Source organism: Paramacrobiotus metropolitanus, unplaced genomic scaffold (assembly GCF_019649055.1).
Source record: "Paramacrobiotus metropolitanus isolate TYO unplaced genomic scaffold, Prichtersi_v1.0 Parri_scaffold0000132, whole genome shotgun sequence".
NCBI classification, from domain to species: Eukaryota; Metazoa; Tardigrada; class Eutardigrada; order Parachela; family Macrobiotidae; genus Paramacrobiotus; species Paramacrobiotus metropolitanus.
Window position 1 is genome coordinate 100,327 of NW_026570352.1, and position 131,141 is coordinate 231,467.

A 131,141-nucleotide genomic window follows, 5' to 3' on the forward strand; every position below is an offset into this window, starting at 1 on the left:
ATGTGGTAAGAGGTGCAGCATCGGAGGGTATAGGTGGTAAGAGGTGCAGTATCGGCGGGTATTGGTGGTAAGAGGTGCGGTATCGGCGGGTAAAGGTGTTGAGCGGTACAGTATCGGTGGTAAAGGTGGTAAGAGGCACAGTATCGGTGGGTAAAGAGGTGCAGTATAGGCGGGTAAAGGTGGTGAGCGGTACAGTATCGGTGGGTGAAGGTGGTAAGAGGTGCAGTATCGGCGGGTATAGGCGGCAAGAGGTGCGGTATCGGCGGGTATAGGTGACAAGAGGTGCGGTATCGGCGGGTATAGGTGACAAGAGGTGCGGTATGGGCGGGAAGATGTGCGGTAGCGGTGGGTAAACGCAGTTAAAGGTCTGGTAACAGTCGCGTAATGGGTTTAAAACGCGGGCCTTTACCAAGCTATACCATAGTTTTCCCCGGCGTGTGCCTACCCTCCGATACTCTGCCTATATACACCGGTAGTCACCTCTAGACAGCCCGTAGACACCACTGTAGACATACTGTAGTCATCTCGTTTCTTAGGATGTATACAGGTTGTCTACAGGGTGTCTACAGGTTGTCTACGGATGACTACAGTGACTACAAGAAAGAAAAAAACGTTCCAGTTTTTTTCTTTGGTACGAAACGTTCCATATATACTTCTTATGTTAACTGAAAACAGTTTTCATTTGGTACCTGTCTTGTCGGGCAATGTTTACTTGCAATATCATGGAATACAGACTGTGTCTTAATTAGGCCGTCACAAAACGAGATACAATGAATATACAAATACAATAAATCAATAATCATTGAATGTTGGGTATCACGCACAATCTGCTAGCATTTGTATTTTTAGCTGCCGCTTTTTATTAAAGGTGTAGCTTCATACATCCACGGTACGTCAAGTCGTCAACAATACTACAACACACGTACTGTTAAATTAAGACTTTTAACTGCCGTTCTTATATGCATTTATTGCAGACATCTTACAAAACTCCGAGATACTGGCGAGGTACGTTCGGCAAGGTGTACTAGTAACTCGATGTACTCAGCATTTGCTCGCTGTTTTACTGTTCTGCCTAATCTTTCCTGGTTTGGTGCAAAGTGGCGTTCAATAGTGGCGATTCAGGAATAAAGCAGTCAACTTCCAGTTTGATTGTGTGCAGTAGTGTACCGCTAAATATCACGATACTTTTGCGGTGTTCCGTCGTGGCGTGTGAAATGGCTTGAAATCACCCGATGGGATTAGAAATTTCACTGATACCGTTGCGCACACCTCAACAGCCAGCAAACGATACACTTTTTGCATATTCCCCATAGAGCGCTTCTCTACGGAGTCTCCGTAGTCCTCCTACGGAGACTGTCTCCGTAGGACGACATTTACCCAACCAAAAACCTGCCCGCTTTCCCCGTGCAAAGGCTGCTCGTCCATACCGATACAGCTGTTAGCGTTGATGGCTTTAACTGAATAGTTTATCACTGCTGGTGGACCGGGTCATCGTACTAAAGGACGTAAGGTCATTCACCATGTCCCACAGAGCGGCCACTGCTGTTTTAAAAATCCTTGACAGCCTTCATGGTTTTCTCGGCATCCAGTTGCCAACTACCAAGTCAAACCGTCCCTGCATCACGCGATTCCAGTATTGTTTCCACTTGTTCTGTATTGCGGGCGCTTTCGCCACCACCGGGCTTTACCTTTTGCGGTGCATTGCCGTTTGGACTGCGAAATCGGAACAGTATCAGCTGCAGCTGTTGGATCTGTTTAATCACGTGCAGGAAATCCTGCAGTCGGCTCGCGCCGCATTAATTCTGCTAGCTTTTTGCGTACAACAAAAGTCCCTAAAAGAACTTTGGCTTCTCTCTAAAGAAGTTGTGTACGACATCCAAAAGCGCGATGCCTTTGTCACACCTGTAACCAATCGCCATATCAGAATGTGGTGGTTAGGATTTTCCCTGCTAATGATTGCATACTTCCTTTGGGATTTCAGCCTGTGGACTGGACTGGATCCTTCCATCGGTGCTTTTAAATTATCCAGTCTATTAGTTAACAGCACGGTCTTCACTCAAATAGGTGCGGCCTTTGCGCGGTGGAAATTCTTTCTGCTGTGGGAGGCGTTAGGACTGGTACCCATACTGTTCTCGATGCTGCCGCTGGTTTTGTTTTTTGCATATGGTTGTGTCATAAAACTGTACGCTGATCTCTATGAAAATTATCTTCAACGGTTATGTAAGAAATCACCACTTGAGATTATCAACGCTCAGACGATGCACGAATTGACGGAGCTGACTGAATTCCGTCACCGCATCCATAACTTTGCGGAAGCGTTAGGTCACACATTTAAATGGATTGCAGGACTGGCGTTCTGGGCGGATGCGGTAAATATGCTTGGGTTTATGGCTGTCTCCAATATTCTGTCGCAAAATCCCAATTACTATTACTTTTTCGCCACGGCTATTTATGGATTACTGCTGGTGATTTTCTACATCCCGGTGCTGGGATTACGAGAACAGGTAAGACTTTCTAAAAGTCGAAACTGCTTAAAATAAAATGATTTAGACAAAACCCGTTTCCGATTCGGCGATTACTGATTGGTGAATAAATTAAGGTGCGAATCGCGAAATATTACGTTTGGTTGCAGAGCCGACGAATACAGAGGATAATTGTTAGCATTCTTAACAGTATGGTATTCTCCCGGGAGACAGAGAAGGTAATTATGTTCAGTACAACTAAAACATGAGACACAACGGCTCGCTCATATGCAAATAGAAGCGCTTGATGGCTTTGTGGTTTTTAGCGGGAAGACGTTGAAAAATCACTGCAGTGCCTGTTAACATGTGAAGAAAACCTGCGGATGGAAATCACAGCTGGTGTAATAATGCGGTGGAACTGCTCCGTAATTGTGAAGGTTTGATCTTTCGTGAAATTTTCAGTATTGCCTATTATTTCTCTAGACGCAAAGTTTTTTTGTAGCACCGCCAATATGCCATAACAGTCAGGCCCTATACGCTGCTTTTCACTCAGTCAAAATTACAGTAGACTTTCCCTTGATAGCCAGAGTACCTACGTATCTGCACTTGCCTTAAGTTAATTTAAATAACTATTTACTGAAAAGCCGGTTCCTCGCTTCATCGATTAAATATACAAGTAGTTTATCGGGTTTTTGCTTTACAGATTTTTGCGTTAATTGCCACCGTTACCATGATTGCCAACCAGATTTTTCCGCATTTCATCCACTAATAATGCCATATGTGCTTGTACTTGAAATAATACTGACACTCCGCGTGTTAACGGAATGCAGTCTTTGGGGATGCCGAACTTATTTTCTCATACTCACACTGCATTTTATGAATCGGATGATCTGAGAAATGCAGCCGACAAGCACTCAAATGGTTTCCCTGAACTTTTTTTCAATTAGGCTGTTGTAAAGGAGACGAAATTGCTGCGTTGAGCGAAATGTCTGTTAGCCCAAAAGAGGATTTCGATTTGGGTTGTTTCCCATGTATGAATTTCTGATTATGTAGGGAGTCCATTTTTCTTACTCGGGTGGCTAGCTAACAAAGATTAAAGTTTTAAATATACCGGCATAAAAGAAAAAGTCTGGGAGGCCGCGTAGCTTTACGCGAATTCGGGTACATTGCTTCTGGTCTTTGTATTAATCCTCAAGATTCACTTTGCATGGCTCAAGTATTACGTGCTTACAAATCTGTACTTTGTGTGTTTGTGCAAAAATAGTGAACGAGAGCGATCATTGTCTGCAGCAGCTTCAATAAATAATCCAAATATTGTGATTATTTTTATTATTTACATCAGTTACTGCAAACAACAAATTATTATTGCTTAACGCGGATAATTTTCTCTTTATTGCGATATGGCACAACGTTTAGCGACCTCGCCTCTTCATAATAAACATGTTCAATAGACAATACAAAACCGACATCATTCTATCACTGCGAACCGGGGGGATCAAAAATCACCAATCATGACTCTCCGTTTCCTGCTTTTTCCTCTGGACATACGGACTCTCCGCGGTCCCATCGAAGGGCCGTTTGTATTCACCCAGGATGCTGCGGGCTTTGGAGTCCATCTTGGGAATATCCAGGATTCTCCGTGATTTCACCTCGCTGGACGAGGTGTTGGGAGTGTCCTTCTCTTTCTTCACGGCGGAATTCTTCGGAGCATGCCGCAGCGCATCAGCTCCGTTGGCGAAGGGCGTGGCCGTGCCGTTGACGGTCATTAGGCGGGGTTTTTGCACCGGTGTCAGCCGTAGCGACTGGTTCTTGGAACGTCTGCGGCTGCGGTGGAATAATGTACCGAAAAGCGAATGATTGCGCTGCAGTACAAAATAACAATTTCACTTCAAAATGCAATAAATATTGCTCATATTTTAGGGTGTTAAAAAGATAAATATTCGGGTACCCGATGCATTGGTTCTTCGCCTTCGGTTTCATCCAGTGTTCCAGAAATCGTCCGCTTTAATTGCGGACCAATTTCGTGCAAAGTTCGCAAACCGGCCGTTAACGCTACCGTGTTCTCGTTCTTCTTTGCAGCTTTATTTTGCATTTCTTTCCGCTTTTTAAAGCGGCGGAAGTAGTCTTGTATGAGGAATGTTGCGTAGAATTTGCCCACGGTTACATCATCATCTGTCGGTTAAAGGGTTTAGAAAACAGTGCGAAACAGTTCTACAAGAAAGGTCACCGTTCTCACCTCCAGCCGCCGGAATAATGAGATCCAACAAACGGTTTGGTGTTCTTTTCCAGATTTTCTTAATGATGTACCGTAATTCCGCGTTCGCATCGTCGATATTTCCCTCGGTTTTGATGCCGAGCGATGTGCGGACCAGAGCAAAGAGGGTTGCATTGAAATTCACCGTCCCATCGGCGTTGAGTGGCATGTTCATGGAGACCAGCCGCTAGAAAACAAACACGCACTGTACTCAAATACCTTATTTTGTTCAGACTACTGTTTTAGATGTCTAGCTGATCCATTACGTTCTGAGCACCTGCTTTGACCTGCCTGCCATGAGCGTAGCATGACTATACAGATTTATCGGAAGCCGGTCATGTAGTTTCTTTAGCTACGGTTTTTCTATGCACAGATACGAAAGGATCTAAACGTCTGATTGGAGGAGCCTGTGAAGGGGTGTTTTCCGGATTTTTTGCTGACCTTCGATCCTTTTTCGACTAACTAGCTGTGACAGTGTTCTCAACAACATCGCTTGCTGTCTAATCTGTAAGATTTAATATTTAGCGCTACAAAGGCTGCTTTCAATAAAACCTCAAAGAAATGCGTAGAAAGCATTCGAAATAAAAGAACTGAAAAGTTTATAGCGAAATTTTGCCATACCAAAATGGTTTTGACAAACTCTTCAGTGCATGTGTTTGGTAGTGTAACGGCTAAAACGTTCACATCGGTTGTCGTTCTGGCTTGGCCGATCCACTGTAGTTAAATTGCAAAAGCTTGATACATAATTTCTTAATACGCTTTCAATTTTTAGAATAAATAAAGAACTCATAATAATACTAATAATTTAAACGAATTTATGCGTAATTCCAGGTGGCGACAATTTCGTTTATGCACAGTAGTTTAATTTAGGTACTGTACGCAACGAAGGATGTATTATTTTATGTTATAAGAAAGAGTAATCGGCTATAAAACCGGAGAAAAATTTTGAAACCGGCATTAAAGAAAAGCACGACGATGTGTTTTGCGCCATCAGATTATTTATTCGCTGGTGAGCGCCCATAATTTGTGTCAGATCAATACTATTTCATGCACGTTCTTTATCTTAAAAATATTATGAAGCCAATGATTCAGCATATACAGATACATATCTTAGCTTTATTGTCATTTGACTTTATTGTAATTAAAATAGGCTCCAGCGCTAGTAGTGCGTACTGCGCACTGTGCAATAGGAACATGAGTTCGTGCAAGCTGCAAGCGCTTATTTACAGAAGCGTTTTTGCGCAATAAGCGTGTAAACGAAGCATAAGCTTTTTTAGTACTATGACATACCTTGCACGCCACACGATGCGGGCACAGCGCGCCGAACCCGAGCGGCGGATTGATCTTCCGCAATAAAGTCACCACGTCCAGATGCTTAATCCGGCCCCGCGCATCGGGATCGTACTCGCTCCACAACCGGATGAACTCATCCAGATGGTGCGGACCCAAAATGGACCAATCCCGCGTCAGATAGTCAAAATTGTCCATAATGACCGCCACAAACAAGTTGATGATCAGAAACGAGCAGACAATATAAAACGAAATGAAATACGGATACGCGAACGCCGTCCCGCACACCGTTCCCTCCGGTTCCCCGGAGGCCTTATCACACAGATTCTTATCCAGACCCGCGCACGACAACATCACTTCCTGCCAGTTCTCCCCGGTGGCGCAGCGGAACAGCGCCAGCACCGCTTGCGGGAAATTCTGGAAATTGTTGTTGCGGTTGATGAAGCTCTCTTCGTTGTCCAGCCCGATCTTTCCGAAGATCTGCATCCCGATGACGGCGTAGATGAAGAAGAGCATGACGATGAGGAGGGCGACATAAGGCAGGGCTTGGAAGGATTTAACGAAGGTCCAGAGGAGGGTGCGGACGCCTTCCCCCCGGGCCAGCAGTTTGATGAGACGCATGGCGCGGAAGAGCCGGAAGAAGTTGACGCGGATCAGTTTCTGGCCGTCCGAGAAGAACTTGGAGTAGCAGATGTCGATGATACTGCCCAGGACGATGATGAAGTCGAAGCTGTTCCACGCGTCGCCGAAATAGTTCTACGACAAATTGACAATCAAAACTTATTGGTAATTTCATTATAACGGCCCATACACCGAATCAATATGTAACGATATTTTACCTTGGCAAATGTAAAAGAGTTATTATTCGTGACCGAATTTTTTTTACTGAATTTACGGCATGTCCTAAACAAACGTTTGCTCGTTGTAGCCTGAGTGGATTAAAAAATCATTAAATTTTCTAAATCCACAGGATTACGCTTGCTGTGAAACACCCACAATACCCGTTCATTCAGTGGGATTTTTGCCACTGCTCTACGAAATCACACCGAACATCCAACGATCGCTAATAGTCTTAAAAGTGAACATTTCATACTGTCGAATCTAAGTCGATCACAATTCACAAGACAGTTATATTTTATAGACTATACTAAAGTCAAGCGAGCAAAACGCGTTTATCGTAGAGTAATTATCTTTTTTTGACGAAATGTACAGATGTGGTGGAAATTTTCAGTTGCTAATTCTGTCATCTTATTTTCGTAGAGATCGTTTCGTATGCAAGTCTGCATGGACATTACCTTGAAGCGAAAGGCAATCAACTTCAAAACGCTTTCCATGGCAAACAGCGAGGTGAAAATGATATTCAGATAGTCCAGCGCCAGCGTGAACTCTTCCGGTTGATTATGAAACTGTAAAATGAAAGGTAAGACTCAGTGTACAGTGTAACGGTTTGGCGAAAACCGCTTTTAACTGTATTCAAACTTCGAACGGCATTTTTGTAGCGTTAATTACCTTCATGGCCAGCGTGACCGTGTTAAGCAGGATTAGTACGAAGATGAAGTACTCAAACGGCTGCGAGGTCACCAGCCACCAGACGCGGTACTGGAATCGGTTTGTGGGAATGTACCGACGGATGGGTTTGGCTTTCAGAGCGAACTCTATACATTTCCTCTGCAAGCCACAAAGGTACGTCTTAACTGTCGTCTTTGGTAGTCAAAAAACTTCTTTAACATAAAAACGATATTGTTAATGCACGTTACACGTAATACGAACTTCCCGTAGTTAATAGTGGGAAAAATGTTACTCTAGTGAATAATAAACCAGACTCCAGCAGTATCATTCATTCGTACTCCTAAATTGTTTCAGTTGTTTAATAATGCATTTAGACAGCGAAAAGGTTAAAAATGGTTTTCCAGTGCCGGAAGCATGATTCGTCCCACCTGATTTTTATCCAGTTCGCAGTGTTTGTATTCCTGTTCACCTTCGTTTTGGAAGGTGACTATGACGAAACCGACGAAAATGTTGACCATAAAAAACGCTATGATGATAATGTAGACGATGAAGAAGATGGCCACGTAAGGGCGGTTGTTGAAAATCGGGCCTTGATCTTCTTGATTGGAATCGATGGCTTTGTACGTTAACCTGTCCAATGAACACATACGCGGTCACTTACAAAAGTATAATTGTACTTATTAATTCTATTAATATTGATGCATTAAAAATTATCGGCTTACGACGGCCATCCTTCAAATGTCGCCACCGTGAATAAGGTCAGCAGGGCCTTGGGCACGTTATCAAAATTGAAGTTATTGTTGGACCATTCACGGTCTTCGGCTTTCTTCGGATGGTCCAAATCGTTGCCCTCGTAAATGATAAACTGGCCTCTGTAGAAAACAACGACAAAGCCCGCATATATGGGCTCACAGTACGTAGTGTTATGGAATCACAAAATACGAGATTGTCTACATTATTTATAATTAAACCATAGTGTAGCAAACAACAGGGTCCTTACACAAAAAATTCGTAGAGCGATGGCGATGAAGCTCGCATAGACTACTTAGTTAACAATGTTCAGGCGTCGCGTTCGCCAAGACGCACAAAATGCACAGAAATTCGTTTTTCATTTATTTCTACGCAAATTTAATGTAATTAATTTAAAAGAACATTTCTTTCAGCATTTTTAGCAATTTTAATTACATGAATTTTTTTCTCGCACATCATTTAGGACACATTATTTTATTTTCACCAGCACAGGCAGTATTCGTGTTTGTTGCTGTATTTATCTGCTGGGACACTAAGTCTGTACTCGTACAAAGTAGTTATCTTAAAAAATATTTCTTTACATACAGAGTATATTATTATATTATTCTGTATATTATTGTTTTATGCTTCGCGCATTATGCACGTTTTATTTGGTCTGCAATTGCAACTTACTGGCACTCGTCTTCCGTACTCTTGGATGGATCATTGCATTCCGAAAAGCGTCCCTTGAACAGCTGCACACCGACAACGGCAAAGCAGAATTGCAGGACAAAGGTGACCAGTAGGACATTGCCGATGACGCGCACGGACGTGATTAGACATTGGACAACATGCTGATGTTAGTCGGAACGCGAGCACACACAACATACAGAAAACAGAACATGGAGTTAGAACATATACACACATTTGATTGGCCTACCTGTACTCCGATATTGGCAAAGACAAACTGAAGAAATTTGTAAAAACACGTTATTTAAAATGTTTTAGGGAATATTGCCAAAAAGAAGTGGGTGCCAGTCACCTGGAGCATAAATGTCACTAGCATAATATTCCAGATGGTTTTGATAGCCACCACCACACATTGCACAACGTGCTGAAAACAAGAGAGCCCAAGCGGAGAATGAAACCGGTGCGAAGGATATTAATATTCTTAAAGCCAAGAAAAGATGGGAATAAAACTTAAAGAATAGAGTTATTTTACTAATAACACTTTTAATATTTTTTGAGCAGCTGTTTAAAAATAGCAGAGAATCCTTTCGCAAAGAAGTATCAGCAACGGTCTCATTAAAATGCACAGAAGGGGAGAATAAATTTTAAGGGTGAAACCAAAACAGAAAGGAATTAGTGGTTTAAAATTTCTGTGAAATATTATTTTGCAGGAATAAAATACGTAAAACATCTTTCGGAAAAAACTGCAACTGCAACTAATATTTAATTATTAGTGATATTTTTCTGGATGCCTGTGATCTTACCTTAAGGCCTTTTGCGCGGTTAATGGCACGTAAAGGTCGCAACACACGACATACACGGAGAATCTTGACGGCCGAGAACTGAGAATTCCTGCATTAGGAGATTGATGTGCGTCATCAACCAAAAGGTCGAACAACATTTACCGGAATTCAGTTTTTCTTTGATTAGAAAATGTGAGACTTACTCCAGGGTAGCTGAAATTATGGATACGGCCACTACCATCGTGTCCAGCACGTTGAATTTATTCCGTAGAAATGCCTCAGGATGAGCAATCACTCCTGAGACGATGGTTTTCAGGAGAATTTCCAATGAGAATACCGCCGTAAAGAAGTAATCAAAAAAGTTGAGCGTCTACAAATACGTTTAATTGAACATTTTATTTATTTGCAATACTATCATGGTGCTTAAACTTCCGAATTTATTAATGAAGATACAGTAAATTAAAAAAATTTAAATAAGGCTTGCAATAATTAAAGCTGTTTCGGAGTTACCTTTTCATAATTATGCAGGAAACAAAATGTTATGTGTTATTTTTATTTATTGTCTTTACATATTTCTTACTGTATTGAGATCGCTTTGTTTGGCCACCGGATCTTCAATCCCCAACATGAAACTACTGACCAGAATGCACAGCAGAATAGCGTTAGTGAAGTACGGATGACTGGTGATGGTGTGGCACAAAACGCGGAATTTATTGTCCGGTTGAAAAATAAAGTAGGAGCTGTAGGGCGGGATCGGCTTGACCGCCTCGTTGATGTTGATCTCGAGAGACGTCGTGGCCGGGCAGTGGGATGGGCGTCGGCGTCTTCTTCCTCTACTGGCTCCTCTTCCGGCGGCTCGTCCTCATCTTCCGGCTCCAGGTCTACGAGATCTTCGCGACTGCGTCCGCGCACTACTTTGCGCTCTTCGTTGATCATGTCAATACGCAGTCGGGTTAGCACCGGGCTGGGTGTGGGCCGGATTCGGGGCGGGGCTTTCTCATCTAATATACGAAACAGAACGTTTCAACCGAACGTCATTTCTGGGGCTATCGAATACGAATCATTCTAATAAGCACAATAACTGCCGCACTGTCAATTTTGAAACGTTCGAAGCAGAATTTCATTCTATCGTTGCCATTTTGCATCAATCAGCTCATTTCTGTCTTTTCGCTAATTAAGCTATAATAACTTTCGATAATCAAGCTATTGCACCCGGTTACTAGAAGGTTACAACAGGCTATCGAGTCGTACGTGCACAGGCTACTGTAGGTAACAAATATTGTGACTTTTTACCAGAGTTATTTTAATGTGATCCTTGGCTACCCTTGACCACCAAAATGAACGCTATCGACTCTAATTTGCTGTAGTAACAGTTACGTTTGTAACCACTGATACCGAAGATCATGTTACCAAAGGTCACAGTAGCATGATCACTATGATCTCCATCTCACCTGTTGCATGCACCACGTCACCATTGGGTAGCAGCTGCCCATCGATGAGGTTCTCGGTGTCATGCTCCAAAGGCTGCTCCTCTTCCGGTTCATCCTCAATAATCTGCACTTGCACGTCATCCTCGTTGATCTTGACATGCTCATGCGAATGAATGGATCCTTTGACGCTGCGCTGCGAGGTGGACGATGCCAATGACCCCTGACGCGACGAGCTGGCCTTCTGCTTCTTCTGCTCCTCTTCCTCTTTCTGCTCTTCTGTCATTTCCTCCGCGTCGGCTAAATTGTCGACGGCGATGGCCAAGAAGACGTTGAGCAGAATATCTACAGAGATTTTTTCAGGCTGCAATTTTAATTACTTTTTGCATGCAGGTGATGGGAAACCTTACAGTTGCCGCAAATAAAAAGAATTATGAAGAACAACGAACACAGGATCCCGATCGAGTCCACACCCCCAAACGCCTTGATGCCTTGGTACATTACTTCGTTCCAGTCCTCGCCGGTTAAAATCTAACATCACGGAACAAAAAATTAGTTTCCTGCATATTACGTTTCTAATTTAAGCTTGCTGCAAAATGCTGCTGTTGGATCTTTTAAGAGAAATCTGTAGCAAAGCCACTACTCTAGGCTCTTCGGCGTTTTTCTACTGCATTTCGACGATTTGGTTATTACATCAGTATTCTGTTCGTTCAATCATTTTCTAATTTATTGGTGTAGTTTAAAAGAATATATATCTATTTAGTTTAACTTACCTTAATTCATGCTTTTGCAAGAGCAAAAATAAATCAAAAACGCACGTATCTGAATACTGAAAACAGTCAACTAAAAGTAATAACTTAAGTAACTAGTAAGTATAATTACCTGGAAAACCGTCAGCAGCGCTTGCCAGAAACTATCGAAATTATTCCGATACGGTTCAGTTTCTCCCTCCATACTGAACCGCCCCCCGAACAGCTGCATTCCCAGCAGTGCAAAAATCAGAATAAATAAGAACAACAGCAACAACAGACTGGCGATGGAGCGGATGGAGTTGAGCAGCGAGGTCACCAGGTTCCGCAGGCTGTTCCAATACCGCGTGACCTTAAACACGCGCAACAACCGAACGGAACGCAGGACGGATAAACCCAGAGGCGGGAGGATTTTGAACCAGAACAGTACAAATTCGCAGATACTGCTGATGACCACGAAACAGTCGAACCGGTTGAACAGCGATACAAAGTAGCCTTGGAAGCCCAGACAGAACATTTTGAACAGCATTTCCATGGTGAACAGGATGACGAAGACGAGGTTCGTATAGGCTGCAAAACAAATTTGTCCTGCTTCATTTTTGTGGCATCAATAACATAATTTATGCCAAATATCGGTACTACCGGATTTTTCCCTCCATTAGATTATTATTATTATTATTATTTTTCCTACAGTAGCCAACTTATTCAGCCTAAGCTGATGAAGATATCTTACCAGGCTAATGGAAAATTTTTTTGGTACATTTTGAAAATTTTATACTTTTTTGGTTAAGTAAAAACAAGATAAGTAAAAACAAACCAAAAATTAAACAAAAATTGGAATTGTGCAGCTGAAACGATAAAAAAAATTAACTATAACTACTATTAAGCTGATAAGATGTTAACATGGAGCAGCGCTCCTTGCCGTTTTTGACTGAACATCTCACAAGACGTTGCCCGCAGGCTGCAGCCTGGAACTACATCGTACATGCAAACGGTAGAAGCATCGTAGTGCCGTGGCGCAACATGGCATAAACTTCACAGGGCATTCCATTATGGTCTGCCAATTTGCCAAAATATTGCAATTTACTCGATTTGACCGGTTACGATCTGTTTCGCTTAATTTATCACCGTAACCAGTTTTTTTTCTAAGCAATTTGATGTTTCTTTTAAGTAAAACCATACGCTTGGACCTCGGAAATAACTGGTAATCTTTGCTTGTGTGACGTACAGATAAGTAAGTACTGGCATTGAGAATAAAATTTTCGTATTGTACGAATACTTTCTGAATCTCTCCCTCAAATTTACAGCGTAGCTTACAGTTTTCAGCAAAGGAGCAGTTACAAAAATCTTGAATAGTAGTACGCTTGCTGAAGACCTGCCCAATTAAATCAAAAGTACGGTCAATGAAAAAAAAAATTCTTGAAAAAGTAATTATTGTAAGGAATGCTTATTAAGAAGTGTATTATGTTTATTAAGTTATTATTATCTTTATTATTATTATCTGTTACAGATAAGTATAATCTGAAATTTCAATTGATATTCGATGCTTAGCACGTCAAACGGCTACACTTACTCTGCACATCGCCAATCCAGTCCGGTTGCCCATGGTACTCCGACGACAGCACACAGGTATTGAGAAAGACCAGCACAATCACCAGCCAGTAGAAGGTCTGCGACTTAATCACCCGCCGGCACACACGCCGCGACCGGCGGATGGCTTTGCGGAAGGCCTTCACCCGCTCGGTCTCGTACCATTTGGCCTTCTCCTCCGTGTCCTCCTCCTCCAGATCCGGTTTCCCCTTGATGGTCGGCCGGCGCCGCAGGCCCCCGGTTTCATGGCCGCCCTCGCTTTCCGCCCCTTCTTCGGTGAATTCCTCATCCACCAACTCCGCATGGGTGATCCAGTCCAGATAGCCCCGCAATGCCGCATCGATGGCCTGCTGCTCGCGATTCTTCCGAAAGGCACCGGATTTCTGAGCTTTGTCGCGTTCTTTGGAAAATTCTCTATAATTATGTTAAAGCAGCTGATTTATATAATAAAATAAAGTCTATATATACGGTACAGCATTATATGTAGATAACGTACTATTTAATAAAAGGTGTTTATGCTCCACATAAAACAATAAATTTGAGCAGCTATCGTAGTACAGTGACTCCATCGACGGCTACGGTTTCTTTGCAAAAGAGTCTACAGATTGTCCATAAAACGCTAATTACGATTTCCTAGTACTCTGTATGTGCAGATAATGCGGTATGATAAACGTACTCGTACATCAACAGTACAAACAAATTTCTATATAATTTTCTGTTAATTATAGTTTTTCTTGAAATTTTTCGGGTGGCAGTGTATTTTCTCCTATATGTCGTACAATTACTTTACACCGCCTTGGGCTATCTGTTCCACTTACCCGCTGAGAACACCGAGTACAAGATTGAGCACAAAAAACGATCCCAGAATAATAAGGCTAACAAAATATATCCAAGGCCATAAATTCCCCATAACGTCATTCATCTGCAAATTAATGCCATTCAATTTTAGAATTGCAGTTCATGTAATATAAGCTGGTAGGCAATGTTTTACCCAATACATCACAGTCGTCCAACCCTCCATTGTAATACACTAAAACCAAGATAAACGGTTAATTTGATACATATTTTTAAATAATATTTTTTTTATTAAATTTTTAAGTATACCGCCACTTCAAACATTTCGGGCAGTACTCGTACGCTTTAACCTTTATGATTTTTTGCTAACCTGAAAGACAGTTAACATGGCCAGGCCAAAATTGTCGAAATTCGTAATCCCTGAAATTCACAAGAAGACCGTCACTTCGCTAATTACGAGTATATATGTGTCACCGGTACCGCAAAAATCACTTTATTTATTAGTGTATTCACGAGTTGTTTATCAATGTTTTTATAGCCTTACAGTTAGTTTATTTACTGCATTATCCAGAGGTTATTATTTCTATGTTTTATTGACGTTCGAAAAATGAACAACGGCTTATGTGCAGCAAAGAAAATTAGTAAATTCGTAGCACTCAGCTGACCATCGTTGGGACCCGCCCATTCGTCATTGGCTGGTTGGCATATTTGCTCGGCTTCGCACACCAGCGACACACCGGGACTCGTCTCGTATCCGCACGGCTCCGGTTCATCGACGATCTTTTCTGCATAAAACAATTGCAACATACATATTGCACAAAAACGGTACAAATCATGCAGATTAATTACACCAGTTAATTGCTACGAGTATTTATACTGTCTGTCTTCTTCTGTCATAAGTTTTCAAAATTTATTATCTATTTAGACATGGATCATTAGCAATGTTCAACGATTCTACTTTTCTTATTAAGTTTTCCAGTTTTCTTGATTTTTTAAACTTTTTTATGTTAGGTTAATCGTTGTAATGTTCCTGGAAAGCCAATTGGCAATGGCTGTCGAGTAATAAATTTATTACGCACCACGATGCTTCATGTGCGGTTTGGCAGTTTCAGCCGGCTGTCTGCCAAGAATTTTATATAAACAGATGAGCAAGTTTTGCCGGTTGAACGACATTGTGCTTGACCGCGCTGTACGGCGTTCTAGCAGCACAATGCTATTTTTAGAGTTTTTAAGGAGGGGGTTTTTAAGTGCTCCCAACTGGCAACAGCAGCTTCCACAACAGCCAGCTCAGTTTTAATAAACTGCGACGTAGCCAGCTTCTGCTGCGCACCACGTTTACAGCAACCATGGTTCGATGGTCTAAATTGCATTCGTGCTACCATTGAACTTGAATGACGTGTTCTAATTAATTTATGACTTTGGGATGACAATTAATACCTTGGCTTCAACATTTTAGCCTATGTGTGTCGTCCAGAATTTCTGTCGTCAAGGATTCAAATTTCGGCATCAGATTAATCTGGTTGCTTACCAGCTTTGCTTGAGAAAAACGCTTGTTAAAAAACTGCAATATTTAAGTAAAAACTGTTTCAGTCTAACAGGAAAAGCCCCTTACACTTCAACGGCTGGTTAACGAAAAAATTCACTACGCGTTTTATATACTCAATTTGGAATTTCTATATATATTTTTATTTTTTGATAAATGTTGGCTATTTTGTATTAGTTATGTCAAATAATAATTTTACAATATTAGTATGCGTTTTCCCGAATGTTAAATTGTTAATAAATACGGCCGGTATTTACTATTTAATTACAAAATTTAAATAAAAAACACCGGTATTTATACCGTTGAATATTGATCCAGATAGAAGAGAAATTCTTCAGAGAAGTATGAAAATAACCGTAAGAAACGAGTAAACAGATCATAGGGCTTCAGTGCGATGCGGTCGACTTACTGGTAACATTGTCATAACAGGCTTTATGCAGTTGTCCCATAAACAATTCCAATCCGATAATGGCATAGATCATAATGACAAACAGCACCAACAATGCGATGTGTAGCAGCGGGACCATGGCCATCAGGATGGAGTTGAGCACGACCTGTAGACTGGGCACACCGTGCACCAGCCGCAGCGGACGGAGCACGCGGAACGCCCGCAGCGCTTTGATATCGAAGGCGTCCTTCGGAGCCTTCTTGCCGCCCTCGGGCGTCGGCACCATCAGCGGGATGATGGTGCTGGCCAGCCCAATTACGACTATCATAAAATCCAGCAGGTTCATCCCGTTGCGCAGATACGCACCGGAGTGCATCAGAAACCCATACGCGCAGATTTTCAGGAAGCATTCTGTTGTGAAGATCACCACGAAGACGTACTCGAATTGCTCCTAGACGAACGGAATATGATGATACCGGATGTACAGTTATATGCGATAATATTCAACCTTAACTTAGTATGCAGGAAGATCGCAAATTTAGTGCTGATCTACGAGAGTACGTATGTTACATCATTTTTCTATAAAGTAACTAATAAGGTACTGTGAATAAAATTTCTGTAGGAAATAAAACGTTTTTTGAATATTCATTCGAAGAATAATTTTTATTGCGAAACGGGGCACTTACCAAAAACTGATTGATACTGTTGGAATCGTATCGCGGATACGGCGTGGTAATCGCCAAAGCGATACAGTTAGCAAAAATCGTCACCAGGATAAAATAATCGAAGGCCCTGCAATGGCAATATCAGGGCGATTATCAACTGGAATTATCAGCCGAAATTCAGCCGAAATGGTCGTACTTTAATTCGACAATCTTAATACACCACCGGCGGAAGGGATTGGTGAGGGACAGGCAGAAGAGGGCACGGGTGGGCCGGTTCTCTGGTTTGCCCATGAGGACCGGATTGGGCTTGGGCTTGGCGCCACTTTTACTGGCGTAGGCGGCGGCGGTGGCGTTGGCGAGGGTCTTCTGCCAGGCGGATGACAGGGGCTTATCGGGGACGACAATCTTAATATTCTGCGCCTCGGTGGCTGGCTTGCCGCCGGCTGTCCCGTTCGATCCGGCTAATCGATTAAAAAAACGGTAACTGCATAATTAATAACTTCCTAGCAAAAAAATACTATTTATTCCCGTACCGGTACAGCAAAGCAAAAATTATTAGCAAGGGGAATTATTATAAAATTAATAGAAAAAATGTACCGTTTTCGGGTTTTTGTTTAGATTAAAGACAGCTGTTACACTGATTAGATATGCCAAGTACGTCATTGTTTATTTAAGTGAAGATGAATCAATATGAATGCAATACCGGTCTAATGGGACTCTACAACATCCGTTTAAGCCCTGTAGGATGTCTCATTTCCGAATAAGCTGCCAGCGTTCGAGATGTGGTGCGTTAGAATTAGATGCATTTACTGCACTGCACGTGCCAAAGAAAATTGTCTATGCACAGGTTCACGACATGAACACAGGAAAAATCGATTTTTTGCCGGGGAAAATAAGCATTTGATAGCCTAAATAACGCCCAGATTGTTCCAGAGGATAATTACACGCCTGGCGTGAATGACGCCAGACCGGTCCATATGGACACGCTTAACCCTGTGCTTGCTTGATTATGATGACTGCATGTTCAATTATGCAATCACCAAGAACAACATCACCGATCTCATAAATCATTCGCCAAACCCTCAAGAAAATCTCTTACCTAGCGTGATCGTGTACGAAACGCATCCTACCTCATAAAAAATTCACTGCCTGACTGAAGGTAATTGTAAAATTATAAATTTCTGATAAGCTGTTGAATAAATACTACGGGGAAAAATACGACGTAATAGGAGAACGAAGCAGAAAGATTTTTAGTTGCTTAGTAAGTGAAAAAAACACGCTTTGATCAATGAGATTGGACGGTACCTCCGGGCGATGTCGGGATACTGGACTTTTTGTCGCCCTCAGCGGTGACGGTGGTCGCTGGCGCCTTGGTCTGCAGGACAATGGTGGTGGGCGCTGGTGGAGCGTTGGCCGCTAGAAAAATCCCCAAGAAAACATTATACACACACTGTGTTATTTTTCACCTTTACGCATACATCACGCTCACGATAACAACTCAGCATAAAATCCCGCTCGTTTACACTGAAAAGCATCCTAATCAGCATTCAGCCGATGCGGCTCACCTGGATTGGACATATTGACACTCGGGTATAAAGACGCTGTATCATACACACACACACAGTGCACTAATTGGCTATATGACAAAAAGCGAACACCCCAATCATGGTATTATAATACACGGCGGGGATCCGCGGATAAAGATCCCGCTTTTCTTCCCGCGTGTGGATGAATGATTATCAATAGGCTCCGTCATGTACACACAGTATATACACGATGTTCGTGGTTTTCCTACACGTAGCGTCTGAGCGCGTGATGCGCGCCTAGCCTACCCATCTAATTCCACGTCGTAACGCGCCTTGTGCGCGGCTAATTTGGTTGTGTATGTGTGTGTGCGAGCGTTGGGATGTGGATTAACGCCACTGGCAAAGACATGCAGTATCTTTACGGTTACGCGAGAGAAAGAGAGTCTGAGAAGAAGAAGAGCGAGAGACAGATCCCGCCTGATTACAAGACACACACACACACGGTGCTGATCAACGTGGGGATCGTTTGCGCGGAATAAATATGCCGGTAATTCATTTGACGGTGTGCGAATAAGTGTCCCTTGTGGTATCAGCATTAACCTTTGCTGTTTAATGATTATTGTTCCAGTACCGAATGTACTGCGTTGCAGCTGAAAGGAGCGTGATGTTATCGTTTCAGAAACCGGGTTTACAGCGTTCTAATAAGCCGTCAAAACGGGTTTAGTACGGCACAACGTAGGACTAAGAAAAGCAGAGGCTTCTTTTTACCATGTACTGCGCAGACTAGCGCTTCTCTGTTCGAACGCTCTGTTAGCGAACTGCATGCTGTAGGATCGTTAGTTAATTTTTCATTTAATTTCTGAACTGCGGACCGACTGGTCGATTTCTACATTTTGTCGTCCTAGGTCTAGTGTGTGTCTTTAACATCTGTAGCATCTTTCCTTCGGGTTACGTGTATCCTAAGTGTGTTACATTGCAGCGCTTCTCTCCGTTCTAATTTTAGTACTTGGCTATTTTTACCGGGTGAAGAGCAGTTTGATCTGTGGATAAATGCTTGTACGAGGAGAGCGCATGTGCTACGATATGCGACTCGTAGTTTTTTCAGCATGTAGAAAGCTGTTCCTAACCGGTCGCGGAAAAAAGCGGTCAGTGTTGTCTGTCTGTGTGGCTGTGTGATGTTCGTGTACGTCTGTTTTGCCGGAATGACTGTTATCGGAATTACTCCATCGGTTTTTACCTGTTTCTCTTACAACAAGCAAACATTTTACGCTCACTGCCAAAACAATGAATGAAAGCCGGCGCGTAAAGAGCAGGAAATGTTTTTCTCTCAATGAGTCACGATGCGTTAGCGTGTCTCGCGTTACACGATAATGTTTTGGTGTTTTTGAGGTGATATCATTGTTTTTTGGCTCTCTTGTGCCATAATAGCGGTACGCGCTTAACCGGCAAATTTGCGACCTAAATGTTTTTTCGTTCAAAGACAAAAAAACATGTTTGTAATTACAAATATACCAGTAAAATTTCCAAGAAACAGCGCGCACGTTCTGACCTGCACTGTTTATGAATGGCTGGTGAATCGGTATTTAAACCAAGCAACGACAGTCTGCACATCATAGCGACCAGAGCATTCTCAATCAAAACGGATTTTGGTGACTTTTTTATTTTTAATTAAGAGTATATATTCGTTTAATCAAGAGCGAAGATGACGCCGATGCTATATTATATGGGATCTATCGGAGTTTTGTTCGTCCTGATCGCCTGTACATCCGCTCAGGTATGTGTGCAAAAGATCTAGTTAAACCAATGTGAATTAGTTTCGCGTCTAATCGACGAAATTCTGCAGGGAAATCGGTGCCCACAGTTTTGCACCGACAATGACGAAGTTGATTCCGAAGGCCGACAAAAACGCAATACGGAAGCGTTTGCGACAAACGCAACAAAAGAAGGCGGTGGCCACAATCGTTCGGGAAATGCCCATGCCGGTAACCATCATAATCGGACACAGACCGAGAACAATAATGCAAACGGCACCCAAGAAACACCAACACATGCCAGCAGCCATAATAATCGGACACAGACCGAACAATCCGGGAACAACACTGCCAACCACACCCGACAAATACAAGCACATTCCGGAAGCAACGGAAACCAGACCGAGACGGCGCAGTCAGGAAACAGTGCCAATCATAATCAGAATGCAGCTTCAGGGAACCACGGCAATCAGACGCAGGCTGAATCGGGAAACAACGCAAACCAGACAGCGACATCGGGGAATTTGAGGAGCAATGACAGTAACGCCCAGCAGAACGCTGGGAATGCCGATGAGCCAGTTACGTCGAGAAACTTCTCGGGAAATGCTCATACCGGCGGTCACCATAACCAGACGCAAAATACGCATTCGCAGAATCATGGACATCAGACGGAGACAGCACAGTCGCAGAATAACGGGAACCATACACAGATCGCTGTGGATACCGAGGAGACCCTGTTCGGACCTGAACGTGCCGCCCGGAATCAGACAGCGCATCGACACCCTCGATCGGTCGAGAGTGAAGAAGTCGATGAAGTGTTGGATTTATCCGACGAATGAAAAAGAAGTGCTGTTGAAATTAGTGTTGTACAAAAGTGCCGTACAAATGTACAAATGATCGGTATCCGATCCTCACAAATCTTTTATCTGCGCCTAAGTCTCTTTGAGAAAAGGTCATCTTGTTACGGGCTACTGTATATTATCGAATAATGTTTTTATGTACCTTTTTGCTCCCATTTCATTGATTTATGAACTTGAACCCTATAGAAACAGCTGTATAAAAGAATGTCTTAATTATACTGAATAATATCAATTACGAATAGTTTCAAATACCTGTGGGTAATGTTTTAAAATATTCCGACGAATACCTATATAAAACGACAAACGCCAAGGTGCAAAGTGAATACGACAACACCCAGCCGTTAACTTTGCGAACACCATTGAGTGTATCACCAGGGAACTCCCAATGGTGTGGAACTGTGGATCATCGTGGGCAGCAGCCACCAGAATCGTAATAATCCCGCTGCTGGCTGACCTACGCCCGCGGCTGCCCATTCAGTCTACTCGTAGTCGTCTCGCACCGCGCGCAGTACCCGGATGTTGCACAACTGTACGATCCGCGTGCATCCTCCGAATGCGTTTAATTAAGCAGTGCGAGGCGGATGTCTTCTCCATCACGCACCAGTGTGTCCCGGCACCGACGGCCGAGTACCCGCTGCAGCCCTGTTAAGTCGTCCCTGGGATCAGGTCTCGGTCCATGAGACTCGCAGTATTGGCTGATCACAAAGGACAACGTGAGCACTGTGCAGATTAAGGGAACACGCGTTGCAACTGCGGTGTCAAATATCTTCTGGCAATACTTAAGTGTGACAATTATAACTGTCACCTTTTCCGTATTATAAAATTTATGTGTTATACTCGTATATAACTCTGAGAAGGAAAGTAAGATAATCGCGCCGGATTACACAGCGTCACAGACAAATCCGCTTATGCATATCAGCGAGGTACGTATCGTCTGGCGGACGGTAATTCATTCGAGGATGGGAAAAAGTATCAGATTTGGTATTAGTATTGACGATTTTCCGATTATTTTTCGATACAGATTGCAAATAAGTAAGCTTTGGTCTGGTCCTGATTAGTTATTTTTCTAAAAACAGTTTTCAGGTCGTTCTAATAACCGATAACAAGACACCACATCTATGAGGCTTTCGTGTACGTCTGTTTTACGGGCTGATTGTCATCGAAAATCCAGCACTGATTTCTTTTTCCTCTCTAAGCTAGCAGACCAGTAACTATTACGTTTACAACCGAATCAATGAATGAACGCCGTATGCGTATATTCCAAGAAAACGTACATTTCTTAATGAAACACGCTGTGCTAGCATGACTCATTTTACATAACAATATTTTGATGTTTTTCAGTGATATAATTGTTTCCAGCTTCTTGTGCCATAAGCTCATACCACACATCGCGCTAACCGGCAAAACTGCGATACAATAATTAAATGTATTATTTTGATTTAGACGTTTAGAGCGAAAATACATGTTTATTACGATAGAAATTCGGCGCAACGGTGAGCACGCCGATTTCATGGACATGGTTTGCGAATCCATATTTAAATCAAACAACAGATTTTGCTCGCACCACTGCAACTAAATCATTCTAACAATAAATCAAAACGGTTTTTGTCAAACTTGTTAAAAGTATAAGTATCTGTAAAAATGACCCGGTTGTTATACTATATGGGATCCATTGGACTTTTGGTTGTCCTTATCGCCTGTACATCCGTAGAGGTATGTATGCAACAACTTTAAACAACGATGCGTCTTTATTTCATTCCTTAAAAACGTGCTTTTCAGGCCAAACCCCGGTGCCCGATTTGCATCGCTCCAGAAAGTCGGCAGAAACGCAATTCCGAGGCAGTTGCGGTAGACACGAAACAAGAAAGCACCAACCGGAATCATTCGAGAAATCTCCATACCGGCAGCCAAAACAGCCAGACGCAGACCGAACATTCCGGGGACAACAACGCTCACCGTACCGAGGTAGCCCAAGAGACGCAAGCGCGTTCCGGAAGTAATGGAAACCAGACCGAGACAGCGCAGTTAGGAAGCAGTACTAATCATACTCAGAACGCCACTTCAGGGAACAACGGGAACCAGGCGCATACTGAATCAGGAAACAGCGGCAACCAGGCAGCGACCTCCAATAGTTTAAGGCCCAGTAGCAGCACTACCCAACAGCTAGCTGGAAATACGGAAGAGCCGTTGAGAAATCAGTCAGAAAATGCCCATACGGGCGGCCAACAGAAAGAGAAACAAACTGCGCCTTCGGGGAACCATGGAAACCGGACGGAGACGTCGCAGAATCCGAACAACAGGAATCACACCGTCGAGCGACATCCTTGATCAGTCAATAGCGAAGTCGTCGTTCACCTGCAGTTAGAACTGACCGAGGAATAGAACAGCAGTCAACGGCAAAGAGGTTTTTACGAACACTGTTTTCGAAAATGCTGTTAGACAGTACAAATGATCGGTATCCGATCCTCTAAGTGGTGTTAAATTTGCACTCAAGCCTTTTAGAGAAGAATCATTCTTGTTAATAATCGTGTCATAAATATCAAATATCTTTAAATATCAAATGAAATTTTTATGTACATTTTTCTGGATTATGAATGTCGTCGTGATAAGCTTGAACGCTTAAGAGCACACCTGCTATACACTATACAGGCTGTATTATTATAAAGGTCCGATCTCTGCAAAAAATACGGGCTAAGATCGCTCCAACGAGAAGTCGAAAATGGTATTCTATGGATGCAGGTCATGTAACATCCGTAGGAGTTTTCATCGCCCAGCTGCTGATTCGCTTGTGTCCACTTAAGTGTAAAGTGGTTATAGCGCTTTTGTCGCTAATTTCATTACCAAAACAGGAAAGGGGTTCACAAATTTAAAATTAACATTGCAGGGCTTTCTGCGTGGTAACTCTGGAATTCTATTGCCGGGCTGGACTATACCGGTTACGTGCATAATTTTTTCTCAGTGGTTGAAGCAAAAGCGCTTATCAATCTGTGCCCGTTATTTGTCGCTTTTGCGGGTTGACTTTAATCGGAACATTGCATCGGTTTCCTGCTGTTTTCCTGATTAACTTAACGAAACCAGTATACACTTTGCACTTAGAGGGCAGCCCATTAAAATTAACAAGCAACTGTACGAATTCGCCATTTGTAGGGAAATGTTTTCTCTTAATGAACACACTGTGCCACCGCTCTCATCGTTACACAATAATGTTTTGGTGTTTTTGTGTAATACGATTGTTTTTGACTTTCTTCTGCTATGCAACGTGTAAGTGTTACCGGTGAAAGTGCGACCTAAATGTAATTTCTTGGAAGCTGTTTGTATAAACATGTTGTTCATTACAGCATTTTCACCGCAGCAGTGCGCACGTTATGACCAGCAGCATTTTGTGAATGATTCGTAAATCCGTATTTAAGCAACTGCGGTGCGCATTATCGTGACTAGAATTCTTAACTAGGTACAAACGAATTTTGCCAACTTTTCAATACTATTGAAAGTATACTAACCTAAAAAGTAGCGAAAATGACGCCGATGCTGTACTACATGGGAACTATCGGGCTTTTGGTTGTCCTTATCGCCTGCATATCCGTAGAGGTACGTGTGCAACAGCTTTAACATTAATGTTTATTAATTTAGCCACTCACGATCTCATCAACCAACATTTTCAGGCCATACCCGGCGGATGTAGAGGCTGTCATGACGACGCCCCTGAAAGCCGAGAGAAACGCAACTCACAGGCGGTTGGAGCAGATACAGAACACCAAGGTGGCGCCCAGAAGCAGCAGATTGCCGTGGACACCGAGGAGACCCTATTCGGACCCGAGCGCGCTGCTAGAAATCAGACCGCCCATCGTCACCCTCGATCAGCGGACAGCGAAGAAATCGATGACGTACCGGAGTTAACTGAGGAATTCAAAACCGGTTAACGGCTAATTCGATGCCCCGAGATCACTAATTTAAAAAATTAAAAAGCCCTGGCCTTTGCTGGGCCGTGTATACGATCGGTATCCGATCTTAGCAACGCGGTGGACACTTTTTTTAAGATGGAGATTATAAAATTTGACGCTCTAATACTCTCATAATTGTGATATCATTATTATATTAGCGAACAGTATGTCTGTGTACACAGTACAATAGTTTATAACTGATTGTGATATTATGTTATTAGTTACTGCCATGCCGAATCTAACCGCAAACAGCTGTAAAATAAAGTTTAAGCTCTTCCATGAAGCATGGTCTCCTTCCTAATCATAAGTACTGAACACTATTTTTGATTAAAAATTACTGTGTTATATATAGTGCATCCCAGATATCGGTTTCATTCCGAAAACGACACGTTTGTTTCCAGTAATTCTGCTGTGCTTACTTAAGCAAAACACGACAGGATGAACAGCGTACTTGAAAAGCATTCAGCCAACTCGGCAAGAACGAAAAACCTCGCGCTCATGACTAAACAAGGGTAAACTATAGAGTAACGTAAAGATTTAATGGCTGAAAATTTGTTTTACTCGGAAAGAGACCTCTGCTCAAAATGAAGGCGTTTCACCGAATTGCTGTTTATCTTTTACTTGTCGTCGTTTCTCTGCTTCTCGGAACTACAACATCCGAGCGACTCAAGGTGCAAATATAAGTAAATGATACAAATGATATTATAGCAATATTACTATATTTTTATTGTCATAATCTCATTGGCTGCACAGGTCGGTCAGCGAGGTATTAAAGACAAGACCAAGGAAGCCGGTGTAGCGGTGGACACGGACGTGATGTTGTACGGATCGGAACGTGCGGCGCACTACCGCTCCGCGCATCCGGTGCGCGCGGCCAAGAACGAACGACCACCCAACCCGTAAGAGAAACCCTCGACCCGGAAATTATCTGCTTATACATGCTCATATATCTCCAATATTTTTCGTTCTGGAATAATTTCGCGTCATCGTGTCTTGTTTTGTTGCGCATCCTGCAGTGATGGCGGTGTTTCGCAGCCGGTTTGTGAGAAAGGGTATGAGCATCATCGAAATGTGATTGGATATGCTTTTCGTTCTAAAATTAAATCGTTTTGATACTGAGAGCTATTATTCGGCAATGGCCAGTATGTATACAGAGTACATAAACGCTTGCAAAGATATGCACCAACTGAAAACGGTGAAAATTGAAAGATAGGTATAACACCCACAATGTCTACTTCGCATTTTAATAGAGTAATGTTCGCATTTCATTTGCGAATAATTAGCAGCCTCACGCAGTACTGTGGAAAACCGTTTGACTGACAAATAAATACAGCTGATTTGTGTCGAGGTTTTCTTCTTATTATGCATAACGATCTCACTAGTAACTGCAAAACGATAATTGATAATTATGTTTAAGAATCCCTGAAATTCGGGATTGAACCGAAAAGATATTCGTACAGAGATCTGTACAAAGCTTTCACTGCCTTCGCAGTCACGATCAATCACTAAGCCAAAACGGATTTCCTCCGTAATTTATTTTCCAGGTTTCCCTACATGGTATCCTGAGATCCTGTTAGCTCTCTTCGTGAACATGACGGATCTAGCCATACAATTATTTTATAATTATACTGGGCGCGTGAAAGAATTTCCTATAAAAGCCTCAAATAAAGAGGCTACAACGCAAAGATAACTGGTGTATCAAAGACCGGTTTTTTGTACAACTGTAGAGTAGTAAAACCAGTTTTGTGTTCGATTTTCTGTGCCCTATAAAAAAATATCCAGCCACATCAGTTTGTCGTTTGTATGCCACTCCAAGTTTTCTCACCTTGTTTAACCGCAAAAAAAATCGCTGGATTACTGAAATTTAGTATAGGTAAACATTCATCGGCTATAAATTATAATTACACCATGAAGTCTGTTTTCGTTGCCAAAATGTGGATCGTCATGCTGTTGGTATCAGCAATATTGATCTGCAATCTTGCCAGCGCCGAAAAAATCAAGGTAAAATAACCGGCAAATTCGTGCTGTAACAACTAACAATTGTGATCTGAATTTTACAGGAATAAGTAATTAAGTTGCTGCTTTTATCGTTTCTTAAATAATTTCTTCAGTCGAAAAACAAAATATCTGAAGCCGGGGTCGTTGTGGATACGGATGAGATGCTGGTCGGACCGGAACGCGCGGCCAAGCATAAATCCCGGGATCCCGAACACGCGCACAACCAGACCACGGACGTCTTAAAGTCCAAAGGCGCCCCAGGACCAGCGAAAGGGAATAAGCCGTAAAAACTGAATGTCCGTTTGTCGATCGGGACAATTCTTATACAAATAACGCATTTGATTTTATTTTGACAAAATCATGTTACGTATTATGTTTTTTGCCGTATTGAATGCGTCGTTTAGCACTATACCTAAATTTTGGATGGCCCTTATACCGATTTTGGTGGCAATTTTCATGTAAATAAATGTTTCTCTTTAGCGCGACGGTTTATGTACTTCAGCTACCGTTTGTCTTATTTCCGCTAAGACTCTGAACACCAGTAAACCGCAGGAACTGAATCAACATTAATTTTCCTGCTAAAGCAGTTCGCTTCCGGCAACGTATGCCGGCAATATTACATGCTATATTAACGGAATCCGATTAAAAAGTCTATACGCGTTTCCGACTTCATGAGAAAATCAAGTAGCAGTCATCCGGTTAATCGAATTAACGGCTTTGACGTGCTACCGCTAAGGACAAGCTATACATAAGTACTGCCACATTGTGAAAACAACCGGTAACGATTCAATAAATAACGACAACCATTATCATTCGAATATACATGTACATACACTTGTACGTAGCAGATATTTCCAGTTGCATAAGAAGTTAACTGATTCATAAACTTAATTGTTCACACGAAGAATGGATCAAGTTCTTGGCACTTATACCCGTCAGCTAAACAACAACAGTATTTAATGCACAACAATGCCAAAACACTTGTGTACGCTTGTTTAGCATTAGAATATTATAATGCCGTGGCACATTTGTCGGCGCGTTAATTAAAATAAATCCCATGTTGTACACGGCTCCGTCTGTTATAAAAAGCGACCGGATTATTAAACAGGAAGTGACTTTTATTCGAAAATTATATGTACGCATGAACGTGCACGATAGTGCTGCAGAGGGGTAAAGAAACTGCCGTTGCAAAGTATATTTTCGACACCGGTACACCGGTTAAATTATTATCGGTCCCGGGGTTTCCTAGGAGCTTCTGGGTTTTCAAATTACCGTTAAATTTCGGTGGAGTTTGTTGCCCAATACCCAATAGCATATACCACGAGGATACTTTGTGAAAATGCTGGGAAAATGTCTGCTGCATTTTGCACCGGCGGCGATAATGGTACTATGTGTGTCGATGTACCCGGTAAGTACTACGAAGCAAGAAGCAACAGTGGTAAATACTGTACATAATATAAAATGATATTATACGTATCCGCTAATCTTTTTTTAAGTAAAATAGTTTCATAAAAGAAATTTTGTATCCTGGTCGACGACCAGTAACGTAAAAGTAGTCAGTTATTAAATTCCCAATTTGAATCTAGTTTTGATCAGAATGATATTAAGCAGAACACAGCCGCGGCCTAACGCAATCCTTCGTAAAGTGATTTTAATTATAAATCTACATTAAGTACGTAAGTCCTCTTAATAATTAAATGCAATTACAGATTGTGCTGGGTGCCGATAACAACACCGCGACCGTCGAAGCAGTTAACGGCACGGTACCCGACATCATCGATCCGGTCTTCAATGCCTCCGACACCCTAAACGCCTCCGCCCTGGTTTTCCACAACACCTCCCAGCTTGACCTTTCTACCTCCACCCGGCGCCCGCCACCGCCGTTTTTCCACGTGAACATGACCGTTAACTCCGTGTACACCTTCGAATGTGTCACCGCGGAGTTCCCCATGGTGTGGATCCTCGGCGGCAGCGGTTACCATTTCGTGGACCATCCCCAGCAAAATATGTCCCGCTGCCGGCTGACCTACGTGCGCGGCTGCCCCTTCAGTCTGATCATCTCGCACCGCTGCACCGGGATGATGCACAACTGTACGATCCGCGTGGAGCCGCCGGATGAATACGAGCAGTGCGAGGCGGATGTCTTCTCCATCACGTACCAGTGCGTCCCGGCGCCGACCGCTGAGTTCCCACTGCAGCCTTATGTCGTCATCCCCATGGTCCGGAAACCGGACGACCCCTGTGATCTGTATTATCAGCGCAAGAATGGACAGCTTAACGCGACCTGGGATGCCGTTGCGGAGTGACCTTTCTGTTGCACAGCGCTTATATTCTGTGATAGTCGTTCAAATCTTTCTATGTGTAATTGCAATGCTTGCAGCTGGATAAAATGTATGTGGATCAGTAATAATGCTCTGTAAATATACAATATCAATACGTGCAAGTCAGCATTTGATTATCACTATGTATTTGTTTGATATAATAATGTACTGTACGTTGGATGCCGTTTACGCTAACTAGCTCATGTTGCATGATATCATTATTATCCACAGAAGGTACATTTGAGCCTTTGCGGGGAAAGTGACCGGTATTGCTATACGACGAAATACAATGAAAAATGTTTAAAATGTACGAATTGTGCCGCAAACAATACTTAATTAACTTTACTTGACAGAAACCCAGTATGGATGTGTAATGTTATTCGTAGTGCAATGGCTGCAACCGCTTGTTCGACAAAGCAACTGACGTTCTGTACTCGTACGCATACCTACTAGGCTGCTACGGTTGTATTAGTGCTGTATTGTACACGGCTAATACATAGCTAGAGTTTTAATGCTCATTTTCGATATTTAATTGTTACCGTTGTTACTTTTTAAGCAAACTCGTGATATACTGTAGGCTTGTATCATCGCTAGCTACACAATACCATGAAATTTGTTCGACTGGTGTTTATTATTGGTATTTTGAAATTTATATTGTATACACATAATTGTACATAAAAATACATATAATTATTTGTAATTATAGGCAAAGCCGCTGAAGTGTACAGTACACAAAGTTCCTAGTACTTGATCCGGTAATTGGTTGTACGGTATTCCGAAAAACTGTTTAGTTTAAGGAGTTAAGAGTGCTGATTGTACAATTTGTATAAGACTTGGACCTCAAATCTTCTATTTATGCGCATATTCATGATGGAAATTTATACGTCAAATGATTCAAATCCATTAACGTCAAAAACAGTATAAGAATGAAATTAATTACCTCTATTCGTGAACGAGTACATTGTACATTTTTACTGTAATCGACTGCAACATTTTGAGAAACTGTTATTGATGGAATATGCTGGTAGTGTTGCAGTTCCCAGTAGCCATGACGTCACTTTGACCTACTCGTTTAGTCCAGGGTAAGCAAATTTCAGTTAAGAAGAACGCAAAACCACGTTTCCCATTTCCAGTAATGCTTTAACTAAGCAGAGTAACTGGGAATTTAATTTACAACGACTCATTTCATGTAACTCGGCCCTCGGGCTATACTGGCTTGAACCGAACCGTAGCCGAACTGCACGTTCATAAACAGCTGCCATCGCGATGCTTCGCTTGCTTGGCCTGCTGCTGCATGTTGAATGTTGTTGAATGTTGCACAGATTGGAGAAATTTGTTGGAAATTTACAAAACGTGTCTGTTTCCCAGTTTCCAGATCCCAGTTTCTGCTAGTCTTTTGAACTTTTAAATAAAGTGGAGACTTAAATTTCGAGATTGTTTTGGCTGTGCTCGGTGCACTGTGCGTCATTTGAATTAAATTATTCGCCAAATTCACGACAGCAAATGTCCGATAACAAGGAAAACTTGTCAGGGTTCTTCCTTGCTGCACTGCAGAAGCGCGATCCCTCCGCTACGCAGGTTGTCTATTCCGCCAAGGAGGTGAAATTGTACAGATTCGATACGGAGAAGAACAAATGGGTAAGAGGATTCTGCTGTAGCGTTTTCCTCCCATTTTTGCAGTGTTGACTACCTTATCATTGAATAGCACGGTGGTACTTATGACTTCCCTGTACGTTGAACTGGTTTGTAGTAGTATGTGACGGGGAGCTGGTGCGATGCGCGACATTTAGATACGGAAATTAAAATTTAAACATTTTTTCGTGTTTTGAAGACGTGAACTTGATCGGATTTGTGTTGTGTTTTACAGAATCCGACAGACTGTGAAGGAACTCTTCTTTTTTACCGCAGGTATGTCGGAACTATGTTCAAGTGCTCTTGTGAAGCGCGAGATGAACAGACGCGGAAATTGGTTAATTACCGTAATTTTGGAAGATTTTTACGCGTTTGTATTGAGTGTCGTTCTCGTTAATAAACCATCGGTTTTGAGTGCTTCCGCCTTTCGGTAGCGAGGAAATGAAGGGCGCACTTAAATTCAATGCAACAAAAATCTCTTTTAATTACAGGAATTTTCTGGTTATTATTTTTCAAATATTAATGCGATTTTTGAATTTTGAAAATATTTTTCATTTGAATAAATTATGACAAAAATAGACACGTGATTGTTTATTTTCTGCCTTACCTTTATTATGGATGCGGATTGTGTCAGCGCTTTTTTTGTGGTGAGGCAGAAATATTCCGATGATAATAGTAAGCGTGTAGCAAGAATCAGACAAAGCCGCACGTGACTGACGTCATGTTTGCCAGCCGATAAAGACGATCGATAAGGACTGTTTTCGAGTAATCCAGGTTAATCCCGTGTGCTGGCTGTCAGCTGCCGGAAATCAGACGTGCTCGCCAAACATCCGACGCGCGTATTGATTGCCAAATGAAAAATAATATCCTCGTTATTGTATCATCCGTATTCCGATATGTTGTGCCGTAATTAATCCGCTGCTCCATTAGAATAGGAAGAATTATTAGATCATCATGACGAAAAGGAACGGAAATTATTGGATAAATTTAGCCTAAAATAAGCAAAAATTATTGGAATATTTTACTAAAATTTATCAGTGATCATGCGATAACATTCGGTTTTTTTTAAATTTTTGATTTTTAACAGTTCGACTTCGAATGTTTCTGCTTCGAAGTCGAACTGTTAAAAATCAAAAATTAAAAAAAAACGTTGAAGATAGAAATGCTGAAATAAAATATACCTGCAGAATAAAAAATTAATAATATTGTTATATTATAAAATAAATTTCCGCTCAGTAGCAGGACGGTTTTTAATAATACGAAATATAAAATTTATAACATTTTGCATAGAAAATAATAGAATATAAAAGCCAGAATAATCAAGATTTTTTTTTACCGATTTTCTAGGCAAGGAAAGGAAGCCTTTTAAAAAAATGTATCATTGAAATATTTCCCAGTTAAAAATGAGAAAACTGTCAGACTGAATAAACTGACCCTAGATTTAACCGCAAATCGTCGCTGGGAATTTATGCCGAGATTTGAAATGTTGGTTTTTAAAAGACTGCGAAACAGAGAGCTGAAAATTTAGATTTCAGACGTGACAAAGTCAGAAATGTTGAAGGAGGGTGAAATGCGGTGAAAAGCGATTTTCTTCCCAAGAGAGCGTGAGGCGTTCTTGAGGCGAGTGTTAGCGGATTAATATGCGGCAAACACTGCCGTCACCGCGTCGTACACAAGTGCATCTGTGATTCTGTGTATATTTTTAAACCCGTAGCGGAAAAAAAATGTAGAGCACACGACTGCTGATAGATGAAAGCGTTCAGTTGAATCAATTGAGCGCAAAGAAGTTATTATCTTTCCCATCGCATATCCTTCCGCAACATGTGCACCGCCCCAGAGGAATCAATTAAACACAAATAAATCATACGTCAAGTGTGTCCAGGGAGAGGTTTTGGAAGAGGTTGTTTTTTTTCCGCTGTAAGAACGTCGGTAGTGTCGTTACGGCGCGCAATGGGCGGGTAACGGATTGGCTCGAGGTTTTATTTTGGGATAGCCGCGCTCGTTTGCGTCGGTGTCGATTAGCAATTGCGGCTGATTTCTAGGGTGGGAATTAAATGAAGACAGTGATGAAAAGTGAAGGCCACGTGGCTGGTCTGCGTCAGTATCACGGAGACACGAAACGTTCCCCGTCTCGTCGCAGAAATTTGTTTTCTTACATTCTGATTTTAATGTTCTGTTGTCACAGTATTTTTTCTAAATTAATTGATTTTTTTTCTAGTTTTATCGGCTGCTCGTACATTTAATATCGAGGAAAGGTTTCGAATTCTGAAGGTGTAAAAAAGTTTCTGGAAATCTCCAGTTTTAAATTTTCAATGATTTTCTGGTGACATGATTCTCTGCGATTTTTTATGAGTAGAAACTGATCGCTCACATTATTTAGGATATTTTTGATCTTTCCTCTGGCCTTGCTTAATAATTAATTAACATTACCAATTAATATTGATGGTTAATCAGGATTATTAAAGAGGTTTTTCAAGTTTTTGAATGCAGGTTTTCTTGCCTTGTGGCCGGTGGTTTGAAACGTAATATGCGGTCTGTTGTTATTTATGATTAGTTCTGTGTTTTCAGTATAAGGAAATTCAGGGTTAAGATCGTTATATTTTACCTTTTTTTTATTGGAATCGAGGAGGATAATCCCGGATTGCCGGAAGTGTAGTCTAGGAGAGCTTTAATGCACCGGCACATAAATCGTCGCTTGTCAGGCGCGCGTGCGACAGCGATGTTGTTTATGATTTTTTGTTGTGCTGTTGACAAATCGATTTACAGTTTTACACCCTTGACTGCGTCGGCGCATGCGCACCATCTGCGGCCCACGCTGTGTGCTTCAACAAATCAAGAGCATGGATGGGTGCGGGCAAAATGAATCCGTCTGGAGAAAATCCATCACCGATGATTGCCGTACTAATTAGTCCACACATAAAAAAATTTGGCGTCACTGTTAAACTTCATACGAAATTTTTTAAGAAAGCGGATGTAGGCTGGTGCTCTCAAACATTCAGAGCGAGCCACTTAACTACGATTTTGCAGTGTACAGAATCTGTCAAAATTCCCATCATATAGTACTGGTTTTCCCAGGATTATTGTCCGGTTAGCAACAATTAAAAAATCCACGAATTAATACAAGTAAAATACGATAGAATAAATTTTATCAACGGGATAAAAATAGCGCCTGTCACAGATAAAAATGGGGGATTTTTCGTTCAGTTAACGACGAGTGACAGGGGAGCCGAATCTGCAATAATTTGCATGCGAAGTGCTCAGAACGAAGAAGATGGATGGCTCAGGATCCGATTACATCACAAAAATCAACGGTGATTGAAAAATTAGAGAGACGGGGGAGAAAGAGCTGAGCGGGGGAGAAATGTTTGGAAGTTTATTTACATTATCGGTTGGCGTTTGATGGGAGAGCGCGGCGGTGTGTCGCGTTGTATAGTGCAGCGCGCCGATTTATTAATAAACAAAAAAGTTCAGCGCCGAAGAATAAATCAGCGTAATTTTCTTTCGTACACGGCGCGCTCACCCCCCGAGTATTTATTTTATGGGTCGGGAATGGTGTTGGACAGCTGGGCTAAAAAAAGTCGCCGGGGTTTGTTTGATATGAAATGTCGATGGCGGCTGTGTACACGCAACGAACGCTAATGTCAGCCGCGTGTGCTGATGATGGGTGTGTGGCAAAAAATGCAAACGAACCCGCGGTGTGGAAGAGTTTTCGCCGGGAAGAATTTTGGGGGTGTGTGAGTGACGTCGCTAATTAGTGGAATGCTGGCGGATGTAGCGGATGTTCATCCACAAAAATGTGGATTAATTCCAAGTTTATACGATCTATCTCGTAATTTTACTTATTTAAAGTTATTTTGCGTGTGTTGTTCGGTAGCTGCATCAGCTGATGGATATTTTTTAATTATTTTGCTCTCCCGCAGTCTAGCTATGTTTGGATTCCTGATATGTAAAACACATGTAATAAATCGTTAACGTACAACGGTACAAGTGAACCGCTGATAATCTATTAGTTGCGTTTGCTTGCGTTAAATTTTCCCTTGGGTTTTTAATGCTCGCGATAATTTATTTTATATTGTCGTTAAATCGTCGATGAAATGTGAATTTTTAAACCACGTTTTTTTAAAAAATTAGTTTACAGTGTAAACTATTATAAAATTATTACGGCCATTATAAAATTAATTTCAAGTAATTAGAATTTTGAAAATGTTGCTTTGCTGGAAAATTATGGTTGACGTGTGATTATCATAAAACACTGTACTCAGAGGTAGTCTGTGGTTTCCGGTGACCGGAAATGGTGTATGGAATTGGAAACTTGTTTGCTTTGTGCTGACGAGTCCATTTGCAATGTAATGGAACTGTTCTGTGGAAATGGTATTTGGTTGCCATATTTGCTTGATCATCTGATGTGATTGTGGTGCATACCTTTGGCAGTTGACGCGTTTCCATTGATTTTCCTCATTCCCGTGAAGCGAAGTTGCTGAAAATTTCTTGATCTGAATAATCTGACATAACCTATTATATTCGAAGGTTTATTTGTTTTAGTTGCGTGCAGAAGTGAATTTTATGGTGCTTAGTGTGTGAATATTTGATATAGAGCGGACAGCGCACAATTTGGCCTACTGCTCTTGGCCCGCGAGTCCGTGGAGTGCTGGAGTCAGAAGTTTGACGTGAACGTGGAACTGCAGTCGCGCATCCCGTTCCTGTTATACCGCAGTCAGGACGAAGTAGAAGGTGATTGACTTATCACCGTTTCCCTCAATATCGTGCTTTCATTTGCTGGTTATATAAAGGTGCATTATCACGATAACAGGGCAGAAGATTGAGGGTCTGTGGTTCCCGGAGCGCAGTCAGTGCGAGGAGATGCACAAACGCATCCAGACGACGACGGCGGCCAGTCAGAAGGCCGGCGTGTCCTACGCCGCCATGGTGTCGCAGGGCCCCCCGGGCGCCCCTGAGGCCCCGAAGCCCCTGAAGGTGGTGAATAAACTGGAGGCTTGTCCGCACTGTGGCAAGACCAACCACACCGCGGATCGCTGCTGGAAGGTGTACGGAAAGCCGGGCAAGGGTCCGGAGGCCGTTATGGGCGGGAAGAAACCCGTGGGAGGACCGAAACGCGCAGAGGTACGTTGCGTGGGCGCTCGTTGTGGCTGTTAAGGTTGTATGGACTTGTGATGCGCTTATAATAAACGCATCAAACGGAATAATCAGTAAACCGAAATAATTTGTTAATTTCCTCTACGGAATTTACTCGTTTTTGTTTTGATATTGTATTAGTTTATCTGTTATTTATTCACTAAATAATTCTCGGTTTAGTCACTTTTGTGTATGCGTTAATTTGATTATTCTAATTTGATTAGCCGTTATTTGTCATTTACGTCGAGTTACTGATTTTGATAATGTATTTACTGATAATGTATTTTGATAATGTATTTATTTATTTTGATAATGTACCTATGTATTTTTGATAATGTATTTTGATAATGTAATGTAATTTTGATAATGATTTTGATAATGTAACTTGATGATATACTTTATTTTTTTTAATTGTTTTATGTTTGGCTTTTGGTGTAAGCTGTGTACTGAATTTTAATCTGAGCTGCATTAGATAGCAGAGGCGACGGTTGTACCGTTGCTTATTTAACAAGCGAGTACGTTTGGTATTTTGCTTGGTAGTTTGTTCTGGTACGCTGTTTGCGGTGAACTGTTGATTTGTTTTTGTTGGCATTATTCAGAGGCTGACACGAGTACGTTCAGCGTGTGAATCACCTACACTCGCGGCCAGTTGGCAGTTTTGCTTTCCCATCATTATTCTGCTCAATTTTCATTTTGAAGTTTGAAGTGGGGCGCTTGCGAGCGGCTAACGGCTGCACTTAGCTGTACTTCATTTCTCTACTGTGTTTCCTTTTGATTTTTACCTTAGAAATTTATTACTATTCATCATTTTTTCTTCTCTAATTTTAAAATATTTGTAGTCTATTCGTATTGTCAGATACGTTGAATTTGTCCAAAACAGGAAGTTCAGACAACAGTACAGTGCAGCGGAATGATTTAATTTCAAAAATCCGACTTCTAATTCCAAAAAAATATCACAGAAAAATGGCACAGCATTTGAAAATTGATTGTTGATTCGATAATTGTAGGGAGACTTGTTTAATGATAATTATCGAAAATTTGCTTGGTAAAATATATAATGGAAAATATAATGGAAAATATATTTAATATAGTACGAGTATGTCACGGTTTGGATGTAATTTGGAAAAATGTAATGGAAAATGGAAAATATATTTATATGTAATGGAAAATATATTTAATATAGTACGAGTATGTCACGGTTTGGATGTAATTTTATATTTTAATTGCAACCAGAGCAGGTGGCCCATTGCCGCACTTAATTAATCTTTTGTTGGTTATCCTGCAGTTCAACCGTCAGACTTCGCATCCCGTGGAGTCGGCGCCGCCGTTGAGCGACCCGGCCGTCTTATCCACCTCCTCCTCATCCTCCTCCTCACAGCGCACCGCCATCCCCGTGGGACCCCTGCACCGGCAGGTGTCGCCGTTGCCGCCGCTAAAACTCAACCATCTCCTACCTTCTCCCACGGTCGGTCCGCACGTGCCGCCCCTCTCCGCTCCCATCCACCATTCCTCCTCGTCGCCGCAGATCGATTTCCAAGCGTCGGATCATCTTAAGCAGTTTCTGCGGCTGAATAAGGCCCCGGTGGTGGCGGAAGTGTCGCCGGTGAAGAATAACGGGGCCCCGCCGGGCGTGTTGGATGTGAGTATGAACAGTGTGGGGAGTCAGGGACGGGACTCGTTGGGCGATTCGGAGGATACTCGGTTTGCGCGGATGCTGACGGAGAAGCTGAATAATATCGACGGGGGGAAGCTGGTCAATGGGCGCGGTGGCGCGGAGATGGGCGGCGGGAAGCCGTTTGATTTCAGTCGCAGCGCGGTGAAGGAGTCGCTGCTGGTGGCGCCCGGTGTCTTTGAAGGTAAACAGATATCTGGATTAATATATGTAGATTTTTGTTTTCCATTAATTTATTTGTGAAGAACGGTTCATTAGTAAATTCACACTTCGTAGGAAACAGATTCTTTGTTTTGAATATCTGTTTACTGTTGTTAAAGATTTTTTTAAAAAATACCGTGGATTATTTCGTTGTTTTTTTACAGTTTATAAAGATTATTAGTCATACCAATTTTTGTTTCATATTTTATCGCCCAGTGCAGTTTTTGTGACGATTTTCTCAGGTTTTTGCGTTTTCATCGGGGTTGCTCGTTGATTTTCTCTGTTGCTTAAGATGCTTAATTATTTTTTTATTTCGGAGTTCGTAATTACCTCTAGAATGTCGTAGAAGAAGCTGTGGAACCATTAATAGTACAGCATTTGAGTGTTTTAATTTTGTGAAATAATTGTAGATATCAAGTCGATAATAATAATTATTTATAAGACGCAACTGCAAGGATATAATTCTTTTTTATTATTTCTTCATAACTTGATGAACGTTTTCAGTCTACATATTCAGCCAGTTAGAGTATTGCAGTGCTAGCCCGTCTCGAGAAAAATATAACGGCTTCGATAGCATTTAAAAGTTCTAGAAATTTCCTAATTAATCGGAGCTTCGTTGTGCTCGTACGTTTAGACAACGACATTAAAGCCATTAAACTACGATTGCCGTTGTCAAAGGGATTACAACCCCGGTCCCTGCAACAAATTGGTAATTACTAATTAGTGCTCTAAATGAAATCTTTATTCAGTTGTGTAATTATGTAAGTAATCGTCAGCAGTGAGCCAGGAATGCTACATATTACGTGTCATAAATAACTAAATCTTCCTGATGATTTATGTGGAAATTCAGTTGTAGGATCCGGCGCCGATCTGCGTCCCCCGGATGATTTCGAGCATAACGGCCGGCAGGCGCTGCTGCTGCCGTCGGCGATGGAGGACTTGAAATCCGCTGGCAAACCGGTGGAACGCGGTGGCAGTGGCCCGTTGAAGAACGGATTGGTGGGCGTGAATCCGCTGAGTAAGGAGCAGCTGCTGCAGGCCATGGAGTGGCTGCTGCGCAATGATCGCGACTTCGTGATGAAGATCCATGAGGCCTACGTCCGCAGCCTGATGGATAACCTCAAGTTGTGATTGGCACGCACAAAACAGAGAAAATGTGGAAGAGTGTCGTAGGGTTTTAGTTTTTCACTTTTCTGTTCAAACAGAGCGCTTTTAACGTGCAGTGAAGTATGTACATAGTAGGGTAAAATAGGTGTGGCGGTCGTTTGATCTCTCGTGGTTGTCGGCGCCGATTTCACCGTTTTGTTTATACGAATATGTGTTTAGCATGTAGCGTGTCTTTTCGTGGAATAGATTGGTAAAATTGTAGTAGAAAATTTCGCGGTTTTAGTTGTGTTTTCTCTCCTTTTTCCGGGCGGATTGTATTTTTTTCTTTGTTTGATTCGATTCTGCGTTCTCCGGGCGGATGGCTTGGCTGTTTTGTTTGGGCTTTATGTGACGCGCGCGCGCTGATGAGACTGCCGAATGCCGGGAAGAGTTTTTGTTGTCCTTCTGTTATTTTTTATGTCTTGAAAATTGGTTGGAAAAAAAATTTGGGGCTGGGCCCTGAGAAAAATTTGTTGGTTGCCGGGTTTTATTCAGCAGAGTTTCTCATGCAAACTTATGCCGCTTGACGGGCGGTACTACTGCTTTAACGAGCGCACTAATCATATGGAAAGTTACCAGTTGCCTATAGATAATCGATAAATAAACTTTTAGGAAAAATTCGGGTTATCATTATCAATAGGAAACTTTTTCTATTTTTTATCATAACCACAGTAAGTACTTAACTGAATTGTCGTACGATATTACAAAAATACACAGAAAAGTCGTATTTGTTTTCGGTAGTTACTAATAATTAGCATTACAGAATAACTAAGATTACTATTAACTGCAAGCGACAAAAATATTGGGCATTTTGAATAAATACTGCATGTAAAGTTTTGCACAAAAAATTAATTACATACGGTACAATTGTACACTGTACAGTACCGTGTAAGGGAACTGACCCGGTATACGATACGTCGATGCCAAATACGTGAACATTCTGAGAATTTTGGCGAACTCAACTTTTACACAGCTTTTTTGTGTTTTTGCACACTGAATTTATGCAACAGTTTTTGTAAAGGCTATAATAATATTTTGTCGCCCGATTTGTATATGTACGAAATACACTAACATGCACAGCACGGAAGTTTCTGAGAGTGTATCGTACATCGAAATCGTACAATAGCTGGTACCATGAATACATATACCGAATTAATTCCGACCTTATTGTCGTCTTTGTCGTACGAGAAATTTCTATGGGGATGCCGAAAGGTAACAATTTTTGCAGGAACATTAAAGAATTCAGATCAGCGTAACATGAAACTGAGTACTCCTAACAATAAATGTATGTGTACAATAATTATTTCCGCTTAGCCACATAATGACATCCATCCATTTTATGCAAGTCAGGACTTTGTCAGTTTTGGAGATGTTTAGTGGAAAGCAAGACGGATACGTCCACACACACGCACACTCGAAACACCCAACATAAAGCATTCACAGCCAGAAATTCCTGCCGACTAAAGTGTCATGCCGTTAACAGCTTTGCTGAGCGGGTTAAAAATGGATGACACTTTTGGAAAGTGTATCACATGCTCGAAAAATTCACCGTTGTTGATGTGCGGGATAAGCATTATCGGGTGACGGCTGGTATACTGTATAATTGTCAGTAGATAAAGATACCAGACAGTTTCCGGTTAATAGTGCTGAAAAAGTAATTTTTGATTTTTTTAATCGGAAACTCGAATATTTATCTGCTCACCGAGAAACATGCTGTCGCACGTGACCTTTGTCATGGCGGTGCTGCTTATGATCGGTAAGGGACGTTACGCGATATGCTTAATTAAGTTACAGTTTCTACATTTATTAGAATTATTGCGATGAATAAATTCAATTAATAAATTCTCTGATATATACGATAAATTTGTTTATATGTATTATAAGATATCAAATATTTGACGTGAAGCAGCCATGCCAAATGCACGTAACCCGTAAAGAGCGTGGCGTGGTACAGAGCCTAGCGTAACCCATGAATCTGTATTTCTCGCTGAACCTTCATGCAGAAAACGAGTCACCGGGTTTGTACATACATCGAAGCTGTAATTACATAATTACATACCTTAACCCAAGAGAAGATAAGAGATTTTGATTGTTTTTTTAAAGTTTAAATTGACTATCAAGTAGTGTACCGGCGCTTGAAATCATTATTGTTTGGTGGCTTTTGCCCATTAAAACGTATATTACAGTACATATAATAATAATATTACTTTAAAGTCGAGATACGTATGTTGACAAAATGCGGGTTACAATATGAAGGTTATAATGTCTGCCATTTGCATAGGCTTTCTGATCAGTGAACTGCGCGCGGACGGCTACGGTTACGGTTACATGCCAATGGGCGGTTATATGCCAATGGGCGGCTACATGCCAATGGGCGGCATGGGAATGGGCTATCCCATGGGAGGCTTTCGTGGTGGGGACTGGGATTGAACACCCTCAAGCCATCGGCACCCACATCCAATACCGCAATCCATACAGAGCATAATGGAGAATAATATGTATTGAAACAGTGCGTGACCTTTGACGCTAGTGATTCCGCAGCTTGCCATTGATAGGCTTTTTTATAACTCTGACATATAAATGAACCTGCGAAGATGTTGAATATTCGTCAGAAGCTTGTATTGTCAGTACAGTTGTTATGATATCGAATAAATTCAAACGGAAATAAAGCAGGCTCATTAATTGTTAAGCTTTGTTCTGTGAAAAAGTTGTAGTGCTTTAATATGCGGTGTGAAGGACAACGGCAACATGTACTCAATTTTATACCGCAAATGCGATGATGAGATATACTGAACAGTGCCAACCATCGTGGCTTTAATTGTTTTAATTATTTTGGCGCAAGGCATATTTTGATACGGGTGCACACTTGGACTAAAAAAAAAGAGTGGAGTGTGGAATAAAAAAAATAATGACATAGTGTGTTTTTTTTTGAAAATCCGGCACCAAGACTTCTCCAGGACGGCGCCTAATTGTGGTCTTTAAGAAAAAATTCAGTTGCTTTCACCAGAACGGGGGTAACGGTTCTCCTCGATCAGTTCACTCGGCATTTTGTTGGTCAGCGGAAATTCGTTGACCTTCACTAAATCGAACAAGTTAGGTACAAAAAACCAACAGATTACAAAGCACTTCACAGAATTTGGAAGACATGGTTTCTGAATAATTTTCTGTGGAGAAAATTACGTTTAAGCGAAACTACTGTAATTTGAGTTGTTCTGGCCGGCAACAAATCCGAATGCGCAAATCCGCTCACTATATACAGGCAAAGTGATCGGATGTTTGACGAGGTCAAATTACGGTATTGTATACCATCTGTTGCTATTCGACTCGTTGGTGTTTACTTCTTACGCGAGTAGTATTCATACACGGCTTTCAAAAGTACGCCATATTAGGCAATTTATTACGACAGCTCTGAGACATTGCCCCCAATAAGTAACGACAATGAAAAAACGAACCGAAACCTTGTACTCGTGTATTTAATCGACAGTAGGGACACTTATAAAACATAACCACGGCCTCACTAAAGATTCATCAGTTTAAACACTGTATCTGTTTCATCTGGAATACTAAACTGTGAACCACAATACTTTTACCCAAAACCGGATGCCAGTAGTAATATGTAATGTACATACACGTAAATAAAAAAATTATAATGTACATACATGTAAAACTGCAGTTACAAATTTGAATGTGGTAAGTATACCTTTACACGAAGACTTAAAAACGTAAGTCACAGTTCCAGTTACCGGCATATGTCAAATTATCGCGGACTCACCGGAGTGAACAGCAGGAAAATTACACCCGTTCGACTTTCTAGCAGTTCGCAGCATAAGCGGTATACTGTAAACTGAAGTTCCTGTTACTGCTTTATTTGTCACTATGCATTGCACTGTCAAGATACGCACGTCACACCGCCAAGTTTGCATACCGCCATCCAAACCGAAATTCCGCCGGTATATACTGTACACCAAGTGGGAATACTTCAGACTTAACTGAAATTCAGCTGACATATCCATGTGGGACACAACGAATCAGGATGACCAGGACAATTTTCGTTTTCTCAAGACCACCCGGTCAAAGCGTATATAAGACCCTGAACGTCGCGGTATGCCTCCCTGTGTAAATGTTTTTGCGGGTATACAAGTTGAATTACACGGAAGGAAAATGTTGAAGCTGGAAGAAATACTTGTGTTGGCTGTGTTGATGTTACTAGGTAAGTTGCGTTATACATGTACAGTGCAGTTCTTCATTATGCCTGCTTTATGCATATAGCGCTGCTCGGTTATAATACTTGTGCTGTATAATACTATAATATAGTACTTGTCTGTAATTTCATCGCGTATATGTAAAGTTTCGATTGTAATTTTTTTCGTAATTCCATACTCGTAAATAAAACCGTTCTACTTGCGCTGTTATTTTTAAATGAAATGGTACCGAAATAAAACGTAAACTTGGTATTAACGTCTATCTGTATCAGTATCATCTATTTTTCTAGGTAAACCGTTGACAGTCCCGTAATATTATATTATGTTTTAACGCAAGTGTGCGTGGAGTGTGATGCTACTAAATTTTCTGTTGCACTGCGCAATGTTTCACTGCGCAATGCCGCAACCCTCAAAATTTTTTATCATGGAATCTGTCTCCAAGCATTCAGTAGTGGCATACCGTAGATCCCGTAAATTCATACCGCGTTGGCTTTTTCATTTGCACAGAATTCTGAGTCGTTATTAGAGCTGTCGATGGTTGAAGCCCGGCATATTTGTATTATTCAGAAGGATTGTAGGTAATATGTAATTATCCGTCTTGATAAACTGTATTGCGAGCACAGATTAAGCGTTGTGTCCATTTTGTAGTACGACTGTATCGTTTTGTAGGACTATTCTTCGGGGGAGCCCAGGCCGCACCGGACGGCCGTGATGGGGGCTGGTATGGAGGTGGTTTTGGCGGCGGTTGGTACGGTCGCGGCGATGGTGGCGGATGGGACTAACTTACAGATAGTCTTTGCCAAGAGCCGGTTTGCAACTTAACATCACTGCACTAACAGCAGCTTCAACGTTCCTAACGGCGTACGCTTTATTGTCCCGTACAACATGGTTTAATATAATTATGTTTTATTGGAATAAATTGTTTTCTGTGAGTTATAGTTTTTATGACGTTTGTGTAGTTCCTTGGTATTCCCGCGTGATGTTAGATTTCCAGTAGTACTATAATGAATAATAAAAAGCTGAAAATTCCCACCAAAAGCAATGCGCTGAAATTAGAATAAGAATATATTGAATACTAATCGTAAGTACTGTTCATTTCTTTTGCCTTTATTGGGCAAAGGCCATCACTATAACAAAAAAATGCCTTCGCGTAATGCTACTTAAAATTGTTACTTTAATAGGCAAAAGCCACCAGACAATAATGATTGCAAGCGGCGGTACACTACTTGATAGTCAAAATTTAAACATTAAAAAAACAACCAAAATCTCTATCTTCTCTTGGGTTAAAACTTAAAAGGTAACGTGCTTAAAACAGCCGTAGCATTTCCTTTAACAACGGCGAGACTAAAGCGCTGGTTAAGGAAAGTACGTAGTACAGATAGAACGCACTTCTTTAGTTAAGTCTCGAATTTTTACGGCAGCCATGAAATGTAACAGTTCAGTCAGAGCGGGGCCAAATTCTCCCAACGTCTCAATAACTAAAGGATAAAGGAAGTGCTTAAAATGGTTCAGATTTATATTACATTGCCTGACCTCATACTGCACCTTATCGAAAGAATAAAAAAGGTAAGCCCGATTTATGAACTGCAGTGAAAGGTTAATCTACGTTTTACTTTTCGATGTATACACTATTTGGGTCAGTTCATGTATGAAAAACTTCACTGTAATACAATAACTATTAGCACATAAAAATGCAGCTCCACACTTCCACTTAGCGTGAGACGGACCATACCCAAACTTACCGTAATTATCGATTTAGAAGGTTACAAATATCTCGATCACCTCAAGGCTCCAGTTACGGGATTGGGCTTGTACTGGAGGGGGGGGGGGGTTGGGGGGTTCAGTTTTTCAGACTAACTTTTATGGCATTTAATTAGGCTGTGAAGTGAGACACAAACTGCAGCACACACCTACGGCAAACTGGTAGCTATCGGTACAGTAAGTATTTCTTGCGCTCACAAGCCGTACTCTGTACAGATACAGTATGTAAGTAATACGGTATGTGCTTTTACATTATGTGTTTTTTGAGCGGTTATCATTCGAGCGATAAAAGTACGCTTGGAGAATACGTACGAGCTTTGGACGAAAAAACCAAAAGCGACTCTTGCTTTAAGTGCAACTGTCCATCACAATTTTGGCTCTAATTAACCTGTCGTGTAACATTTCCTTGAGTCGAATGCTCCGGAAAGGCCAACTTGTAAGTTAATTATCGTAATTATCGACTAACGTTTCGTGTACTGCGAATACACCGAAAACGAGCATGGCAAACCCAGCAACCCGGAACATCCACAAAGCATCTCTATCATTCGATCCGGTTGCATATGGTCTACTAAGTGATTACGTGCGACAGGAGCTGATTGTACGGTCCGTCTTAATTTTTGTATCATGGGCTGGATATGGTTTGACCGTAATTAACCGAGTAAGCCGATTACGGACTTTCGACGTTGTTTTATTGATTGGTTTTGGCGTCGATCATCAATTGTACGGTACACACGATATCTGCAGGTGCCGGTATGATTTTGCACAGCTCGTCGTGCACATCCATATTTTATCACTGACAGTCAGGATCTAATAGGTGCTAGTCGAAGTCATCGATGTAAAGCAGTGTGTCAGTTAACCCTGTTTCGGTTTAAATGACGGCGAAAGATTGGATCAGGAAGTGGTCGTATATTTTACTGGCCATCTCCGATGTGATAAGCGTTTATTCTGTCATGCGTCCACGTACTGCCACGGCCACTATAAACCTCAACCCAGGGTATCGCCAACCAGGAGCGAAGTATATCTTCCCCAAACGTCGAAAGAAGTTTGCAGGGGTTTATTACCGAATTTTTTTCTGGTGCATGGCCAGTGTGGGTAGACGTTCACTGGTGAAACTGATGAAAATATTTTCTAAAAGTACTTGGTAGCCATACTACTGTATCAGCAAAACGAAATATATTTCTCATACATAGTTTGAAATTGTATAGTATCTGTACGTGAAGCTAACTAAAGCATTAATTTTTAAAGCACTCGCATGTTATAGGGCGAAATGGTTTTACGCGGAACGAGTTAGATGGCAGATAGCAAATGAAGCGATTAACAAAAAACAACGAAACTTTGCAAATTATTAACGAAACTTATACATGTCCAGCTGTCGGGGCTACTTCCGGTCTCTGTATTCTGCGTATTATAGTACGCACACGCAGACTTCACAGTTATGAATAATGCCAAGTTATAAAAAAAGAATGTTTTTCTTAAAAATTGCTCTTTTAAAACGAAACTAAAAGAGTCAGACAATTTACACGCCTATATAATATGTTGAAGAGAAGGCTTGCGCCCGGTATATATTAACGAAAGCGTTGTGCAAGCTCAAAGTTAATCGAAGAAAAATCGATTGCTTTTTTGAACGTTAATGTTGAACCTCTTGTGGAGCCTTTCACCTTTTTTTCCCGCTGTTTTACAAACTTCATTAAATGAAGAAATTATTTTCCTTGAAATCCAAGGAAGTGATAAGCCAGACAGTAGAATTATGCCATCATTCCTCTGATCACTTCAAACAAGTTCACGACAGCGGCCACCAGCTGCTCGTATTGGTAACGCTGCTCTGAAAGCCAATTAAATTGAGAGTACCGCGTTACCTAATTGATATGACTTAAGTAGTTTTGGTACACATACCTGTAGGTTTGCATGCCGGTTTTACTCCACGATAGCCGCATTTCGGTTCGTTAGGAGGCGGACTATCACGCTTGTACCAAACAATCTCGCGGACGCTGTGCTCCACTGGGTCACGAGAAGGTTCCAGGACTTTACGCTTGGCAGGATACTCCAACACAGGCTAAAAAATTAATTTTAATTACATATGTTTGAAGCACAGTTAACAAAACGTTTAGCGATAAACGAACAACGTATTCCTTTTGATAATTTCTGCTGCTCTAAAAAGATTCCAGCAAAATCGCCGTTCAAGCAATGGTCTCAGGGTACGAGTAGGTTTTAATGTACCATAAACATTCCAGTTTCAGCATCCATTTGGTGGAGTGTCCAATCCGCCTCGCGATCGCAGTTATCGTTAATGGTGATATCATGTCCTAATATGGTGAAAGTGCGATTCCTCATGGTTCTGCTCGTATTAGCTCCGTCATTTGGATTTTCTCCAAACGCTATGGTTTGGTTTAGCACCTACAAGGCATGTGTTCGATTTATCAGAAAGGCCCTTTCTGAAAGGGCAACATAATCGCTAGAAACACAATAAATATCTTCAGTTTGGTGCTTTTGCTGCCATAAATGTGTCAGTCGACTGCAAACTCCAACAACCGTCTTTAATTAACACTAATAACTGCAATGTTGTTGAAAGCAGACAGGTTGGCGCAATGCATTACCTGCGCGTATACAGCGAGGGCGTAATAGTACGCCATGGCGAATGGATTGACCTTTTAGGCAACAGAACACGTAGGTCATTAACGTATTCTTGCTGTATGCTTTTGATTGACCGGTGAGATGACAAAAATCATCGCATTTTGTTGATTTGTTTCAGTTCAGCTTACGTCTTCTCCAGGGGCGTATGTATAGTTAAATCTTGTTTTTGACAGCATTTTTATTTCATCAGTAACATTACGGTATTCAGGCGTGGCATCCGGACTGCGGAGAGATATTTTGAAGAGGGAACGGAAGGCGGTTCGGGCATCCTGAAGAGTAATGAAGGGGCTAAATTATACTAGTTGTTGCGCAAAAGATCTTTGCAGCGACAATGTTTGAAAGCTGAAAAGTCAACAACTGCAGATGACCTTTCTTCCAGTTCATCCTTACCGCATCACGCTCATCGGCATCACCGGTATTCCAGGCAATACTGCCGAAATATCTTGCGCTTGGAAATAGCTCAACTGTGAAATAAACCTGCAATTCAACACGTTTTGAGGTTGTTAGCGGAAACTAGGGTGCACAGCTGGAGCACTGTGTCTGCATGCTTGTAACAGCTTTCATAATGCAATTAAATTCAGCACGATGTACTCACATAATCGCCCCCCGTCATCTGCTTATCGGATGCTGCCAGCTGAAAATGCATCAAACGCCTTTATCACAACAGTAATCAATCACAATGTTGCGGCGATGGTTTTACCATGATTGAACGAATCCGGTCACCGTGGGCAATAATGATGACAACTGCACAAAAGATTCACAACTCCTAATAGAGCAGAGAAGGATGAGCGGACATGAAATCACTTTGCTCACCCCGAGCTACAGCTCTAATCTCCTCAAGATAATGTTTCACATTGTTTTCGTCTGTCGCATTCACGTAAAACCGGCTCGCGCTGAAATTATACGTTAGACGAAGTGAATCGAACACATTTGAGCACATTGGAATATAAAGGGACAAATTGTCGTTGGCATCATCACACAATATCCCCACAGTGTTGTAGTTGAAGTGATTTAGCAGTCTGAATATGAACATGCTCAGACTGTAGTCGATATACGGAGAGAAATTGGCTAGTGTTGGGAAACGCCTCTTATTGGAAAAAGTAGAATCGTCTCCCCATGTGCTAAAAAGAAAGATAGCAGCTCAGATTTACTGCGAACTAACCGCTAAACCAAACCCGGTTTTTACAAACGTATCCAAGATAAAGATTTATCCACGGTCAGATTCTTTTTTCACGAGTACTTCAAATACTCACGTAGCCAGCATCGGTTTATTAAAAGCTGCAAAAAAATACACGCTTGTTATTAGTGCATAACCATAAGTATTTGTATGGCTTTAGGTGCGTCAACTCGCCGGTATACAACAAAATCCATTAATAAGACTTAGCAAAAGTGGTTAAAATTGTGAGCAGCTCAAAGTTCAAACGTAAATCTGGCTTTTTATCGAGTGCAATGTTATATGTTGTATTTTATATGCAGCTTACATCTTGCCAGAGCAGCCAGAGATGACGCTGCAGAAGAGCATCCTATACGAAACAACAATTTTCTAACATCAGGCATGGCATTGAAAATTTGAAATATTATTCCTGAATATTACCGGGGCTAAAAAATGCCATAACTGGATTTCCGACCGCCTCATGGAAATAATAACGAGTAGCCCAGAATGCTGCTTTTTGGTTTATCCCGTCGCACGTCGTCACATTGCGGTCGTAGATGAGGACACTGGTTATATTCAGAAAATCCTTGTACGGTGCGAGATCGTCCTCTCCCTTAGCCATCACGGGAGCTGCGAACTGCAGACTGGTTGGCGTCTTATCGCCCCATAGATAAAACTGAACCAACGCTACATCCGGTATGTACACACCTCTGACAAAATCAAAAACCAAAAAAAGTAGGAAGGAAGTCATCTTAAGTGGGGATGGATGCATTGCGGAAGTGGTTTTGCGGCAAACTGATAACTGAATCCTATAAATTCAACAAAATTTAAGCATATATGCGGAGAACGATTGACTGCTGATATTGGTTTTTCTGTTGGCTGTCTTTACAAAGAAAACATCAAAGCAAAAGCGCTACTCATATCACGCTTTAGTAACAACTGCAATGTTTCCTGGTAGGTTCGGCAGTTCCTTGATGATTTTTGTTTGATATCTTTGTTTAGAAACTTGTTATGCCTTCTAGCTGGAGGATCTTTTGCTGCTCTTGTTGACGTAACCGGTTTCTGCATTATCCTGGAAACTTTGATCGATAACATTGAGTTGTTTCGAAGCTCGTGTTGAGATGGTGAGCGTATGTTCTCACGTTTTCTGCCACAGTAACATGCACCGCTAGGTTTACGGATGCAATAAACAAGAGAAGGAAGAAGTGCAAAATCTGATAGCGTTCGCCGTTATCCCACAACACTGCAAAAGCTGGTCGACGGTTGTCTGGACGTAGACGGGGATGTAAACATCAGAATAAGTTTTTTTTGCCACCGGTCTTGTTACTTGCTCCATTGCGGTAACCACTTTGTTCTTGCATGGAATGTATTAAATGCTAACCACGAATATTACTGAATAATTGACTGCCCGCGCTCGCACTTCAACTTTTTATGACTACTGCCTACTCAAGCATTTTCTGAACAATTGGTTGGGCGTCAGCCTGTCGATCAGTCGTGGTTTAATAAAAATTTTATGATAAAATGAACAGGCAGTGTGCAGAAGGGGCATATTCAATGCGCACACATGCACTTTTCCACGCAGTACACGTTAAAAGGAAGCACGTACATAATTTATCTAATTCTATATTGAGCGTATGCGGTGTTACGGAGACGGTACGACGAACTTGAATCCGTCGCATTATCATGACATACGGCAGCGATTCAAATATAACCACCTAAGTGGCCGTGGAAAGGTAGCGCGCACTGTAAGGAGCAGAGCCGGATAGATTTCCTCTGATTGTCGGCAAACGCTGCCGTTTTGAGACGGCGTTAGCACACTGAAAATAAAATTCGGTAATCGAGTACCACCCGCTATCATGTGCATCGGCACATACGACACCACGGCCACGATCCGGTTGTTTTTAAGGCGGTAGGACCGAAAAAGGTCACCGCCCAGATCCGGTTAATCGCCAGCAGAATGTGCCCGGCGCCGGCAGCGGGAGTAACGATCCATCTGGAGAGATCGCAAATATGTGCATAGACACCAAAGGTTCACACATGTTATCAAATAACTAAGAACGCCTACTTGCGTTTTTTTGCGGTCACTGCATACCTAACCGCAACGCACCACGTTATATACCTACGAATCAACGTACTGTCCAGTTATGGTATATTGTAATCAAGTGCCAGTGCGTTATGGAATGAAGACCTGCACTGATGACGTACAACAGCAAAATGTTGATAATACAGATGTTAAAGGGGGTAATTAGTCTTTTCGCAGATAAAAACACCGATGCAAACAACAGTGTGTACAGGAGATGGAATGGAGCTATATTCGCTACAATGAGCACCATAATGACGTTGTTTCTGGTGTCCATTGTAAAAGGATCCCCTCTTATAGTGGAAGTGTTATTAAACGCCATGGGTCGAGTCGTTGTGTCGTAAGCAAAAATAGAAAGTATGGCGATTATTTGGAATACAACGGGGAAACTACGAACGCATTAGGACGACATCCGACTACAACGCACTATATTATTCTTGCTGATTGATGCGCTACCACCTTTAAAACTGCCTTTCTGTTGTAATCGCCTATTCATTTTTTCCACTCTTCAGTAACCAGTGACCACAGCCTTCTCTAGCACTTGAGGATCCTGGAGAAACTGCGGTAAAACACGCAATCCCTTAAATTTTAACCCATATCAACAATTCACATTAGCATTTACCAGCAATTAACATTGGCATTGAATCTGACACCATAGGTTCACACATATTATCACAATAAGTCAATAACTAAAAAATGCGCTTGTGTTTTTTACGGTTATTGTATAACCGCAACGCAGCCAAATTGCGTAATCACTGTAGACAATTGCTGTAGACACATTTTAGTGCTATGAAGTGCATCCGGATTTCCGCTCAGGTGGTTTTACCACACTGCGTCTTACCAGACGGACTGTTTGTCATAGCTGTGGTTTTCCGGGTCGCAGTATTGTAATACAGCAGTTTCGTTGGAATACTCGCGCCGGTAGTTTTGTGCCTATCGAATGTCAAGCACACGCTTCCAACACTCCCGTAATGGTGTTTTACACAGTAAGTAATTGCGAAACAACCGTACCATCTTTTCGTTACACGACCGTGGCAAAAGAAACTATACTCATCAGTTACGAATAATTGTCAAACACTTTTCCTCAGGCTCCGAACTTGAATTTGTTAGTCAGAACTCAGAATAAAGAAATTAATTTGAGTTTTGTAAGTCAAAAGATCACATAATTAAGAACATCTGGTCCTTGTAAATTGAAAGGGTGCTGTACAACAACAGCACTTTACCAGTTTAAGCAGAAAGACATTTTTTGAATTTATGTAGTTTGCACCACTGTTTGGCAGTAAACCGAAAGGTATTCTTCGAACCGTATGTGAAGTAATCGCATTTTCGATATCCCTCCAGGGAAGATATGAAGGCTTAAAACTCTGCAAAAGACGCTTGTGTAATACTGTACATCGCATTTGGACGTATTTAAATCTGCAGGGTTCTACAATAAACTGTGCAAAAGATTGTGATCACCCTTCCTAATAAAAACGCCAGCATATTTATTCTGACGTTTTTGTTAATACTTCAATGTGGTTACCATGTGGTACGAAATTAAGGTAACAATATTAATATTGTTAATCCAGTTTGGACCACTTGCTTGTAGCTATCTGTACCTTGTAGCAAACGTCGGATCTCCGCGACATCTTAAAGTATGAGTACACATGTCAGAGAAACGCATTTGCTTTAACGCATTTGCTTTGCTTTGCTTTTAGCGCATTTGCTTTGTTTTAACGGGGTCTAATATTTCCATAATAGTTCTGTTGGTGGCGACCTTGTCGTGATATTTTTAAGCCTAAAATGCTTCCGATCTATGTATTCTACAGAATAATAATGCAGCAGCACTGCGCACCCACAGACTTCACAGTTTTGGCGGAATAATGGTGAGTTCTAAAAAAACGCAGTATGTCTCCCAAAAAGCGTCCTTTTAAAACATACTATAATCGTTCGCACTACAATAAGTACTATAATAGCCGGACATTTATAAGCCAATGTTGAAGAAAAGATTTGCATCCGGTTTGGACTGACTACTAAAACGCGTGCAAGCTCAATGTTAATAGAAAAAAATTAACGGCTTTTTTGAAAATGATGACTCGAGCCTCTTGTGGATTATTTCACCTTCTCCTTCGCTGTGTACATAATTGATTAATTCCAAAAATCTAATCCCGCAATGTCCACTGCGCATGGCCAACTACAGAGTACACACATTAGGCATGGACCACCTGCTTTCCATAACGGAGGACAGCTGCAGGAAATATGCTTCATCAAATGCAACACGTCCACGGATATGCGGCTTACCGATTACGGTATTTTCAACGAGGTTGCAGATTAATAATGTCGCACCTGCTTACATTCCCTTACTTTTAATGATCATTTACACAGAAATCAAGACAGATTCTGCATTTGTCTAAAAACTGTACTTTGGGAACAAGTAACGTGGTTTCAGCCATGAACGATCCAGCTCATCTGAATGTAAACCGCTCGACGATGACCGTTCAAAACGCAACGTACTCTCCAGAAAGCTCCACACCATACGCTTTTATAACAGTCGTGCTGGTTATCTGCGTAAGTACCATCGGTTATAACTTTCTTTTTATAGCTGCTTTCGCTAAAGATGCCGCTGTACGGAATCCCTTTACGTATTATCTCTTGAACGTCTCGTTGTGCGACTGCGGCCTAGCCATCTTTGGCATGACCGGTTTCGTGTGGTTCACGCTGTCCCCGACATCCAGCGCGGCATACTGTCCATACTACAATTTCCTTGACCATCTGCTGTTGATTGGCGCTGGTTACTCGGTCGCGTTGGTCAGTATCGACCGATTGCTGTCAGTTTTTACCCCAGTTTTCTATCGGAATGTTCGCTCAGTTAAGACTACCTGCGTAACGTGCGCTGGAATGTGGCTGTTCCTGGTTGTGTTAATTACACCGTACATTGTCATGGATTCACTCTGGTACAACCCCCTGACCTTACCGTGTTCCGTTAATTATTATGCCCAGCGCTCTTATTCACTAACTTTTGAGTTCCTAGCGTACGACTTTCCACCGGTTATTGTCGTATTAAGTTATGTGGCAATATTCCCGAAGATTTTCCAACGTTCACTGCGCTCACCGCACAAGCAAGTTCTTCCAGCTGGAGGATTAAGCACCGCCGGTAAGCGTCATACAGTGAAAAGTTGATACCGATTCATGATATTTAGTACAGCATGTTTGCTCAAGCATACAAAAAGCACATGTCTGAAAAGCGTCGGGTTTTGTTTAAGGAACTCATGGTACATTTTTGTGGATATTTTACGATTATTTCTTTAATGACCGTTCACTTTCTGATCTTTTAAGCCCATGCAACGCTAGTACACAATTTGCCTGGAGCGGGAACTAACGATACCGTGCTAATTCCGGTGAACGCAAATAAATTCAATAAACAGGCACTTCATGGAAACGCACCCTCTCCACAAACCACGGAAAGAAGGATGTACAAATTGTTTGCACTAATGGCTTTGTGTGTTCTGGTGTGCTGCATCCCGGCAATAATTTTCTATTTGGCGGTGGATTTTAATGATTACTGGAACGACACTTTGTTTGCTGTTGTCACCTGTTTGCAGTACGGAAGTTGCGTGCTTAATCCGCTAATCTATCATTCCAGCTTAAAGGGAATACAGAAAGCCATCAAGAACATTTTTCGCTGTCAAAGATAAAGCCCTAGCCCGCAAAGATGTTCCAAAATTATAGCACCTGGTGCCAATTTGCACCATTTCACGCGGTCTAAACGTCACTTTCGCGCACTATTTTAGTAACTCTTGTGGTAATCTAATCCGGGATGTGACTAGGATCAACCATTTGTGCACATTTGGATACAATACTTAAAGACGAGGATGCTTTGATAGCGAACATTGTTTTCGACTTCGCACTATTAATTTAGAACCGTCTGACGACCTAGTGAATTTGTACGGGTAGGTATCATTAGCTGCTGTTGTAGAATTTCCTTCGGAATTTCCTGTTTTGGAATTTCCTTCGGAATTTGTGTAACGGTAGATAAACAGAGATTTTTCGCTCCAGCTTCCCGAAGCAACACAAATAAATGAAGGAAACTGAATTTCTGAATTATGATCATGCCGGTTCACTTTTTCGATCTAGCCACATGTTTGGTACTCGTACCATACTTTCCCCCTGCCCAATTCGTTGTCACATTTTCAATTGCTGTTACTTCACTGTTCATCACACAAAAGGCAAAAGCGATAGAATGAGAAATCGTTGCAATGACAAAGTAAAACACACTGCCGTCCACAGTCGCTCCACTTCAGGCACCGAAGATATGTTAAAATGGGGACTGTGCATGCTAGTGGGGACGTGACGGGTTAGCCGGAAGCGGAATCGGGCCTGCATGCAGTTGCCGCGAGCCATTTTGCGCTGCAGAGCGCACGACGTCAATTTGGTCAACTTGCCCTGATTTCGACTCTGCACACTGCACAGCATCCGCTGTCCGCTGCATCTTCCCGAATTCGTAAAACACATGCATCGTTCTTCGGAAAGGGGCTTAGAAGCTGACGACAAAAGTAACAGTTAGATTCGCATCCTCACGGTCAGTTTGGTGCGTTATCGATATACAGAAAACCCGCAAACGCAAGAAAATTGAGAAATCCAAGAAAGTTTACTGCGTTGGTTGATGGAACAGTTTAAACTTGATTCCGTGTTCTGTACGCACATTTCGACAAAACGACGGCTCAGTAAAACGCGAATTTTGAACGTTCGCAAAGTGTCAGCATCGAGTACGTTCGACTGGTGACGCTCCAGTTGGGTCGACGAATTTCCTTCGACCGAATTCAATGGCAGGTCACACACAGATCGGCTTACCGTGTCGATTTGCTGACGATCCACGGAACCCGCATCTTGTTGGGCCACATGAGCTAACCATTCCTTCAGCTGCAGTCGAGCGTTGCAAGAATCAAGAGTCAAACCTTTTTCCAGCGTATCACTGAGATTCATGTGGAACGATATAAAAGGTCACAACTTAATTTAACTACCACTTCGGCGCTAGAAAATTTGTAGAATAGTTTACGGTGATTTTGCCATTTTGGCCTACGGTAATTTAGTATACACTGACTACAGTGACTGCCATTTCGAAAGCAAACGTGAAACGATGAAACAGAACTGCAAGTGCTAGCTTGAGAATGGTCAGCATGGTATAGAATTGAGTACCTGTAGTCGGACCTCAAATTGCCGTATTTTCGTACAGTGTGTTGTACGAAAATAGCTGCAAACTGTAGTGACATGACGTCATTTATTCAGTTCATCGTATTTTCATGAGTGAATTCACTACGAGTATGGAGAAAAACACCTTGGCATATATACCAACAGTTATTGTGATTTGTCATACTTCAGTTACATTTTTCCAAAAACTGCTTTTTATTATTGAGGCTAGCTATAAAGCCATACAGAGGACACCTCTGTACACCATTGTGTGTTATATGGCGAAATGGTTACCCACGGAAAGAGTCAAATGACAGATAGTAAAGGCAACGGCTAACAAAAAACAGCAGCTGTTAATGTTACTTCCGGTTTCTGTATTCTATAATATTATGGTTTAAATAGAGATTATTTTAATTAGTGTGTATCCTAGTCTATAAATCCTAAATGCTCTAAAGAGTCATATCACTAAACTTTTTTTTGCGCTGAGCCTCTCTGCAGCAGGGTACGATTGTAATCAGCCACAGATGTTTACTCAGATAGCACTGAGTGAGGAGTACACAGAGATAAAACATCTTTAAATCGTGGCGGTTACCGTTTGTAAGCCGACAACCATGCTTGCCTGGATGATCAACGATAGCGCGTGGGAACTTGATGTTACTGGAAACCGTAGGAAGCGAGTGCTGTAATGTACTGTAATATTGCAGTACACCGCTTTCAACAGAAGCACCCGAAACCACGCGTTCTCTACAAGCCAATGTGCTCACGAGTCACATACAAGCTAGTACTTTAACGGTAGTCTGTACATGATTGTACGAGTATATCTGTGAATGACTTAGCCATTCTCATTGCTACTGAAGTTGGGCCGCAGACCTTACAAGACCTTATTCTACATTTAAGCCAATAAATCGTGAGTAGAACGCTGAACCACCGGAATCCAAAAATCAAAGGTAATTTTTAGGTGATGTTGTGCTGCTTTATATGGAACTGAACAAGCCTTGCGCCTGCAGTCTTGAATGCTGCTCCGTATGGGATTTAAACTGCCGCTTTGTGTCTTGACCATAGCTTTTGTGTTGCCTCCACTGTGAGGACTGTTTGTAATGTAACCGTCGTTGTAGAGAATGCGGTACTTCCTGCTGCTCATCCTACTAATAAAATTAATTTGCGGCTGGCGCACACGACCCGGTGATCCCCAGACGGCACCATATTTCCCGCACCCTCTCTGCCACTATTCCGGTCCTTATAAACTAACGTGCAGCCATGCCGATTTATATATCCCAGGGAATTTCCGTATAGAAACCTTGTACTCCAACACCAGCCGAATCTATAACGACGTCAATACACTCATCCTCGACTGCCCCACCAGTACCAATCGCACCTACTGCAACACCATTGGTCCCGGTGCCACCGCCCTTTCGCACCGCTTCGGGTTGTGGCATGTGACGCTGATTGGCTTCCAGGCAGAAGGAGGCGGTCGAGCGCCTATTGACGTCCTGCTGGCAGAAGTACCCAGCCTTCACGATCTGCGGGTACATTATTCCAAAATCGGCACACTGGATCGTCATTTCCTGCGCCGTTTTACTCGCCTTGGGGAACTGGACGTTCGCAACAACGACATCAGTGCCATTGAAACTGACACTTTCGAGCCCCTTGTGGACCTGGAAATCCTAAGGATGGGCGGCAATGCTTTGCAGACGTTGGACTGGAGTGTTTTGAAAACGGTGGCCAAAACATTGGTAATCTGAAATTAACTACTACATCCCAGTAAAATCATTTTTGCCGATCTTTGTATCTTTCGTTTAACAGAGATTACTGGAAGCCGATGCGCAGAATCCACCCTTGCACACGCTGCGACGGAGCGGGTCGTTATTTCTCATGAACATCACAAAATTATCTTTGAACCACAGCCGCTTGTCATCCGTTCCAAAGGAGGTCGTCGACACATTTGATGTCCGGCAGTATGGCGATGTGACCCTTGATATCCAGCACAATCCAGTGTGTCGGGATAAAGCGGACTGTACGTGTTGTGACATGAAGGACTTGGCCGGTTGGTTTGTAAAGCGGAGCGAATGGGCCACACGCTTTGGCAATCTGTTCGGAACGAAACCGTGGTCAGTGACGGTTAAGGCCACCTGCGGGTCGACATGGAACACAGGCAGCAGAGATGCAGTAAAGGAGTTTACGCCGGAGAATCCCTTGTTGCCCAGCATGTATGCCAACTGCCATTAGAGTTTCTGTTATGTTAAATTTTTACCGATTCATAACATACACAGACAGATTTTCCCCGGTTTCATGTTAGACGGCGCCGTTGTCTAAGCTGTTGACAGAGTGTATGACACGTAATGCTACCGGTGATAGTACATATCCCGACGCTAAGTTCGCTCCTGCCTGGTTTTGACATTCGTAGCTGTATGCGTGACCGCCCAAGTGATCGCGGGACATTCCGTCGCGGGGTATATGTGCCACCTACGCAATTCGTTTCCAGACAATTCGTTGCGCAGCCGTTTCATTACGGGATACTTGGTTGTGCGACTTTTGGGAGCTCAAAAATTAAGTAATGGTTTATGGCAACGAGCAGTTATATGACCAATAGTCGGCAGGCAAATTGTCAGTAAAACTAAATATCCCGCTGCTAACTGTCTAACGACGCACCAATTTTATGTTTCAAGATGCAAAACACTATAATTTAACTTGAGCAGTTAGCACAGATGCACAAGGCTATGAGAAGTTGAGAACTACTCTAGTGGCGGTAGGGTAGTTTTCCTTAACTGAGTTCCTCGCTTCCCATGGGTACCGGCACTTGATGCATAAGAAAAAAGATGTACGAAAACCGGTAAATGTATATGTAGAACTTTGGTAATCAATGTAGCCGATAAATTAAGCGGTTATTTATTTTTAACTGTAAAACAGTGTGTCCGCGTTGGCGCTTTATGCCATTTCGATGGCCATTGCCTAATAATATGTTATTAAAGCAAATAATCGGATCCACGACCTTGATGCGCTCCACATATGTAGAATTCGCCTTTTTAAGTCTGGTAGATCTTCGCGTGAATGTACGTTTCGGTTTAATCAGTTTTAAGTCGGATTTACAACAAATTAGAAAGCCGACGCACAAACATTGATGTGGTGTGGCTTATGGACAGCCATACACGAAGTGATAATTCTTCGGCTCTGGGCGTTGACAGAGACATACAAAGACGTTCCGTGGATTTGCAGATGCTAACTACACTACAGATACTACAGCACATTAATCTCAACCCAGCACGTACAACAGTTAAGAATTTCTCTGGATACGTGAATTCATGCATGAAATTATTAAGAAAATAATGCAATAAGCCTCCTCTCGGTTCTCAAGTGTATGTAATCACTGTTCAGCGTAATCTGCAGTTATTTATTATTATTCTGCATTCCTTGGTCAATAATTCCTCGTGCAGCTGAAAATTGCAATCATACTCGTTCCTTCTTGCTATGAATGATTAACGAATAACTATTTAATCGACTTAGCGGATCTGTTTCGGCATATTTATGGGTCTATTTAATTAGGATCGGAAAAGTCGAAATGAGCAGCTGTTTTCGGAATTACAGTTTTCTGTCATGACTCAGCTATAAATCGGTACAGTCACTGTCAATGCAATTGCCCTCGCTGTAACATACGCCCATTCGCGTCACAGTAATATCTGGAGAAGGTGTTACGCTTTATTGTGCCGACCGATGATATACACAATCCGGTTAGCTGGGAACGTTTTGACTTACACAAGAGACACGTATAGTTATTTGCCGGAAGCCGCCAGGTGTGGTTGGAACAACGCTACCGTTTATTTAATGGCTCTGATCTGCTCATCTCCGGTGCCTGTACTGATGACGATCAGGGCTTTTTTCGGTGTTACGTATCCGGTCAATCATAACAGGATGGAGCGGTTGTTGTTTATGAAATGATCGTTAGTAGCGACAGTGATAACGCATTGACCGGTGAGCGGAAACAGTTTACAATCAACATGCATTCAAAACAACAATTCCTGTCATCGGATTTAGGTATCTATCATGGCGCCGCAATTTACCTTTAACCAAGCCCTGTTTGTACTACAGGTACAGAAAAACTACCAAAAACTTGATATGTAATCCAAGAAGTGGTCCAAGTCCAAGTTAGAGTAACCCTAATCCGATCCAAGGTAGAGGGCGGGCTATGCAGAAAGCCATTACGAGCATTTTTCGCTGTCAAAGAAAAGTCCTAGCCCGCAAACATATTCCAAAATGGTACCACCTGGCACCCAATTGCGCCATTTCACCCGGTCGAAACGTTACTTTCGCGCACTGTTTAAATAGTTCCTATGGTGATGTAATCACTCTCCGGGATGCGACTATGATCACCCGTTAGCGCTAATTCACATACATTACTTAAAGAGGAGGATGCTTTGATACCGAACCAATGTTCTTGTATGGAAGTCTTAAAGAGGAGGATGCTTTGATACCGTACCAATGTTCTCCTTCACACGAATTAACTTTAGAATCTAATAACCGAATGAGCCAGGTGAATTTCTACGGGTTACAGCTGCTGATGTTAGCAAATTTAGAATATTCTCCTGATTTTGTGTAATGGTAGATAAATAGTGATTTTTCACTCCCGGATTGTTATACAGCTTCCCGGCACAACACAAATAAACGACGAAAGCAGAATTTTAGAATCACGATCATTCCGGTTTTGTTTTTCGAGAAAGCCACATATTTACTGCTCGTACCATATTTTTATCCTGTCCAATTCGTTGTCACACTTTCTGCTGCTATTGTCTCTCAGTGTTTATCACACAGAAGATGGAAAAGCAAAATGAGCAATCATTGCAATGGAAAGTAAAAACACTCTGCCGTCCACAATGTGGACTCCACAGTCACTCCACTTCAGGCACCGAAAATAAACTAGGATGGGATGTATGCATGCTAGTGGGGACATGATGGGTTAGCCCGAAGCTGAATAGGACTGCGTGCAGTTGCCGCGAGGTATTTCGCGCTGCGGAGCGCGCAACGTCAATTTGGTCAGCCTTGTCCAGGTCCTGACACTGCACAGTATCCACGCTCCACTGCATCTTGCCGAATTCGGCAACAAGTGCCAACAACGCACGGATTGTTCTCATGACAAAAGCTTGGAACCTCACGACAAAAAGACAGCCACACATTCGTATGCTAAAAGTCAACACTGCGCGTTATCGATATGAAACTGCTCAATCCGCTAATCTATCATTCCAGCTTACCGGGAAAATCTGTACAGAAGGCCATTAAGAACATCTTCGGATCCAAAGAAAAGCCCCATCTAGCCAAGGGCCTAAATCTAAGGCCTCAATCCTAGCCTGATACCACCTGGTGCCAATTTGCGCCGTTTCACCCGGTCGAAATGTCACTTTCTCGCACTCCTCAGTTGATTCCTGTGGTAATCTAATCACTTTTCCGGGATGCGACTTTGATTACACATTAGCGCTTATCTAATACAATACTCAGCATTAGCGCTGATTACCTCAAAGAGGAGGAAGCTTTATTGCTTTGATACCGAACACGTTTTGTAGATTTGACACGAATTAATTTAGAACCTGTTAACTGGCTTCTAGCTTCTGTTGTTAGCATTTTTTAACATTCTCTTAAATTTGTGTAATGGTAGATAAATTATTTACTCCCGAATTGTCAAACAACTTCCCGGCAGAATAACAGTAAACGAAGAAGCTGAAATTCAGAATCACGTTCATGCCAGTTCCGTTCTTCAAGATGGCCGCATACCGTATTTACAATTCGTACCATATTTTTCCCCTGCGCAGTTCGCTGTCACACTTTCAGCTGCTGTTACTTCTCACTGTTCGTCACACAGAAGGCGAGAAAATAAAACGAGCAATCACTGCCATGAAAAAGTGAGAACACGCCGTCGTCCACAGTCACTCCACTTCCGGCACCGACGATAAACTAAAATGGGTGTACGCATGCTACCCACTGGGGACCCATCATGTCCACCCTGGGGTTAGCTGGAAGCTGAATCGCATTGCGTGCAGTTGCCACGAATCATTTCGCGCTGTAGTGCGCACAACGTCAATTTGGTCAGCTTGTCCAGATCCTGACCCTGCACAGTATCTACGCTCCACTGCATCTTGCCGAATTTGGAAACAACCCGCGGATCGCTCTCCTGGCAAGAAATCAGCACCTGGCGACACAAATCATGGAAAATCAGTTAGTACGTAGTGTCATGATTTAGAATTACTATATAGCGTTCAGAATCTATGCCAAAAATTGTGGAATGCGACCGTATGTCAAAGGGGAATTACAAGTCGGCCTACCGTGTCGATCCGCTGACGGTCCGAGGACTCCGGCTCCTGCGAGGCCACATCAGCCAACCAATCCTTCAACTGCAGCCGCGCTTCACGACAATCCACCGTCAGACCCCTTTCCAGCACGTCACTGAGATTCATGTGGACGCGAACGGGCTCACCGTCCACATCCACTGGTTCGGCGCTCAAACAGCTGACAGCATACTTTATCGACTCGTGGCGGAAGTGTTCGCCGGGACCACTGAAAGTCCCGTCCTTCCACACCACCCTGGCCACCGCCGCCGCCGCGCCATGCATATCTTCGTCCAGGCAGTTACCCAGATCCCAGTAGAACTTGTTTACAATAACCGTTATGTTATTATTTTCATCGAGATCTTGCTCGATCAGGACGCTGTCGATCAGATCGAAGCAGTCGGACAGAGCCGCATTGTCCGGCTGCTGATGCGACGCATTACCCATGATGATGATTTTGGTGATCGACGTCAGGCATTTCCACAAACACATGCCTACGAGGTACGCCGATCGGTACCACTCGGTCTCGTTGGGCGTCGTGGCGATTCCGTCCTCATCGACGAGGCGCTGGTGGGAGAACGACACCCAGATTACCCGCTGTTCCGTTCCGATAAGAGAGTCCCACAGCGGACAAACTCGGCAACACTGGGCCCGGTGCACACTGTCCAGCATGTCCAAGATTTGGCGGAATATTGCAGCTGGCAAGGCGCAAAACATTTCCATCTGACCGGCACCGTCAAGTGCATCAACGACTCCAGACGGCTTGTATAACGGCAGCGATTCGCACGGCACCTGCGTGAGTCGGTTCCTAGCCTCGGTGATTAGTCGCTGCTGTAAAAAGCCGGGCAATGCAAAGATTAGAAATACCACCGAGCCACGCGTGCCCGATCATTTTGGCGTAAGATATTTCGGCAAACGGGCAATGCGAAAAAAAACAGGAAAAATTTCTATGTGCTACGCGCTATCAGAACCAGTTTTGCTGATTTTTGGAGAGTGAGAGTTTGCATTGTGCAAACAGTGTTCAAGTGCCGATGTGCGGCTGGTTTTTCTGATAATCATCATGACTCGTGTAGCGTATGTGACCAGCATTGTGATTACCGTAGTCCCGAAATACCCTATGCCAGAATGGTACCGAGCGCGAGAGGCTTACCAGGTGTTCATCTTCCAATGGTGACTTTATCAGTTCTTGCAAGTACACCAGCGTCCTGCCCATGAGGCAAACAGGCCACACGGCGTACTCTGACGCCTCCACGGCCTGCTTCCAGGCGTCCCACAGAGCCGCGCTCACGCACTCACCGCCCCAGTAGTCCTCAGGCAGCATGAAAGCGCGAGTCACGAAGGCGTACATCCCGATGCGACCCTCGCTACTGTCAGGAGCGTCAGCGGACTCCGGTAGGCGCACAGGTTGTGCCCGCATCAGGCGTCTTTTCACGCCGGCATCCAGCTGCATCTCCACAAACACATAGCGCTGCCAGAACAGTTGACTATATAACGGTTCTGTCGCGTGCCATGTCCATGGGCGGTCCGCACTGGTCCGCGCCAAAATCTCCACCCTGGGCTCATCGTCACCAGGGGGAAACGCTGCGTTGTTGAAGTGCCAAGCCGAGTCCAGTGTGCCATCGAAGGTGTACCCCAGGGAATGACAGCTGGCGCGCACGGCTACCAGGTCCGGATTGACGAATGCAGCGTTTCGGCCGGGGCACTCGAAGTCGACGATCAAGCCGTTATTCAGGGCGTTGATGACGCGGCCGTGCTGCAGCGAGCCGTCGCTGGCGCGCACGTCCACCGCGTTCCACGCGTAAGTGTCGTGAGAGCGGGGGTACACGCTGCACATTGCGTCTGAAATCGATATGCCAAAAAGAACTCCACAAGTACTGCTGCTGCTGCTGCTCGGCACTAGACGGGTCGGTCGAACGCCTGAAAAATTTCTCTATAACAAGTGAACAATTCGATTATCGCTACTTGCAGACTTCATGTATTATGTTAGACTTCGACTCGTAAAAAATCTTCCACTCGGAAATCGTAATTCCAAATCGCGATGTCTTAAAATTCAAAAATAAAAATCAGCGTGGGCCATAAAAATCCGATTGAAGTTCGGAATACTGCGCGCACGGCGCAACCTGCAGCGTGAATCCGTGAAGACGCCACCCTGGCGGTTTAACTCTATCATGATCATGATCGGCCACACTGCCGCTGCAGGCAGCTATGGAGCACGGGAAAGACCAAGGACTCTACTCAGTCAATTTTTGTAGAAATTGTTTAGTAGAAACTGTTTTTTTCGCATTTAATTTATTTTGCATTTAATAGAACGTTATCTGCCGCTCCTTTCGACGTTTCACGGTTTCGTCGTATGATTTCGCATTTTAAAATTCGTTCCAACCGCAGTGGCAAAGAGGCAGCCCTACACCCTACACAGTGTAGATAACTCATCCCTTGTTGTTCCAAATCCGACCTCCTGATGTGGAACAACCGAAGGACCCAGTTCGAAAATATGTGCACCATCTACAACCATCCCGACGAGATCTACGCATGGAACGCAGTTGGTGTGCGAAGCCCCAATGGTTTACTGGAGCACGGCCGAATCATCAACGTCGTGCACAACGGCCTCATCGTGGATTTTGACTGCCCTGGACGACGCGCCGACCTGGTGGAGCACAGCGCCGCTTTTCGATGTCCTCGCGATGTGTACAGCACTTTCGCCGAAGACCTTACCTATGGATTTCGCCACGGTCTCGGTCTCGACACGGGTATGCAATCTCCGCCTGCCAGCCAGCAAAGTTTGGAGGTGTTGGCCCGTGTAGAAGCCAACCGTCCCTGGACGTGGTATCCCGCTGAACTAATTTATCGGCGTCTGTTTTGGCAACGATACGTCTTCGTGAAGATTCGGTTGAACGAGGGGAGCGAGGTTAAGCAGATGATGCGGGCACACCCTGTGCGTATAGCCGCCCCCGAGGGGGCGACGTCTGCCATTCAGCGTTGTCTATTCGTCACGTCCGGCCAACAGCTGCCTGCTGGCTATTGGGGCAGTGACCATGTGGCAGCACCGTTGTGGGACGCCTGGAAAGAGGCTATTAAGGCGTCCAAGCACACAGTGTGGCCGGTGTGCCTCATGGGGGAAATGGTAGTGTTTCTTCGGATTATATCGGACAGCCCCCTTACCACCGAGGATTTGGTGAGTAACTTCCAGTATTTGATCCTTTTTATCCTGATAAACGCCGGCAATTTGCCGTATTTGTCTACTGGGTTCGCTTCATTCCTTTTCCCCCATAATCTAAGTCTCCAGGAATCTGGCAGTTACTACCTGATTAAAAAATTGTATTAAGAACTTAAACTTGTACATTGTCTTTTTACGTTCTTGTGTGACTTTTTTTGGGCACCGGGACAATATTAGTGAGACTTTTGTGCACCTGAATGCATTTCAATTTTTTTTGGAATTTTATCACTTTGAAAACCTGGCAAACCTATGTAACCTATGTCGACACAGGATTTGGCTACTTAATGTCAAAAACGCATTCCATGTGTTAGAGCAATCAACAATGAAAATTTTTAGCTGTTCCCGCCTCACGAAATACAGCCTCGTTCCAATGGCCTTCCGAAAGAATTTTTTGGTAACCCCGGTGCAGATAAATACGCAATAAAAACAGTATTTGAAGGAGTTGTATCCATATTTTGGGAAGATTTCCAATCAATATATCAATATGAGTATCAATTTCCATGTTTTCAGGAGAATCTACTGTCCGAAGCCAAGAGCCGACTAGCACCGCAGTCATTCTCAGTGATGACACCGTCCCCATCACCCTGCAGGCCAACTCAGGAGGATTCACTCCAACAGCTGCCAAGGGTCCTTGTTAATCAAATTCTGCAGGTTTTGGACAGCGCGCAGCGGGCCCACTGCCGGCGAGTGTGTTCACTGTGGGATGGTATACTGGAGCATCACTGCGTTGAGGTCGTCGTGTCGTTCTCCCACCAGCGCTGCGTTGATGATCGAGGTCGGCCCATCACTCCCCACGAGGTAGAGTGGCGGCGGTCGGCGTACATGGTAGGATGGAGTTTGTGGCAGTGCGTGGGTACCGGCACGGAGAGGATCATCATTAGCCGTGCGTCACACCAGGGCTATTCCAATGAAGTTTTGGCTGACTGTCTGCGGCTAATCGAGCACATCTACCAGGAGCTGCCGTCTAACGGAAAAACGCTGACGCTCATCGTGCACAAGTTCCACTGGGACGTTGATTTTTTGCCCAACAGCGGGCTGGACTGTGGGGTGCCCCGGGTCAGAGTCATCTGGAAAGACTGCACGTTCTCCGGCCCGAAGGAGCTCTTCCACCGACATCCCATTATCTACGGCGTCAGTCCCACGGGGACCACTGCAAACGGGGCCCTGGGACTGTACGGCGTGGTTGAGGCCAGTCTGCCGGATTTTGAGGCCGATCTACCGCGGTTGTCTGTCTGGATCGCAGAAGCAGCCAGGGAAGGAGCAGGTTCTGCGCTTCGTCAGCGGATCGATCGGGTAGGCATCCGCTTGTTAGCTTCCATATAATTATGTGGTTATCAGTATGTAAAAAGGACATTCCCAAAGTAACTTTCTCTAATTTGTATTTCCCGTCAGAAAGAGATTCAGGTGCTTTGAGCCATATCCAGCCGTTGGGAGGGTATGGGCGCACTGGTGAACGCGTACAACGTGTCTGCCTCGGCCAACGTTTGAATTAAATTTGCGCCCGAAAAGGGCGAACGCGCACACAATTATTGAATTTTTTAAATGGTGCAGCGGGCGCCACTTGGCGTGCGCCCGTGGCGCAGACTGGACTTTGGCCTGATGTGCTTTTAGCCTTATGTACGGTGAACACAAATTATAATTTACAATTTATAATATTTATGCTGTTAAAGCACGAAGTAATATATACGGGCGCAGGCGCTGCTTATATATACGGGCGCAGACTTTGAATTTATGGGCGCAGTATAAAGTTCGAAGTGGGCGGAACTGGCGGAGCCAAATTGAGCCTGCGGCCTACACCATCCATGCGGCCCTGCTCATATCGTTGCAATATTCCTTCGTTAAGGAACCGAAATAAATGATAACTTCAGTTAATTATAAGCTGATAGAAACAAATTGCCGAGAAAACCTTTGACGGTCTTTGGTACTCTTTCTCGTGATTTGCGCGGACTTTTTAAATTATTCTGTATTCTCGGCAACGTTTCCTAAAATGCAAAATGTAGTCCTTTGAATTTGGTTTATGTACATTCATACAACAGTTTTATTTCTCAATATGTACAAGGCGAGCTTCGCTCAACAAATATAATCAAATGAAGAATTTGTCCCAATTAACGTGGGAAGGGACTGTGCACAAGACACTCATAGCATTACCACGCATAATCTCCAAACTTAAACGTTGAAACAAAAAACAGGTAGATCGGCTCTCGCCCGTCCTTAAAAATAACTTCTTACCAATCTCCTTTAACGTAACAATGCCGGTCTCACACCAAGTGCCAAAAAGTCTCACATGCAAAGGGGACAACAGTCTCACATACAAATGTAGTAACGTTGGGAATTCTCTCTTGCAAAAGAAAATTCATTCAGCTCAAACCGCTCTTCTGTGAAAATAAAGAACTGTCATGGGGTATATGTCAAAAGCACAACGCTTCTCAGCGATCGTACGGTAAATAATATCAATGCTGCGGAAAATTTGTTGTTTTCGGCGAAATGTGAACATAATTTGTCCATATGGAGTGTCCATATGGATGCGCTGGAGTGGACGTAAAATGCGTTCTCTTCTGATGTAAAGGCTGATGTACGTATTCGCAACAGCGAGAAAGAACACTTCAGAGAAGTGTTCTTTCTGTTCTTTCTGTTCTTCGAAGAACACTTCAGAGAAGTGTTCTTCGAAGTGTTTATTTAGTTTTGTGAAAGAAGATTTCGTTTGGTTTATTTAGTTTTGTGTAGCTGATGTTAACCTCTGAGCTTTTTAAAGCGTACTGTCAACATCGTAGTAACACTAACTCTACTGGAAGTTGATATGTACCTACAAGCGCTGGCCGACGAAACAACTCTAAAGACGAAACTGGTAATCAAAAGACTGATGTCCAGAAGGACATGAAAAAATGGCCCAAAGTGGCACAAGGTTTTTCGTTTTCTGTGTTTTTCACCAAACCTTTGATTTTCGTTTGCTTCGATATCTACATAGTGCACATTGCTTATATCTATACAAGAAAAACTATGTAATTTGTGTATTGCTTCAGATAACAGAGAGATAAAGAGAAAGTTGCTAAAGATACTCGTACAATTGTACTGGTAGGGTTGCAGTTGGCGGCGCGAATCGACGATAACTCAATTAGTATGATGGCCATTGTCCACTACACTGCGATAATCGCAATAACAAATTTCGTACTTGCAGTATTCGTATTAATAAATAACAACAATGGGTAACGCAGCAGAAAACAAAGATGAGTAGTAAATACAATGAATATAGATATCAATCTTCGGCAAGCACCAACCATCCTTGCATGTAAAGCAGACTGACGTTGGCGGGCCGTGGTATGTTGGTTGGTTGGTGTAGCTCAGGCATTCGCGATTTTCGCTGTCTTCACGTATGCTCGATTTGCCAACCGCATTACACAGCATTACCTTGTTGAGTTGTTGTGTTATTAACAGGTTCTCCATGACTGCCAAGGTTGGTATTATGACACCGGTTCCTGTGTCATAATACCAATCCGGGCGATCCGCTCGACATGGTATGGTTGACGGTGGATATAGTGCAACGTAACGGGTTGGACGGCCTGACCAAGCTGACATTATACGCTCTGCAGCGCGAGATGGCTGGCGGCGAGCCAACTTGCATGGAAGGGTGAAAATGTGAAATTATTACTTACCCCTCCGACGGCGCTTGCATACAGATTTCTTCATTCATGCTGGATCTTGAGTGGACAAACCGGGCGGTGTCGAATGAGCTGACAGAAAAGCATACCTTTGTACTTAAAGCGAGAAAGTAATTATTTTTGTCTGATCAGTTGACCATGTTTTCCTACTGTAATCATCATTTTGGCAGCCTGGTAGCCTGATTGCCGATTTACCGGAAGGCGGAAGTTACCCATGCTGATTCTTCCGTTTTTGTAAGCACTTATTGCAGCGCTGAATCTATTACTCGAATGAAACTTGAAACCGTGTGGACAGTCGGACTACTTGCGTTTTTGAAGCTGGCTCCATATTTATTCAAATAGCCTTGTCATCTTGAATTTTCCTTGTTTCACTAACTTATGATAACGGATTCCTGTTACAGTGCGTTTTTACGGTTCATCACATAAACAGGTCGAAAAACCTAATTCTGTAGTGAAGAACTGAAAACATCCGCCGTTCACAGCTGTTCCACTTGACGAAAACGGGATACTAAAAACTGATCATGCTGAATGTAGTGTAAGCAGAATGTTATTTGTACCTACTGCGGACTACGGGGGTGGGCTACAAACTGATCGGATTGAATGCCTCTACCACGCACCATTTCCCATTGCAGAGCTCACAGTGGCAATTCAATTTGGTCAACTGGTCCAACTCTTTGCCCTGAGGTCTGAACTGTATCCACACTCCAGCGCAATTTGCCGAATTTGGCAATTACACGCGAATCGTTCTCTGCTGATGGGGAAATTGCTTAAATTCTTGTGCGGTTTACGTACACACGGGAGTTGGTGGTAGCAACGCAGCCTGCTGCGTACGGCCGATGGGAGGAATTGGGGTTGATGCGGAGAGGTTTCACACGAAAACGCCGTGCGCGGCAAGTGAAAACCCATAATGGATGGCGTCTATGAAGTATGAGGCAACGCCATGCGCTACTTTGCGTTTACTTTATCTTCTTCTTTGCAATGCTTTGCACATTTCTGACGAGGTCAACATCTCATTCCATAGATAACAGACGCGTTTCAAACGCAGCCACTGAACGGTGTCCACTAACTTGAACATCTCGGCAAGGATCTTTGGCGGCAAAGGTGAACCGGAGACATGGTTGCGTAAGTTTTCCTTTCGCTTGGTGTACTCCAGTTGTTCTTGTACAGCGGTGTTTAGTGCCTTGAAAATTTTTTTCAAAAAAACAGTGCAGGCGAAGCGAGTGGGCACACCGGGCATCGTCATGGTGTTCGGATGAACACTAGCAAAACCTGTACTTAGTTTTGTGCTGTGCACTAAAGCAGAAATGATTTTAACCATCTTGTTCAGTACCTGATGTACTTAATTAATAGCTGGCTGATATGATAGCATGATTGCATATTTACCGGAAGTTGATTTTACTGTTTCTTCGATTTTTGAATTACATACAAATATTGCAACGCTGAACCAACCTATATTTCAAGTCGACAGTCACACCAGTTGAGTTCTTGTACTGTAATGAGCTCTACTCTGTACATTTAACCAGCCTGTTCAGTGTTCATGCTGCATCATCTTTGTCAGCTGTCCCCCACTCACACTAGTGATAAAGAATTTAAGTTACCACTTTTTATCACAAAGCAGATACAAACAAAACGAAAACTGTAGTGAAAAATATGAAACACGCATCAATCCGTAGTCGGTACACTTGCGAGAACGGATTAATAATCTTAACATTGTTGAACGTTAGTACTTGTAAGTACACTACTGTGCACTCGGTGTGTGAGCCGGAAGTTGATCGGACTGAGCACCTCTGCCACGCACCATTTCCCGCTGCAGTGCGCACAACGTCAGTTTGGTCAACTTGTCCAACTCCTCGCCCTGCACAGTATCCACAGTCCATTGCATCCTGCCGAACTTGACAATGACACGCGGATCGTTCTCCTGACAAGAGCCCATAATCTGCGACACGAAAAAAAAACAACAGCTACAGCCGCATCCTGACGGTTAACAGCATACGTTGTTGGTACGAAAAAGCAGCTACGAAACCTAAGAAACCCAAGAAATCTAAGAAAGCTGACGGCGTTGACTGATTTCCTGTTCCATCGACAGGGGGTCGTTTCGACAGAACGGCGATTCAGCAGACCGCGAGTTCGATATCACGACATGTCAACACCGTACGCATTCGACTTGTTGACCGTTCACAGTTTTTCATCAAATAAATGGCGGCTGACTGGAATACAGATCGGCTTACCGTGTCGATCCGTTGACGATCTACGGAACCCGCCTCCTGTTGGGCCACATCGGCGAACCAATCCTTCAGCTGGAGTCGAGTTTCCCGACAATCAAGCGTCAACCCCTTTTCCAGCAAATTACTCAGATACAAGTGAACGGGGACGGGATCACCGTCCACATCCAGGGTTTCGCCGCTCTCGTAAGTTACACCGTATTTAATCGGCTCGCGACGAAAGTGTTCCCCGGGACCGCTGAACGTCCCGTCCTTCCACACCATGCATCCATACACCGCTGATGCCGCCGCATGTAGATCCTCGTCAAGGCCAGTGCCCAGATCCCAGTGGAATTTGTACACAATAACTGTGACGGGTTCCTCGGGATCCAGCTCGTGCTGGATGCTGTCGATCAGATCGAAGCAGTTACCCAGAGGGGAATGATTCGGGTGTTGTTGGGATGCGTTGCTAATGATGATGGTTTGGGGGGTCCGCCGCAGGCATTTCCACAAACACATGCCTACGAGGTACGCCGATCGGCACCACTCGGCCTCATTGGGCGTCGTGGCGATACCGTCCCTATCGATGAGACGCTGGTGGGAAAAGGACACCCAGATTACGCGCTCGTCCGTCCCGATGAGATCGCTCCACAGCGCACAAACGCGACGACACTGGGCCCGCTGCACGGTGTCCAGCATGTCTAAGACCTGCCGGAGAATTTCAGCCGGTAACAAGGACAACACTTCCGCCTGATGGCGTCCTTCAACATCGGGGGGCGGCTCGAACGGTGCAGGCAATTGGTATGACTGCTGCTGGAGACGGCTTCTTGCATCGGCCATTAGCTTTTCCTAGAGGCGGACAATAAGATAAAGCAAACACTGATGAGCGACGAGAAATACAAGGCATATTTTGATTCGGGTTACCGTCACTTCTGTAATCTGTATCTAGCGGAGCTGATGCAATACAGAAACTGTAAAAATTTCCATATAATATATATCCGCCGCGCTGATTGCGGCTTATATGGAATACAGGCCCGTCGCGAGACCCCGGTGCAGTTTGCGAAGCTCCACTTTACATACCGTTTTCATCGTGCATTTTTTCTAAAATGCGCCGTGAAATTCTGAACACGAACAATAAAGCTGATTTTTGAAATTCGTTTTCCCTCACAAGACGCTTCCACGTGCGGTCCTCAATGCGACGCCCCCTGTTTGGCGTGCTTCCCCTTGTAGCGTTCAGAAATCTACTTTTCCCTCAGTTTTCATCCCACGTTTTTCTCAGTAGACTAATGAACTCTGCTTAAAATTCTGAACAAATTAGTTGGAACGGAATTTTGAAGTCCGTCTGTCCCCACAATCGACTCCCGGGAGCGGTCAGCCGTACGACAGCATAGTTTGCAGGGGTTTCCCCCCTGACTTCCCCAAGCTCACTACAACTGTTAAGTGCTAAAAACAGTACATAATACTTATGTAATTCTGCACGGCAGACACCTAAGCAAAATGAATATTTTCTGGCGTTTAAGGCAGCCCGGGGCAAATGCCGCCGCAAACTCCAAATTATATGGTGTCCGCCTTTGTCGACTTTTTGGGGGAACGCATTTCAAAAATCGGACTCATTAATCTTGTTCAGAATTTTACGGCGAATCCAATGGTGTATTCAAAAAATTACGGTGAAAATGGTAGTACAGTTTTGCAAAATGCAGGGGGCCGGATGGAGCATAAACGCTAGTCGGGGACTCGGGACACCTTCCGAAAATGTGAATTTAACAAGTTCGCCTTTGTCAAATTCTGTCTTCAAAATGCAAGCACAGTAGCTAAATGTTTCGGGATATCCACGCAAGGTTGTGCAATTGCAAAACCGCGATAAGACGGATACTTGAGCGCTCCTTCAGTTTCAATAAAACAGAACGCGCAGTTGGATAAGATATATCGGCCCCCTGATCCCCTCCACAAAATAATGGAATACAGTTTTGAAAATACCATACCTCCCTCCCCCGGCCGAAATAGCGCTCCCTCCCCGAAAATAAGCCCTCTCTTCCGGGATATTTGGACTTTTGCAAATCAGGGGTTTGAATTAGTACGGTAGACTGAAGTGTACATCCAGATAAATGCCGTTGTAACGTTGTAACAATTTTGGAACTATAGATAGCTTCAGTGATTGCTACTTAAAATTATATGAGAAAATACTCTATGGAATAGAGCGCAAGAGACTTACTAGCTGCTCGTCTTCCAACGGTGGCTCTAGCACTTCTAGCAAATACACCAGTGTCCTGCCCATGACACACACAGGCCAAAACTCGTACTTGGACGCCTCCACCGCCTCCTTCCAGGCGTCCCACAAAGGCGCGGTAACGCAGTCACCGCCCCAGTAGTCCGCGGGAGGGGTGCAGGCGCGAGTGACGAAGTCGTAAATCCCGATGTCACGGCTGCTGATAGGAGCGTTCGCAGACTCCGCTAAACGCACAGAATGCGCCCGCATCAGTCGCCGTACTATGCCTTTGTCCAGCTGCATATCCACAAATATATACCGCCCACAGAAAAGATTTCGATACAATGGTACCGCTGAGTGCCATGTCCACGGGCTAGCCGCACTGGTCCGCGCCAAGACCTCCACAGAGGGCTTTTCGTCACCCCCGGGGAACACTGCATTGTCAAAGTGCCATGCCGAGTCAATTGTGCCATCGAAGGTGTGTCCGGAGGGACGGCGGCTGTAGTGCACTGGTACCAGTTCAGGATTAACCAGTTCAGCGCGTCGTCCGGGGCAGTCGAAATCGACGACCAAACCGTTGTGTAGGACGTTGATGACGCGGCCGTGCTGCAGCGTGCCGTCGCTGGCCCGCACGTCCACCGCGTTCCACGCGTAAATGTCGTGAGAGCGGGGATACACGCTGCACATCGTGTCTGCCGGACTGTTTGCCAAATAGGTGTACGAGAACTCCTCTTCAGGTGTGAGAAGTCTCAGTTTATACTCAGAACTCGATGGTTCCCAGAGTGCAGTCCAACTTACGTTTACTGGATCCGAAAAGCTTGTGCTCTATCAATTTGCTATCACAAGTTTAAAAAGCTACCAGAAAATCCATTTTTAACTTTTACTGTCCGCAGAATTAAATTACTCTATTCAAGTAAGTAAAACCTTACTTACTCGAACAACTTGAATCATACTCTAAATTCTAATTTGAAATTTCCAACACGTTGCAAGCAAATGAAGACAGTTGACATACGAGTACTGTACAGTAATCAAGCGAGCGAGCGAAGCGAGCGAGCGTTTTTAATATGCGGTGCGACATGCGGAGAGCTGGGTCCCCGGGGTCCAGGGGCGAAGCCCTGGCTTCTGGGGCGGAGCCCCAATAAGCAGGGAGTGCGGGGGGCGCAGCCCCCCGCTGAAGCAATTGAGAAGGTAGTAAAAAAATCGAAAAACCAACCGGGTTATTTTGACGGACCTGTTGCAGCAAATGAATAGGAGGTCGTAAATTGGGACCCGGTACATTCATACAGACCGGCCCTGGTGGATCGATTTTGGGGAACCGACATGCGGGGAACCACCGGGGCATTTTTCACGAACCCGCCATACATATAGTATGGAGGGCCCGTTTTTTTGGACCCGGTCCGGAAATTTTGCCCGCCTCTGTTGGTGCGTTTTTGGGGAACCGACATGTTGGGAACCACCGGGGCATTTTTCACGAACCCGCCATACATATAGTATGGAAGGCCCGTTTTTTTGGACCCGGTCCACAAATTTTGCCCGCCCCAGTTGGTGCGTTTTTGGGGAACCGACATGCCGGGAACCACCGGGGCATTTTTCACGAACCCGCCACACATATAGTATGGAGGGCCCGTTTTTTTGGACCCGGTTCGGAAATTTTGCCCGCCCCAGTTGGTGCGTTTTTGGGAAACCGACATGCCGGGAACCACCGGGGCATTTTTCACGAACCCGCCATACATATAGTATGGAGAGCCCGTTTTTTTGGACCCGGTCCGGAAATTTTGCCCGCCCGGTTGGTAAGTATTTGGGGAACCGACATGCGGGAAACTACCGGGGCATTTTTCACGAACCCGCCATACATAAAGTATGGAGGGTCCGTTTTTTTGGACCCGGTCCGGAAATTTTGCCCGCCCCGGTTGGTGCGTTTTTGGGGAACCGACATGCGGGGAACCACCGGGGCATTCTTCACGAACCCGCCATACAAACAGTATGGAGGGCCGGTTTTTTAGAACCCGGTCCGAGAATTTTGCCCGCCTCAGTTGGTGCGTTTTTGGGGAACCGACATGTGGGGAACCACCGGGGCATTTTTAACGAACCCGCCATACATATAGTATGGAGGGCCCGTTTTTTTAGACCCGGTCCGGAAATTTTGCCCGCCCCGGTTGGTGCGTTTTTGGGGAACCGACATGCGGGGAACCACCGGGGCATTTTTCACGAACCAGTATGGAGGGCCCGTTTTTTTGGACCCGGTCCGGAAATTTTGCCCGCCCCGGTTGGTGCGTTTTTGGGGAACCGACGTGCGGGGAACCACCGGGGCATTTTTCACGAACCCGCCATACATATAGTATGGAGAACCCGTTTTTTTGGACCCGGTCCGGAAATTTTGCCCGCCCCGGTTGGTGCGTTTTTGGGGAACCGACATGCCGGGAACCACCGGGGCAGTTTTCACTAACCCGCCATACATATAGTATGGAGAGCCCGTTTTTTTGGACACGGTCCGGAAATTTTGCCCGCCCCGGTTGGTGCGTTTTTGGGGAACCGACATGCGGGGAACCACCGGGGCATTCTTCACGAACCCGCCATACAAACAGTATGGAGGGCCGGTGTCACGTATTGAAGCACCGGTTTTATTGGGCTTCTGTGTACTGGCCGGATAGATACTAAATGTATAATCAAGAACACAACAGAATATTCCATCCTCTACAGGTCACAAATATATAATGTTGCTACGCGCAAGGGCGCGTAGCCACTGCACTACATTACACCTTCACCGGAAAAATGAAGTGAAAAACTTCAGGGCAAAATATCAAAATAATCTTCTTCAACATTAAAAACCGTGCTGATTTTATCCTTCTTTCGTTCTTCACTTCTCTTTTGCTGGCAGGCTCTTTCGATATGACCTTTATTTCCGCAATGATTGCAACGAGTGTTCCGGTACCAGCATTCATCCGGTGTGTGGCGCCATGAACCACACCGCTTACACTTGCGCCGGGACGCGCCCTCTTCGTCACTTTCCTCTTCATCACTTCCTTTCTTTGTCTCCTTACGGCGTTCACTTTTCTCGTCTTTCTTCTCTTTAGCGTCTCTCTTTGCAATTCTGTTCACCGATTCGTCTTCGACATTATTCTTTTTGGCTTCCTTTACGCTTGTCTCAAACTTGATGGCCAGCTGCAGGGCGGCGTCGAATGTTTTCAATTCCGACAACATCAAATACCTCCTGGTTGCGTCGCTTCGTATTCCCGCCACTAGGACAGCCCACAAATTCTTTTCAAGAACAGTGCTAGGGAAATCACACAGGATGGTCTTGTCCCGCATCCGTGTCGCAAAATCGACCAGGCTTTCACTTTCACCTTGACGAAGGCTGAAGAATAGTGCCCATTCTGTGATCTGGTTGGTGTACGGCGCGTATGCCGTTTCCAGCTTCGTCAGCAATTCTCCCAACGTGAAATCCGACGGCATTTTCGGCTTGCACATGGACACGAGAAGCTGTAAGGCTTTGGTGTCCAGGCTGTTGATCAGCAAAGGGCGGTGCTTATCGGTATGAAGATCCGTCAGGGCAACGTAATTATCAAACAAGAACTTCCACGCTTTATAATCCATCGTTTCCGGATTAAACTTCGCCAGTCGATCCGTTAAAGTCGCCATTGTTACGCTTAACTTACGCTCACTTCTCTCTTCCCACTTAAAGTTCAATGAATACTACACACTTCACGCCAATTGTCACGTATTGAAGCACCGGTTTTATTGGGCTTCTGTGTACTGGCCGGATAGATACTAAATGTATAATCAAGAACACAACAGAATATTCCATCCTCTACAGGTCACAAATATATAATGTTGCTACGCGCAAGGGCGCGTAGCCACTGCACTACATTACAGCCGGTTTTTTAGAACCCGGTCCGAGAATTTTGCCCGCCTCAGTTGGTGCGTTTTTGGGGAACCGACATGCCGGAAACCACCGGGGCATTTTTCACGAACCCGCCATACATATAGTATGGAGGGCCCGTTTTTTTGGACCCAGTCCGGAAATTTTGCCTGCCCCGGTTGGTGCGTTTTTGGGGAACCGACATGCCGGGAACCACCGGGGCATTTTTCACGAACCCGCCATACATATAGTATGGAGATCCCGTTTTTTTGGACCCGGTCCGGAAATTTTGCCTGCCCCGGTTGGTGCGTTTTTGGGGAACCGACATGCCGGGAACCACCGGGGCATTTTTCACGAACCCGCCATACATATAGTATGGAGGGTCCGTTTTTTTGGACCCGGTCCGGAAATTTTGCCCGCCCCAGGTGGTGCGTTTTAGGGGAACCGACATGCCGGGAACCACGGGGGCAGTTTTCACGAACCCGCCATACATATAGTATGGAGAGCCCGTTTTCTTGGACCCGGTCCGGAAATTTTGCCCGCCCCGGTTGGTGCGTTTTTGGGGAACCGACATGCGGGGAACCACCGGGGCATTTTTCACGAACCCGCCATACATATAGTATGGAGAGCCCGTTTTTTTTTACCCGGTCCGGAAATTTTGCCTGCCCCGGTTGGTGCGTTTTTGGAGAACCGACATGCCGGGAACCACCGGGGCATTTTTCACGAACCCGCCATACATATAGTATGGAGGGTCCGTTTTTTTGGACCCGGTCCGGAAATTTTGCCCGCGCCAGTTGGTGCGTTTTAGGGGAACCGACATGCCGGGAACCACCGGGGCAGTTTTCACGAACCCGCCATACATATAGTATGGAGAGCCCGTTTTCTTGGACCCGGTCCGGAAATTTTGCCCGCCCCGGTTGGTGCGTTTTTGGGGAACCGACATGCGGGGAACCACCGGGGCATTTTTCACGAACCCGCCATACATATAGTATGGAGAGCCCGTTTTCTTGGACCCGGTCCGAAAATTTTGCCCGCCCCAGTTGGTTCGTTTTTGGAAAACCGACTTGCCGGGAACCACGGGGGCATTTTTACCTACATTTGCACTTACTTTACAGGACCAATTGAGCCCCATTCATTTTGTAATGACTCATGGTAACGCGTTACGAGCTTTTACCACTCTAATTAAGCGTTACCAATAATATATGTTACGCTACCATAACTGTAACAAGTTACCGTAACCACCTCAGTTTCTATCACGGTAAGAGCTACCGTAACAACTATTGTTAACGGATTGCCGTCACCCTTGCTGTTGAAACTGAAGGCTTAGCCAGAGGCAACGCCGAGCTGCGGCCCCAGAAAGCGCAGCGTGGCGAGCGGAACAGCAAGTAAAACCAAAGGGATCGATTCTTCTTTCTTCTAAAAAGATTTTTTTACGGTGTAGTTCAAACGTTCCATTAATGCGATGATACGGAAGCGAATAACCGTTTGTACGGAAATCGAAGGCGGAGCCGAAGGCGACGCCGAGCTGCGGCGTGAGCAAGCGAAGCGTAGCGAGCGGAGCAGCAAGTAAAACCAAAGATTATTACATCCTTTGCTTCAGAAAAGGTTTTGTTTACGGTTCAATTTAAACATTCACTTTTCGCGATGATACTGTACAGTAGCGAGTAACTTTTTCTAAGGAAATCGAAAGCGGAGCCGAAGCGAAGCCGAGCTGCGGGGACAGCAAGCGTAGCGAAGCGGGCAAAGCAGCAGGTAGAACGGAACGACTTTTTTCTTTTTTTTTCGCTTTCTTTCAGCCTTGCTTTACAAAATTTAACAAAATTGAAAAGATAACTCTATCAAAGTTCAAATTTGAATTCTTGTAAATAAAATGCAGATTTTTTGAGTGCTTGATCAAAGATTCTCATTTTGTGCTACACCATTAGTCATGAGTTCATTTAGAGAAATTTTATATCCAATTAATTTGAAAAATAATAAAATAAACCTAATCGATAAACATTTTTGTTACTTTACGGAGAAAAACTAATAGTAATCCATACCAAGGAATTTTATTATGACAGAAACCGGTATTCATGACAGGTGAATTATGGCGCTTTGCTTTCGCAAGCGTTGCATGTAATAGTTGCTTTTCAGGGAAACAGAAAAAGTTGGTAAAACTCCCGTTCCTGGGTTACTGCCACCAAGCACTGAATGAAGTACTGAAACGCTAATTGTTTCCGCAGGAAATTAGTGGAAAATTATTGGACAAGGAAATTTGAGATCTCCGTCGGTGTTTTTTGCAACCAGTGCGGTTCCATCGGCATTAGCGTTTTTTTTTCGTTGTGGGAAATTGCGAATGCATCCGCAGCCAAAAAAACGCTGTAAATTGCGGTTGCTTTTAAAAAATCTCTCCAGTAAATCATTTATCGTTTCTGTCTTCGCAAGCGGTGGCTTTTAAATTTCATCTGGTGAAAACGATTGAACTGAACTGACGATGGCAGGGGTTGGGGTTCTTGAACGGGCTCGAATACTTCCCAGCCGATATAAACGGGATGGCTGAGCGTAGCCACTGAACTGGCTCTGGCGGTGACCTGTATAAGTCTTATCGGTACTGAGAATGAAATATCGGTACTGGGAATGAGAAACTGAAGAAATGAGATCAGTATCCTAAAGTAAAGAATTTGGTGCGGCGGAGAACCAGCGGAATGGGCGGCCATGTGCGGTATAGCATTATCAGTGCCCGAGCCGTACTTGCTAAAGGAATCGTTTTAAAAATAATACACCGTATCGGCATGATTCCGTAAAACGTCATAACAATAATGGTATCGCGTCGGCATCGCAGTGGTGGCAAAAACAAACTGATATCGGAGCGAACTCAGCATATCCAAAAGATACAAAAAAGCTAGGTACTCTCAACTACTGTATTTACTCTTTTTATTGATCAATACGTAGCGAAAAATGCAGTACAAAAGTATCGGTTAACAATAACAACCATCCATAACATCATCTCCGTTCAGCTAGGTGAAAGACGAAGTACACATCTTCTTTCTCTATCTTGTCGCTAAATGTACCGAGTACAGAAACTGCATTTCCTCGTTGAATCTCGATCCCAATTCTTTGGCGTAACTACTTAGTTACTACTTTGGCGTCTCAACTACGTAGTTAGGTTGCTGTCTCACCCTGCCAAGTCTTTTACAACAAAAACATTTACACGCTCGCTCGCTTGCACTAAGGGCGGTTACGACCTTCTATACTAGTAAGTAATTTTCGCAGTGTCAATCAACGGAAACGCCACCCTGGGGGTTTAGTATTGCACTGAATGTCACACTTCCGCCGCAGACAGCTAACGGATAGATCCAGAACGATTTTAACTACTCTACTCGTACTGTACTCGCGCGGCTAACCTGCTCAAGTACTCGTAGGTAGTGCGCAACTGCGCATTAGGTTTTTAGTCGCCAACAGCACGTCTTGGCAGTAGTTCATATTACTTGGCACTTTGATAGCCTTCCCCACCCGCCGAGGAATTCTGCCGGTGTGCGCACCAGCAGAACGCAGCAAGACCGCAGTGTGCAGCGTCTCCGCCCGTTCCCCTGACATATACGCGTGGAACGCGGTGGACGTGCGTGCCAGCGACGGCTCGCTGCAGCACGGCCGCGTGATCAACGCTCTGTCCCACGGCTTCGTCGTCGACTTCGACTGTCCCGGTCGCCGTTTTGAGCTAGTATATCCCGAGCTGCTCTCCGTGCGCCACAGCCGTCGACCCCCCGGACACACCTTTTCGGGCTCTATTGATTCGTCTTGGGTTTTCGGTCGCGCATTGTCTAATTGTGATGACGACTATCCCAGAGTCGAAGTGCTGGCGCGGACTAGTGCGGACCGCCCATGGACATGGCACTCGGGTAGAGTGTGGTACGGTCGGATTTATTGGCACCGTTATGTGTTTGTGGAGATACAAGTAGGTGACGGTGTGCAGCGACGACTGATGCGTGCGCATCCCGTGCGCTTAACAGATCCTGCGAACGCGTCCGTTGGCAGTGCTGACATCAGGGAGTGCGACTTTATCACAGGCACCCGCCCCTTGCCCACGGACTACTGGGGCGGCAATCATGTAAGCACGGCCTTGTGGGACGCCTGGAAGGAGGCGGTGGAGGCTTCGGAGCACGCTTTCTGGCCAGTTTGCGTCATGGGCAGCACGCTGATGTACTTGCAAGAGGACATACAGTCACCGTTGACAGACCAGTATCTGGTAAGTCTTTAGTCTCCGCTTAGCGGTGTTTCTCAACTCACGCGTTGCCCCTCGTTAGGAAAAACTGATCATCGAGGCTAGGAGCCGACTCCTGCAGCAGTCTCGCGAATTATGGACACCGCTCGCGCCGTCGATCGTCATTAACGATGTCGCTAGGTCAAAATCGTTAATCGTTCTGCCTCCCGAAATCCAGCGGCACGTCTTGGACATGCTGGGCAGTGTGCAGCGGGCTCAATGTCGGCGGGTGTGTTTTCTGTGGGACGCTCTCATCGGGACGGAGCACCGCGTAATCTGGGTGTCCTTCGCCTACCTGCGCCTCGTCAATGGGCAGGACATGACCAGAACAATCTGCACGCCCGATGAGGCCGAGTGGAATCGCTCGGCCTACCTGGTGGGCATATGTTTGTGGAAATGCCTGACGCCATCCACTCAGACCGTCATCATCAGCAACGCATCGCACCAGGTGGACATTGCTCCTCTTTGCGACTGCTTCGATTGGATCGACTTCCTCCTACCCGAAGACCGCCTCCATTTTGTATATGACAGTTATTGTCTACCGATTTCACTGGGATTTGGAGGATTGTCTGGACGGGATAATGCATAGCGCAGTCGCCGCGGTGAACCGGGTTGTGTGGAAGGATGAACGTTCAGCGGTCCCGGCAAACACTTTCGCCGCGAGCCGGTGAAGTACGGTGTCAGCTTATTAAGCGCGAAGACCCTGGATCTGCATGGTGAAGAGCCCATGACTGTCCACATGAATGTGAGTGACGTACTGGAAAATGGTTTGCCGGTCGATTGTAACGACGCTCGACTGCAGCTGAAGGACTGGCTGTGTGCTGTGTCCCAGCAGGAGCCGGGCTCCGTCGGTCGTCAGCGGATCAATACGGTGAGTGGGGTCTTTTGATTTCGATTTGGAATATTGTCGTACTGCATTGCATGGCTCCCGGCTTTGGATGTTGCTGATGTACTTGTAGGTTTCCCGGCAGAACGTATCGGTTTTTCGGATCAGTATCACTGTTTTCGGACCAGGTAGTTCTACGTTTTTTTCGTTTTTACCAATAAAACTGTTTATCCGAGGGGCGCTAAAACTGTGGGTCTGGAAAATTAATCCTGACTTGGGATGATGTTCTTCGACACCGTAAACCTTAAGAATTCCAAAAGGAAACCTAGAAACCTAACAAAAGTTTCAAGAAGATCGGGTAATAACCCGACTTTTGTTACACAACAATACATTTAAACTTTTCACCCATTTTAGTAAGCCGTATCTCGGCAACCGGATGTTGTGCGCGTAAACGGTTTTCAGAACAACGTATACAAATCATTTAGCTTTAAAATGATATAAAGTATTACAAAAAACTGATTCGGAGTGCACGAAAGCGAAAGTTTCAGTGTATGTATCCCATCTGTGACACCATGTACCGGGCCATTTCCCTTAAAGGCCCTGAGTGACAGATAGCTGGAACGGCCAAGTGCGCGATCCAGTTTCCGGCATGGGCTTGTAGTTTAAAGAAAGCGGGATCTTGTTTTATTTACGATTAGAACAAACTTCATCGACATACACAGACTAATTTTAAAAAAATAATGCACAGGTACTTGACACTAGTGGAGCATTTTCCAGCGAAAGGGAAAGATATTAGGGATAAAATAATATAATAATAATAATGCTTTAATGTCATTTGCAACGGGGCGAACAGCCCCCTCGAGGCAACAGACAGTAGGTCGGCAAGAGGGTTATTTAAACATGCAGTACGTACACAACTAACGAAGAACAAAAATTGTCTTATTCGGAAGCGATCTAAAACAGAAAGCAAAAGTTTAATGCAAAAACAGGAACAAAGTTATTTAAACTCCAGCAGTCGTTTAGCCACTGTTAGACTGCTCCAGTCAACATCCTGAAGTGCAGCTTGAAAGGATGTCAGTGATAGGTAAGCTTCGGGGGGAAGGCGCAATTCATTCCATATCGATGCTAAACTGTCCACATGTGATCCGTAACGCGAAAAAACAGTAGTACCGCAGATGGTTGTAGGTGCCGGTTTGACGGGACATGGATGGTCGTGGAGACGGGCAGTTGAACGGGTGTGACCTGAAACAGACTCAAGCGCAGAAAAGGGAATTTCCAAAGGAACAAACATTAGCTCACAAAGTGGAACTTTGCAGAACTTAAGCTTATAAATAAATTCTAAGGCCTTTTTTAAGCGACGCTTGCTTAAGTTATCCCAGTTTAGTTCAGCTAGCCGTTCAGAATAGCTAGAGAGATCACTTCCCAATCGAACCGATTTTGTGAACCGTTTTTGGCAACGTTCAAGCAAGTCATTTGATGTTTTAAAATAACAATACGCCACTGACGAACAGTAATCATCAATAGGGAGGACGAGAGATTTGAAAAGCTTTATACGGGCACCACCATCACTGAATTTGAAAATATGGTTTAGGTAACTGATTCTCTTATTACATTTCTTCGCCAGATTTTCACAGTTAATTTTCCAGCTTAATTTTCGGTCGACATAAACACCCAAATATTTCACGTGTTCACTGAAAGGAACTGGTACACTGTTAAGCTGATACTGAAATGCCGATTTTACAGAAGTTTTTTTCGAAAAGCGGATGTGAACAGATTTTGCCGGGTTCAGAGATAACTGTTTTTCGTCAAGCCAGTCTTTTACACACACTAGATCTTCCTGCAGGAGTTCACTATCATTGCTTTTTGCTAAGGGACGGAACATTACTACATCATCAGCAAAGACAAAAAGACCACTGCCGTTTTTAAGCGCTTTAAGAATGAAGTTTAATATACAAATAAACAGAAGTGGGCCAAGAACTGACCCTTGCGGTACACCACTGCGAACGGGCTTTGAATCGGAAATTGCGTTATCTACCGTAACACATTGCATACGTTCTTTTAGGTAATCCGATATCAGATGAACAATTTGGCTAGGAAAGTTCATAGAATTTAAAGCGGACAGTATGCTTGCGTGTGAAACTTTATCGAAAGCTTTTGAACAATCCAAAAACACTGCGTCGACGTCGATACCGTTTGTTATGAAATCGTTAATAATTTTTGTGAAGATAAACAACTGCAACTCTGTTGACCTTTTTTCTCGGTACGCGAACTGATGGTCTCCAAGAATGCGATTTTTACTCAAATGATCGCGCATCAAATGACTTAAACATCGTTCAAAGACCTTAGAGACAGGATTCAACAGCGAGACGGGCCTGTAGCTGGCTGGAAGTTTGCGATCGGCTGAGGATTTCAGGATAGGAGTAATAAAGGAAAGCTTCCACACAGACGGAAATTTACCTTCGTTAATAGCCGCGTTGAAAACAAGTTTAAGCGGTAATATTATTGACTTAGCTGCAATTTTTAGTAAATAGTTTGTAATTTCAAATTTTCCGCTCGACGTTTTGGTGGACAGCGTTGCCAATTGTTCAAAAATTAACTGCTCAGAAATTTCCCATCTGTCATTATTTGAACACATTAAATCCGTATCTGCTCTGAAGCAATGTTCATCGCAGTTCGACTGGGACTCGTAGTACTGGTTGTTCAGCATATTGGCTTTATCGACGTCGTTAGTCGCTAAAGCACCAGTATGTTGCTGTAACGGAGGCATAGCTGAGCGATCATTTGTTGATTTCAGAAATTGCCAAAATTTGGACGGATTATTACGATGAGACGTTGCAACTTCATACAGTTTTCGATTTTCAAATTGTTTTGTCATTTTTTCACATTTTTTAGACAGGGACTTCCACTTTTCTTTAAGTTCAGCTTGAAAGCGATGGGATTTACGGTAGCGATTAAAAGCCCGATCGCGCGATCTTAGCAATTTTTTCAGACTTTTAGGATACTCAAGTGAACCAACACGTACTTTAACAGTTTCGTATTTGAAAAATGTTTTAGCAACACTCAAGAACGTTTCTTCAAAATGGATGCACGCTGATCGGCATTGGCATGTTGAAAAGTTTTGCCCAATCGAGTACTGTTAATGCATGTGTAAACTCTGCTATGTTGCCGCTGTTTATTTTCCATTTTGCCAACGATCGAATCTTTATCTTAAAACGCTTTACACTTAAGCAAAACTGAAATCCAATATGATCGTTAGTGACAGAAGGTGGACAAATGGGTACGGCTGCCTCGTAAACGAAGCTAGTACTTAACAAACAAAGGTCAAGACAGTTTGATTCCCTGGTAGGAAAATTAATCAACTGGGACAAATTAAATTCTTTAAGTGCGCGTAGCAGTTCCCGACTAACTGGCATAGCTGCTGTTTTGCTATGCCAATCTATATCAGGTAGATTGAAGTCACCCATAACGATAGTTCTAGCAAACATCGCCGGCGAAAAGCGCTTACGTAAATGCTCAATTAAAGTGCGAACGGAAGATTTACAAGTGGAGGGTGGAGCATAAAAACCAAGAATAAAAATATTCAGGGTTACAGATTCAACACAAACAATTTCAAGAGAAGAATCTTCCAGATCAGTTCTACGAAAAGCATTCAACGATTTGCGAACAACAATTGCTACACCACCATGACCATCTTTTCTTGGCTGACGAAAAACATTAAACGACCGAAGGTCAGCGAACCATGCATCCGGGTAAGATGACTTGTCCCACGTCTCAGTTAAAACGGTTACATCACTGTCGCGACAGAACAATTTTACCTGGGCTCTTTTATTTTTTACGCTATTGACGTTACAACATCGTAAACGGATCTTTATATTACGGTCACGACTTTTTTTTCAAAAATGCACTGTTGTTTGGGAAATTAGTAACATTCGTAGTATCGCTAAGAACTCTCTCTAGTTCCGGGTTCATGCTCCGTTTTTTCGATAAGAATTGTAAAAAGTTCTCGAATTTTTCAGATTAACGTAAAGGTCACACCAATCATGGGCAAAGGCCGAATGTGGTTTTTGCTGCGAGAATTTTTCATTTTTTTGACAGTTTATGCAAATGCAATCAAACTGATCATTTTCAGGACATTCGGAAGAAATGTGATCTTTCGCACAATAAGCACACACCGGCTTGTTCTTACAGGTGCGCTCGACATGGAAATATTCGCAGCACTTTAGGCACTGCGGTACATAAAAATGGTCCATAACAGGGCACAGAAACCAACCCAATTTAATCGACCTTTTCTCATTCAGAACGGCTCTTGAAAACTCATCAACGTCAATAACAATAGCGTACGTTTCGCGGTCCTTTTTGCTACTTTTCAGCGTAGTTACAATTTTCACCTCACTGTGATCGGAAAGGTTTTTCGAGATCAGTTCATTAATGAAAGATTCCGTTGTCATGCTAAGTGGTACTCTCCGAACAATCATCCTGAACTTACGCGGCTTTGGTTTCTGAACAGATATTTCTAGCTTATCGGCATGGTGGTTAAACATGGTTTCGCCTTTTTCAGCATCTTCTTTACTTTTGAACTCAACAAGTACAGACTTACCGGATGCCGGTCGGATGCGGGTAATATTGGCAGAATCCATTCCTTCAGGAGCACGTTGGTGAGCGTCTGACAGAATGACGTCATCTCGGTTGCAGATTTCCGGGCGCGGCTGGATGGCGCTATGGTCTTCGGTTTCAGCAGCAGGACATTTTTATTTGCAGGCTGTGGCGGAGCTTTGGTGTTAACCGCTTCGGCATAGGTCCGATTTGCATGACGAGATTCAGGTTGCTGAGGAACATGGGAAAGGGTTTGGTCCAGTGTCGATGGGAGGTCGACCTCGAGTAGTAGTTTTGCAAGCTTCTCTTTTTCCGTCTTCAGTTCTGTTTCTGCTTTCAACGCGACTTCATGGATGCGAATGTGGTGATTTTTCAGCAGCGATGGAATCTGCAGCAGGGCGTCTTTGTGGCTGTTCAAGAGTTTTCCCAGTTTGGTGTTTCCATTGGATACAGCGAATAATTCATCCAAGATACCGTGTAACACATCGGTTAGCTCGACGAAAGTAAAATTAGACAAATCTTCATCTTCATTATCATCATTACCCATGTTAAGTATTTACAAGCAAATGGAGTAGGCAAAAATTAAAAGGTCACCGTTGTTTCGCTATAGCTAGGTCAACCAGGATACGATTTTAGAGTGTGTTAAAAGTTAGATCCGTATGCTAGTTGCTCAAAAGCTAACTGTGTTTCGATCGGATAACTAACGGATGTTTCGATCTGTGTCTGTATTTTGACTATTTCTATGCGAGCTCTAGAGTAGAATTCCACCGCAACATGTCTGAGCAGGAATGTGCGACTAACTTTTGTTTTGTCCCTTATGTCCCTACTAGATCTTAAGATCCTGCCAGGAGAATGATCCGCGCATAGTTTCCGAATTCGGCCAGATACGCTGGAGTGTGGATACAATGCAGGACAAGAATTTAGACAAGCTGACCAAACTGACGCTCTGTGCTTTACAGCGGGAAATGGCACGGCAGCAGCACTCAAACTGATCTGCTTCCGGCTAACCCATGTGTCCGCTCCAGTGGTGGTTATTCACCACCTTATTGCTCGAGGGCGAGCGTTAGTCCGGGGGCAGTTGTCGCGCATTTCCAATGGTAAAAATTATTGACGTACAGTTGGCAACGGAACCGTACATTATTTTCCCATTAAATGGGAAAATAATGTACGGTTCCGTTGCCAACTGTACGTCAATAATACATATGTCAATAAATTCAGTGGACCAAGTGGTCCAATGGGAATGATGGCTTTGTGAAACTGGAAAAGTGCTTCACTACACTTAACCAAATGCTTTTCCACAACTAATGCTGTTCACGGTGTTGTGTTATCTATCCAGTAGTGAGCTTATTTTGGACATGATTATAAACAAAAATTTGTCGTGCATCTCAAAAGCAGAGAACCAAATGCTTTTTAGCAGACGTACTCGTATGTGTACATGTATTATATTGTATTAAATTTCAAAATAATATTTCGAGTACAACCTGCATGAACAGTATCGACAAAACCAATCCTTGCGCTACTGAATTCACATTTACTCGTGAGAGCCGGAATGGCTGGCATTTTTGCCGTGTAAACGCTATTTGTTTGTATTATATGTTTGTCACGGCTGAAGTTAGTACGCTTAATACGTATTTTCTTGGTTTAATTTAATGAAACAGTACTTCAATAGTACGATGGCTGCCATCGTATTGTACGGTACATGCAGTAGGCGATCCTGCAGTATGCGCATTTGTGCTTCTGGGATTCTAACACTTCGTATTTCCGAATTCAGCTGAATACTTTGAACTGATTCCCAGGCCTGAGTTTTCTCTGCAGAAAGGTTTCCGTGAAAATGATTTATTGTATTTAAAACAGCCTGTTTTATAAATATATCTTCTGTTCAGTTGTTTGCCAGGAATAATTTAAGGTCATCGCGTGCCCGGTTATCCGGGTTAAATACGATCAACATGGACAGCATTCGTTTTTCTGCGTTACTGATTTATTACCGGTAATAATCGATCGCACTTGCAGGGAATAATTTCGGGATGCAACATCAGTTCTCCGTAAATAATTATCTGGATGTTGCTGTTTCCGTAGGTTATCGATCCGAGCACTCTTTGCAGATGCCGCACAAATGTAAGTTAAACCTGGCGCACTTGTACCGCTGGACGCGTCATTTGAAAGCCGTGAGAGGCTGAAGGATCTGCAGCATCTATCGTCTACATATCCGGTTTCTCCACTGAGCCAATCGGTGGCACTATTCTAATCTTCAACGCATTAGGCACAGGAATACTCGTATAAAGGAACGTTATTCCTGACATATTGTAGCAGTCTGTTGGATTTTACTGGCGAGATTGTTGCTTCGTCTGGGCGCTCCTCTAGATTTGCCATTGGTCTTTCGACGTCTTTCGACGTAATCCGTCTACTGCTGCTATAAGCCTCTAAGAGACGGTTTCCCCGTCATTAGTGGTTCTTCTTCACTATACATCTGAATATCGTGGTACAAATATCTTCGCTCTTCTCTGTACTCCTGCCGCTATTCTGAAGAAATCCTATCCAATTTTCTGCCACACAACCTGTAACAGTCTCCATGATGTCGTGGTTAAAACGTTTCACCCGTGGTATATTCAATTATCCACCCTCCAATGCTCCAAACTCGGTTGTGCACGGCAACCTGACACGGAGTGTCACTCTCTATTACCAGATTCCCACGGCGCAGTTTGCTGGCAAGCGGTCATCCCATCACGACGACTACGGACGAGACTATTGGATATACTCAGCGGACTTTGAGGTGGAAAAGCAATGGAACTACCCGGAAATCCCCCAGTCAATGTGGATCGTTAGCATGGAAGTCGAGCCCAGTCTCGTCACCCGACAACATCTCAACACGCTTTTGGAAGGTGCACGGGCTCCGCGAGCCAAAGTAGCTCCCAAAGCCGGTTACAGTGGACTGGTAAGCCCGTATGAGATTACCGTGGAAGGGAAAGTTAGGTAAGACTAACAGATATACCGACACGCGGTACTTTACTTGTTAGTTCCTTTATTGGCTGCTTCTATTAAAATCGACACTAAATTTTTTTCTTGCAGTGCGTCCAACAATGATCCATTCACTTGCACCAGCATCGCCATCGGACCTACTGGATGGGCGTACTCTGCAGTAGCCAAAGACGACACCAAGTTGGCCCATTTGATGTGTTGTAAAACGACTGTCGACGAAAACGGTCACAGCCACCAGTCTCCGGCTTTGATCGCGGGATATGTTTACGTCAGACTGACGTTTCGTATCCAGCAGCACGAGCGCCACGATCTACAGCGTCTACTGGATTCCGGTTTGATGGCTGATTGTACCCTGGTTGCCCAGGACGGCCGCAAATTTTCAGCGCATCGCGCCATTCTGGCAGTACAGTCGCCGGTGCTGACGGAAATGTTGCAAAATAACAAACATGACAAAATCTCCGGTCTGTCCATCACGGTGGACACCGATGGGGCTTTGTTGGAAATACTTGTACGGTTTGCGTATACGCGAAAAGTATTGCACACGGCCGATGAGAGGCTGGAAGAGTTGTGGATGGCAGCGGATAAATTCGAGATGAAGGAGCTGGCAGCCGCTTGTGAGTGCCGTATGATGGCTGGCGTTGACGTGGGCAACGCGATGCGGTACTATGCGTTCGCTCGGAAATTCGGTTTGGCGAAACTGCAACAAAGCATCGCACGATGCATCGGCAAGAATCCAGTGGATGCCTAACTACATACGTTATTACCATAAGACGTGTAACATGTTTCGCTTGAACGCTTTTCATTTTTCGTGCTGCGTATTAAACGGTTTAATGCTTGTAAAGGTTTGGTGGTACGCTCCTCATTTAGGTACTCCCACGTAAATTATCTTATTACAAGGTTACTTTATAATTTATACGAGCTTTGCTGTGCAGTCATACTGTCGTCCCGAGCAGGTTCAAACGCTCTAATCTAACAAAAATGCTTTAGTATTGATACGTTTATCGTTACTTTGCTTAGAAATCCACAGTATGGTCTGCGTATGCGCATTCCGCTAAGACCTTAATCTAATACGCCGATAAGAAAGAAATTTATTCCTCTCATTAATCTCCTTCTCTATATAGTGGTGGTTCTCTGATGGTGCAAGACTGCAAGCCTCATATTTTAATTACCACGGAGCACGGAGAAATTCTTTGGTTTTATATTTGACTGTAGACACAAGAAACAGATACTCGTAAATGGCTTTACCGGTTCCAACCGCTGATGTACATTCGGTTATCAGTACTTTGATTTTATTCGTCTGGAAGTATTGCTGCGTTAAGTTTTCGTCCGTTTCGTTTGAGCAGTGTCATTCACCTTTGCTTTTGGGTGAACATTCACCTTTGCTTTTGGTTGAACAGTTACTTTGCCACAACACTCGTACTGAAATAAATATGCGAATAAAAAGCGAAACTGAAAAACCAATACCGAACCCAAAATTCAGAAATACTACTGAAATCCTAATTGGCCACACACGATTTTGCCGTTGCTACAACTTAATACGCACAAAATGTTGTAAACCTGGCTACTATACATTTTCAAGCAGAATAATTGATCCATAATAGCTTCGATGGCTAACCGGCATTTGGCCGTAACAAAGGAGGTCTTCGAAAATGCTCCGTGGCACCTGATTTGACAATAATCGATATATGAGTCAACTGGCTGTGATTCAGATTTCGAAGAACGTAAGGCGTTTTGACACGGCAATGTAAGTCTGCCGCTATCCCAGTGTTTTATCGATCGAGACGGGTTCGACAGATATATTATTGTTTAAGGCACGCATGCATCTGTACGATTGCTCCATGGAACAGAGTCACAATTATAACCCTGCAGCAGCATTCTAATTTTCAACCGTCTAAAGCAGAGCAAATTTTCCGAAGTTGTGTCTCCAACGGCACCGATGTTGCGCTACTCCGTACTCGTATTCAGCAGTTGACATTTTCACTTTACGATACAGATACTCTGTACAAATACTCGGTTCCTATAATTTTACAACAGAAGAAGCCCGATTTATTTTGAACTACAGGACTAACAAGGGTGTACGCTGCCACCGGAACTGTCTTCGGGTTTATTTGTTAAAGTTATTCTATAGTATCATGTCGTGGCTGAACTTGAAACAATATTTCATCCGTGACAAATCTAGCCGATCCTCCCGGAACCTCCCAAAGTCGGCGCTGCACAGCAACTGTACACGGAGCGTCACTTTCGTCTACCAGATCCCTACATCACAATTTGTTGGCAAGCGATTACGCAACTGGGATGTTGGATATGCAGGGTCCGATTGGGTGTTCTCAGCCGATTTTCTAGTGGAAAACCAATGGAACTTTCCGGAAATTCCCCAGTCAATGTGGACCGTCCGCATGGTAGTTGATGGCGATATTGTAACGGACCATTCCAGTCTGCTGTTCAACGATGAATACACTCCGCAAGCCAAAGTGGTTCCCAAGAAAGGTTACGAAGGACTGGCCAGCTCTGGTGAAATTGTGGTGGAAGGGAAAGTTAGGTAAGAAACTGTCCAGAGTTTGCCGAAAGTTGCGACAGCGCCTAATGCCATTTTAATTTGAAAAATTTTTCGAAATTACAACTACACATACGGCTGAAATTCATACAGTAATGAGTCTTTCCTGAAATTATTTGAAATCGAGCTTGAAACTTGAACAATATCATTATTTTTTGCATAATTTCTTCAGAAATTCTAAAGCCTTACATTTAGGCGTTAAATGGTTAAAAAAATATTTCTCGTCGGTTTTAACATTTTATCAGCTGCCTTTCGCGAAGTCTGCTTTATGTCTTCCTTCGTATTTTCTTCGTTTAAAATTATTTTGTTATGACTTTATTATAACAAAATCATAACTGATCCATGTTAAACCATTACAAAGTACAAACACAAATCGGCACAAAACAGACTTTAAAATTTATTCTTCACAACCAGAGATTGCGCATACAAACTGTACTGCACCAAAAATAAGTGTCAATCTAAGCCAATCATCCGATGATATCGATTTTAAAAAAGTAAAAAGTGTATTTAAACACAGTTTGGAAGCGCGTGCTTTCGCAGCAGATTTACATGAATCTGCCACCATGCGCACGGAAACTTTCGTTCACTCTGCGCAGAACCTGTTGAGCAAGATGTTACACTGCATTGCACTGGGACATTACCATGTGCGATTTAAACGCATTGGAACTAGCGCTAATAAACGCTTAGAATCTGCGAGACTCTTCTAGCTATCTGTTTTACCGTAGTGCAACCGAAAGCGATCCGTCCACCTGCACTACCATCGCCATCGGACCGGATGGATGGAAGCATTCGGCCGCTGTTAAGGAGGACATCGAACTGGCGCATTTATTCTGCTGCAAAGCAGTTGTCGATGAAAAAGGTGTCAGTCGTCAGTATCCGGCTTTAATGGACGGGACCATCTATGTCAGACTGACCTTTCACGTCCAGCAGCACGAGCGCCATGATCTGCAGCGTCTACTGAATTCTGGTTTAATGACAGACTGTACACTGGTTGCTACGGATGGCCGGAAGTTTCCAGCGCATCGCGCCATCCTGGCAGTACAGTCGCCGATGCTGACGGAAATGCTGCAGAACCGCAAGAATGAGAAAATCGGTGGCTTGTTCGTCGCTATGGACGCTGATGGGGGGTTGGTGGAAATTCTTGTCCGGTTTGCGTACACACGGGAGTTACTGCACACGGCCGATGGAAAACTGGAAGAATTGTGGATGCTGGCGGAGAAGTTTGAGATGAAAGAGTTGTGCGCGGCATGTGAGTGTCGAATGATGGATGGCGTTGATGGAGGGAACGCGATGCGCTACTACGCGTTCGCTCGGAAATTTGGCTTGGTGAAACTGCAGCAGATCGTGGGAAAATATATCGGCAAGAATCCAATGGGTGTTTAACATTGCTCCTGTGTCGTAAATGCTTTATGTATCGGTTTTACATCCTAATTAATAATTGTGTTAGCATATACGCACGTCTCAGCTTCTGCAGTTGTAATACTGACGACTTTTAACGGCTATTTTCGGCAGGAAAAATTGCAGCGTCCCTGCTTCTGTAATATTTTTATCAGTATACATATGTGCAGTACCGCGCATTCATCTCCAGTAATGGCTTCTTTCATTGCAGAATTTAGTGCTGCGTTTAGAGGTTTAAGGTTATTGGCAATTTCGCCATACTGTTTGTAGTGTACTTAGCAACGTATGGTTCTGTCAGTTGTATTACTTGAGTTTCTGCGGTCGGTTACGATCTAGCAAGATTCAATAAATCTAGAAATTCCACATATACAGTAATATCACACTGTTGAATGACGCTGTAATAGGGTCGCAGTGGTGCCTTGGTCCCAATTTCAATGTACTCGTACATGAAATAGTGTTGCGGAAAGTTTGCAAATCATGGATTAAGCCCGACTTGATTATTATCTGTACTACATGTTATCAAATTATTTTATTCGTACGTGCATGATTTTTCCGAAACATTGGTAGCTTTTGTGTAACTTCAGTTCATCCTCGTTTGGTAACTGGTATTACTTATGCTCGACGGCGGGCAAGCCGCTACATTAACAAGATAAGTCCTCAATAATTATCAATTTTCACTGGTTTGATAATAGTCGATTCTACTGGCAGTGATTCAGATTCTGGAGTGTATTCGAAACGTGACAACCTAAATTAATTAAGAGTGTATGGTTGCAACGGCTAAACGTTTCAAATTAGGCATAAGAGCGTACACTAACGAGCAATAATATACGATACGACACACTAATGTACCTAATAAATACCTATACTTAGCGTTTTCTCCGTAGCACTACTTGATCTAATTTCCAGCCGTATAAAGTAGAGCAACATCCCCGATATATGGCAGCCGTAAGTTGTGTTTTCAATGGCACCCACATGGCGCTCCCGGCTACTCGTATTAAATACCTTGCAGTTGGCCTTGTGAAATAATCGGGTTCTATACTTTTACAGCAGAGATTTGCAACTTCCTTTTTGTTTGTCACAGTTGTTTTAAGGTTTTGTCGAATCGTGGCTACAACGCATTAGCCGTGACAACAAGCCCAAGCAGTCATCCATGGACCATCCAAATTTGGCTCTGTACATCAGCCGTACTCGCAGCGTCACGTTTTCTTATCAGATTCCCACAGCGCAATTTGTGGGCACACGGTCATCCAACGGCAATGGTCGTGGAAAGGGCTGTTGGATTTTCTCGGCGGACGTGCTGGTGGAAAAACAATGGGACTATCCAGAGATTCCACAGTCAACTTGGACCGTCAGCATGGAAGTGAACACCGACATGGCTGTTGATCGTCCCATTATGCTGTTGAATGAAGATTACGCCCCAAGAGTCCAGGTTACTCCCAAGGTTGATTACAATGGACTTACCAGCCTTGGTGAAATTGTGGTGGAAGGGAGGGTTAGGTAAGAAGCTTGGTAATCACCGAGCACAGAGCAATCGAATATTTTGGCATTTTTCAGTTCATTATCTTCCCTACCGAATCGTGTGTACGCAAAGCAGTTTTACCAATAAGTTAAAAATGTAGTATGAGTAAAAGACAACAGAATCGGAAAGCCCGTCTACGGTTAAACAAATTTAGCAACTAGAAAAGTGCGTCGGTTTGTCTGGTGTTAAACCGGAGGAAAGCTGCCGGTGCTTTTTAAAAATAAATACGTCGGTAGAAATTAGCAGGCATAAAAAAACCACAGCACAAAATAGGTAACATCAATAATTTGTTGGGATTTTACAACACTATTTTGCAATAATGACTCCTTAACTCTGAAGGAAGTTACAGTACCGAACTCGATAATTAAGTAATGACGTAATAAAGAAGTAATTTCCTTCCCGTAATACAGGCAGACGGGCAGACAGTGATCGATTTTCCTATTTGTGTTTAATTGAAGTCGCTTAAGCAATTGTTACAGGACGCCGCTATCGCATCAGAGTTTGCCAGCTGGATACGAAGACAACTATCAGCTCATACCTCCCCCGAGTTTTCCTGTTACTATATAAATAAATCAGTAATAAAGAGCAACCTTTAGACGTCGCTTCGTTGGCTTCTCAGTCATGTAAAGCGCGCCGCTTTTTTGCTTATTTGAAGTCAAAATAATGCGTTGAATGCTAGTATGGTGGTTAATTAATTTTGTGGCTGCAGTGCAACCGAAAACGATCCGTCCACCTGTACCACCATCATCATCAGACCGACTGGATGGGCGTATTCTGCAGCTGCTTTGGACGAGACCAAACTGGCTAATCTGGTGTACTGTAAGGCAGCTGTCGATGATCAAGGTGTTTGTCATCAGTACCCGGCGCTGATGGACGGGTTCATCCATGTGAAACTAACCTTTCACGTCCAGCAGCATGAGCGCAACGATATGCAGCATCTACTGGATTCCGGCTATATGACAGACTGTGCTCTGGTTTCCACGGATGGCCGCCACTTTCTAGCGCATCGTGCCATCTTGGCTGTACAGTCACCGGTGTTGACGGACTTGCTAAAAAACAACAAAAACGAGAAAGCCGCTGGTCTTCTGGTCGCCATGGATGTTGATGGGGGATTGCTAGAAATCCTTGTGCGGTTTGCGTATTCACGAGAGTTGTTGCACACGGCCGATGAAAGACTGGAGGAGTTGTGGATGCTGGCGGAGAAGTTTGAGATGAAAGAGCTGTGCGTTGCCTGTGAATGCCGCATGATGGGTAGCGTCGATGAGGGGAATGCGGTGAACTACCACGCGTTCGCTCGGAAATTTAGCTTGACGAAACTGCAGCAAAGCGTGGGCAGATATAATGGCAAGAATCCGATGGGCGTTTAACAGACGGACGGCGTCGCAAAGGCTTTTTATTGCGTTTTTGCGCTGGATACGATCGATCTTAGCGCACTTTCTTTTGCTTATTTTTGCTTTCTTTCTTGGCATTGTGGTGCTATGCGGTTTCGGCTTTAGATCCTACTCTACTCAAGATGCAGTGTCCTGTTCTTCGCATTAGTTTCACATGCACAACCGCGACAACGCAAGTCGATAGAGTATGCCCCTTTGTACAAATTGGTCCACCTTTTTGATCACCGTATTCCACGCATTCTGATTCTGCATGCCACTTGTATTCTGTCTGTAATGCACTGTATATTCACCATTTTTTCGCTTTTCGTCCACTGTAACGAGTACCCGCAGAGACCTTCAAGTGGCCACCTATGTTAAGTTTTTTTACAACGTAAATAACTTAAAAACGGTTCAACCGATTCCAAAATTTTCAAGTATTTTGTATAGAGCAAGTTGTGCTGAACATGCTATACCAAAAAACTGGAAGAAAATCGGTTCTGGGGCCAAATAACTGCAGCCTGGCCACTTGAAGGTATGTCGCCCATTGACTTAACATAGGTGGCCACTTGAAGGTCTCTACGAGTATAATGTGGCTATGCATTGAACTATCCGGTATGGTGGGTAGTAGGGGAGATGACACTAATTCCGAACACTCACTATATGTACTTGGAACAAAACTGCAGCCAGTGGCAACATTTTATTGATGAAAAGCCCAAATGAACAGAGTGCAATTTAGCAGCATCGCAGTGCTGTTTAATACTCTATGGTCGATTAAGCATTAGGGACATAAGGTGAAATCAACATAATTAGGAACACAAAATAAGAATTAGAGCGTTATTGAACATTAGGGTGGTGGCAAACTGGCAACAAAATAATGTAAATAGCGCTTAGAACGTTATTGCACGACCGGCATTAACAATTTTAGGGCGTTGTAGACTTGGTTGAATGATTTATACTCTTAACACCACACCGGCGCCGATATTTCCGGGTAGTCCTGCTGTTTCTTTACGGCAGTGTCCGCTACGTAATGGGATACATGGCTTTCCCTCCTGTTAGTTTCCGTAGTGCGGACAAATTGGGTAGCCGGAATTTGATATTTCAGGGTAACGCTGAGCTTCCTTTGCTGATTTGATCGAGGAACGGACGGCACGGGTGGACGAGTGAGCAACTTTTCCATTATCACTGCCTGGACGTGGAGGATCGCTGCCACAATTCCAACAGAAGCCACTGCGAAAATAACACCAATTATCATAATAATAAAGGTCTCAAAAACCATGGTCTGTTTTATACTGCTGCAAAAAATATCGAAATGCGCAACGCGGTTGTTTCGAAATCAATTTAGTGACGGCTGACTAAATTTCGGCGTTATTTATTATTCCATTTGGGAAAAAAATAACGGGCTACTGAACCACCCAAGACTCCAGTTTACTGTGACTGTACTACACAGACAGCCGATTGCCCCTTTCTAAGCACACAACAGATAGAATCTGCAGTCATTCGGTGTTTCCTCAGTTTCCTGCCATTTAACCACAGATTTCACTAACCAGTGCGTCGATTTTATTACTTTGATGGCTCAGTAAAACAAAAGATTACTCGCACTGATGTGGATTGTGGATAGCAGATCAGCCAACTGGTCAGACAAACTCATTTTTATGATAGCCACTGGCCAGGCTGAGACAGAGACCATTACAATACTCTCTATGTTCCTCCCTCCCTGTTCAGCACGAATGCGGTAGCGCCTTCCCTACCCTAGAGTTGTGCCATAATGAAATACAAGCACAGCGCGCGGCGCTTACGCGCCGCGCTGCAGTGCAAAGGCGGTTCTTGTCGGCTGGGCTCTTTTTGATAAACGAATCGAAGTGAAACGGTTTTATATGCTAAATAAGTCTTATTGAAAAGGGAATACAGTTAATGTATCTAGAAACAGGTTAAACCGAAATTCTGCTTTTACAAAACGCTTAAAAGCGTGGACAAATATTGCGTAACCTTCGGTTACCAAATGTTTAGAAGAGCGAGTACCGCACGCGTGGCCTTCGGTGATCAAAAGCTTAAAAGTGCGGGTACCGCACGCGTGGCCTTCGGTGACCGAAGGCTTAAAAAGGGGGGTACCGAACGCGTGGCCTTCGGTGACCAAAGGCTCAAAAAGGCGGGTACCGCACGCGTGGCTTTCGGTGACCAAAAACTCAAAAAGGCGGGTATCGCACGCGTGGCCTTCGGTGATCAAAAGCTTAAAAGTGCGGGTACCGCACGCGTGGCCTTCGGTGACCGAAGGCTTAAAAAGGGGGGTACCGCACGCGTGGCCTTCGGTGACCAAAGGCTCAAAAAGGCGGGTACCGCACGCGTGGCCTTCGGTGACCAAAGGCTCAAAAAGGCGGGTATCGCACGCGTGGCCTTCGGTGACCAAAGGCTCAAAAGGCGGGTACCGCACGCGTGGCCTTCGGTGACCAAAAAACCTCAAAAAGGCGGGTACCGCACGCGTGGCCTTCGGTGACCAAAAACTCGAAAAGGCGGGTACCGCACGCGTGGCCTTCGGTGACCAAAGGCTCAAAAAGGCGGGTGCCGCACGCGTGGCCTTCGGTGACCAAAAACTCGAAAAGGCGGGTACCGCACGCGTGGCCTTCGGTGACCAAAGCCTCAAAAAGGCGGGTACCGCACGCGTGGCCTTCGGTGACCAAAGGCCTTCGGTGTCCAAAGGCTTAAAAAGCTTTTGGTTACTAAAGGCCTTCGGTGACCAAATTCTTAAAAAGGCGGGTACCGCACGCGTGCCCTTCGGTGACCAAAGGCTTATAAAGGCGGGTACCGCACGCATGGCCCTCGGTGTCCAAAGCCTTAAGAAGCCTTTGGTTACCAAAGGCTCAATAAAGCAGGTACCGCACGCGTGGCCTTCGGTGACCAAAGGCTTATAAAGGCGGGTACCGCACGCATGGCCCTCGGTGTCCAAAGCCTTAAGAAGCCTTTGGTTACCAAAGGCTCAATAAAGCAGGTACCGCACGCGTGGCCTTCGGTGACCGAAGGCTTAAAGGGTGGGTGCCCCAAAGTTTGTTAAGGTAATTAAAGTTATCAGGTTTGTTAAAGCACTAAGGTCTTGAAGTTTAGTAAGGAATAAAGCTAAATGTGGGATTCGGTTTATCGAGCAAAGGTTTTACAGGTAAAGGCACCAAATTTCGGAAGCTTAGTAAAAATAAGGGCGTAACAGCACAGGTTTAAGGGGCTGCAAAAGCTTAAAAGTAGCTAGGCGGGTTCCGGCCAATCAGAAAGTAAGGTTGGTTCTGGCCAATCAGAACGTTTTGGAGGCAGGAGCGTTCCGGAATCACGGCTCTGCTTTAATATATAGGATATATAGGATAACTGAGTTATATTTCTTTATGGTTGTGCTTGCACTTTGCTGTGTAGATGCCAAGAATTCTGTCTGTCTCATCATTCCGTTGTTCAGCTTGCTTCGGTCCAAACGGTGCATGTTAGAGGCTTTTAATAAACAGAGCCGGCACAATGAGACCAAAAATTAATAATAATTATAAAGAAGCGACGGTATAGAAAGTAGAGTCTGTACGCAGTACGAGTACTAGCGCAAGCGGATCACTGGCATGCTGTATTTTATCGATCTATCGGCACACATTCTGCCATTCTGCCATGCACATTCTGCCATGCAGACTGTATGTACTCAAGGGTCTTTCTAATTTCCTGTATACCTACTTACAGTATACAGAACCCCTGCTACAGAGTAGAGTACTGCCTTGATTCAACTGACTAAAATATTAAATAACGTATTGGCGCTATTATTTTTCTGCTGTTCAGTTTGCGTCGAATGTGTGGCGGGTACCGTTTAATTTAACATTGGATGCTTGTTGTACTTGTGCCAGTTGTGCTTCCTCAACCATGGACTGGAGCTGGTCCTGTATTTTATTTATTAACCTTCGTCTTCGCGATAATTTTTGATCGGCTCATTCTTCCGTGTATTTCATGGGCAATGAAAGGCAGTCCGGAACCACAAAAAGCCCAGAAGAACAAGAAATCTCTTTTGCCCGATCGTCGGCTGGTGGGCGTATCTCTTGGATACCAAATTTCCACGGAGAAATTTGTGGGCAAGAAGGTGTACGATCTTGATGATGGACCGCATGACCGTTGGAAATACTCTTACGAAATCCCTGTGGAGAAGCAGTGGGACTATCCAGAGATTCCCCAATCCCAGTGGACTGTCAGTATTTGTGTGGAGAACTGCTGGAACGAACATGGAGGTTACTCTGGAATGAAGCCCATAATGAAGATTACACCCTCTGAGGACTGCAAAAGCCTGACCAGTCCGTACAGTATAGTGGTGGTGGGAGAAATCAGGTAAGCATGTTAATGATGCATACTGCATAATGTATGATCCCCTTCACACCTCGGCTAATCCAAACGAAAATTAATGCATCGGCAAACCGGTCTGCACGGTTCGCGACGTCGCGTCGTAATATCTATGATTGTGTTCGTTGTCGCTCTGCAGTGTATAAGACAGTAACGCAGAAGGAATTGTATGATTATGAGAAAATTATTCGGCATAATAATTACTACTGTATCATCACATAAACGAGTGCAGCTGCCAACTTGCGTTACCGCAAACTGCAGAGCGGCAATGCTCTACTATAATTACTTTGTACTCCAAGGGAGATTCGTGGCACAGTATATAGATATGCACCTACCTGTACTGCTCCAATCTTTCAACCACTAAGTCATATAGATGTCATTTGCACATTCTGCAGCCATGACGCGAAACTCCTGGTGGGTGGTGTCTGGGGAACCACAGGGCTGAGGTACCAGGTACATGTATAACATTCGCCACTGACTTCTCCTTATATCGGTACATGTTGGTTTCGGATCAGGCTCGGGATGTACGTAACTTTCTTACCGCGTACTGCCGAAGAGATTTTTTTATGGCCATTTCGAATTATCATGATGTAATGCGAACTGATGTATTTGTACGAAGTGCAGATAATAAAGTCAAAAAGTTTGCAAAGGCAAATAATTATTTCCAAGTAATTTTTTTCTTGTTCGCGGCAACTGTACTCGTATAGTGCTTGCTTATGTAACACGGCTTATTCCGCATAACAAATTCTGCAGTTCAGTTAGGCCGGCAAATCCTGGTAAGTTGGTTACAGCGCATTTTATCTGAAAGTCTACTTTTTCGTAGAGTGTCCAATAGGTATACAACCGGCTGTAGCGTGATCTCAATTGGGCCCGATGGATGGGCTCATTCCTCAGCCCCAAAAGACGATGTCAAGTTGACCGATTTACTGTGCTGTAAATTTAGGCCCGATCGCGAGGGTAACTACAGCCACAAGTACCCGGCTCTTCTGGAGGGAAATATCTACGTCATACTGACCTTTCACGTCGGCCGGTACGTGCGCAGCGACCTGAAACATCTCTGGGAGTCAAAAGCTCTGGCAGACTCCACACTGGTTTCCACTGATGATCAGACGTTTCCTGTGCATCGGGACATCTTAGCTGCACAGTCGCCGGTGTTTGCTGGGTTGTGGCCAGACATTAAAACGGAAGCGAAAGGTGTGGGGAGCATCCCGGACATCAGTGGAGAATTGCTAAGTATTCTGCTGAATTTTGCATACACACGGGAACTATCGCATAACGCCAACGGAAAATTGGAAGAGCTGTGGAAGACTGCCAAGGAGTTTGGCATGAAAGAGCTGTCGGCGGCTTGTGAATCCCGCATGATAAGCATCTTCGACCAGACGAATGCCCTGCGCTACTTTGCTTTCGCTCGTGAGCACGGTTTGGTGAAACTGCAGCGAATGGTCGGGACGTACATTGGCAAGAATCCAATGGCAGTGTGAAAAACTACACTCATTTTTTGAAGCGACATGGTTCACTTTCTTCTTGCATGCACTGCACCATTGGTGCTTTTCCATTTTTGTCGTATTATGGCTGCTTTTTCTTTGACTGTTAACTCTGACTCCTGTAATCCACTGCTTTACCAAAAATGCTGGACGATATATACATGCACCAAGTATTTGTCAAACAAACAAAATGGCACAAAAATGTCACATATTAATACTTGATGTCAACTGCAAATCTCTAATCTAGCACCGAGCAACCACGTCGTGCTGTAAAGCGTACGACGGCATGCCCACTTTTCATGCCCCAGTCTCTACGTAGTGGAGCACTTGCAGTGTGGAGCAACCTGTTTTCTCTTTGCGCCAGAACTCGAGTGGCCGTTGCACAAATCATATCTGCTCGAAAAATTTCCAGTTCGAAGTTGAATTGTTATAATACAGTTAAAATATAAATGTAGTTAATATAACCTGTAAAATCGTTGATGAATTGACTGAAAATCTTACCGGTGCCACTACCATGGTGGCGACGCCAAGCAGCCATCCTGTTTCTGCACAATCCAGCAGTTTGTTTTACTTTGATCTGCACCAGTGGCACGGTTAGTGCACGTTAAATTTTTCCGGGCACATGCTTTTACCAGTATCCACCGTATCCCGCCGAATCCTCCGCATCATTTGTGTGTCCTCCGAATTCTCCACTTTTTTCACTGCTGTGACTGCTGTCGTATCCCACCTTATCCCTGCAGCATCCTTTATGCATCCTGAATGTATTCCAAAAAATTATCCGGATAATTGAAAGATATTCGACAGTAAAGTGTGGGATACTGTGGCTTTCGAAGGTGATACGCATGCAAACATCATTTTAGTATTCAACACGTATTGCGAATATTGTTACGATTAATGTGATCATATAGCGTATCCCACAGTCTCTGCACAGTAACCTTCGTGGAGGAGCCCGTGAGATGCGGCGCGATACTTCGGATAAAGGTAAAAAACAAGCCTAACAAAATCTAACGTAAATCTAATCGTCCATAAAATAAAAATAAATCTAATCGTCCATAGGTATCTGTGTTTTACAAAAATGTCTTGTTTGTTCTAAAAGTATCTTAAAATTAGGTTTCTAATTGACCAAGCATTAAGAACACCATAATTAAAAATTTGATTAGACTGAATTATTCTAAAAGTTGACCCTTTTGGAAGCACAACTGATCCATAATATTTTGCGAATGTTCAACGGTTTACTGTCAAGTGTGCATAACAAAATATCTGCAGGTCTTTGACAAGTTTCGTGCTATAAACTGATACGAACGCACTAGTACCAGTCTTGTCGATTCTACTGGCTTTGACAAGGAGTATTTATTGATGAGCGAATACAAAGTAATCTGACATCCACAAAAGAAACATTACATTACGAATTTACAACAAACAGCGGAAACAGGCGGCCGGATTACATGGAACATTTGATCTAAATCAGCGTGGCTGGTGCCGTTCCCAGGATGGATGCCGCGTTTCGCCGTTGGACTTCGATGCTGAACCTCTGGCGCAGGTATTCCGTTGCACGTACCTCGCCTGTTTCCTGACGAATCATCTTGCCCACTTCAGTGATTAGCTGGGATGCTCCCGGTCCGAGTGGTTCCAGTGTCTCAACGCCCACCGCACGGGACAGGTAGTCCTGCGTGATGTTCTGGTACTTCCCAGTTTTCTTCCGTTCGGCCTGTGCCGCTGCTGATATACGTTCCCATGGCACTAAGGTGACTCCGTCTGGGCGTTTGCCGTTGGTTCGCGATATACTCAAAGGCTCGAGTTCAGTCTCAATGGTGGCTGAGGCGAAGGCTCGTTTGAGCGTGGCGTTTAAGCTGCTGTGTCTTGGCTTCCGGCCCCGACTTTTCTTACAGCTCAAGCCGTGGTAGCCTCCTGCGTCCACCCATTCACTGGCTTTGACTCAGATTTCAAAGTTCATATTAAGTAACATTAATTCGAAGTACTTCCGACTTTTCGACACCATAAACATTATCCTGCCCCTATGCAGGAGTCATAAGGACTTCTCAAGTCGGGTTCTGCAGATATTGTTGGAAGTTAGACGTGAGTACAGAAGTACTGTATTGTGGACTCAACTTGCCATGTACTTCCACAGACGATCTGCGAGCTGTCAGTACCAATGAAATCAGAAAGATAAAGATCATACACCCATGTACTTATATGGTTTTTATACTGTAAAAACCGTACAATTAATATCACGCTTTAGCACAATTCTACTTTCCAACCGTTTAAAGTCAAGCAACGTTCCGGGCTGGTCTTAGTAGGCAGGTGGTTAACTGTGAGTTTGCTCAACGGTATCGACGTGACCGTATGTAATCTTATTGAACGGCTAACATTGTGACATTTCGGTTCTCTTCCTCGTGTTACAAGAAGTTTTCCGATCTGTTTTCAAGTAAATACTCTTTCTTTTACAGTTGTTGTAATTGTTCTAATATTCCATCATGCCGTGGCTGAATCTCAAACGCTTTGGCCTAGTCAAATCTAGCAAAGCCTCTTCAAACACCACTCCAAAGGCGACGCTGTACAGCAACCGCAAAAGAAGCGTCACGTTTGCCTATCAGATCCCCACGGCACAGTTTGTGGGCAAGCGGTTCCGCTATTTGGATGGCGATGGACGGTACTATTGGATTTTCTCAGCAAACCTTACGGTGGAGAAGCAGTGGGACTATCCGGAGATTCCCCAGTCCGAGTGGACCGTCAGCCTGGACGTTAACCAAGATACTGTAACGGGGCATCCCCATTTGCTGTTCGACGATAAGTACGCCCCACGAGCCAAGGTGGTTCCCAAGAAAGGTTTCGGCGGACTGACTGGCTCTGGCGAAATTTTGGTGGAAGGAAAAGTTAGGTAAAACTATTTTCGAAGTTAATCAAAAGTTGCAAATAATAATAACAAATAATAAACAAATATAACAATAATTAACATTAATAATTAATAAATAGCAAATATTTACTTTAAGTTATTTTTTTGAAAATTGTTCGATTTTATCCGTGAAATGTAAAGATTTCTCGTTCGGCTTCCGGAATCCTTCCGCTGTCGTTTGCTAAGTCAATTTGATTCTGTTTTTTCTCGGTTCTAAGTTAGTGTTTTAATTAGAATTTATTAGTTTATCAAAATAGTCAATGTTCGAATTTCAAACCAGTGTACACAGTAATCGACCCTCGACTTTTGAAATTTAAAATCTGGTTAATTTTGTTTCATCTCGTGCGTCCTCGTGCGCTTACGCAGAAACCATCCTATCATAAAACAACCTCGTGCGTTGGTTGGTTTATGGTAAAAAACCATCCTCGTGCGCTTACGCAAAGGCAGATCGAGATTTTTGGTACATACTCTGTATACCGGTTCGTAAATGAACTTTTCTTAATTTTATTTTTTCTTCGCTGATATTATCATCACCGCATATTGCGCACGCAGCAGTAATCTACGCCAGTTATCAGGTTAGATAGAACGCCAGAAAGTTCAAAGCGCTTCAAGACTGCTTGTAGAAGTGCGCTTCCGCAGCAGGTTCTGACAAACAATCCTGAATGTGGAGACTTTGTCACGTCATTTCCTTTATGTCTTTCCCGTTATCCAAAAATCGTAAAATTCAATTTTGCAGTGCAATGTACGGTGCTGATATCTTTTGCGATGCACGGACACAAACAACAAGCCGCTTCCGTTGACGATTCCATGTTGCTACACAAAGACCGCGCATTAATAGCTTCCCTGTAATATTAAGTAAAGCTACCCGGTACAAGAAAATTTTAATTTCGCGCACTCCATAATACTTTTTTGCCCTTTTATCCGATATTTTGTAGTCAAAGAATTTGCATACATCAGCATCAAAACCGTTTTTGGGGTATAATTATAAAACGAAGTGGCTATTTTGCTATTCAGACCCCCATTGTTATACTGCGGCAAAATAGCCATAGCCATTATAAAATCAGTATCAAACATCTCACTGGAAAGTTATACAAAATCTATACAAAACCTAAAAACGTTTAAGCGCATTAACGTGTACGCAAAACGTTTCATGAAGGGCCGATCTTCTTCAAATTTCCCACGCATACGCATCTATGTAATTACGTACAGGTAGACCGTGTTCTCACCCAACCAAAGTCCGTTCATCTAAAAATTCAATTTAATTTTTTTGGAAATCCGCTTTAAGATTTTAGAAAAATGCTGCATTCTTGGTTTGGTACGCGATAAAACACGTGCTCAGTTCTAAAGTTGCTCTGGTAAATCTAGGGCATCCGACACTGATCCATCCGCTTGTACCACCGTCGTCATCGGACCATCTGGATGGACCCGCTCTCGTAAATTCGGTGTTGAGCTGAAGCTGGGCCATTTGATGTGCTGTAAAACGGCTGTCGATAAACACGGTCACCCACGGAAAATCCCGGCTTTGATCGAGGGATACGTCTACGTGTGGCTGACCTTCCACATTCAGCAGCACGAGCGCCACGATCTGCAGCGTCTACTGGATTCCGGTTTGATGACAGACTGCACGCTGGTTTCTACGGATGGCCGTAAGTTTCCAGTGCATCGCGCAATCTTGGCCGTACAGTCACCGGTGCTGTCCGAATTACTGCAGAGCCACGAGCTCGATAAAACCGCAGGTCAGCTCGCCGTTGTGGATGCGGATGGGAAACTGCTGAAAACACTCATCGGCTTTGCGTATACGCGGGAGTTACAGCACACGGCCGATGGGCGACTGGAAGACTTGTGGATGCTGGCAAAGAAGTTTGGAATGCAAGAATTGTGCGCCGCGTGTGAATGCCGTCTGATATCTGGCGTCGATAAGGGCAACGCAATGCGCTATTACATTTTTTCTCGGGAGTTTGGCTTGGCGAAACTGCAGCAAAGCGCCGGAACATATATCGGCAAGGATCCGATGGGTGTTTAACACTGCTGTAGAATACTCCGTCGCAAATGCTTTACCGCTATTCTATGCTGACCTTTTGGTGATACTGTATAACACTTTAGCGTGCTTCTACCTATATACAACCAGTCATATCAATATGGGTACTCGTATTATTTGTGGGGGCTCTTTCCGGCTTTACAGTCTGCAAAATTCATCTACCCAAATTTTAATTTTTTTGTTTGTTTTTTACGTCATGAGCTTACTTGCGCAGTACCGCCCTTTTTCTGGAAAGTACGTTATTTTAATTTCGCTCGCGAGCACGGTTTGGTGAGACTGCAGCAAAATGTTGGGCATTACATTGGCAAAAATCCAATGGCTGTTTGAAGTACACAAGCGAAGCAGCGTTTGGGTCGGGATCTCCAAGGTGGATCTTGAGTGTTTTGCATTTATTTAGAATTAAAGCTCCTCTAGCTGCTGTTGTTTGTCTTGGAATTTCTCCTACCTTTTACAGTTAATGTAGCCTGCGTCTCTATGCTAAACTTCTCAGGAAACATTCATTAAATTAACAAATTGCAAGTGCGGACTGCTGCGCTGTGACCCTGTTTTATGACAAACAAAAAAATTTCAACTTCGCCGCTTGTAGTCTAAGGATTTCCTGTATTTACAAGATTAACAATTATGATCACATTTTTATCCATGGCTTCTCCGTGCTGGTTCATTATTATTATTACTGGTTGATTATTAATAATATTACTGTTTATACATGGTACAGTACAACTCAGTACAAGCTTGTCCGGTAATTTCATACGTACATACGTATAAGGTACAACAAGCGCGAAATTTGCTCTTAATACGATGGCCACGTCACTACGTTCATCGCATTACCTAAATGCGCTCTGCAGCTAGATTGTCCCCTACTGCACAGACCGCTTTCTAGCTACCTTCCGCCAGGCAGTTGCGATTATTGTCATTAAAATATGTAGTAACGTGCACCAAGTCACCAGCCAGTCAAATGCAACTTACGTGCTTGAACAATGTGGCGCGCCGTAGTATGGAATTTGGCGTAACACGTGAATTTGTAAAATTCGCTGTATTAATTCGTCAGAATTACCGGACAAGCTTGTACGAGTATCATGAGGGCGTTATTCATTTTAAAATATTAAAAAGTGCCTACGGTTTTAAACGCACTCCCTCTCGAAGCTCTCGAAAAATTAAAGACCCAGAGGGTTTATTTCGGAATTTCCGGTAAGACCATTGGGCAAAACATTCCATTTCATTAAGAGATTAATGTGATTCGATTTTCTTAGCATTAATGCAGTTTTAAGGATAACGATAATAAAACAGTCTGCCAGGTCTTGCGGATGTCTGCCCTATACAGCTAAATTTTGAGGCGGTAAACCCGCTCATTGTCTCGCGCATCGATGCCGATGACTGGAATTTCCGATACGCTATTTTCTTTTTAAAAAATTTGTCGATCCTGCGCTGGTGACCTTTAAACCGCACTAGGATCGATTCCACCACAATGCGCGTGTGCGTCATTCTTGTACACGATGCATGCCCCATTGGCGCGATAAACTAAGATACTAATAAAGCATGAAACTACGAAGCTTTTGGATACACTACAAACCTTAATTCCAATTTTAAATAGTCCAAAACTGAGTTCAGCAGTCCAGTTCAAGTAATCCAGGTCCAAGTTTTCTGTTTTATAAGACCTAGCTAGCGCACGGCGCGGGCGGAAGACAGTTGGAAGTGGCGGTACATCGATACGAGATGACAGCGTTACGGTGTTAAGCGTACGTATTAAGACAACGATGGTCGCATGAATTAACCAAGAGTGATTTCATGTTAGCACGCCAACATCGGCTGCAGGAGCTGCAGTCTGTATAAAAAAACAGGAAGTTGCTAGCGGTCATAAATTTTTGTCATTAAAAATGACTCATTTTTCCCTAATCGGATAATAATCGATTCCACTAGCGGTGGTGAGTCAGATTTCAGAGGATGCCCGACGTCGTGACAGCGTGAATTCATTCGGTTGTTTATTGATCGGAGAGAGGTGAGAGATGTTTTACAATACGAATTAACCGTGTTAGTGGTTGCATCGGTGAAGCGTTGGGAATTGAATTATAAGAGCCCACATGTACGAGCATTAATGGGCGACACATAGTGAACCTAATACCAGTACAATTTCACCACTGAACAGATATGACCTTGCACTAGTCTAACTTGTAACCGGCTGTAGTAGAGTAGCATTCCTTGCAGATCGCAATGCTCAGTAGTCAACTGGGTTGTCAAAGACATAGCGCTACTCGTATTCCGCAGCGTGCCTTGTGAAATCCTCGGCTTCTTTACTCTTAAAGTAGAAATTGTGCACCTTGCTTTTTATTTACTGCAGTTGTTCTAACATTCTATCATGTCGTGGCTGCAGCGCTTTACAGTTAGCCGTGACAAACCCAAGCAACCATGCACTATTCCTACAAAGTCGGCGCTGTACAGTAACCGTACACGGAGCGTCACCTTTGCCTATCAGATTCCCACGGCCCAGTTTGTGGGAGGTCGGTCGCCCAACGACACTGCCTACGGACGGAGCCATTGGGTGTTCGCAGCAGACTTTCTGGTGGAGAAACAGTGGGACTATCCGGAGATTCCCCAGTCAGCGTGGACCGTCACCGTGGAAGTTCCCACCGAGTATGCTACCAATCATCCGCATATGCTGTTTAGTGATGGATACGCCCCACGGGCCAAAGTGACCCCCAAGGATGATTACAATGAACTGAACAGCCCTGCTGAAATCGTGGTGGAAGGAAAAGTTTGGTAAGATTCTTGAAAATTAAGCGAGCAGTTCAAATAAACCATTTATTGTACCGATCTCTTTCCAACCGAACCGAATGCAGCATTCGCTTTAGTGACCATACTGTTTTTACAGAAATCTAATGTGAGAGTTAAAAAAATTTTCTGGTCCGTAGAATCAAATTTCGTAATTAAATCGATAAACAGCCTGCGAAAGATGATTCATTGCGCATAAACTGCAAGCGCAGATCGAACAGAGTTAAGCTTGTCAGTCGCACCAGTTTTAGTGAATCGAACCGAACGCGATGGCCTATCAGTTCATACCATTTTCTCTTCCTGTTACCCAGAAAATCAATACCTGCATTTAAACGATGCACTGGTGGCTATTTTTTGACGTTTAGCAGCTTCAATGCTTACAGTTGTAGTGTGTTGAGATGGTATGGTGCCTAATGTTTTGTGTGACGGTGCAGTGCTACCGAAAACGACCCGTCCACCTGCACCACTATCACCATTGGACCGACTGGATGGGCGTATTCTGCAGCTGTTCTGGACGAAATCAAACTAGCACACCTGGTGTGCTGTAAAACAGCTGTCGATGAGCAAGGCGTCAGTCGCCCGTACCCGGCATTAATGGACGGATCCGTCCACGTCAAACTGACTTTTCGCGTCCAGCAGCACGAGCGCAACGATCTGCAGCGTCTGCTTGATTCCGGCTTAATGACCGATTGTACGCTGGTTTCTACGGATGGCCGCAAGTTTCCAGTGCATCGCGCCATCTTGGCCGTACAGTCGCCGATGCTGACCGAACTACTACAGAACCACAAGAACGATAAAGGCGCGGGTCTGTTGGGCGCTGTGGAGGCTGATGGGGGATTGGTGGAAATTCTTGTCCGGTTTGCTTATACACGGGATTTGCTGCACACCGCCGATGGGAGACTGGAGGAGTTGTGGATGCTGGCGGAGAAGTTTGAGATGAAAGAGCTGTGCGCGGCATGTGAATGTCGAATGATGGGTGGCGTTGATGAAAGCAACGCCATGCGCTACTATGCGTTCGCTCGGAAATTTGGTTTGGCAAAACTGCAGCAAAGCGTGGGGAAATATATCGCGAAGAATCCAATGGGCGTTTAACAGAGCGACGTCGTCGTAAACCTTTTAATATTTTTTCGTTCTGAATAATGAATGCTCTAGCACAAGTCGCACTTCTTTGCTTATGTAATCGTAACAATGTGGTACGTCACGGTTTGGCTTTACCGGTTCTCAGTCCAAAGTATTTACTTGTATCGAAGTACTTCTCTTTACTTTACCTTTGCATTCAAAATACTGTTCTCAATAACTGATAGCTAACAATTTTGTCTACCATTATATGTATTGCAGTTTCTGTACAGTTATCTATAATCGTATGCATCAGATTTTGGTTGTGGTAAATCGATATGTACCGCCCATAAACTGTGCTGTCGAAATGGTGGTCAGAATTGGAAAGGATCAGTGATATACATGCACTGACTGAACAGCACTCATTATACAAACACCGATAGTGGGGAATTCACCGGTGACACTTACAATTAGTACTGTAGTGACGCGAAATTAAGGGACCGAGAAATACCCAGGACCGCCAGCACTAGCTGTCGGCTGCTTTGATGTAAAAGAAGCCGATAAAAGCAAAATGCAACACAAAAAAAAGAGCGTGGTCAATTTTTAAGCTTTATTTTAACATAATTTGGGTCAGGTCGCTTGAGGGTCGGCCGCGGGTATAAAAAATAATAATTAACCAGGGGCTGGTCAGAGGTCCCCTCAAAAAATTTCGTTTTTTGTTCGAAGACAGTAGGCATCGAGAGTACGGTACTTAAAAAATATTCTCACCGGCAATGATCCAGTGGGCGTGGTCAAAAAGCAATTTTAAGGATCGTATGTTTTGGCAGTGTACTGCATGCTTAGCATGTAATATACCTATTCCTGTTTCGTATTGACAGCACAAACAACACCTGCATCCGCAAAACTGGTTTCTGGCCACGAAAAATGAACCATTGCCGGTGAAAATACCTTTTTATGTACTTATTCTGTCTTCTAACAAAAAATGGCATTTTTCTGAGGGGGGAGCCTCTGACCAATTTAACGACAGATTTAATGATATCTAATTTAACCGCAGGTTTTTCTCGCCTTTCTCAGCTTACAAATTGTTAAAAAATTGCTTAAATTTATCAGCTAGTTTTGTTTGGGGATTTATAAGTACGCTACGATCTGGCCTAAAGTGAGCTCAGCTGTATTCAGCAGCATTTGCAGTAGGTCATCCTAATCATTAATTACGCTTTCGTTGTTCGTGTCATTACTGGAGTGTTACAGAATTCGGTAGATTCAATTCTGTAATTCGGTAGATTACAGAATTCGGTAGATTCAATAAAACCTGTTTCGAAAATACGAAAACAGTTTTATTTAAAAGCAAAATTTCATTCTAAAATTTTACAGATTCGACGTTTGCAAACCGAGGCCGGAGCCCGAGGATTGCCTTTTACTGTACAACGCAAATACAGATACGGCAGTTTACTGTTTAGCCACGTGTGACTACTCTATATAGTTTATTCGTACTAATCTTGAGACAAAAATACTGGATGAATTGCTAGCCCTACAGCACATGAACTGTTTCAATAAAAATAATGGATTTGGACAAAACGGGATTGCCAAGACAGGCAATAAGCATACAACTACCAATAGAATAGTTATAACCATAATTAATTTTCATATGATTGAAAATGCAGAGATTTTACTATGAGCACTGATAGCTGTTTCGGCATCTTTAGATACTCGGATTGGTCTGTATCAAATAAGATCACATATGCAGTTGTCAAACCATCACATATAAAACAACGCCAATTATCAAAACCAACGAGCGGAAAAATTGCCGGGATGCATGGTTAGAGGAAAAGCGCGTCTCAGTCCAGTCCACTTTATTCTTGTCCTCAGGAAGGTTCGGGTTCGTGCAGTCAATCGGCACGAAGATTTCTTCTCTCTTTACCACCGGGCTAACGGCTTGGCAAACTTCGTAGATTTGACCGGCACTTTTCGGTGCGATCAATCCAGGATTGACCCGGAAGAGATCCCGCAACCAAGCGTATTCGCATTCACAATGCCGAAGTCGCAAGTACTGTCTATCCCGAGCACCCTCTGCCTCCATCCATGAATAGCGGAAGAAGTTCTTCTCCAATGCCAGTAAACGCAGATCCGGAATGTGGGTGAAGGTATACGGCTCCAGTTCCATGGTGACGCATTCGCTGAATATGATAGAACGCAGATACAGGTTCTGGGCAAAATCATCGCGCTGCACGGTTAACGGTTTCCGGTAGCTGTAGTCGCATTTGTCGATGGTGAAGCTGAGGAGACTAGAGAAATTGAGGGTCGGCATTTTGCCGGTACAGCGGTAGTGGCAATTGTACATGGTGAATTCGATGATATTGCGCCGGATGGGATCCAGGGCCTGGTGGATGAACAAACCCTCGGGGAGATAGTGGTAGTCCACGGCCACCGCCATCTTAGTCATGGTAAGGTAGGTGTCATACGTGCCCAGCCGGACTGGGCGATCCGCCCGGACCGTGGCAATACCTAGACTGATGTTGCGGAAAACTGACAAGCTCTGGCTACGATTGGGGTGCTTGAGATCCAGGTCCACCACCGTCCAGCCCACACATTCAGGGATCCTGCAATCCAGCCAAACAATAACACTCAAAGACTTGTGGTGTCAAACGCATAAAGTTGAGGACGTATGGCTAAATAAGCGATTATTATTTAATAACGGTCATTACACTGGAAGCGGCTATAAATGCATAATTTCATGATGATCATTGCACCCACTATCGGCTCAGTCGAATTTCGTTCAAAGTCGAATTTCGTTCGGAGCACTGTTTTGAATGTGTCACATGGTTATTGATAAATAGGGTTTGTACTGAATAACAAATAACGATAATGTCGCAGTCTTTACGCACATAAGTAAGGCCATGTCATCACACTCTTCCTGCTTCATGGGCCGACAGTTGAAGGTGGGAAAGGGAGCCAGTTGGAAGGATGTGGGCACGGCTGGCGGTGGCGGTGTACTGGACGCCACACTGCCTACAATTAACACCGTTGCTAACGATCAAAAGGCATTTGCATACGGCTTTCGGTCTGCATATATTATTAATTTTTATATTTTTGTCCATATTGTGCAATATGAAGTTTTTATTGAGTTACGCTAACCATAAGTACAGCAGGTTTAAAAACACTTAAAAACACGTTCCGAACAACATTGATACATGTACTGTGCATAATACAATTAAATTATGTGATTTATATAATTATAACGATACTGTTTGTTTAACAACTGATGTACTTACTGTTCGCGCACCAGTCGGAACTTTCTTGAGGAAGTGGTTGTAAAGACTGAACTCCCAGCATCATCACTGAAAATGGAAGCAGAACGGCAAGTCAGTTATTTGCTGTACGAGTTTTGCAAATTCATGATTGTTTAAGTCTTGCATCCTGTATCTGTATCTGTACTTAAGACAGCTGCAGTATTATGTTACAGTCAGTATTTATGAATTTAGCTCTATAATTATTCATCTTACCATACTGGATCCTGGTCCCAACAAACTATTTTCCAAGCAACTACATATTTTGTCAACCACTGTAATTGATCTTTAAACACATGGAGCACTGCAGATTTTCTTCTGCAGTTATTTAAAGGAACGCGAATTATTTAGTAATAATGCTTAAGCGGGAGTAAAATTTTTTGTGCATATGCTCAGAATATGTGCTTTGCAAATCAATCATAATTTTGTCGTCTAAGAGCCCAGTATGATTCACCTATTCCTTCAGTTTCACCAGTTCTCCCAAAGCTGCGCGAAAAAGTAACGATACTTCTATGTTTCAATCAGAATTACCATTTGTACTTACTGGTGATAAGGCACAATCCCCTTAGAAACGTCTCGCTCCCAACCATTTCCGGATGTCAAAGTTCAAAATCGTACAATAAAAATATTTCGTTAAACATCCTTAAAAGTTAAACCGAGGGAAGTCAAGTCGGGTATAAAGCGCTGCCGTTGAATTGCCCGCGGCACTGTGTCATGATGGGTCTTCGATACATAGCTGGCAGTCTGGCACTGGCAGCGTTTGTACCTATTGGATCCATATATATTACATGCGAGACAACTATAAGCTGAGACTTAAAATTTTTTTCTGTGGTAAAATCAACCCTGATGTTTACTGAACACGCTAACATTTTATTACAATATAACATAAATTGTATTACAATAATTATAACGTTCGTAGCCACGGTACTAATTCATGGTTTATACTTTATACGGACGTGGCTTACACCGCAAAATGTTAAAGGAGCTGTAGAATCTGCTCACTAGCGCACGTTTGCGCATGTTCAGATACCCTAAGTTTTGTGTATGGTGCTATTAGCGCTTGTTGCGTTGGGCCGGGAATGTTCGCAGAAGTTATGCTTTTCGCAGTTACCGTATTACGTAATATGGTTCGAAATAATGCGAGATAAAATTAGTTGGGCACATTACAGTACAGGGGATTATCTAGGTGCGCTACTGACATCCCCTCTTACACCTAAAGTATGTATGTCTGTATATGGCCGCTTCGTGGCTTCTTATGATGAAGTGCCGGGTTTGTAAGTTAGTACAGAGGCACCGTCAGCACCCAGACTGTGTGTTGTATGCGTAGTATGAGTAAATATCAACTAAATTGTTGTTGTTGTGAGTGTCTGCTGCCTCGAATTGGGATCCTTCCCTGATTGTGTGCGGACGATAAACCATTAAACCATAACTCAAGACAACGGCAATGCAAGAAACGGAGCAAGATTTAGCACAAGGTTGATCAAGAAGGTGCAAGCTGTAGCAAGCTGAGTAGAAGACTGAATTCTAGAAATTCGTGAAAAGGAGAAGTAGCCGGTAAAGTAGACAGAATTCATAACGCGACGGAATGGTGAATCATAACTGGGTGGTCTTATCGTTCGTATAAATAATATCGCTACAATGTTTGCCCCATGGTACAACCTTCAGGTGCGACCGTTTTAGCTTACTGTCTCGGTATCATTTCCAGTGTTTTTTTTTAATTCCAGAGCAAAAAGAGAAAGAAAATACACGCCATGGATCAGAAATTCTGAACCATTACGCCAACATCCGTACACATCATACATGTATCTGTATACAGTATTGCAAAAGTTGTACTGTATACTGGATACATGTATAATAAAGATACATAATACAAGAAACAGCCTCGGCTTCGCCTCCGCGTTTCTTGTGGTCAACGGCTACTTTATTTAGATCTCAATGGATATTTATTAAATAACATATTTCGTCGAAGCAACAGTACCGGTAGCTCGGTCGCCCGCTCAACTAATGGGTCCCGTCCACTGGACAGTACCGGTAGCTCGGCCACCCGCTTACCTAACGGGTTCTGTACCCAGTACAGTACCGGTTGCTTGGTTATTCGTTCCCCTAACGGGCTCTGTGCACCGCTCGGTAATCTGAATTAGGATATGGTTGTACTGTGAACCACATAATTAATGTATTTTTGTCTATACTTCAAGTACTAGGGTATACATTTGTTTTATTTTACCTGCGGTACAACGTAATTTGAAAATATATCAAAACATCAGCATTTTTACAACATCAGAATCTCATTAAACTTTTCCGCTCCTTCCATCGTTCCCATAACAGATGCCGCGTTACCACGCTGAATCTCTAGCGACAATCTTTGCCGTAAAAATTCATGGGAACAGGTTTCGCCTGTGTGCTGCTCCAGTCGTTTGCCCAAAGCTTTGATACATTGTATAGTGTGTATAGCATATACAAAACCGTATGCATGCTGTGTATGGATGCTGTATGTATGCTGTGTATGGATATACTGCATATACCGCAAATCCACTAGTAGGGGATTCGCGGTGCCAACTTGTATGTATACACGAAATCTAGTGACGTAGCGACCGACATCACATAAAACTGGCTTTCATGGGATGACCAGTGAGCTGAACTCCATACGTAGTACGGGCTGAGCTCCATACGGGCTCCATACGGGCTGAGCTCCATAAGTACAGCTGACCAATTAGGCTGTAGACCGCCACAATTTTCTTTGTTTACACAGGAATTTTTCGACCGAAAGGGACGCTACTAGAGTAGCTATATGCTACGACTGATCTCCGTCGTATACCGCATGTAGCTAAGCTAGTCACGATTCGGCTGCCGCTTGGAATCTGCCACAAAATAGCTCATATGGGGCTGTGTGGTTGGTCACAGCACAGCCAGTACAGGTACCGTAAAACCCGATATTAAAAGCCCCCTCCCCCAAAATTATCGCCCCGGGGCGCCTAATAAGTTGCGGTGCCGCGCTTTTTTAGAGCATTGTCGTTACAGTCTGAATGGTACATCTTGTTAGTTAGGTGAATTCCATTTAGGCACACCCGTTAAACCATGATTTTCTAGAAAATGTCTTGGTTTTAAAATTAGTATTCCTTCCACACATACAAATCTAGTTAAAACTTAAATATCATGAGCGTGATATTCATTTGAAATATTAAATGCCCCATCCCCCCGTAATAACGCCCCGTGCGGTTTTAAACGCCCCCTCCCAAAGCTCTCGAAAAAATAAAGGTCGGGGGCGTTAATATCGGGTTTTATGGTATTTATTTTTACGCCACTTTTAGATATTCAGTAATTCAGATAGTAAAACATATTTTTATGTTAACGGGGAAAAGGAGAAGTGTCTCCATACAAAATCGATTTCAACTAGAAAACGTTCTTTTGCATAAAGCAGTGAGGTAATTACGGATTCTTTGTGCGCAGTAGTACAAGCTGTTGACCGGGACGAAGCTCTACATACAGGTTTTTATCCCACGTAAGCCGGTAAGCGCATATTTTTTTGACGTTGATGTAGACCCTTTCTTCATACCAGATCTAAGGCGCCGAATTTTTTACTTTACCTTCCTCTTTGTACAGGTTAGTAAGGACCTTGTGTAAACAGAAAACCGGTTTGAGGCCCATAAAATTACTGATTACTAGCGGTGGTTTGCGAACCACATTACTGCACGAGCGCCAGTACCACTGCGAAAAGGTATTGGGATTGTGGAATTGGAAAAGCGTGACGTACGCTCTTCGTGGCGTCAGACAAATTTTATGCTCTTGACGAAGACTTATTGCAGCACCTCGCGCTTCGCGCTCGGTGCAAATAACGCGGATACCGCACGAATGTACAGTATGTACTCACATCGTAAAATGCATGAATCATCCAATAAACATCAATCAACTGGCGTCCGAAACTGCGCTTATACCCGTACATACCGGAATGCATGCGCTCCACATGTAGCACTCAATAAGCGCGCTGTTAATCGAATTTGCAAATCGTCTAATTCAATCTAGGCTTATAACCAGGATTTTTCCCGACAAGCATGACTGCTCAGGTAATATTAATGGGGAGCCAGAAACTATCCGTAATCTTCTGGTACTATTGCAAAAATACGAGTATTATATTTCTATGCTGGAGAGGATGGATCATTCTGTACCCTGTTTTGATAAAGCTTTTATTTACGAAATACTTTTGGATACCGTTGCTGCTCCTTGCGTGGATGCTGATCGACGATGCTCAGAATTAAGGCGGACGATCACGGCGACCGTTACGCAACTGCAGTTTTACCAACTGCTGCTATCAGTATTTCTCCGCCGATTTACACGTAACCGCGCCGCAGCCGATTACTCCGGATAACAACTACATTTTTGCATGCCATCCTAACGGGATTCTGGCCATCGATGTCCGTTGCGCGTTCATCTTCGAAGGTCTGGGGATCAGTCAACGATTGCCAGGGATGCGGTTGCATATTCTGGTCACACGGCTCGCGTTCTTTTTCCTCTGTTCCGTGAAACGTTTCTATGTGGCGGCTGCTCTAGTGCGTCCAAGCGGAACATCAAATGTATTGCAGAAAATAACACCGGCAATTTTATGGTTTTGACTCCCGGAGGAGCGGGAAATGTTCGAAGTCTAGCCTGGACGGAATACCCTTGTTCTGGAAAACCGGAAGGGATTTATCCGCATGGCATTAGCTATAGAAAGTAGCCGCATTAAAGTAGTAAGTGGCTTAGTAGCCATAGCCACTTAAAATTCATTTAACCCTTAATCTTTCCAACGCGGACCAAACTATGTACGGCTTTCAAAACGTTAATTAATTACGGATGTTAAGTATTTCATCAGGGCACACGCACTGCCATTTTTCTGCTTAGTGAGTGAACCGTTGGATACAGTCTTTCATACAATCAATTACAACCTTCGAATTTTTGATATGATTGTAATTTCAAATGGCTATTCCGAGTTTGTGGTGTTATTCGAGGAAGTACAATGCAATAATACTCTGGTACTACACATGTTGGCAAGGCTTTTCCGATGTTATTGGTTCATTTGGTTGACGCAGTTCAGAGTGGATTTCATAGTACATGCACTGTGGTTGCATTTATCTGTTGTATAGTACGTAAACGTGACCTTTTACACAAACAGAGCAGAAAGATCCAGACCACACCCAGGTATCCAATCATGAGTTCTGAGGTTTTTCTAGATGATTCTTTTATAAAAATACTAACTACTGTACCTACTACCTAGAACTACGGGGAGTAATGAATCACACCAGACCGTGGTCCACGCTGAGATAGAAGATTACTGGAATAAAGGAAATCATGAATAATTAGCAGTATGGTTTATCTCACTCTGTTGCTATGTTGACATGACATACTTGACACAAATGTCCACAGTAACTGTTTGTACGAGGACATCCACATGGGCAGGAAGACCACGGAAAACAGTCCGGAAACTCCGGACCTCCAAACACACCGATGCTTCGTTTGCGCGAAGGAATCCGCCGTCGAAGCCAAAAACCCCAGTAAGTTTGCAAACTAATTTACACTTATCTTGTACTCCTGTTATAGAAGTATCTGTAAGTTATCTACCGGTACATACGAGTACAATGCTGCCAAACGCTGGTCGTGCTTGCTTTATGCTGTTTGTCATGCTAATATTAATCATCGTGGTGGAAAAAAATGGTACCGAGAGGAGTTGAACGATTCAGCGGCATAATACATTTTTGAATAACTTATTCGAGGATGCGTAGTGGACTGCTTTTATAACAATTTTGATCGTAGAGTTGGCTTTTCTGACAGCGGAGAAAATGAAAGCCCGGATCACATCCACCTTTTTCTAAAGGCCATTCACGCTTCTACCGACCTTTGGATGAAATGTGTATAAGCCATTATTCACCTTATTAACGGAGGCCATCCATCTTTCTGTCGGTATTAATGAACATGCTATAATGGCTATCCGTTTTTTCGTCCGCATATCCATCCTGAAAGATTATTCACCTTCTCCAAAAGTTCATGTATATTTGTGCTGCACTGAATACACCTGAATTTTAATTCGGTGTGTAATAGGACATTGCGGTATAGAAATAGCTCTACTACTGATATTTTGGCCCGTTGCCTGCTAGTTCATAAACGTTTTTGATGGTCGGAGCAGGTTATTTGTCTAAAAATGGCGATTTTATTTTTCCGATCTGATGCAGACTTACAATAACGGTTGCGCACAGTTTCATACAATCAAAAGGTTACGGCCAGAAATGTTAAACATAAAATTCAGGTAACGATCTTCAACAATTAATGCAAAAAATGTAAATCAGAAAAGCAAATAAATAGGAAATTTGATGTCTCGATTTTTAATACGAGTGCCTCTTTGCATCAACGTAAATGAAGTCGGGTAGATAAGTTCGCAAAGTTTAAAAACATTACTTGCTTTGCCATCATGAAATTTATTTTTTTATCCTTTAACTTTTCTGTTAAGAGAAATAAACACAGCCACCGTAACAGCAGAGCCAGACGTTCAGAAGCACGCTTGATTATCAAAGTGTCAAGCAAAAGTCAGAAATGTTGATTTTAGAGTTAGGCAATAGCCATTAGTGCCGCACATTCAGTTTAGAACGTATCATTTCTTCCTGAGACTGAGCATTAGATTAGGAATATATCCGCACTTAAGTTGCCACTCAGATGTTGTTTGGCACATCAAATCACCTCTCCGTATGCCAAACCCATAAAAAAATCGCATAGACAAATAGTACTTTGAATGTAGACTTCTCTCGTGGGAATCTTCCAGATCGCTTAATTACCATGTTCTAAGTAGCAACACGCTCATGTCTTAGCTGCAGCTGACTTTAAAACTTCAGGTAGTAGTAAACTTTAAAACTTCACATTTACACTACATATCCGCTGTACATACTCCTGACGGAGTACTACTACAGTTCATGTTGTGTGTGCACTGTTTGAGCTCACGTCTGCCTCTTCGCGGACTCAATCCCAATTGGAATCCGCTCTTCTGTACAAAAAAATTAGCAGAAATCTTCCAGTTCTACATGTGTTCAGCTACCTGGAAGAAATATGAGCGTAACAACGCTGATTCTGAAGTGTGTCGCACTTACTTGTTCTCACTTCCCTCACTTAATATTTGCATCTGTACCTGATATAGTCTTCGTTACCCCAAATTTGAAGTTTCATTTAAAGAACAGTTTTGAAAACAATACTTCAAGCAACTGCATCAATTATCTGGCTTGAAAAAAACGTAAAATACTTGCTCAAAATGTATTAAGAGTTATCAAATTTGAGATTGCTCAGATTTGTTTCACCTGTTAATTTTTCTCCAAGTGCAGTTTCAACGTTTTCGGTGGGAAAGTTACTTCGTTGACTACTGCGGAACTTTTGAAACCATCCTGACAAGAGTCAGTTTTAAATTTGACGTTGTATAACTTTGATTTTGATATAGCTGCTTCTCAAAGCAACGCAAAAAGATTCAGTTTGTAGTCCGAGCGGCGGTTTTTCTTTATGGGAAAAGCAGACTGGCAGGAATTTAAAATAATTATGACCTTTCGAAAAAAGTGGATGGGATCCGGCAGAAATGTGGATGGCTCATCCACCAATCTGCCACCTTCGGCAGATAGGTGGATGCGATTCCATTGAATATCCAGTATCCACCCGTCCACATTCCTGCCGGCTACATACGTACATGTCCACATCCGGCACTATGGCGTCCTAGTTAACTGCAACAATTTCTTTCGTCTGATACCGCTCTAATTCGGCGATTTTGCCATTTATGATAAAGAACATTAACGCTTTCGGGCTCGTTTAATCAGTTGCCGCTTTGAGGATGTCGGGGCAAGTGCTCGAAAGCCGACGATGTCCGAACGGTCGCAACTGAACGGCGCCGCTGGTCGCCGACTTCCGCTGAGACAAGCCGCGCCGAACACCCCCAAAGCGAAGCCGCGGCCAAACCGGAAACGACAAAACGCAACCGAACAAGGGAGAACTGTGATTAGATTGCATGATAACAAACGATTGTACAAATGAGAATTTGATACAGAAGACTGCTGAATGTATCTGTTAACCACATCACTAGTCCAACGTCCCATTTTTTGAACATCGGTCAATGTGATGCCGGCGTTAGCAGCTGTTGAAGCTGCACCAATTCGAAACGAATGGGTTGACACTGTGTGACCGAAGCAACTTTGAAGCAAAATGGATACACGCTGACGAGTTAGATATTTCCCGTCTGAAAAACAAAAGAATGGAGATGAAGAGTCAAAACGGGCATCCCGAAGCGCTCGATAACGAGACACAGCAGTATCAGGGCAAGTGATGTCAGACAAGGAAGGAATTGATATCACAACAGGTGCATGCTGAGATGTTTTGCTTCTGCGCAAAGTGATCTGAAGACAATAAGAATCACAGAAAATATCAGAACCACGAAGACTGTGGGAAGCTGAACGGGATTGAGTAGTAGCACAATATTCAGACACACGCATAAATCCATAAAACGCCATCATCGTGGCAGCTTGCAACATGATGCGATCGAACATGCAATACGGGAGTGATTAGATGTAGTGAAACAAATAACGCAGATTAGTGACTGTCAGTCCGGCACGCTTACCGCGAGGTGACCCACGGATTTTGGACCATCCAGAAAAAAGTAGCGCCAGGCGGCGTTTATCCGGAACAGGGTCCGGAAAGCCGCTGAGAGTGCTATAGGTTATAATGGCCGAAACATACACTCGCGCAGTGGCTACGGTTAGTTTATCCAAAAAGAGCTGAGCGACGAAATTAAAGATGGTTGCAGAATCCGTGGGCACCAAAGGAAAACCATTACGGTTACAAAATGAATGGAATGTTCGCAATGCAACGCGATACACTTTCTGACTGGCAGATGATAAATGCGCTTGCAGCAGAGTTTGGATAACTGGACGAAATGACATATTGTGAGCATTAAGTACGCTTGCATTTTCTGCAATAGAGCACATTGTTAATAACGGTGAACAACGAAATAACATAAGAAGGCAAACAATACTTTAACCGGCGATTACGGCACTTGCGAGGAGCGGCAAGAACGTCAAAAAATTCAACGATATTGAACGGAAATTCATCCTGAAGCCGATTTGCAGACGGTAGAAGTTCGAAAAACCGCTCGATATTGTCACGGGACAACGCATCTGCTGTAGCATTGCTCTTTCCCGGTAAATAGACGATACGGAGATGGAAATTATATCGTGCTGCCTCAAAGTGCAATGCTCTAATCAGTGCCATGACCCCAGGATGCTTGGAAGAGAACTTGCTCCAAACTGCCGCTACGGCCTGGTTGTCACAGAAGAACGTCAACCGCTTGCTGTGCCAGTGTGTACCCCATAATCTACACGCGTAAAGAATTGGCAGCATCTCCAACCAGGTGATATGCGGATGCAGATTCATTAGGTCAGGAGGCCAAATTAACTGGAACCATCGGTTACCGAAACATCCGCCACACCCAGTGTGAGACGCATCCGTATACAAGCTTAAACTGTCAGCGTTGGTCCAGTCTGGCTCAATAAAAGAAGCAGTACCGTTCCACAGTGGCAAAAATTTAATCCACCACTCTAAATCAGCTCGAAATTCAGAGTTTAAGTGAACCGATTGATGTAATAGGCGGACTGAATTGGCACAATCAATCATCCGTCGTAAGAAAATCCGACCAGCCGGAATGCATTTCGTAGCAAAACTAAGCTTACCGATTAAGCTAAGAAGGTCACGCTTAGACGCAGACTGTCTGGTGGAGAACACCGTGAACTCATCGATTAAGTCTTGAAGTTTTCCTGGTGGTAGTGAAATGGTTTGATCTACGGAGTCGAGGACGACACCAAGAAAGGTCAACTTTGTTGAGGGTCCTTCCGTTTTATCAGGCGCCAACGGAATTCCTAGATCCAAACACAACAACGTCATAAGCTCAGTAGCTAACTGGCAAAGAATAGAACCGAATGGACCGGCGAAGAAGAAATCATCCATATAGTGCAGAGCATCCCGAAAATGACACACGTTTCGAATAATCCATTCCAAAAAACCTGCCATTTTGTCGAAAATTGCAGGCGAAGAGCGGCAACCGAAAGGCAATACAACATCGAAATAAAAACGGTCATCAAAACAGTACCCGAGAAGGTGCCAATCTTCTGGCCTGACAGGTATGAGCCGGAAGGCGTGCTTCAAGTCCATTTTGGCCATGATGGCGCCGGCACCTAGCTTGATAATAATACGGACTGCGTCATCGACAGAACAAAAACGCATGGTGTACGTTTTCTTGCAAATATAATCATTCACGGAGCTACCGAAAGGCCGGGAGAGGTCCATAATCAAACGTGCTCCTCCAGTTTTCTTCGGTCTGACTCCGAGAGACGAGCTGACAAAGAATTTAAAAGGCGGAGATGTGAACGGTCCGAACGTGTGCTTTAGTTCAATCTCTTTAGCAATGTAACGACGCACTATATCTGGATACTGTCGAGCAGTGAGCGCATTGGCAGTAGAACGAACTAAACTTGGGCCAGTGTAGCCAATGGAAAAACCATTCAGCAAACCTGCAATAAAGTGATACACGGCGCCGCGATTCGGGTACTCACGTAGGTAGCCAAGGAATTTATAGGGCCGAAGAGGAGTGAACGGATTAGTTGGTAGACGAGGTTGAAGATGAGTGGAAAGGCCGGGTATGGGAATCGTCGAAGCATCCGTCGCAGATGTGCAGTCGACGACCGGGGCACGGGTTGGAGCATCGTCCAGCGTTGTAATCCCGGCAGACTGCAACGCGGGGTGGACGAAAGGGCTGATTTACACGTTGTGTAGCGCTCTGATCACGTGGCTGGGTGATGGGAAGGGGAACGGGACGCTGAGCGGAAGTAGATGCTTCGGACGGGTTACGACGCTGGGGGCACCAATTGGCGTATAGTGATCAGGGCTACGGCACAAATAGCAGCCATATGGCGGCTTCGCTGAAGCCGACGGCGGTGGCGGTCGGATATCTTTTTGTAAAAGAGGACCCGTGGAGTTCAGTGGGATAGTGCGCATGACCTCGGCAATAACAGAAGAATCTTCCACGAGCCAAGCGTTGTCGGAGATGTCACGGTTACTCATCTTGTCCCGAAACCTTCGATCATATTCAAGCCAGATTAGCAGGGGACGAGATAGTGATAGACCACGGATAATGTCGATGTATGCAAACAGCGCCAGAGCCAGACCGGGATGAAAATAGACGCGGTAACGAGCAAAAATAAAAAGGCATCTAGCCAAGGGTTAAAGGAGTCGATCTTCCGGCGATTAGTCACAGCGGTAGTGGGAATCCGTTTGCCGTCGTTATCAGGCACATACGTGGGCTGATCGGATACTGATTCGACTCCTCTGTTAATCGGTAGAAGTTTATGCAAGTTGATGAAGCCATGACGATCGGACAGTAACTTTAACGTAGGATTGTCAGGTGTGGGTAAACACAGGTTAGACGGTGGTTTAAATGACATAGTAGGCTCCGAAACAGAAAGGTCAATCAGCGGCGGAGTGTTAACTGAAGGTGAAGACCCGGTTGGGGCGGGCGGTTGGGGTTGCTGGACTGCTAAAGCAGCCAGTTGCGTTTGCAGTTGAGAAACAGTATGTTGCAGGGCAACTAAATCGATGGAATCTGAAGATTGTTGCTCTGACTTCTTCTTAGCAATCCCCCGTCTGCGTGTGCTGGGTGCGATGGGCGCGTCGGACCGAGGTTTAGGAGCCATTTTTTAGCGAAAAATTGTGGACACACTGGCACACTGGCATTCATCGTGTTTTCGATTCAGTGTGCCAGTGTGTTCACATTTTTTAGCGAAAAATTGTGAACTAATAGTTAAGAATTGAATCGAAAACAATTGAGTTCCTTCTATTAATTTATTAACGTCATTACTGGATGGCGTGGATGTGTTGCCAGGGACATACAAACTCGCCCGGCGTTAACGGTATTTAACGCCTTGAGCGTTAAATAGCATTAATACTGATACAATTTTACAATACAAACGCAGTTTCTGAAAAGACGTACAGGTACTTACAACCACCAGCCCACTCGTTTCTTAACCTTCCGCATTTTCTTTCATTCTGCATGCAGCTTTTCCCGACACCACTAAGTTTCCTTTCTGTTCGATGCGTTTACCGGCTAGCACAAATCCGATTTACCTATTTGCACTTCTAACTCTTATTTCCCATTAAATCTTTAGGAGACTGTACTGCCTGTTATGATAAAATCATGAGGTATTCGAATTCTGTAAATGCTTTATGGCTCACCAATTACACGACAACTACAGAATGTAGTGCCTACAAAGTACAAACTGATTGTAAGAAATACGGCATAATATCAATTTCCCAAACTATACGTTAGATAGTAGGCCCTATATTTGCAAATCCATTTTTATGTACAAACACCAGCAACTTACGCATTGTACCATGGTAGGGTAATAAAAAAAGTCTTCCCTGTGTCAGCAAGATTAATGTGTTGAAAGGCAAACGTCTATTGGTTTACGACAAGAATATTGTTATGAATTGCAGTAAAATTACATTCAATCAATACAAGGGCAGCGAAAAAAGATTACCAGTGCACAGCAACAAATTAGAGTTTGCGAATGGCAGTAAACTGCAAGTTAAGCCACTAGTGGGTTTTGTTCGATGAGTCTTCCAGCTTTTTGGCGCAGCGTCCGCAAACCACCCTGTTTACGAGCAAAGCTAAAGTAGCGCATGGCATTCTCCGTGGTAAGCGTTTCGACCATCCGAAATTCACAAGCCATGCATAATTCCTGTACATCATATTTATCGGCCGCCAACCACAATTCCGACAATCGGCGTTGAGCCCCAGTTTAAGCGTATAGATAAAGCGGACGATGATCTCCAACAGCTCTCCATCAACCAGAGCCCTGCGCGAGCGTCAGATGTTTGGCTCACGCTCGCTCGTGTCATTTTAACTATTGTAAAATTTTTCTCAGCTCGCTCGTGCTGAATCGTCTGCTCGCTCGCTCGGCTCGTGTCCAGATTTCTTAGAGCTCGGATCGCTCGGCTCGTAGACAATTTCAAATTTTTCTGCTCAGACTGCTCGCGAGCAAAGTTATATGCGGACTAATTGTAAAACGTACTTCTTTTTTGTTATGGCAGCACCTCTGTATGAATTTAAACAAGTTTATTTCGCGCGAAGCGCGAAGCCAACGCGCATTTTTACAGAAAAATAGCTAGAAATTATGAAAAAAAAATAGTTTTGGAACAGCTTATTTCGCGCGAAGCGCGAAGCCAACGCGCATTTTTGCAAGAAAATTGCTAGAAATTCTATAAAAAATAGTACGGGACAGAAAGCAGTGCTCAGCTCGCTCGTGACCTCTGACTGCCGCTCGCTCGGCTCGCTCGCCCATCGATAAACGACCGCTCGGCTCGACTCGGCTCGCGCCAGTAGCGGTACAAGCTCGCTCATTCGGCTCGCGAGCCGCGAGCGCTCACGAGCCGAGCCGAGGCTCGGCGCTCGCGCAGGGCTCTACCATCAACATCGGCAATATCGCGTATCCCCGTCGTCTTCTCGTGCATATCGTTCTGGAACATGGCGGCAAACACCGGTGAACGCAACGCTAGAATTGCACGATGCGCCGGAAACTGACGGCCATCGTTGGCGACCAGTGCGCAGTCGCTCAGCAAACCGGTATCCAAGAGACGCTCCAGTTCCGTCTGCTCGTGGCGAGATACTTGAAAGGTCAGTTGGGCATAGATGAAGCGGTCTGGAAAGCAGTTCAGCACCTGTGGCGTGTTGCTGTTTGGATCGTGGTTACTGATACAGTGTCGGCAAAACAGAGTGTTTAATTCTGGGCCAGTTTCCACATGACATTGTTTCCATCCTGTTTGATGAATCTGAAAGCTGTCATGGATCCAGGGATATTCATCCGATGCACTGCCAAATAAAATCGTAGGTAAAGAATTTCAGTACTGGATATTAAACCAGACTGTTGCCCTTTTGAAATGGTGAAATCACTATTGTATATAAAATCGAAAACATCATCATGAAAAAGTTATTGCAAAAAACTTCTCCGTTTATCCGCTTTGATCTAAATGTTTTATTATGTTGTTTATCGAGATACGGAATTTTAGTGATTTTTAATTAAGAAATACTCATAAACCAAAAATTTGAAAAGGCTGATATCTCGTATTGATAACATTGATACCTCGTAATAATCCAGAGAATGAATAAATATTTCTACTGGCAACATACTGATAATATTGATACCTCGTAATAAACTGATAAATTAATAATTTTCATGATCGAAATGTCAAGTACAGAGTATCTCGTCATTCACTAAGCAAAACGAAGAAAATCAAAACCAATGGAAATCAAATAGTAAGAAATTAAAACGAGGAAAATAGTGGAAGTACGAGTACATACAGATAGTTGTATTTATACGAAGGTATTTCAGCATTCCTCTAAGTTCGTTAAGTGTTGTATCATGATATAGAAATAACAAGGTCTTACCTCACTGTTCCTTGAACCGCAACATCATACGTACTAATCAAAAATTTTTGGCCGGCTTTCGGGGCGATACTGGCGGTCACTAGATTCCAGTTGAAGGCCAGTTCGGCCGGAATCGGCCCTGATGGTTACCGTCCATACCGAAGCAGGGATTTCCGGGTAGTCCAGTTGTTTCTCCACAGCTACGTCCGCTGTGTCATAGTATATACACTGACTATCAACTCCCTTGGTGCCGACAAACTGTGTAGCCGGGATCTGGTACTTCAGTGTGACACTGAGTTTTCTTGACCGTGACGCGGGCGGTACTGAGGGACCAGAGGTCAGCTTGCGCATATGAAAGTTCTTCAAAACCAATGCTGCGTAAATCGCAATCCCGATAAGTATAACAAAATATATGAGAGCAAACAGAATTTCCATGGTTGATGGATGTTGGGATCTATGAATGTGAATGATAGCTACCGTTTTCGAAAGATGGCTGCCACCCAAATTCTACCCGGGTCAGCAGCCCTCTAAGGAATGCAAGAAAACACATTTGAGACTTGAAGTTAGTGCGAGTCTGCGATTGTCAAAGAAGCTATCAAATATCTTTTTCCACGGCAAAGCTGTAATGACTACCTGTATATAATCGCCGGATTCGCTGCGCTACCGATTGTATGCTACTGCGTTGTATAATCGGTTATGATTTCAGGTAAATCAGGATGTGTTCCACGAAAAAGCCGCACGGATGCAAATTAAATTTACTGAACAAAAATACGGCCTCCGCTAAACCTAACGGAGGCTATACTGCCATGACGGATTGCGTAATGATTTATGGTACTTACTTATAAACGATAAATTTTGTACTTCGTCAACAGACAGTCACCGGTCAGCCTAGTAGTACTCCAGAACATGGTTTGTGCAAAAACAATTGACTCTCATCATGGCAGCTTTAAGGCTGACGAACTCATCGATTGACGATGCCGCGAATGACCTTTTGCTCACCATTCGGTAAGCGTACAATCGTGAGCACTCCGTAACCGGCGAACCTGTCGCTGGAACATTTGTGAATGATGCAGATCGGTATGGGAGGGCGTTGCGGAGGCGTGCGTAGCGACCAAGGTTGCATTGATTAACCATGGAAATGTAAGCAAGTTTTTTTTCGTTGGACCGCGATCACAGATTGCTTTAGGTGAGAACGGGGAATCTTTTCAGCGCTGAAATTTTGTTGGAATCACACATCTGACGACATATGCAGCGTTAACGTGATGTCAACGTTAACGTAACAAAAGTCAAATTATACGGGTACATACTTGCAGGGCCGTCGCGAGCTTTTCAGAAGGGGCAGAAACCATTGTTCTCCTCGAGCGAGAACAATAGCGCCATTGCGCCAGTTTTAAATTTTCCTATTTTTTGTCTTGCATACTGTACATGCCGTGGAAATGCAAGCAATTTAAGTGGTTCATTTTCTTATTGTGGAATGTCTGCTTATTACTACGAGAGTAACCAGACTACGAGTTGTTTTAATTTTATCTGTACTGCATAACGTCGATAACTTGGGTTCTGTGACAACTGGTAGCATATAACATTTTAACGTGAAAACTCAATGAAATTTACAGTACTGCAGCATCAAGTGCCGTACCATAGGCACACAATCGAAAAAGGACCGCTGCATACTTAAAACTGTTAAAGGGCTGTACGTATCGGCAGCACTGTACTTTTTCGTGCTCCGTACAAAACGTAATCCGTATAGAGGTCTTTGGAAAACAAAATACGGACCTACATGGTATTGCACTTACTTTAAAGAAGGCAGTAATAAGCGCCTTTAACACATTCTCCTTCCTTCCTTACAGA

General features: G+C 43.7%; 18 protein-coding genes and 2 long non-coding RNA genes across 24 annotated transcripts; 13 read left to right on the top strand and 7 right to left on the bottom strand.

Moving 5' to 3' along the window:
* Nucleotides 1-3,841: 3,841 nt before the first annotated feature.
* LOC129598907 (muscle calcium channel subunit alpha-1-like) lies at nt 3,842-18,760 on the bottom strand. The gene is given in 28 exon segments (XM_055496996.1): nt 3,842-4,324; nt 4,411-4,634; nt 4,699-4,903; nt 6,007-6,762; nt 7,302-7,412; nt 7,516-7,674; nt 7,944-8,145; nt 8,238-8,387; nt 8,938-8,999; nt 9,185-9,211; nt 9,287-9,358; nt 9,738-9,825; nt 9,920-10,086; nt 10,297-10,502; nt 10,505-10,717; nt 11,168-11,488; nt 11,554-11,674; nt 12,026-12,462; nt 13,466-13,896; nt 14,301-14,404; nt 14,474-14,512; nt 14,648-14,697; nt 14,943-15,062; nt 16,230-16,659; nt 16,895-17,000; nt 17,070-17,334; nt 18,179-18,289; nt 18,439-18,760. Coding segments are annotated over 28 exon segments (5,550 nt in total). The 5' UTR covers nt 18,452-18,760; the 3' UTR covers nt 3,842-3,964.
* Nucleotides 18,761-19,880: 1,120 nt separating this feature from the next.
* On the top strand, nt 19,881-21,130 carry LOC129598909 (GATA zinc finger domain-containing protein 14-like). Its single transcript, XM_055496999.1, has 2 exons — nt 19,881-20,173; nt 20,243-21,130. Exons 1-2 carry the CDS (start codon nt 20,102-20,104, stop codon nt 20,987-20,989), a joined length of 819 nt encoding a protein of 272 aa, XP_055352974.1. The 5' UTR covers nt 19,881-20,101; the 3' UTR covers nt 20,990-21,130.
* A 3,336-nt stretch (nt 21,131-24,466) lies between these two features.
* LOC129598912 (uncharacterized) lies at nt 24,467-25,155 on the top strand. The gene is made up of 2 exons (XM_055497001.1): nt 24,467-24,598; nt 24,673-25,155. Exons 1-2 carry the CDS (start codon nt 24,527-24,529, stop codon nt 24,928-24,930), a joined length of 330 nt encoding a protein of 109 aa, XP_055352976.1. The 5' UTR covers nt 24,467-24,526; the 3' UTR covers nt 24,931-25,155.
* A 2,768-nt stretch (nt 25,156-27,923) lies between these two features.
* LOC129598910 (uncharacterized) lies at nt 27,924-29,490 on the top strand. Its single transcript, XM_055497000.1, has 2 exons — nt 27,924-28,357; nt 28,659-29,490. Exons 1-2 carry the CDS (start codon nt 28,289-28,291, stop codon nt 29,253-29,255), a joined length of 666 nt encoding a protein of 221 aa, XP_055352975.1. The 5' UTR covers nt 27,924-28,288; the 3' UTR covers nt 29,256-29,490.
* Nucleotides 29,491-30,581: 1,091 nt separating this feature from the next.
* On the top strand, nt 30,582-39,517 carry LOC129598908 (uncharacterized). Of its 2 annotated transcripts, none has more exons than XM_055496997.1 (6): nt 30,582-30,908; nt 31,138-31,178; nt 35,497-35,633; nt 35,713-36,023; nt 37,321-37,891; nt 38,759-39,517. In XM_055496997.1, exons 1-6 carry the CDS (start codon nt 30,774-30,776, stop codon nt 39,037-39,039), a joined length of 1,476 nt encoding a protein of 491 aa, XP_055352972.1. In that variant the 5' UTR covers nt 30,582-30,773; the 3' UTR covers nt 39,040-39,517. The 2 variants fall into 2 exon arrangements, with proteins under 2 accessions (XP_055352972.1, XP_055352973.1); XM_055496998.1 differs by having other exon boundaries at nt 38,765-39,517.
* A 1,029-nt stretch (nt 39,518-40,546) lies between these two features.
* On the top strand, nt 40,547-41,736 carry LOC129598921 (uncharacterized). The gene is made up of 2 exons (XR_008691841.1): nt 40,547-40,810; nt 41,336-41,736. It is a non-coding gene; the product is annotated as an uncharacterized LOC129598921 (long non-coding RNA).
* A 1,345-nt stretch (nt 41,737-43,081) lies between these two features.
* On the top strand, nt 43,082-44,294 carry LOC129598920 (uncharacterized). The gene is made up of 2 exons (XR_008691840.1): nt 43,082-43,264; nt 43,926-44,294. It is a non-coding gene; the product is annotated as an uncharacterized LOC129598920 (long non-coding RNA).
* Nucleotides 44,295-46,357: 2,063 nt separating this feature from the next.
* On the bottom strand, nt 46,358-49,719 carry LOC129598906 (atrial natriuretic peptide receptor 1-like). The gene is made up of 12 exons (XM_055496995.1): nt 49,243-49,719; nt 49,130-49,171; nt 48,902-48,926; nt 48,462-48,769; nt 48,349-48,392; nt 48,244-48,282; nt 48,039-48,125; nt 47,777-47,917; nt 47,612-47,662; nt 47,235-47,411; nt 46,911-47,070; nt 46,358-46,839 (listed from the first exon to the last, which is right to left on the bottom strand). The coding sequence occupies exons 1-12, from the start codon at nt 49,571-49,573 to the stop codon at nt 46,763-46,765; spliced, it is 1,482 nt and encodes a 493-aa protein (XP_055352970.1). The 5' UTR covers nt 49,574-49,719; the 3' UTR covers nt 46,358-46,762.
* A 7,114-nt stretch (nt 49,720-56,833) lies between these two features.
* Nucleotides 56,834-58,819, top strand: LOC129598904 (uncharacterized). Of its 2 annotated transcripts, XM_055496994.1 has the most exons (3): nt 56,835-56,994; nt 57,163-57,780; nt 57,851-58,819. In XM_055496994.1, the coding sequence occupies exons 2-3, from the start codon at nt 57,166-57,168 to the stop codon at nt 58,271-58,273; spliced, it is 1,038 nt and encodes a 345-aa protein (XP_055352969.1). In that variant the 5' UTR covers nt 56,835-56,994; nt 57,163-57,165; the 3' UTR covers nt 58,274-58,819. The 2 variants fall into 2 exon arrangements, with proteins under 2 accessions (XP_055352968.1, XP_055352969.1); XM_055496993.1 differs by having other exon boundaries at nt 56,834-57,780.
* Nucleotides 58,820-61,902: 3,083 nt separating this feature from the next.
* Nucleotides 61,903-64,381, bottom strand: LOC129598922 (uncharacterized). Of its 2 annotated transcripts, none has more exons than XM_055497010.1 (3): nt 63,506-64,381; nt 62,353-63,183; nt 61,903-62,219 (listed from the first exon to the last, which is right to left on the bottom strand). In XM_055497010.1, the coding sequence occupies exons 1-3, from the start codon at nt 64,187-64,189 to the stop codon at nt 62,040-62,042; spliced, it is 1,695 nt and encodes a 564-aa protein (XP_055352985.1). In that variant the 5' UTR covers nt 64,190-64,381; the 3' UTR covers nt 61,903-62,039. The 2 variants fall into 2 exon arrangements, with proteins under 2 accessions (XP_055352985.1, XP_055352984.1); XM_055497009.1 differs by having other exon boundaries at nt 62,353-63,186.
* A 1,082-nt stretch (nt 64,382-65,463) lies between these two features.
* On the top strand, nt 65,464-69,346 carry LOC129598936 (uncharacterized). The gene is made up of 3 exons (XM_055497023.1): nt 65,464-65,527; nt 66,080-66,862; nt 69,002-69,346. Exons 1-3 carry the CDS (start codon nt 65,465-65,467, stop codon nt 69,089-69,091), a joined length of 936 nt encoding a protein of 311 aa, XP_055352998.1. The 5' UTR covers nt 65,464; the 3' UTR covers nt 69,092-69,346.
* A 1,402-nt stretch (nt 69,347-70,748) lies between these two features.
* LOC129598918 (uncharacterized) lies at nt 70,749-74,602 on the bottom strand. The gene is made up of 3 exons (XM_055497006.1): nt 73,639-74,602; nt 71,454-72,275; nt 70,749-71,161 (listed from the first exon to the last, which is right to left on the bottom strand). The coding sequence occupies exons 1-3, from the start codon at nt 74,317-74,319 to the stop codon at nt 70,964-70,966; spliced, it is 1,701 nt and encodes a 566-aa protein (XP_055352981.1). The 5' UTR covers nt 74,320-74,602; the 3' UTR covers nt 70,749-70,963.
* Nucleotides 74,603-76,419: 1,817 nt separating this feature from the next.
* Nucleotides 76,420-77,271, bottom strand: LOC129598930 (uncharacterized). The gene has a single exon (XM_055497016.1). The coding sequence runs from the start codon at nt 77,269-77,271 to the stop codon at nt 76,420-76,422; it is 852 nt and encodes a 283-aa protein (XP_055352991.1).
* Nucleotides 77,272-89,329: 12,058 nt separating this feature from the next.
* LOC129598923 (uncharacterized) lies at nt 89,330-91,485 on the top strand. The gene is made up of 2 exons (XM_055497011.1): nt 89,330-90,120; nt 90,217-91,485. The coding sequence occupies exons 1-2, from the start codon at nt 89,720-89,722 to the stop codon at nt 90,872-90,874; spliced, it is 1,059 nt and encodes a 352-aa protein (XP_055352986.1). The 5' UTR covers nt 89,330-89,719; the 3' UTR covers nt 90,875-91,485.
* Nucleotides 91,486-91,982: 497 nt separating this feature from the next.
* Nucleotides 91,983-94,434, top strand: LOC129598893 (uncharacterized). The gene is made up of 2 exons (XM_055496979.1): nt 91,983-92,665; nt 93,406-94,434. Exons 1-2 carry the CDS (start codon nt 92,259-92,261, stop codon nt 94,061-94,063), a joined length of 1,065 nt encoding a protein of 354 aa, XP_055352954.1. The 5' UTR covers nt 91,983-92,258; the 3' UTR covers nt 94,064-94,434.
* A 6,288-nt stretch (nt 94,435-100,722) lies between these two features.
* LOC129598892 (uncharacterized) lies at nt 100,723-102,837 on the top strand. 2 transcript variants are annotated; one of them, XM_055496977.1, is made up of 2 exons: nt 100,723-101,299; nt 102,135-102,837. In XM_055496977.1, exons 1-2 carry the CDS (start codon nt 100,806-100,808, stop codon nt 102,790-102,792), a joined length of 1,152 nt encoding a protein of 383 aa, XP_055352952.1. In that variant the 5' UTR covers nt 100,723-100,805; the 3' UTR covers nt 102,793-102,837. The 2 variants fall into 2 exon arrangements, with proteins under 2 accessions (XP_055352952.1, XP_055352953.1); XM_055496978.1 differs by having other exon boundaries at nt 102,255-102,837.
* A 2,264-nt stretch (nt 102,838-105,101) lies between these two features.
* On the top strand, nt 105,102-108,168 carry LOC129598895 (uncharacterized). The gene is made up of 2 exons (XM_055496980.1): nt 105,102-105,673; nt 107,054-108,168. The coding sequence occupies exons 1-2, from the start codon at nt 105,270-105,272 to the stop codon at nt 107,709-107,711; spliced, it is 1,062 nt and encodes a 353-aa protein (XP_055352955.1). The 5' UTR covers nt 105,102-105,269; the 3' UTR covers nt 107,712-108,168.
* A 1,745-nt stretch (nt 108,169-109,913) lies between these two features.
* Nucleotides 109,914-111,808, top strand: LOC129598924 (uncharacterized). The gene is made up of 2 exons (XM_055497012.1): nt 109,914-110,480; nt 110,927-111,808. Exons 1-2 carry the CDS (start codon nt 110,080-110,082, stop codon nt 111,582-111,584), a joined length of 1,059 nt encoding a protein of 352 aa, XP_055352987.1. The 5' UTR covers nt 109,914-110,079; the 3' UTR covers nt 111,585-111,808.
* Nucleotides 111,809-113,041: 1,233 nt separating this feature from the next.
* On the bottom strand, nt 113,042-115,497 carry LOC129598915 (uncharacterized). Its single transcript, XM_055497005.1, has 4 exons — nt 115,377-115,497; nt 114,818-114,883; nt 114,431-114,554; nt 113,042-114,145 (listed from the first exon to the last, which is right to left on the bottom strand). Exons 1-4 carry the CDS (start codon nt 115,420-115,422, stop codon nt 113,296-113,298), a joined length of 1,086 nt encoding a protein of 361 aa, XP_055352980.1. The 5' UTR covers nt 115,423-115,497; the 3' UTR covers nt 113,042-113,295.
* A 4,602-nt stretch (nt 115,498-120,099) lies between these two features.
* On the bottom strand, nt 120,100-123,369 carry LOC129598931 (uncharacterized). Its single transcript, XM_055497017.1, has 3 exons — nt 123,297-123,369; nt 122,847-123,062; nt 120,100-120,137 (listed from the first exon to the last, which is right to left on the bottom strand). Exons 1-3 carry the CDS (start codon nt 123,367-123,369, stop codon nt 120,100-120,102), a joined length of 327 nt encoding a protein of 108 aa, XP_055352992.1.
* Between the last annotated feature and the right edge of the window lie 7,772 nt (nt 123,370-131,141).

Excerpts from the sequence above, each read along its gene's own strand:
- LOC129598910 (XM_055497000.1), top strand. The coding sequence starts at position 28,289 with ATGCTGGGAAAATGTCTGCTGCATTTTGCACCGGCGGCGATAATGGTA. Across the intron at positions 28,358-28,658 it reads TATGTGTGTCGATGTACCCG|ATTGTGCTGGGTGCCGATAA; the intron begins GTAAGTACTACG and ends ATGCAATTACAG.
- LOC129598904 (XM_055496993.1), top strand. The coding sequence starts at position 57,166 with ATGCGGTACTTCCTGCTGCTCATCCTACTAATAAAATTAATTTGCGGC. Across the intron at positions 57,781-57,850 it reads AAACGGTGGCCAAAACATTG|AGATTACTGGAAGCCGATGC; the intron begins GTAATCTGAAAT and ends TTCGTTTAACAG.
- LOC129598936 (XM_055497023.1), top strand. The coding sequence starts at position 65,465 with ATGGGGGAAATGGTAGTGTTTCTTCGGATTATATCGGACAGCCCCCTT. Across the intron at positions 65,528-66,079 it reads CCCTTACCACCGAGGATTTG|GAGAATCTACTGTCCGAAGC; the intron begins GTGAGTAACTTC and ends CCATGTTTTCAG. Across the intron at positions 66,863-69,001 it reads TTCGTCAGCGGATCGATCGG|GTTCTCCATGACTGCCAAGG; the intron begins GTAGGCATCCGC and ends TGTTATTAACAG.
- LOC129598924 (XM_055497012.1), top strand. The coding sequence starts at position 110,080 with ATGTCGTGGCTGCAGCGCTTTACAGTTAGCCGTGACAAACCCAAGCAA. Across the intron at positions 110,481-110,926 it reads GTGGTGGAAGGAAAAGTTTG|TGCTACCGAAAACGACCCGT; the intron begins GTAAGATTCTTG and ends GTGACGGTGCAG.
- LOC129598922 (XM_055497009.1), bottom strand. The coding sequence starts at position 64,189 with ATGTGCAGCGTGTACCCCCGCTCTCACGACACTTACGCGTGGAACGCG. Across the intron at positions 63,187-63,505 it reads CATTGGAAGATGAACACCTG|CAGCGACTAATCACCGAGGC; the intron begins GTAAGCCTCTCG and ends GGCTTTTTACAG. Across the intron at positions 62,220-62,352 it reads ACCGTCAGCGGATCGACACG|GTGCTGATTTCTTGCCAGGA; the intron begins GTAGGCCGACTT and ends TTGTGTCGCCAG.
- LOC129598931 (XM_055497017.1), bottom strand. The coding sequence starts at position 123,369 with ATGTTCGATCGCATCATGTTGCAAGCTGCCACGATGATGGCGTTTTAT. Across the intron at positions 123,063-123,296 it reads TATGCGTGTGTCTGAATATT|ACGGGAAATATCTAACTCGT; the intron begins GTGCTACTACTC and ends TTTGTTTTTCAG. Across the intron at positions 120,138-122,846 it reads AAATTCTCATTTGTACAATC|TAATCTTCTATCTCAGCGTG; the intron begins GTTTGTTATCAT and ends CCTTTATTCCAG.
- LOC129598908 (XM_055496997.1), top strand. The coding sequence starts at position 30,774 with ATGTCCGATAACAAGGAAAACTTGTCAGGGTTCTTCCTTGCTGCACTG. Across the intron at positions 35,634-35,712 it reads CAGTCAGGACGAAGTAGAAG|GGCAGAAGATTGAGGGTCTG; the intron begins GTGATTGACTTA and ends TCACGATAACAG. Across the intron at positions 37,892-38,758 it reads GGCGCCCGGTGTCTTTGAAG|TTGTAGGATCCGGCGCCGAT; the intron begins GTAAACAGATAT and ends GTGGAAATTCAG.
- LOC129598918 (XM_055497006.1), bottom strand. The coding sequence starts at position 74,319 with ATGTGCAGCGTGTATCCCCGCTCTCACGACATTTACGCGTGGAACGCG. Across the intron at positions 72,276-73,638 it reads CGTTGGAAGACGAGCAGCTA|GAAAAGCTAATGGCCGATGC; the intron begins GTAAGTCTCTTG and ends GTCCGCCTCTAG. Across the intron at positions 71,162-71,453 it reads ATCGTCAACGGATCGACACG|ATTATGGGCTCTTGTCAGGA; the intron begins GTAAGCCGATCT and ends TTCGTGTCGCAG.
- LOC129598915 (XM_055497005.1), bottom strand. The coding sequence starts at position 115,422 with ATGGTTGGGAGCGAGACGTTTCTAAGGGGATTGTGCCTTATCACCA. Across the intron at positions 114,884-115,376 it reads GGGATTGTGCCTTATCACCA|TGATGATGCTGGGAGTTCAG; the intron begins GTAAGTACAAAT and ends TTCCATTTTCAG. Across the intron at positions 114,146-114,430 it reads GATGACATGGCCTTACTTAT|GATCCCTGAATGTGTGGGCT; the intron begins GTGCGTAAAGAC and ends GCTGGATTGCAG.
- LOC129598912 (XM_055497001.1), top strand. The coding sequence starts at position 24,527 with ATGACGCCGATGCTGTACTACATGGGAACTATCGGGCTTTTGGTTGTC. Across the intron at positions 24,599-24,672 it reads TCGCCTGCATATCCGTAGAG|GCCATACCCGGCGGATGTAG; the intron begins GTACGTGTGCAA and ends CAACATTTTCAG.
- LOC129598930 (XM_055497016.1), bottom strand. The coding sequence starts at position 77,271 with ATGGCGACTTTAACGGATCGACTGGCGAAGTTTAATCCGGAAACGATG.
- LOC129598923 (XM_055497011.1), top strand. The coding sequence starts at position 89,720 with ATGATGTCGTGGTTAAAACGTTTCACCCGTGGTATATTCAATTATCCA. Across the intron at positions 90,121-90,216 it reads ACCGTGGAAGGGAAAGTTAG|TGCGTCCAACAATGATCCAT; the intron begins GTAAGACTAACA and ends TTTTTCTTGCAG.
- LOC129598909 (XM_055496999.1), top strand. The coding sequence starts at position 20,102 with ATGACGCCGATGCTATATTATATGGGATCTATCGGAGTTTTGTTCGTC. Across the intron at positions 20,174-20,242 it reads TCGCCTGTACATCCGCTCAG|GGAAATCGGTGCCCACAGTT; the intron begins GTATGTGTGCAA and ends GAAATTCTGCAG.
- LOC129598906 (XM_055496995.1), bottom strand. The coding sequence starts at position 49,573 with ATGCATCCATCCCCACTTAAGATGACTTCCTTCCTACTTTTTTTGGTT. Across the intron at positions 47,663-47,776 it reads CATACGCCCCTGGAGAAGAC|GTCAATCCATTCGCCATGGC; the intron begins GTAAGCTGAACT and ends GTTGCCTAAAAG. Across the intron at positions 47,412-47,611 it reads CCCTCGCTGTATACGCGCAG|GTGCTAAACCAAACCATAGC; the intron begins GTAATGCATTGC and ends CATGCCTTGTAG.
- LOC129598895 (XM_055496980.1), top strand. The coding sequence starts at position 105,270 with ATGCCGTGGCTGAATCTCAAACGCTTTGGCCTAGTCAAATCTAGCAAA. Across the intron at positions 105,674-107,053 it reads TTGGTGGAAGGAAAAGTTAG|GGCATCCGACACTGATCCAT; the intron begins GTAAAACTATTT and ends TGGTAAATCTAG.
- LOC129598893 (XM_055496979.1), top strand. The coding sequence starts at position 92,259 with ATGTCGTGGCTGAACTTGAAACAATATTTCATCCGTGACAAATCTAGC. Across the intron at positions 92,666-93,405 it reads GTGGTGGAAGGGAAAGTTAG|TGCAACCGAAAGCGATCCGT; the intron begins GTAAGAAACTGT and ends GTTTTACCGTAG.
- LOC129598892 (XM_055496977.1), top strand. The coding sequence starts at position 100,806 with ATGCTTGTTGTACTTGTGCCAGTTGTGCTTCCTCAACCATGGACTGGA. Across the intron at positions 101,300-102,134 it reads GTGGTGGTGGGAGAAATCAG|AGTGTCCAATAGGTATACAA; the intron begins GTAAGCATGTTA and ends ACTTTTTCGTAG.